Source organism: Podarcis tiliguerta (assembly GCF_965153285.1).
Source record: "Podarcis tiliguerta genome assembly, chromosome: 9".
In the NCBI taxonomy this organism is placed as follows: domain Eukaryota; kingdom Metazoa; phylum Chordata; class Lepidosauria; order Squamata; family Lacertidae; genus Podarcis; species Podarcis tiliguerta.
Genome location: NC_139542.1, coordinates 6,278,506 through 6,422,684, shown reverse-complemented (window position 1 = coordinate 6,422,684; position 144,179 = coordinate 6,278,506). Strand labels below are relative to the sequence as shown.

Genomic DNA, 144,179 nt, shown 5'->3' with positions numbered 1-144,179 from the left:
GATTCTCTGGCCCCATATCTGCACAAACTTATTATCCCAAAATGCAGACGTGCTTTTACACTTGCAAGACTGGATGCTTTGCCATCTGCGGTACTTGAGGGTCGATTCCTGAGAAACGTCTTTGCCCCTGTAGAGACGGTAGCACCGAAACAGTGGCCCACGTCCTCCTGTCTTGCACTCTCTACAAAGACCTGAGGAACGAGATCATCACCCCACTCGTACTAACCATCCCAGGGCGCTCAACCACTGCTACAATGTCCTTTCTTCTATCAGATCAAAATGAGAAGATAACAGCAAAGGTTGCTGGGTTCATAGCAGGGGCAATCAGAATAAGGGCCACTAACTGACTGCTGATTCAGGACTTTAAATTGTGCTCTTATATCAAATTTCCCTTTCTGCATATACTGTAATGTTTTATTGTTGCTATGGCCATTGGCTAATGCGAATAAAGTTTTCATCTATCTAAAAACAAACAAAAAAACAAAAAACACAGTGGTCGTGCCAGTTTTCTGAAGGGAGGACGCTCTGATCTACAGCACTTCCTCTAAGAGCATGAGATTGGAAAGCCAAGAAAGGAGATGACAAGATGGCAAGATGGCAAGATGGCAAACAAACACAGGATGAAGGTCATTGCTTTGTGCCCATCTGCAAAGTTGGAGGTGTTGAATGTGCCAGTCTACTCCCTTTAATTGGGAGTTGAGAAAAGTTATCAAAAGGGGGTGGAGAAAAAAGACATAGAGGAAACTGAGGCTGGGGGGACGCATCTCCCAGGGACACCCAGTGTGTCCATTTCAACCCAGGTTGACGTCTTCCACGAGAAAGAAAGGCTTATTTTTGTTTCCATTTTTGCTCCCCTCCCGTTGTCTCCTAATATGTCCCAAGTTAATCTTGTTTATTGAAGGAAACGGAGAAGCTACACCCCTGTAATGTCAACACTGGCATTCCGCACTTAATTAAAATGATGAAAAGACTCCTCAGGAGAGTTAAAATCTCACTGGGATAAGTCACCTCCCAATGACATTCATTAGCTAATTTGGGTTTCTGAAAGGATCGAGGTGGAATCAAGCAAACACCTTTCTAAATAATAAATATACAGAGACCTCCCTCCCCTCCCCAAAAAACTCCTTCCAAGCTGTCATCCTTTGAGAGGCTTGCTGGCGCCTAAGACATCCTTCCCCCGCAACTGATCTTAGGTGATGAATCATCCAAGCGGTTGGATTATCTGCACAGCTTTACAGGAGGCAGAGAGAACTAGTGGTTCAAAAAGGCAGGTTTTTGCAACTAATTCCTTGTACTGCATTGCAAGTCCACGCGCACAAAGATGAGTCCTTTCCAGTTGATCTGACACACATTTCTTCTTGGCTTTATTTGAAAGTTGGCAAGCTTTACTCCATTAATACGGGCAATAAAGTTTTAATTGCAAATTAAAATTCACCCCCTTCTCCGAGATAATTCAGGAGTCAACAGTAAGCAACCACTCAGAGAATTGACGCTGCTGGCAGGGAGAGAGGGAGAAACTGGGATCAGTTAACAATTTAAAGGCAAACAGACTTATATTTGCACCTTTTGAAACAACACACACACACACCAGTGGTGCTTTGAAGTTCACACTTCTCTGAATTTTGCCATGCAGTTCTTCTGCCAAGTGTCAATGCACATTTTATCTTGGTAAACGCATTTTTTCATATAAGAAATACACGTTTGTGGAAATGAAATGCAACAATGCATTATATCAGGGGAAACGTATTGCAAATGTTGGCATATTAGGAGAAATTCATGCTAAGATGCTGAAAGTATTTTCAAGAGGATTTTCATTCACACAAACTGATCTGGAAGTGTGAAGAACTGGACCCCATATTGGAAAACAGAGAAACCAAAATTGACTGATTCACCTGTTTGATGAAAAAGCAGTCTAAATATAAGGTCCCCCCCCCCTCTTTCTATCCAGAGCTGACAGTTAGTTTGCTTTGCAAAATGAGTTTGCCATGGCTTCCTTTCTAAATATATGGAGCCATGGCCAAAGAAGATGGCACCACACGTTCAAAAGAAGCACTTTTTTTTGCCACGATGCTGATATCTCTTGAACTTCTTTGTTCCTTGATCCCATTTTTCCTCTGATACATTTGTTGTCAACTGACAACACGTTGCTTTTCATTAGAGTCACTTCACACATTCATGAAGTGTTATGCAATATGGTGATAAATCAGGTGAGAGATATGCATTTGTAAACTGAGAATCTGAGGTCACAGAATCGTAGAAACACAGACTCATGCTTTAAAACCTCCAAGAAAGGAGGTTCCACAACCTCCTGAGGGAGTCTGTTCCACTGCTGAACAGCTCTGGTGCTTAGAAAGCTCTTCTCAATGTTTAGTTTGAATCTCATTTCTTGTAACTTGAATCCAGTGGTTTGAGTCCTACCCTCCAGAGCAGGAGAAAACAAGCTTGCTTCATCTTCCATGTGTCAGCCCTTCAGATATTTGAAGATGATCATCACATCTCCTCTCATTCGCCTCTTTTCCAGGCTAAACATACCCTCAACTGTTCCTCACAAGTCTTGGTTTCCAGACCCTGGATCATCTTGGTTGCCCTCCACTGCACACATTCCAACTAGGATAAATCATAGAATCATAGAGTTGGAAGAGACAACAAGAGCCATCGAGTCCAACCCCCTGCCAAGCAGGAAACACCACCAGAGCACTCCTGACATATGGTTGTCAAGCCTCTGCTTAAAGACCTCCAAAGAAGGAGACTCCACCACACTCCTTGGCAGCAAATTCCACTGTCGAACAGCTCTTACTGTCAGGAAGTTCTTCCTAATGTTTAGGTGGAATCTTCTTTCTTGTAGTTTGGATCCATTGCTCCGTGTCCGCTTCTCTGGAGCAGCAGAAAACAACCTTTCTCCCTCCTCTATGTGACATCCTTTTATATATTTGAACATGGTTCAAAGGAACCCAGATTCAAGGAAAATGAGGCCATAGATGCTTAACCTCCCATCTTCTTTTTTTAAATCATGCCACACAGCTGAATCAGTGTATTAGGGTGATGTATGTCCCCAGGGCTAAAGGTAGAATCATAGAAAGCTGCTTTCTAGCAAGTCCAGGCCATTGGCCCATCTAGTTCAGTAATGTCTACCTTGGCTGGCAGCAGCCCTACCGTGGTCTCTCCCAGCCCTATGCAGAGATGCTGAGGACTGAACCTGCGAACTGCTACATGGAAAGCATGCACTCTACATGTGCTCTACATGTGCTCTACTGATCCACGGCCCTTCCGTTTAATTTCACATGGCCACTACGTGATGAACAATTCACAGCTGAATGTGTGAACCGATTCAGTTGAGAACCATCACTTCTGAGGTGATGAAAGCTCTCTTGCTGATGTGTGATATGTGTTGACTCCTTCACTCAGTCAAGACATCACTTGATGTTGCATGTGTGAACAAGCCCCCAAGGAATGGCGTGTGGGGAGGGGAGAATATTTCACACAACGTTTTCATTTTCATTTTAAATCCCACTTCGTAAAAATGCTCGAGGCAACTTACAATCCAATCAACATATTAAGAGAGCAATGAAATGTGGAATTGTACCTGCTTTCACCTTAAAATAGTGTGCAGCAAAAAAGGTAGAGCCAAATATCGTATTTATAGCTTATGATCTGAGCGGCAGGCTGTATATTGATTGAAGAACCATTAACAGCAGAAAATCCCCAGGAATCCAGTGCTAGCATTGTGTCTAGACGGAATTATTTATCTCCAGGCACTGCAGCGTAACAAAAGTACTCTTTGAAGACTAAGCACCAGGTATTTGGACTTAGGAAGTCGCAGCTGTAATACTCAGTCTGGCATCCAGCAAATATCACCACCGGCAAGATATTTTGGCAGATAAAAACCAAACTTTCATCCGAATGCCACTTGGAGGTTGTGAATGGAGATGGATTGTGTCCAGACCAGAAGTCATAATGGCTCACTTGGATACCTGCTACTGCCAGCTGGGTGATGGAGTGGCCGGACTCGAACTCCCTGTTTATAGTGTGGATCAGGACTGTGCATCTTGTGATCCACTGAGCCAAGCACAACCCACCAACCATTCACTAGGGCCTGCCAGGTCTTTGACAATATTTTGTGCTGCAGTCTCAGTGTTCTGTACTCCTCTTGGCAAGAGTAGGTCAGAAGCTGCACATAGGACTGAGCCAAAATGCCCAGTCCCAGTTTTACTGCACTGGCTGCATCTTTACAGATGATGGTTTTTGAGGTGAGGTGCAAAACGGGTAGAGTGAAGAGAAAACGTACCAGGGGGCAGCTATTCTGGTTTGTAGAGGACACCATTCTCCCTCCCCCAGCAAAAAAAAAGGGGGTGAAAAATGAGATTAGGGAACACTGACCTCTCTCTGGTTATGCTTTATGATGACATCCTGCCCTTAGTCTGAACGGGCTTTAAGATAATGCCAAGTTATGGGAAGATTTCTCTGGACTGAGTAGATAATAGTCTAAGGAGTAATGGCTGAACAAGAGGCATGACTAGAGCCTGAATATAAGAAGTTCACCCTTGATGACAATTGTGTGGCAAGGGGCCCTCAAATAATTTGCATTGCTGAATAGAAACGTTTTTTGGAAATTCAAGTTTCTAGTTCCCATGGTCATAGAGGAAAGCCTGGGGAAAATGTGGAAGGTGTCCAGTAAAAGCAGTGCTGGGCAGGACAATGTGAAGGGGTATGCCTCCATGTGGTACCCTCAGGATGTTGTTGGATTTTGATCCAGGGGGGAAATGTCACCATATTTGCATTCCTCCATCCCTTGCTTTATTTCCTTCTCCATCTCTTCCTCAAAGAGATGAAGAATGGGGGCAACCAAAATTATCCCAGGGCTGGTGTAACTCCTTTTTAGTTTAGGTGGAGAGCACGTAAGGGATGTCCAACATGCGTTAAAGGTAAAGGGACCCCTGACCATTAGGTCCAGTCGTGGCCGACTTTGGGGTTGCGGCGCTCATCTCACTTTACTGGCCGAGGAAGCCGACGTACAGCTTCTGGGTCATGTGGCCAGCATGACTAAGCCTCTCCTGGTGAACCAGAGCAGCGCACGGAAACGCCATTTACCTTCCCACCGGAGTGGTACCTATTTATATACTTGCACTTTGACATGCTTTCGAACTGTTAGGTTGGCAGGAGCAGGGACCGAGCAACAGGAGCTCACCCTGTCGCAGGGATTTGAACCGCCGACCTTCTGAATGACAAGTCCTAGGCTCTGTGGTTTAGCCCACAGCACCACCCGCGTCCCTTCCAACATGCAATACAACCAGGCAAAAGCAGCCAAGGAGGATGCAAAGCAGGATCATCCAGGAGAAAGTTTCAAGGGCCAATGAGAGAGGTCTGAAGGACCACTTTTGTCCTCTGGGAAGCATGGAGTGGGGAGAACCAGGCCAATTTTGCCCACTCTCCTCTGTGTAATCTGAGTCTCACACCCCAGAAAGTACCCCACTCAAGATCTCCCCTGCCCACACATGGATTTCCTAAAGGCCTTGTAATGAGCTGACTCATAGGCTTGCTTGCAGAGAGTAGGGGATGAGAGATGGAAGAGGGAGCCCATTGCCTGCTAAAAAGGGTTTGCTTGATCTTTTGTTAGAATGAGACTTTTCTCCAGGATAGGACCTCCTCTTTCCCTCCTCCTGGGTGATGTTCCAGCCTCCTCTGCTTGATTCTTCTGGATGCTTGTCAGGCTTTCTACATTTTGGGTGACTGCAAAATTGCAGGTACGGTTAATTGCAGGGGGGACTTGTAGTCTGGGAAGAACTACTGAGCGAAAAGCGACAGAAGTTGCACCCAGAAATAACCGGGGAGGGCAAATGGATGCGGCTGGCTCTCCACCACCACCAAGCGCTGCCATGATAATAAAGCCCCTTTTAATAATTTTTTTTAAAAAAGAGCAACGCTACAGGAGCTGGGGTGGGGACGTAATCTGAGTTGATTTGTGCTGATTACATGAGTGGCATCCTATTGTCAGGAAATGACATTTGAGAGGGGGCCAAAGCCCTCAGGATATGTCAGGATACGTCAACGATTTTGTATCTGGCATGAAATATACAACTCAGTGAGGTATCAAATCCACTGTTGGTACCATTCAAATAAAGTACAGTTGTACCTTGGAAGTCGAACGGAATCTGTTCCGGAAGTCCGTCCAACTTCCAAGATATTCAGAAACCAAAGCACAGCTTCTGATTGCCTGCAGGAAGCTTTTTATTGATTGATTGGTTTTATCTTGTGGGCTTATAGCCGAATAAAGTATCTGATCTGATCTGATCTGATCTCCTGCAGCCAATCGGAAGCCGCAGAAGCCCCGTCGGATGTTCGGCTTCCAAAAACAGTTTGCAAACCAGAACAGTCACTTCCGGGTTTGCAGAGTTCAGGAGCCAAAACATTCAAGAACTAAGCTGTTTGAAAACCAAGGTATGGCTGTACTATGTCCCAAATCCCTGAATCTTAATTATCTGGCTTTCCAAAAATAAGGCCAATGGGGCAACATATATCTCTCCCTCTTCCCCCAATATCAGGCTCTTCTTTACTCTGAGGGCCGAGCAACAGCCGATGCATGGCATCCATTATCACAGCCCCAACAGATATAATAATAATAGTAATAGTAATAGTAATAGTAGTAATAATAATAATAATAATAATAATAATAATAATAATAATAATAATTTATTTATATCCCACCCTCCCCAGCCAAAGCTGGGCTCAGAGCGGCTAACAACAGTAAAAATAGCACAGTTAACATAAAATCACAGTCAATTAATTGAAATACATTCTAAAATCAATTCAGAATCAAATTAATGGCAACCTTTGGGTTAGAGTTCTATGAGGTTTACAGAAGGAGAGACAAGGTCAGACTGTGCCTTGGCCAAAGACCTGGTGGAACAGCTCTGTCTTGCAGGCCCTGCAGAAAGATGTCAAGTCCCTCAGGGCCCTAGTCTCTTGTGACAGAGTGTTCCACCAGATTGGGGCCACGGCCGATATATCTTCAAAGCAGCCATGTTAAACTGTGGGTCGTTAAACTATGGAACTCCCTCCCACAGGGGACAGTGATGGCCACCAGTTAGGATGGCTTTAATGAGGATTGGGCATTCATGGAAGACAAGGCTATAAATGGCTACTTGCCATGGTCACAGTGCTCTATCTTGAATGTCAGGGGCATTGTGCCCCTGAATATCACTTGGGAGTAACAGGTGGGAAACAATCTGATGTGATCCTATCCATCTTTTAGGCTTCCCACAGGCATCTGTTCAGCCACAGTGCAAACAGGATGCAGGATCTAGCAGGCTCCTCTTATGTTCCTATGGTGCAAGGAGGTGCAGTGGAGGAGCAGGTGTCAAACCCCTCTCCCCCATGCAGTTTTCTCAATCAACAAAACCCCCACTTCTAGTAGCTCCACCGGGAGGCAAAAGGCAAACGCAATATGGTACCTGTCCGGGATTTAACCAGCGAAAATAGCACCCGGGAGGAATTTCAGAGAATGTCCACGATTTTGAGGTTGATTGCCATAAACCAGCCTAAACTGAAGGCCCATAATGCAAGATCTGTTCTGCTTCATTTTTCCCTCCCTTTTGGTTGCTTTTAACGACTCTTATTCCTATCTCCTTTTTTTCAGTTTATGTGAGGTTGATTGCTCACAACTTTGAGTTTCATTTCCCAAACGAAGCTCAACAACTTTTTTTTGTCCTGAATTTTTCTATGGCAACCCTAGTACCTGTCTTCTCCTCCCCCAGGGTTTTAGCAACTTAGATGGCAACAATTTCAATTGGCAGGAAGGAATAAGCACCTGCTCTTGAGTCTGGCACAGGGACACAACAGGCTGCTGCTAAGGTTTAAAAAGATGTTGGGATCCTAGGAAGGTTCATAGGAGACGAGTCCTGATCTGTCAATATGTGTTGGCACATCACGGTGAAGGGATTTTGAACTTCTCTAAGAAGTGGTCCTTTGGCAATGACTGGCACGCACTTTGAAAGGCTGGGAATTGGTTCCAACAATCACAGGTGCAGTTGAAATCCTCCTCCGATCTGGGCAAACAAGCATCTTCATATATTGTATGCTGTTCGAGCTCAAATTACACATTGAGCAGAATTCTGTGATCTTTCCCCTCCACATTTTGTTGTTGTTTAGTCGTTCAGTCGTGTCTGACTCTTCGTGACCCCATGGACCAGAGCACGCCAGGCACTCCTGTCTTCCACTGCCACCCGCAGTTTGGTCAGATTCATGTTTGTAGCTTCGAGAACACTGTCTAACCATCTCGTCCTCTGTCGTCCCCTTCTCCTTGTGCCCTCCATCTTTCCCAACATCAGGGTCTTTTCCAGTGAGTCTTCTCTTCTCATGAGGTGGCCAAAGTATTGGAGCCTCAGCTTCACGATCTGTCCTTCCAGTGAGCACTCAGGGCTGATTTCCTTAAGAATGGATGTGTTTGATCTTCTTGCAGTCCATGGGACTCTCAAGAGTCTCCTCCAGCACCATAATTCAAAAGCGTCAATTCTTCGGCGATCAGCCTTCTTTATGGTCCAGCTCTCACTTCCATACATCACTACTGGGAAAACCATAGCTTTTACTATACGGACCTTTGTTGGCAAGGTCATGTCTCTACTTTTTAAAATGCTTTCTAGGTTTGCCATTGCTTTCCTCCGAAGAAGCAGGCGTCTCTTAATTTCGTGGCTGCTGTCACCATCTGCAGTGATCATGGAGCCCAAGAAAGTAAAATCTCTAACTGCCTCCATTTCCTCCCCTTCTATTTGCCAGGAGGTGATGGGACCAGTGGCCATGATCTTCGTTTTTTTGATGTTGAGCTTCAGACCATATTTTGCGCTCTCCTCTTTCACCCTCAATAAAAGGTTTTTTAATTCCTCCTCACTTTCTGCCATCAAGGTTGTGTCATCTGCATATCTGAGGTTGTTGATATTTCTCCACATTTAGCCTACTGGATAAAGATAAAATTAATGATTATACTCCAGTCTTTTTTGCCTCTGGCCATGCCCATTGCTGTTATGTATGTGGTCCTTCAAAAGTTTCCCAGATGGGCACTTGGACCTCAGTCTGAAAAATGTTCACTACCCCTACTATATATGATAAGATCCACTCCACATACAATACTTCATCCCTCCCTCCCTCCTGACTCGTTCCTTTAGTTACTACACCAAGGATTTCACTATCGGAAGCAACAAGAATGCTAATTAACACTTAAGTTCTTTTCAGAGCAAAATGCATCCTTACTCTATTTTTACAAATTGAAATTTCAAGCATACACTCTGCTTGAACCCTGAGTTCCAGGAAATTACAAACTGATTCCAAGTTTCAAAATATATTCTTACCTTGTTTAGCCTTTTGCTTCTTTCACAAGAGCTTATGGGGATATATAGGCCTAATTATATTTTTAAGAGCCACTTCAAGAAATTTTTAACCATTCTGCTGATGGGTGACCTTCAACGTCCTTCCACTTTGCTGGCAAACCCAATTCTCTTTGTTATTAAATTACTTGCGGTCTCTTGATGTTCTCCTCCCACCAGATCCTCTGTACCTCACTGGAGACAAAAGCAGCAGATAGGAAGATATGGAGAGGCCTAATGAATGCTAAAGCCAGCACAGCTCTGGGAAACTAGTCTAACTAGAGATAGGTGAAGCTCTCCATTTCAACATCTCTCTGTTTCTTATAGCCTTGAGTTCAGTTCTCCACATCTCCACATCAGTTTCTGAACTGCTTGCTTTAAGCCTTCATCAAACTTCATCAGCATTTTAGCGTGAGTTTCTCATAATATTTATATGGAGAGATGCCTAATATGCAATTTTTTTTGCAACTTCCCCCAATATAATGCATTCTTGTATCCCATTGTTTGCAAGAGCTTCTTGCACTCAGCGGAAGCCACGTTGCATGTTCAGGTTCCAAAAAACGTTCAAAAACGGAAGCATTTACTTCCAGGTTTTCAGCGTTCGAGAACCAAAATGTACGACAACAGAGGCGTTCAGGAACCGAGGTTCCACGGTATTAAGAAATTGTGGTGATGGTGAAAAACCTTCCTCCTGTGCACTTTCTTCAAACTATGAGTTGGAAGCACAGCAGCATGGATTATTCCGTTGGTAACCTAAGGGTTAATTCTGCTAACGGTTAGTCAGTCAACCAAGCAGGTGATCGTGTTGGAGGTGTTGCCTCAGGCATGACCCTTGCTAATTGGCTGTGCCATTCTAAGGGAGTTTTCCCCCTGTATGTGTTGTTGAATATCTTCCTGCGGTAAATAAGACAAAAGCCACTCTGTTTCTTTCTCCTCATATTATATATTGTTTTCATTCAGTTTCACTCAGTTTGTGTTCTCTCTGGACTCCATCTGGGTTATTCAAGTTACTCAGCTAACGTTATGCACCCTGACTCCAATTTTTCCGGAAAATGAAGTTTGCTAATATAGGTATGTGATCCCATCCTTAAATTATGGGCAAATTTAATGAAATGCCTAAGATCCATCTTTTGTCTTCTCCCAACAGATCCTGAATCTGAAGCTCCAATACTTTGGCCACCTCATGAGAAGAGAAGACTCCCTAGAAAGATTGGGAAAGATGGAGGGCACAAGGAGAAGGGGACGACAGAGGACAAGGTGGTTGGACAGTGTTCTCGAAGCTACCAACATGAGTCTGACCAAGCTGCGGGAGGCAGTGGAAGACAGGAGTGCCTGGCGTGCTCTGGTCCATGGGGTCACAAAGAGTCGGACACGACTAAACAACTAAACAACCACAAGAATGCATGTTGGACATCACTTATGTGCTCCCTACCTAAACTAAAAAGGGGTTACACCAGCCCTGGGATAATTTTGGTTGCCATATCATTTTGGCTAACAGTAGTGAGAGCCAGTGTGGTGTAGTGGTTAAGAGCAGTACACTTGTAATCTGGTGAACCGGGTTCGCGACTCCGCTCCTCCACATACAGCTGCAGGGTGACCTTGGGCCAGTCACACTTCTTTGAAGTCTCTCAGCCCCACTCACCTCACAGAGTGTTTGTTGTGGGGGAGGAAGAGAAAGGAGAAAGGAGAATGTTAGCCGCTTTGAGACTCCTTCAGGTAGTGATAAAGCAGGATATCAAATCCAAACTCTTCTTCTTCTAGTAAGTGAACCTTCACAAAAAGTATAGGAGACAGGTCTCCTCTGCCTTCAAAGGTAGCCCCACGTAGAGCGCGTTGCAGTAGTCCGAGCAGAAGATAACTAGAACATGCACCACTCTGGGAGATAGTCTGTGGGCAGGTAGGGTCTCAGCCTGCATACCAGATGGAGCTGGTAGACAGCTGCCCTGGACACAGAATTGACCTGCGCCTCCATGGACTACTCTACCCATCAGCTTGTGCCAACCTGGTATCTTCTGACCAGTCTGCCGTCATCAAGCAAACATGAAGGCAAGGACAGATATGGTGGAGGCTGGAGACTCCTTGAATTCAGATAAGCGAGCTAGATTGTGCCTTCTACGTCTTTCTAAAACAGCAGCTTGAGGGAGGAGGCATCTCAAAGAGTTTGAGAAATGGCCTTTGTGCACACAAATACACCTGGAATTCAAGCTCTCCTGTGAACCAACTTTGTATGCTGAATAAGGTGCCTGACAGGCCTTACAGTTGCCCAGACTTATTGCATTTCACTTCTGCTCTTTGTTGCTTAAGCCAAACCTGAAAGTTCAAGTCCTTTGGGCCTTGAAAGCCAGAGGACTCTTGCGTTTCACCACAACAGCCCTCTGAAAACAAAATAAGGTTCTTTATTCCCCTCGAGGTAAGCAAAGGCCCAGGAGAAAATTGCCTGTCAGGAAAAGTGACAAAAATATATTGGACCTTGGCGGGATGTGTTCTTGTTTATATCTGACACGCAGGAAACAAATCTCGATCTGTGATGGGGTGCCTTGTCTAACCCCGCCCTGTTCCGCAATTCAAAAATGCTCTCTGGCTGTGATTGAAATGAGTTCATTCCGGATCTTCAGCAGCGCTGTGAATTGGTGTAACTTCTTCCAGTAGATGGGACAACACTGATCGCCGTTTCCATTTCCAGTTTATATATTTTTTGTGCTTCAGAAGCCCCCTCTGCGGCACCCACAAACATCATCTTACTCCTTGCAAATGCTGGGATATGGCATATATCTTGGGCATGTCCTAAGGTCAAAAAATTCTGGGAAGATACAGCAATGGAAATTGAAGTAATAACTGCTTATACTTTAACCAGTGCTTTTTTTCTGGGGGGGTATGCATACCCCTAAACATTTTGTGAATCTTTGTACTTTTGTCCATTTACTATACTTATTTTCCCCAATTTGAACTATAAAATGGTGATTTTCTTGAGTCAAAATGAGAGTACCCCTAAACATTTTTTAAGAAAAAAAGCACTGACTTTAACCATTGCCCCCCCCCCCAATTTTCCTATTTGAATATGTTAAAGAGACTAACAGAGGACAGGGAATTAATGCAACATGTCATAACTGCTTCCAGAATTATTATTTGTCAGAATTGGGGAGGATAGAAAGAACACCACCCTTGAAAGATTGGATAATTAAAATCTGGGACACAGCACGCTTAACCTTACACTTATGGTGAGAACCAGCGAAGGAAGACAACAGGATAGCATATTTATTTATATCTTTATAATGTCCTGTAGTAATAAAGTACAGGGTAATGTAAACACATTTGTGTAATTTGGAAGTTCATGACATTAATTTATGATGTTCAGTTTCTCGCTGTCTCTTTCTATTTTTATTTTATTTGGCATTTGTTATTATGCTTTTTGATGCCATAAATAAATATAGATGTAAATAAAGAAAACCCAGCTAACTCCTGAACTTTAAAAATGATAGCACAGATAAAGACTGAAGCCTGACTCATGGTTGCATGTGTACTGATGGCTGCAAATAATCACATATGCATAGACGAACCTGCCAGAATATTCCTTCTGTGGGATTTGGATCTCAAATGGCCTGCGCTAGTTGTCACTTGAGGTACGTATTTGGCTGAACCTGGGAACAGTCAAAGTGTGGGCAAAGAGATTTCCTATGGAAGTCAATGAGTAGTAGAGAGCCAGCATGGTGTGGTGGTTAAGAACGGTAGTCTCGTAATCTGGTGAACCGGGTTTGCGACTCCGCTCCTCCACATACAGCTGCTGGGTGACCTTGGGCCAGTCACACTTCTCTGAAGTCTCTCAGCCCCACTCACCTCACAGAGTGTGTGTTGTGGGGGAGGAAGGGAAAGGAGAATGTTAGCAGCTTTGAGACTCCTTTGGTAGCGATAAAGTGGGATATCAAATCCAAACTCCTCCCCTTCTTCTTCTTCTTCTTCTTCTTCTTCTTCTTCTTCTTCTTCTTCTTCTTCCTTCTGAGTAATGTAAGGCATCAACACAGATGTTCTTGGTAGTCCTCTCACAGCTAGAATTTACTTTTCATGGAGACCCACCAAAGCACAAGTCTAAGTGGTTTCTGGGCTTGGCGAGATATGGTAGAAGAACAAGGAATAGGGTAGAATACTTAGCTCCAGCTAAGTTCTGGCAATGGATTTCCTGGGTAAAAAGGGAACTGAGTAATCCACTCAAAATTGCTCAGTTTTCTAACTGCTAGACACCCCTTACTATTTCATTAGTAGTCAAAATTGGTAAATTTAACAACTGCCTATCAAAAGTCTTTTTTTTTTTTTTTTTAATAAATATTTTATTCGTTTTTGCATAAAAGACAACAAAGCAAAACAAAGCAACAAACAATACACCAAAAACATACAGAATTACACAAACATAACATACTACAAAAAACAGAAATAAAAACAATCTTATCTTCATATTAATCTTGCATTAACTTGTTTCTCTGACTTCCCCGAGTCTCCCTTCCCTGTATTCCAATTCATACAATTAAACAACAAATCCCTTCCCTCTATCATAATTAACCTCTTTTCTGATTTGAATGTCTTAATATAGCTTATTCAATGCTTAGAACTTAGAATGTTGGGTCTTCTGATCCTTAAAATTTTACTCCAATAACCTTCTACATTCAATCTGATGTTATTTTAACATTCATTAATCTTGTAGTGTTTCTGTAAATAGTCTTTAAATTTCTTCCAATCTTCCTCCACCGTCTCTTCACCCTGGTCTCTGATTCTGCCAGTCATTTCTGCGGATTCCATATAGTCCATGACTTTCATCTGCCATTCCTCCAGCGTGGGTAATTCTTGTGTCTTCCAATACTTTGCAATAAGTATTCTTGCTGCTGTTGTGGCGTACATAAAAAATATCCTGTCTTTCATACGTACCTCTTGGTTGACCATGCCCAGGAGAAAGGCCTCCGGTTTCTTTGGGAATGTGTATTTAAATATTTTCTTCAGTTCATTATAGATCATCTCCCAAAAGGTCTTAATCCTTGGGCATGTCCACCAGAGATGAAAAAAGGTACCTTCAGTTTCTTTACATTTCCAACATTTGTTATCGGGCATATGATAAATTTTTGCTAGTTTGACTGGTGTTATGTACCATCTGTATATCATTTTCATAATATTTTCTCTTAGGGCATTACATGCCGTAAACTTTAGCCCAGTGGTCCATAACCGTTCCCAGTCGGCTAGCATTATGTTGTGACCCACATCTTGTGCCCATTTAATCATTACTGATTTCACTTCCTCATCCTGTGTATTCCATTTCAGCAGCAGATTATACATTCTTGACAATACCTTAGTTTTGGGTTCTAGCAATTCTGTTTCCAATTTTGATTTTTCCACCTGGAAGCCAATTTTTCTATCCAATTTATATGCCTCCATTATCTGATGATAGTGGAGCCAATCACGGACTTTACTTTTTAATTTGTCAAAACTCTGCAGTTTCAATTTATCTCCATCTTGTTCTAGTATCTCCCAATATTTTGGCCAATTGGCCTCCATATTGAGTTTTTTGACTGCTTTTGCTTCCATCGGAGATAACCACCTTGGAGTCTTGTTTTCAAAGAAATCCTTATATCTAATCCATACATTAAACAATGCTTTCCTGACAATGTGAATCTTAAACATTCTGTGAACTTTAACCTTGTCATACCATAAGTAAGCATGCCACCCAAACGCATTATTGAATCCTTCTAAGTCCAGTATATCTGTATTTTCAAGAAGTAGCCATTCTTTCAGCCAGCAAAAAGCTGCTGCTTCATAGTAAAGTTTCAAGTCTGGCAGGGCAAAGCCTCCTCTTTCCTTTGCATCTGTTAATATTTTAAATTTTATTCTTGGCTTTTTGCCCTGCCAGACAAATCTGGATATATCTTTCTGCCACTTCTTGAAACAGTCCATTTTATCAATAATCTGCAGTGTCTGGAACAAAAATAACATTTTTGGCAATACATTCATCTTTATCACAGCAATACGACCTAACAGTGAGAGTTTTAGATTAGACCATATATCTAGATCTTTTTTTATCTCCATCCAACATTTTTCGTAGTTATCCTTATATAAGTTCCCATTTTTTGAGGTCATAATAATTCCCAGATATTTCACTTTTTTCACCACTGTCAAACCTGTCTCATTCTGAAACCTTTCTTTCTCTTTTTCTGTTAGATTCTTTGTCAAAACCTTAGTTTTTGTTTTGTTGAGTTTAAAACCTGCTAATCGACCAAACTCTTGAATCAGTTCTAAAACCCTCTTCACACTGGACTCTGGCTCCTGCAATGTCAAAACCAAGTCATCTGCAAATGCTCTTAATTTAAATTGTTTAACTCCGACCTGTATCCCTCTTACCATCTGGTCCTTTCTAATCATATTCAGCAACACCTCCAGGACCGATATAAAAAGCAGAGGGGAAATAGGACAACCTTGTCGTGTTCCTTTTTCTATTCTGAACTCTTCAGTCAAAACATTGTTAACAATTAATTTTGCTTTTTGTTCAGAATAGATTGCACCTATACCATTTTCGAACTCTTGGCCTACCCCCATACTATGGAGATTCTTTTTCATAAAACCCCAAGAAATGTTATCAAAGGCTTTCTCCGCGTCCACAAATACTAAAGCTGCTTTTGTGTTTATTCTTTCCTGTAAAAGTTCCAAAATGTCAATTATATTCCTTACATTATCAGATAGGTGCCTTCCTGGGAGAAAGCCTGCTTGGTCCTTGTGAATCTCCTCCGCTAAAACCCTCTTTAATCTTCTAGCCAAAATGTCAGCAAAAATTTTATAATCCACATTAAGTAATGATATAGGCCGATAGTTCTTAAGTTGGTGTTTTTCCGATTCTGTCTTTGGTATGAGAGTCACAAAAGCTTCTTTCCACGTTTCTGGTGTCCTTTTCCCCTGTAATATGTCATTACATATATCCTTCAAGGGTTGAATTAGCCAGTCTTTCATTGATTTATAATATCTTGCCGTCAACCCATCAGGTCCTGGGGACTTGCCAAGTTTCATATTTTGGATGGCGCTCTCTACCTCTTGTTCTGTTATCCTGCAGCTCAATTTAAATTTACTTTCTTGAGATATTTCCGGTAGCCCATTTTCTTTCAAGAATTCCTCCATATCTGCTTCCTTCTGTGGTTGTTGTGAATAAAGCTGTTTAAAGTATCTTTGAAAGGCACTCCTAATTTCCACTGGGTTCTGAATAATTCTTCCTTCCTCTTCTAAATTTGTTATTGTATTCATTTTCTGTCTCTTCTTTATTTGCCATGCCAATAACTTTCCACATTTGTTTGCTGATTCGAAAGTTCTTTGTCTCATTTGTCTGACCTTCCATTCAATCTCTTGATTTATCATTTGCATATATTGTACTTGATATAACTTTATCTCTCTCAAGATTTGTTGTGATTTTGGATTTGATCTCAGTCTTTTTTCACCTTCCTTAATCTTTTCCAATATCTTTTCTCTTTTTTCCTGTTGTAATCTCTTCTTGAGTGCGTTCTGTTGTATCAAAAATCCTCTCATAACAGCTTTACTTGCGTCCCATACAGTTCTTTTTTCCACCGTGGTGTTTAAATTTATCTCAAAATAGTCTTTCAGAGTTTTCTGGGCCTTCTTGGTTATTTCCTCATCTCTAAACAGAGAGTCATTCATCCTCCATCTGAAAGAACCAGTTGGTTGTAAGTTCATTACCATCTTTACCTGCCTATCAAAAGTCTTATGGACATGGAGGAGACAGGATGCCGTGGGTTTCTGAGAATGAAAAGTGTGGGGAGGAGTCTCGTGGTTTTTATGCCTGTATTTAAATTTTTGCCTCTTGTTCGGGGATGTTCTGTGCACCACTAGTTTTTCCTCTGTAAAATGAGTAATTATAAGGAGAACGCGGCAACCTTCCATGACCTGCTGGTGTTCGGAAAGTCACAATTCCTTGAAAAGGGAAGAAAATGAGATTCCGGTGTCAAACTGATGAACCGGAGATTGTCAATCATCTTGATTCTGTCCATGAGCTGAAATGAAAGGATTTCACTGCCATTGCTGGCTTTCAAATTAGATGAGCTAAACCAGGAAGAACATGAGCCCTATTGGATCAGGGCCAATGGCCTGTCTAGACCAGCATCCTGCTTTCACAGTGGCCAACCAGATACCCCTGGGAAGCCCAAAAGCCATACCTGAGCACAACAACGCACTCTGAATTACAGATTCCCAGAAACTGGCTTTCAGAGGCACCCTGTCTCCAACAGTGAAGGTGGACCATAGCCATCATGCCTAGATTAGGTCATCGTCAGTGACTGTTGTTTTGAACAAGCAACATGCTTATCTTGTATATGCCTGGCCACGGACTATAATTCCTGCATTTTGGCACCTCAGTTTACAATCTCTCTCCCTACTCCCCATTTGTCTTTCTCTCTGTCTTGCTGCACCTGTTTGTGTGCTGTGCCCACGCAGGGAAATGCATTGTCAAACTGAATATGATATTCCGCGCGTCTAATGAAACGGGCTCTAATCTACGAAAGGCGCAATAAATCTATTAGTCTTTGAGGTGCCAGGAGATTCTGACGGGGAGAGAAAGAGAGAGCGAGAGAGAGCAGCAAACACAGATACGCCTCTGGAATCTGCTGCGTTAATGTCATTCTTGTATGAAAACTGCAGTGCCAGTGGATTAGACAAATATCGTTCCTGGGCGCTTGGAGTCAAACCTATGCCGGAGTGTTATTAATAAGATATGCATTATTAATACCTGAAAAGTGCTTAATATAACTTGAACCAGGAGACTAGCCCGAGTCAGAACAGTTTCAATAATGCAGACCTGCCGGGAGGGTTTGTGATGCTTTTGTATTAGGGTATTGTGTACTAGATTTTCAAAACAGGTGGAGCTATGCGTAGCTTAGAAAGCCGCCTTATACCGAACCAGACCATTGGTCCGTCTATCTCAGGATCATCCACACTGACTGGCAGTGGCTCTCCAGGATTCCTTCCAGCTGTCAGGGACCTTGCGGAGGAGGGTGGCTCTGAGGAGGAATGGTAGGAGCCTCCCCTTCCCCCTGCTCCTAATCAGGATCCTGAATCTTCCCAGGAGCAGTGGGACAATATAGATTTGGAACAATGATTTGCAGAGGGACATAGTTCAGAAGACTGAAGTTGGGAAGAACTGGGGGGTGAACAGTGAAGAGGAGAAGAACTGGAAGAGAGAGAGCTAACAGACTCAATGTTGCTGGAAAGCGTCACCCATCAGCCCAAGGTCAAAGAGGGCAGATAAGGTGGCAGCACAGAAATCAAAGTGGTGGCAAGATCAGGTTGCAAGACACAGAAGTGACATGGGTGACTAGGGGTGAAGTGGGTGGAACCCTTAATTGGGAGCGCCTTCATTCTGAGGAATGGATGCTTTGTTCTCTTGTGTGATCACTGAAATCTCTAACTGGTAGGAGACGCCTTCCTTTTTGTTCTGCTTATCTACTGCCAAAGGGGGGGAAGAAGCTGAGTCCCTGAAGACACCAGCCCTGCCTTGGGATGCCAGGAATTGAACACAGAACCTTCCGCAGACAAGGCAGATGCTCTACCACTGAGCTATGGCTCAATTGACTAATGCAGGCTCTCTCTTCCTGACTTCATTTGCTCAACTACAACACATGTCTGAGGTCCATGTTTTACGGCTCCAAAAGCCATTCCAGAAAGGAATGGTTCTGGGCTAATCTGAACTATTTAGTCGCCCTCTTCACTGCTAATGGGTTTTTATTAAGCCATAATTCAGCCTCCTCCACCGCCACGCCAGGCCCTTTGTTATGTTCTAACTATAGAAGCAGCTAAAACACTCGACTCTTCAACCACAGCCTTATGTAAGTGCCGAAATTACATGTTCTGATGTAAAACAGATGTTTTCTGCATTGCGTAAGAGAAAAATGTTATTGACAGATCGTTCCCCCACCAAAAAAAAATGTCCCTGCTTTGAACATATCTCCCTGAAAGATTAATGGAATCCTTTTTATCTTTGAACAGACGAGCAACAGTAAACTGCCGACATTCGAAAGGCTTTGCAAACCCAAAGAGGGAGAGAGGGAAGCAGGAAAGGAGACGAACTGGATCCAATGACAAGATTGTAAAATTCAGTGTTTTAACAACATGATTGAAGTGTGTGAACATTTCGATCCTGTGAAATAAGGAGGGCGGGTGGAGATGGCAGGTTGTTGAAAGCTGCAACTCAGTGAAAGAAGGAGAACTTCTAAAGTTATGCAAAAGCTAGATCTGCTCGCTATTTAATTGACAGGAGATTTGGGATTAATATTTCGCATTTCCACAATTGCAGGGAGATGGCCATTGTGTTCCAAAAATGACGACTGTGTCCACCAACCGTGCACAGAGAGGAATAGCGGGAAACTGTTAATTGCCGTTTTTATCACTCCAGTCTGAATTTAACTTTCCATTTTTCAGATTTGTTTACCACTCCTGAAGCTTTCAGATAACTTATTCCAAACATCCATTAGAAAGAATCTAATTGCGTACTTTCTTTGCATTAATAGTTGAAGGAGAAAATCAGCAAGTAGATTTGGGAATGCAGTAGGCAGGCCCATTCCTAAACCTAAGGAAGGAAATATGGAAGGGTGCAAGATGCAGGAATGCACAGAAGGAACCTTGAAGGTGGGCAGAAGTCTTGTTCACACATTACACTGAGCGCAGGCACAAGCTGCCTCTATAAATAGACAAGTTCTGCCCCTCACGTCCCTCTGCAGAATGTGCAGAAACTGCCTTCTTGATCATTGAACCTACTATAGATCTCCTCCACTACAGGAGCCAGTCTTCACATGAAGGGGAAGTCCCTAACTTGAGGATTTGAGACCCATCAGCTCCTCTCAGTTCCTTTAGCTGGCCAGTCGAAGTCTTTCCTGGAGCGTGGCCACTGCCGCATGCTCACAGCTTCTAGGAGTCACAGGTGAGAGCTGAGTGCAGGGTGTGTACCAAAGGTGGACAAACTACCCCAGAAGGAGCATGACATGTCCCCTACCAGAGGTACTACCCCTCCATCATGGGACGCAGGTGGCCCTGTTGGGTTGTCTAAACCACTGAGCCTTTTGGGCTTATCGATCAGAAGGTCAGAGGTTCAAATCCCCAGCACGGGGTGAGCTCCCGTTGCTCTGTCCCAGCTCCTGCCAACCTAGCAGTTAGAAAGCATGCCAGTGCAAGTAGATAAATAGTTACCGTTGCAGTGGGAAGGTAAACAGCATTTCCATGTGCTCTGGCTTCCGTCACGGTGTTCCATTGCACCAGAAGCAGTTTAAGTCGTGCTGGCCACATGGCCCAGAAAGCTGTCTGTGGCCAACATCAGCTCCCTCGGCCTGAAAGCGAGATGAGCGCCGCAACCCCATAGTCGCTTTTGACTGGACTTAACTGTCCAAAGGTCCTTTACCATTTACCTTTACTACGCCTCCCCTAACATGCCTTACAAATTGTATGCTTGTTGGATGTAAGCTGCGAACAACCCCTAGAGAATACACCTTTTCCAAAGGTAAATCTTGTCTCACTGATCATTTGGAGTTCTTTAAGAGTGTTATTAGCCCAGCAGAAATTGTGCACTTTCAAAAAGGTCCCAATCTCATTCCTCATCAAAGGTTCCCTAAGAGTCAAAGGAAAAGAGAACAATTCCTCTTAGAGGCTGCTAATTCATTCAAGAACAGCAACAAGAGAGCAGGAATGATTAGACAGTTCTCAAGATGGAGGGCTATTCTTATTTTATCTGTCAGCCACCCTAAGTCCCTGTCAGGGGAAAAAGTGGGGAATGAATGAATGACTGAATGAATGAAGAGTTGAGTTGGTTACAGCATGGTGCTGATAATACCAAGGCCACAGGTTTGATCCCTGTATGGAATAGCTGCACTGCAAGGTCCCTTCCTGCATACAATTCTATGATTATATGAAATAAAGTAGGCATGTGGGTGGCGGAGTGGTCTAAATCACTCAGCCTCTTGGGCTTGCCTATCGAAAGGTTGGCGGTTCGAATCCCCGCGACAGGGTGAGCTCCCATTGCTCGGTCCCAGCTGCTGCCAACCTAGCAGTTCAAAAGCACACCAAAGTGCAAGTAGATAAATAGGTACCGCTCCAGCAGGAAGGTAAACGGTGCTTCCGTGCGCTGCTCTGGTTTCGCCAGAAGCGGCTTAGTCCTGCTGGCCACATGACCCTGAAAAACTGTCTGCAGACAAACGCCGGCTCCTTCAGCCTGTAAAGCAAAATGGGCGCTGCAACCCCAGAGTCATTCTTGACTGGACTTAACTGTAAGGGGTCCTTTACTTTTACCGTTTTAGGGAATAAAGTAGGAAGTGACAGATCCTGGGCATCAAGGAGCTTGCAGAGAAGACAAAAAATAGAAGGGTCTACCAGGCTCTGAGAGCACGAAGATTGGCCACCCCTACAAATCCAAAGTAGAAGGATGAAATTTCTCCTAGACGCTGATCATGCAGGGAATTCATGTATGGTCCAGCTTAATCCCGTTTGTCTGGCAATTTCAATTGTTTGTTCGCAGATGGAAGAGCCTGCAGATATTCTGGCTTCTCTCCCGCGTCTCCTTTGCCAACACACCTACCCTCAGCTCCAAAATGCAAATCTGCCATATGACGCACGTTCCAAGGATCGAGGGACTTTGCTTCGGGTGCAGGGGGGGTGCCGCAGTGCACTCTGGAATGCCCCTTGGGAACACATGAATGCAGAAAACCTTCATTGGTGGTTAACCATCAAAATAATTCCCCCTCGCTGCCAGATCCAAAGCATGTCTGGATCGGGCCACGTGAAGGGCTCCTGGAGTGTCAAAGAATTTCTTTTGAAAACTAATTTTAAGGATGAAAAGTGTTTTAGTTTCTTAAAATGGCAGAGGCCAAGGGAATTGGGTGATGCATTGCTCATTATTATGGCCCAGGACTCATAGCCCTGAATATGAAAACTGAAGAAGACTTGTGTCTATGGCAAGAGTAGCCAGTGTAAAAAAAAAAGTAAAAGGTAAAGGACCCCTGGATGGTTAAGTCCAATCAAAGGCGACTGTGAGTTGTGGTGCTCATCTCGCTTTCAGGCTGAGGGAGCTGGCATTTGTCCACAGACAGTTTTCTGGGTCATGTGGCCAGCATGACTAAACCACTACTGGTGCACGGAGAACCGTGATGAGTGCCAGAGTGCACAGAAACACCATTTACCTTCCAGCCGCAGCTGTACCTATTTATCCACATGTGCTGGCATGCTTTCGAACTGCTAGGTTGGCAAGAGCTGGGACAGAGCAATGGGAGCTCAGCCCATCATGGGGATTTGAACCACTGACCTTCTGATCGGCAAGCCCAAGAGGCTCAGTGGTTTAGACCACAGCGCCACCCATGTCCCAGTAGCCACTATAGTGCTCTTCAGACATTGCTGGTCTGCAGCATCCATCTCTTCTGACACTCTGGCACTCGTCATGGCTCTGCTGCTATTCAAGATTAAAAAATAACTACAACTTAATCGTTGCTGAGTCGGCGGTTCGAATCCCCGTGACGGGGTGAGCTCCCATTGCTCGGTCCCAGCTGCTGTCAACCTAGCAGTTTGAAAGCACGTCAAAGTGCAAGTAGATAAATAGGTACCACTCTGGCAGATAGGTAAATGGCGTTTCCGTGTGCTGCTCTGGTTCGCCAGAAGCAGCTTAGTCATGCTAAGACAGTAAAGCGAGATGAGCGCCGCAACCCCAGAGTTGTCCGTGACTGGACCTAATGGTCAGTGGTTCCTTTACCTTTTCCTAATCGTTGCTGAATCCTGCATTGACCCACCTAAATTTCACCAGCCCTCTAATTAAAGCTTCCTACAACAGTCCTAATTCCCTGACTTTTTAGTTCAAGGTGAGAACATCACTGCCAATCTAGAAGGAAATCCCAGGAAACAGACTGTTGTGGTGTTAGGTGCAGGTTGCTAGATATCAATCTGGTGTCCCGGATGTGGTTTCCAGGAAACTCCAAACAAAAAATTTGTTGTCGTTTAGTTGTTTAGTCGTGTCCGACTCTTCGTGACCCCATGGACCAGAGCACGCCAAGCACTTCTGTCTTCCACTGCCTCCCGCAGTTTGGTCAGACTCATACTGGTAGCTTTGAGAACACTATCCAACCATCTCATCCTCTGTCGTCCCCTTCTCCTTGTGCCCTCCATCTTTCCCAACATCAGGGTCTTTTCCAGGGAGTCTTCTCTTCTCATGAGGTGGCCAAAGTATTGGAGCTTCAGCTTCATGATCTGTCCTTCCAGTGAGCACTCAGGGCTGATTTACTTAAGAATGGAGAGGTTTGATCTTCTTGCAGTCCATGGGACTCTCAAGAGTCTCCTCCAGCACCATAATTCAAAAGCATCAATTCTTCAGCGATCAGCCTTCTTTATGGTCCAGCTTTCACTTCCATATATCACTATTCATGGATCACTGCCTTGCCGTGGTGAAGGGGCTTGAATAACTCAGAGAAGCTATGAATTATGCCGAGCAGGGCACCCAAGATGAACACGTCATAGTGGAGAGTTTTGACCAAACGTGATCCACCTGGAGGAGGAACCGGCAAGCCACTCCAGTATCCCTGCCAAGAAAACTCCATGGACAAAGACAACAAAAAATTAGTTCAGGTAAAAATGAAAGAAAAAAATATTACAAATAGAATAGTGAAGTTTGAAGCTCACTCAGGAACAAAATAATCAGAGAGGGGGGAAAAGTATGTGGAAAATTCAGCATAGTAAAACATAACTCCATGTAAAATCGTTGCAAACAGCAAGAATGGAATCTAACAGAACATTTTCGTCTCTCCGTGTGTGTGTGCTCCACAGAAGAGAGACACTACAGCACAAAAAGACACCAGGGAAAAACTGCTTGTTTAGGGGAAAAAAATAGGAGGCCAATATGGAGTCCAGAAAAGAGACTACCACATACCGTATTTTTCCATGTATAACACACACACACACACACACACACGTATAAGACGACCCCTATTTTGGGGGACTCGAAATTTAGAAAATGGGGGGAGATTCCCAAGAGTTGTTAAGATTTTGGGGGGAGGGGTTGCCCAGAGTTGTTGAGCTTTTGGGGGGGAGGATTGCAAATAGCATGCGTCACTGAAGCCACCAATTGTCTGCCCACTCACTACCAGCAGCCACCAATGGCCCACACAATTGCCGCAGCAGAAGCTAATCACCACTGAAAACCTCCAGCTCGCGGCTGCAACCAATCGCCATTCCCCTCTCTGAACTATCCATGTATAAGACACACCCAATTTTTTACATTCTTTTAAAATTTAAAACAAACATCGTCTAATACACGGAAAAGTATGGTATTTCTGTTCCTCAACATCTCATAAACCTTTTCCTGATTATTGGTTGTTTCCTTCAATCCCACCCTTGCTCCCAACTAAACTTCTGTATTGGTAAATGGCAGGTCATGGGATAAAATATCTGCAGAAACAGTTTTCCATTGGTTTAGGGGCTGATGTTATTCCAAGCTTTATTGGAGTATGGGGAGTCTCATGAATGTCACTCAGACCAGCTCATGAGTCCTTCTATCTTCTTTAGCCGGGTACATGATTTTACAGCCACTTGAATGTTCCATAAATGGTTAATTGTTGTGGTTTTTTTATTTCATTCTGCCCTGAACCAAATACCACCTTAATCCCAGGTTGACTAGGAGAATTTCCAAATTTGTTTCCAAATTTTAATATATTGGGTGCCAAACTACAATGGTTCGATGCCAGGATAAGCCGAAGACTGTAATCGAGACTCCTTGGTGCCTGGGTTTTAAATACGATCAAAGTGAAGAGTTGAAAGCAAAGGATCTACTATTTTAGCAGAAAGAAATAATCTACCATTTGTGGCATGTGATTATGGAGCCTTCAGCTGGGAAGGATTTCTAACTTTAAGAATGCCATTAAAAGGGATGACTTAATTTTGCACAGGAGTGTTTACAGCCCCACTTAATTCGCAGCAGGGAGGAAAACAGAGGTGATGGCAATCTCCGCCCCTCTTTTCCTTTCCACAAGCATATTGTCAGCTCTCATTCCCATCTCACGCAAACGGGGCACTGACAACTGGTCCCTTGCAGCTACGGTGGATGAAAATGCTCGCTGGATTCTAAATCAAACAAAAGAGGTGAGGGCTGTGAGCTCACAGACGCTCAGTGAGAAACAGCAGCAATCTCAGTTGCAGCTGCTTTCAACACCCAGAGCTGCTTTGACGATGTTCTTGACGTGTGATAAGATTGAAAACTCACACACTCTCCATGGACATGCCAATAAGATCCCTAGGAAGAGAGTGTCGCTGTTGAGTTTGGAACACGTGTCCTGGCTTTCCCCACCCCCATCTGGCCTGCGCTGTTTGCAAGGGTCAACCTGGCCAGTGCCTAGGTACATCCCTCCCACTGGGTTTGGGGTTTGGGGCTGCTGTGGGGAATGAAAGACAGAGGCAGGCACAGCATAATGGAAGGCAAGTAGGGCAGAGTTCTTAGGGAACGTAACAAGCTGCCTCAAAGTAAGTCAGACCCTTAGTCCATCTAGGGTCTAGATGGTCTAGCAGGAGGACCATAGCTCAGTGCTGTGGGAATGTTGAGGATAGTAGAAGGATATATATGTGGGATGTGAAACACAAGAGCAGTCAAGTCCAACATTCCTAGAGTGAACATGTTTACACATGGGGAGGAATGTTTGTCCAGCCAGCAGGTAAACTTCCTGTTTCCTTCTGGGCTGGGACAGACTTCCTCTGCATGTGACTAGAGGTGGGCATGGCCTCACCTGTGCAGGTAACAACAAAAGCACAGGGCAGGGCAGCCATCTCTCTCTCTATGACTACATGCGTCGAAGGAGCAACATCTGCTTAGCCAAAGATGCCCTCTTCCAGCCAAGAGAGGACAAAGGGACTGTCTTCTTATGAGATAGTTTCCAGGTGTATGTTACTTTTCTAAGCTAAGTCTGCCTTCTGGGAAACTATTGTGAACAGAATGATGTGTGAGTAAACCTTTTTATACTTTTATAGAAGACTGTCTCGTGTCTTAACTTTTATGAGGGAATAAGGAGGAAATACCAGAACAGTTATTATAGAGGCTTTAGCGAGCCTAAGCAAGCGCATCCACTGCAAGTTTAAAAAGGGGGATGTTATTCTGCTAAAATTGTGAACTTGTTAACACAAGTTGGAAAGGCTATTATCAGACAATATATCCTCTCCTGCATCCCTGAATATTCCCACAATATTGATTAAATATTATCCTTCCTCGCTTATACTAGTGAGGTAGTAACAGAGCACATTCCCTTGTATATAACAGGAAGCTAGTTGATACATTAGAGCCATTTGAGTTAAGCAATCCAGTCTGGCTTGTCCAGATTGGACTGATCCTGGTAAATCCCATTTGTTCCCTCTTGTTGCCCCGACCTGTCCACAGTGATCCATGCAACAGTCATCTCCAGGCTTGACTACTGTAATTCGCTCTACGCGGGGCTGCCCTTCAAGCTGTCCCAGAAACTCCAGCGGGTAAAGAATGCTGCAGCGAGGCTCCTCACGGGGTCTCTGCCATGGGAGCATATTCACCCAGTGCTTTTCAAGCTGCACTGGCTCCCGGTGGAGTACAGGGTCAGATTTAAGGTGCTGCTTTTGACCTTTAAAGCCCTTCACGGCCTAGGACCCTCGTACCTACAGGACCGCCTCTCCTGGTATGCCCCACGGAGAGCCTCAAGGTCCATAAATAACAACACCCTAGTGGTCCCAGGCCCTAAGGAAGTTAGATTGGCTTCAACCAGAGCCAGGGCCTTTTCAACACTGGCTCCGGCCTGGTGGAACGCTCTGCCTCATGAGACCAGGGCCCTGCAGGATCTGATTTCTTTCCGCAGGGCCTGTAAGACAGAGTTGTTCCGCCTGGCCTTTGGCTTGGAGCCAATTTGATTCCCTCCCTTCCTCTCTTTCTTTTTTCTTTTCTTTCTCCTCCTGCGATGAGGCTACATTTTAATATTTTAATGTTCCATTATTTTAATGTTGTATTTTATTTTTGTTTTTAAGTTGTAATCATTCACCTTGTTTTTATTATTGCTTGTAAGCCGCTCTGAGCCCGGCCTTGGCTGGGGAGGGCGGGGTATAAATAAAAAAATATTATTATTATTAAAAACAATAATGGCACAACAATCTTCATTTTAAAAGTAATGAAAAGGTTTGCTCACATTCAGTTCACAGTATGATCCTGAAGGCAGACTTTAGCTTGTAGTTACAGTTACACAGAAAAGTGTGAGATCATCCTTTGTGAGAGATGAGCCCATGTGCTGCTGGTTGAGAGTCAGCACACAGCAAAAGCATCAAGATGGTCAAGAGAGGTCAAGAAGACAAGAGCAGCATAAGACAAGAGAAAGATGGCTGCATGACTAGCCCCTTTATAGGGTCTGCTAGGGTCATGCCCATCTACCTGGACACACGCAGAGGGAGGATGCTCCAGACCAGGTGTGAGAGGAAGTCCTCCCTGTGTGTCCATTCTAGGCAAACAGGAAATGTTGTATTTGACTGCTTATGTTACATCCCACAAGTGCCTTGCATGTGAAAGGTCCCAGGTTAGATTCCTGGCACCTCCAGGAAGGGTTGTGGGTGTTCCCTGCCTGAACTCCTGGAGAACGAACGATCGTTCATTGTTTATGTGCAAGAATACTGTAAACAGGTTGACACATCAGCAGGATTTTAAGTAAATGCTTGCAACTAGTAGAAAATTAGGGGGGGGAATAAGGGAAATAATAATTTGGAAAGTGTTAAGTACTGAGTTGAATAGGATGCAAAATGCAGCAGTCTGATTGGTCCTAGAACAATAGGATCCAGAATGCAGCAGTCTGATTGGTCCACAGGAGCCACCCAATCCAGCTCCAGGTGGAAGTGAATCCGCAAGCTGATTGGCCTACTGGAGAATCCCGGAATTAGCCAATCACGTGGGGTCCATTGTGTAAATAAGGTATATAAAGCAACATTCTGGGGGAACTTCCATTCCTCCTCACCACTGTGAGCTGAATAAAGACCAAGAAATCCACTCTCGACTCCGAGTATAAGTATGGAAATGCAAAAGAATTTGGTTAATATAAGGAACCAGAAGATGGTATGGAGGGAAGTACAGATATTCAATGAGAAGGTTCATGAAAATGTATTTGTAAAAATCTAATCCGGTAGAAATGTGAAATGATTTATTTTTTTTAATTGTGGAAAATTAATAAAGAAATATTTACAAAGAAAAAAGAACTCCTGGAGAGCCACAGCCAGCCAGACAAGACAATACTGAGCTGGATGGAACAGAAGTCTGACCTGGTATAGGGCAAGTTCCTATGTCTACATTGATCTCTGTGCAAAAGAAGGGCCAGGTGCAAAGGCATAGAAAGCATCCTCGCCCCACTTTCTCAGGTTTGAGTTTCTAATATTCACATATTAGGATGCAATGCTCGGGGAGGGAGGTTTTTGCTGTGGGTGCTTGTGAGAAACAATTCATAGCACTCGAGTGAGAGCCTGGGTGGGTTGCAGAATGAGGGCGAGGGGGGGTTAAGTGGCTCAAAAGTCACAGAATGAGCTGGCCCAGGGTGGGGCTCTCTTTATGTAAGAGACAGAGAGGAAGTAAGTGGTCTGTCCTATAACGAAAATGGACTGCAAACTGTTGCAAAGACCACTGATTGGTGCATGCTTGCTTTTATCTGCATATTTGGTGGAAATCTTCATTTTGTCCTCATTGCTGTTTGCCTTATGACAGAATTGTTAATTTGCTGTTTATTGGATTTGTTGATGGGATTTTGGAACCTTTGTGTATTTACCCACCCACCCCTCTGTTTATTTGTATTACTTTGTTCCCCACTCCAGGACTGAAAATATTCAGTGAAGAACGGGCTATAAATACTGTAAGCAAATAAATAATTTTGCGTGGAGTGAGTCTTTATCAACAGAGTTGCTCAGATGAGAAGAATCTGGGAAGGGCAGTAGCTTGGAAGGAGAGCATCTGTCTTGCACACAGAAGGTTGCAAGTTCAATCTTTGGCATCTCTAGGTGGGGCTGAAAAGACTCCTGCTTGAGAGTTGCTGCCAGTCTGTGTAGACAATACTGAGCTGGATGGACCAATGGTCTGACTCAGTAGAAGTCAGCTCCCTATGTGCCTAGATGCTGAAAAGAGAGAAGTGTGTAAATGATGAAAGCTAGAGATGGTTTCAGATGCTTCTGTGAGGAGATTACCCCACAAAGACTTTGGACAGCGATGGAGGATATCTCCATCACCATCATCCTCTTGAAAGCCTTCTGCTTTTGCTGTTCTTCCTTCCTTGTCATCTTCCAAGGATTTAGAGGCTTAAGTTTGTGATTCATTTTCTATTGCTATCTCAAACCCAGCTCTGTTATGTCCATCTTCTGTTCATTTTCCCACTGGTTTGTTGAGTTAAAATTCTTGGAGGGCCTGGTTGAAGGAACTGATGTCATGAATGAATTGACTGACGTCAGTGAGTCACTTTGCATTAGCTAATGAATTAGCTGAGCAGCACCGTAGATGATTCCAAAAAGAACAGCTCATGAGCTTAGCTGTAAACCGATTGAGACTGCAATCAAATGATTTCAAGGGGAATAAGTCCAAATGAAAACAGAGGGCTTTTACGCCCAAGGAAACTTGGTTAAGGTGGTTCTGCACAGCGTCTTAGTTCATAATTCTTTAATTGTATTCTTTGTCCGTGGAGGATGCCATCATTTGTAGAACTTCTTCCAACCAAGAGGCAGCCCATATATGCAAAGAAACTTATTGTTTCTGTATCACTGATGTCATAATGAAGAAAGTATATTGTGGCCTAACACGCAGAGGGCATCCTGGTAGCATCCTCAAAGTGAGTGCAAGAAGGCATTGAACTTAACCAATAGCATATTTGCATTTCTTATGCAAAATATGTTCATTATTGTGATTCCTGCATTGCAGGGAGCCAGACTATATGACAATTCGGGTCCCTTCCAACTCTACAATTATGTGATATTACTAGTTGGTTGGACTGTCTGCAACTGACCTGACGATAGTCTTTTTTCGGGTGCATTGCACAGGTTTATGAACAAGATACCAGTTAGCATCTGGATTGGATCTGAACTGATGTTATGCATGTGCTGCCATTGTTTCATAGACTCCCAGGTGGGTACATAGATAAACTGTTTTATACATATTGTTATCATACTGTAAATTGGTTTGGGTTGTTCCTGAGAGGTTATGCATGAGAGAGAGGGAAACAACAACAACACAGGTGTTAAGTCCCCATGTGGAATTGTGCCTAACAATTTTTTCCCAACTATTCCTTGGGGATAGAAATTTCTCTGAAATTTTGAGGAGGGGTTGCAACTTGCTGTCCTAAACAAGGTGGCAGCAGGGAAGGTTCCATTTGCTTTCTCACTTTTTAACATTTGTGTTCACAAAGCCTCAGGCTGCAGAGTTCCCTCCACAGTTTCCTGCCACCCTTCCACATTTCCTGGGAAGCCTTGGGGCAACGCCACCTCACGCCCAAAGCCTTCTGGGAAGTTTAGTCAACAAGAAGCAGCTCAAGGCTCTCTCTACCACTTCCCACATTCCTGGCAAGACTCAGTACAGCAAGTGGTGAAGCGCTCAGGGGGGGAAATCTCCCACTCAGCAAAATACCAGAAAATTGGCTGCTGTTTATGCAGGACACAAATATTTGCAAGGTGTTTTGGCCCAGGCTTAGCCCCACCTAAGGCAATAATTATTATTTATGTATTACCCTACTCCAGTGGTTCTCAAAGGGTGTGTCAGGAGACGACGGCAACTGAGGCAGGAAGATTCGATGATAATCAAAGAAACATTTAAACATTTCAGTACAGTATCATATGTTGTTGTTTTTTTGTTTGCAAAACATGGATAGAAATCTTTTCAAAATGAAAGGAAGAGCATTAAATGAGACTGAAGACAACCTTAGCTGTGTTTTCCAATGTATTTCTTACTATATATATATATGAGATGTGGCACAATAATTTTTTTATTCTGAAAGTGTGGCCTGGAGGAAAATATTTGAGAACCACTGCTCTATCCTTTCTCCCACACTGCTCAGAGCAGCATACAAGGTTCAACCTCTGCTCATTGTCTGCTCATAACAACCCTGTGAGACCCCAGACTTATAGCTCAGTTGGTAGAGCATGAGACTCTTAATCTCAGGGTCAGGGGTTCAAACCTGTAATGGTCCTAGGGGTTGCTCATGCGTAAGCCGGTGCAAACACCTGGCTGGATTGCCTGAGTGAACCTTTTTTGTCCGGACAGCCACTCACCCGTGGCTGTCTCAATCACTGGCAGAATCCGTCAGTGGGTGTTTCTTAAACTTCTTCCAGCAAAGAAGCTCTTTGACGCCTAGTCTTCTCCTACTCTCTGTGCGTGAAAGCCTTCTGCGCAAGGAGGGCGTAGGCAGCGGAGGACCTCTACTCTCCCCGCTGGTCCCCGGCAAGGAGTCATGGGACCGCCTCGCCGATTCCCCCATCTGCCCCCCCTTCTCCACTGGTGCCACGCTGATTCTCTTTCCCAGAAGATGGGCTGCCTCTCCCAATCCCGGGACGCTCTCCGGAATCCCTCTGGATTTTGCTCTCTCCCTCCGGCACTGATGGCAGTTCCTGACAAAACCCCACGTTGGGCAAAACATCCTTGCATCGCGGGAGGTTGGACTAGATGCCCCTTGTGGTCTTTTCCAACTCTACTATTCTATGATTCTGTGACGTGGGTTAAAATCAATTGAGGGAGATCGATTGGCTAAAGGCTATCTGGGGAGCTTTATAGCAAAGTCAGGTTTCGAACCTGGGTCTCCTCAATTTGAACCCAACTCTCTGACCACAGCACTAGCTCTCTGGCAGAACTCTCCTGCTCCAGACTAAAGTCATCCTACAATGCCTTTCGTTAAAGCGTATAGCAAGGGATTAAAAAATTATAAACCACAAGCAGCTTCTCTGCATCGCGGCTACATTTGAGTGATTATTCAAGGAATTTCACTCCTCAAGTATTTAGGAAAACCTCATCCATCTGCTGTTTCTTTTCTTAAAGAAAAGGGATGTCTAGCATGAGAAGAGAGCTCTTCCGCCCAACCAGCTATGCCTAGAATCACAAGGATACAATTTTAAGCTGCAGCATAAGGCCAGGAACCACCTGCTAAGATTTCGTGTATGCTGTTTACTGTGATTAGGAAGAAAGTGCTGCATTTTGCTAACATCCACGCTGCTTAGGATTACCTCATCCTTCCTACAGCCTTCTGTTGCCTTTGCATTTCCAACACACACACACACACACACACACCCTGCCATCAAGCTATAACACCTTCCCAAATACTGCTAGGCCTCAGAAACTCCAGGATCTTAAATTCTGCAGGCATCGCTGAACACCAGCCTTCCCCAGCTGAGTACCTTCCAGATGTTGGAGTAAGTGTATAATAATACTCACACCCCAAGGCTTAAAGCAAAACATTGTGGGTGATCCCAACACTGGCCTGTAGAGAAGGGTGGCAGGGTGCTCAAGAGAGCCTCTCACACAAAAACATTCCTTGCTCATCTGTTGCGCAATAGCCTTGCCATGTTGCCATTTGTGCCTTACCATCTGGTAGTTTTTATTATATTGTTATTATATATTTATTTTTACACACACACACCTCTTTTTGCCTGGCCGGGACTCAAGCTGGCTCACAGATAAAAATAAGAACAGCTAAAAACGGATAGCTAGCTAGCTAGCTAGCTAGGTAGGTAGGTACAGTGCTTTTTTCTGGGGGGCCGAAGGGGTCCGCATACCCCTAAACATTTTGTGAATCTTTGTACCTTTGTCCATTTACTGTATTTATTTCCCCCGATCTGAACTTTAAAATAGTGATTTTCTTGAGTCAAAATGAGAGTACCCCTAAACATTTTTTTAGGGGGGGGAAACACTGGGTAGGTAGGTAGGTAGGTAGGTAGGTAGATAGGTAGATAGGTAGATAGGTAGATAGGTAGATAGGTAGATGATAGATAGATGATAGATAGATGATAGAGATAGATAGATAGATAGATAGATAGATGATAGATGATAGATAGATGATATATAGATAGATGATAGATAGATAGATATAGATTTTTTGGAGGGGTATGCTTAATACTTGGACCCCACTTCTAATTCCTGGATCCATCACAGATTCAATTGCTGGAATAGCCAGGCCAGACTGGTAATCGCCAGGGAGAGGAGCCATTAAGAAGACAAAAGGAAGGTAGCGGCCCGTTAAGAAACCTATGGAGAGGGGCTTTGTGCCAGATGGCAAGTGAGTAGGGTCTACCAAGGGTTAGTCAGAAGAACAAAAGCCAGGGTTTAGGGTTTAGAGTTTGCAGGAATGTGACCTTGAGGGAGGAGGTTGCAGTCTGTTAAAGTCAACAAGCTAGAGAAAGTCAGAGCCATGTTTGAATCCAGGGCTGCAGCTATGGGAGAAACAAGACCCTCTTGGGATGACAATGCTGTGAAGCCCTCCACTGTAGGCTCAGGTTGCATATATGCGTACATAGACTATATAGCATAAAGACACCAGAGTCTCTGATTCAGACCCTGAATAGAGATATTGGATTCTTGTCTTGTTACATATGCTAAAACTTTTTGGTCATCTGCATACTATCCCTTGCTTTTTCCTGTAGGACTAATTGCAGTCGCTAACAGTCGTCAACAGGTTTACCATACCCATTGAGTCAATCTCCTACTACCCTTCTGAGAAAAACCCCACCCCACCCTCCCACTATATATAAGGGTCTGGTGACTTCTGTTTTAGTGTATCTGAAGAAGTGTGCATGCACACGAAAGCTTATACCCAGAACAAACTTAGTTGGTCTGTAAGGTGCTACTGGACAATTTTTTATTTTATTTTTTATTTATTTCAAGAAGACATGACCATTCAAGGAGACTTTGCCTGTTTCATTTGCATTCAGGACACCATGGGAGTGAAGAGGGCTTTCCTGCAAAGTCAATGGGACCAGAAGTCACAGAGAGAGAGAGTCAACTTCTGTCAGGGCAGCCACTGACAAAAAAGAGGACAAGAGGCAGATGTAGATTTGCATAACATTTGAACGTACTAATTTAGATGCATAGGTGTCAATTAAGGAATGAGTATGATGGTTTAAATAGAAACACAGTACATCTCACCATGGCAAAGACTAAGTGACCAGTGTAATGGTTTGATCTGCTGTCCAGGTGCTCACTGGGTCTGACTCTGAATCTGTGAGAGTCAGGGGAAGAGTCTGTGAGTTTTACACAGCAGCATGTGTAGAGGGGATCTGGATTTCCCCTTCCCATTGCAAGAGGGACAGTCTTGGCAGAAGCAAGCAGAGATGGGATGGAATGAATCTTCTCAACCGAAGGCCAGGATAAACATCCGGGACTATATAAAGCTCTTCTTCAGGGAAAGAGCCATCGTAGCAAATGTCTCTTTGCTTACTCCCCAGTCCCTGTTTATCTCCCAGCCCACATTTTAGAGAAGTGATGCCTTGTGATCTCTTGTGCTTTGCCTGGCTCTATCCCCCACCACCCTCCCGCTTTTGCCAGCCCAAAGAACTTCAGAGGAGCAACAAGATGAAAACTCTCCTGCCGGGAGATGACGCTCAGAGGGATGAAAGGCTCCTAAATTGACACCTCTGAACAGTTAGTTGGACAATGGCGGATTCGCTTAAGCCAGGCAATGCACACTTGCGGGGTCTGACGTACTAAGGGGGAACTTTCAGTCACGTAAGAGCATAAGAACGTAAGAAGAACTTGATGGACACACAGGCCACCCAGAGCCAGGAGACCCTGGTGGGCAGACAGAGCTAACCCAACACAGGAAACAGAAGAAGCTGCTTTACACCTTGTGAGACCATTGATCCATCTAGCTCAGTATTGTCTACACTGACTGGTAGCAGATCTCCAGGGTTTTAGACAGGGGGCATTCTTGGGCCTACCAGGGGATGCTGGAGATTGGAGAAGGGATCTTCATCATTATGGACTCACAGCTGTCCATGGAGGCGCAGGTCAATTCTGTGTCCAGGGCAGCTCCATCTGGTAGGCAGGCTGAAACCCTGCCTGCCCATGGACTGTCTCGCCAGAGTGGTGCATGCCCTGGCTATCTCCTACTTAGACTACTGCAATGCACTCTATGTGGGGCTACCTTTGAAGGTGACCCAGAAACTACAACTAATCCAGAATGCAGCAGCTAGACTGGTGACCGGGAGTGGCTGCCGAGACCATTTAACACCGGTCCTGAAAGTCCTACTTTGGCTCCCAGTACGTTTCCAAGCACAATTCAAAACATCATTCCAAAACAAAATTATTGATATGCATAGACCAAGTTTGTAAAGGAGTGGAAAAATTATTGTAAGATTGTTCTGGGGGCCAAAATAACTAATATATATAATGCAATGACAAGTTCAAAATATATTAAAGGATGTCGCGTTGTGGTGCAGGGAACTCACAAAAATAGAATGAGATAGACACAGAATGGAAAACAGGAATTTTATCAATGAAATAATCTACACTGTAGATTCTGTATACCTTAGAGAACATATTCCATGTTATAAAATTAAATGAAATAAAGATTTAAAAGAAGAAAATACAGTCCCATCAAACTTAGTACTCATGAATATGAATAATAGCTCTATACATCCTTATCCTATCCTAATACATTATAAATATTTTATTACATATAGTTTGTTCTTTTTCCTGAAATTTTTAGTTCTTTTTACATACTCTCTTTAGCCTCCATTTTTCAGCTGCATCTACCTGTCTTTCTCTTTGATCAGCACTGCTAAGTTTGCGTAATCAAAAAATTGCAAAAGCAATTCAGATGCAAATCATCACCATCAAGTTTATTTATACATTTCTTCCCCTCAAAATTATGTTCAAAGCAGCACACAAGAACGGCAAGCGAATCATCAATATATGGGTACCAGAAAAGTTTCAGATTATCAAACACATTTCTTAAATATAAATTTTATACCCACATTAGCGAGCTAGAAAAAAACAAAAACAAAAAACCATTAACCCAGACCTTTGAAAAGGCTTAAAACAACAAAATAATTTAGGGGTGTTCTTTTCTGCTACAAACTACGTTTTAATACATTTTGGGGTGCCAATGATGGTGCCTGCATCCCTAAATCAGTTTTTGTTTGGAAAAGCCATGGAGAAAATCTCTCTCTCTCTCTCTCTCTCTCTCTCTCTCTCTCTCTCTCTCCCCCCAGCATTTTATATTGGCAGAGACAAAAAGGACCCCAAGGGCAGAAATCAATAGACAGAAACCTGCTTTCCTATCTGTATGTAGTGTTTCTTTATATTTAAGATTGAGATTGATTCAACAAAAATGGATGTTCCAGGTATATTTGACTCCATGGTATTTTAAAAGAGAGAACTGGCTAGATGTTGATAACACCTCCAAGAAGAGTATGATGTGGACATGGCCTGCAGTGTCTTCTCTATGGTCAGAAACTCTTCACATTAACTTTGTTTTGGAAAAAAGCTTTGTTGTCCGCAGATGTTCACGTACTTTTAAATTATATCCCTTCAGAGACTTGGTTGGTGAAATTGGATCCTGCAAGCTCTTAGGGTTGCAAAGAGCCTTAAGGCTTTGGTCAGCTAACTTTTGCTCAGAGTAGACCCCTTGAACTGAATGGCCATGGCTAATTTAGACCTAATAATTTCAGTGGGTCCACTGGGTAATTTCTCTTTCCTGCCTCGAAATACACTCAGAGTAGACCCACTAACTTTGTTACTAGGTCTTAATTCACACTCATTGCCTTGTCTATATTTGAACGTGGCCCCATGGCTAAAACATCTGCAGTGGCTGCCCATTTGCTACCAAGCCTGGTTCAGGATCCTTGTATTACTTTACAAAACCCTGAACAACCTAGGCTCAGAGGACTTTAAGGACCACCCAAACTCTGTGGGTTAAACCACAGAGCCTAGGGCTTGCCGATCAGAAGGTCAGCGGTTCGAATCTCCACGATGGGGTGAGCTCCCGTTGCTTGGTCTCTGCTCCTGCCAACCTAGCAGTTCGAAAGCACACCAAAGTGCAAGTAGATAAATAGGTACCGCTCCAGTGGGAAGCTAAACAGCGTTTCCGTGCGCTGCTCTGGTCCACCAAAAGTGGGCTAGTCATGCTGGCCACGTGACCTGGAAGCTGTACACTGGCTCCCTCGGCCAATAAAGCGAGATGAGCGCCGCAACCCCAGAGTCATCCGCAACTGGACCTAATTGTCAGGGGTCCCTTTACCTTTACCTAAACCATTATATCACTGCGATCATCTGCAAGAGCATTGTTGTTGGTCCCCTGAGTTGGCAAAGCTCTTCTGTGATTTAGTTGTGATTCCTGAATTGCTGGGGTTTGGACTGAATGGTCAACACTACAATTCTATGATCTAACAATAACAAGAAGCTGAGTCTTTAGTGTCATCATCCTGCACCTACAGCAATAGAAATTCCGCAGGTGCCTTCTGCTTGAACGTTTAAATATCTGCTTTTAAAAAAATCATATGCTACCAAACTTAGGCAGCAATTAAGAAAACCTCTTTCCATATTCATTGATCTCTAAGTCTAAAATTTCTCATGGTCTTCATTGTATATACAGTGGTATCTCGGGTCACAGATGCTTCAGGTTACAGACTCTGCTAACCCAGAAATAGTAGCTCTGGTTAAGAACTTTGCTTCAGGATGAGAACAGAAATCGCCCAGCAGCGGTGTGGCAACAGCCGGAGGCCCCATTAGCTAAAGTGGTGCTTCAGGTTAAGAACAGTTTCAGATTAAGAACGGACCTCCGGATCGAATTAAGTTCTTAACCCAAGGTACTATTGTAGATGCTGTCGTAAACTCCTTTGATTTAAAAAACAAACAAACACATGAATAGCAGTATACAGATATTTTTATAAATAAATAATAATTTGACCACAGGATAAGGTGAAATAAGACTTATGAAATATAATGCACCATTTGATGTTGAAACCATCCATTTACACATCAGAGAAGTACTCTTGACAGGACTCAAGTGAGGACATAGAGGACTTTTTCTCAGCAATCCGGGTGAGACACATTTTCTTTAGCAAAGCAGGATTTTCCGAACCCTTCTTTGGAGACAAGTGATTATCCATAAAAGCTGGCCACGTGGAAATATCCTGACCTCAGAAGCTGGAGGTTAAGCTGTCCTCTCGGTCAGACTGACACAAGTTACTGGTTGAAAAAACTCAGACTCAGTGCTTTGCCTTGGGCAGCAGAAAATTCATCTCAGGTCTTGACAGACACTTAAATAAGTCTTGTTATCAACTGGAGACGCAGCTTGGGAGTAAAGGAAAGCTCACAGCCTACCTGCAGTTTCTCCTCTTCCCTCGCCCATTATTCCTTTTTAAAAATGCTTTGTTCCCATCTAGAGATGGGCGCGTGTGGAGAGAGATAAGCTGAATCTCACTGAATGGACGTGTCGTTCCAAGGGCTAGAGAAGACCAGAAGCCTTCATCAGCCTTGATCAGCTTTCAGTGGTTGCCGCCTTCAGCCCTTAGAAGAATCAGCAGGGCTGAAAGTGGCCTTCACCTTTCTAGATGAGTGCAGATTAGACCACCCGGCCTCAAGCATTCAAGTATCTTCCTCTGCTTCTCAATAAGCTTTTATACATCTGTTTTGTCAAACAGCGTGTTAATCAGTACTTTTTTTCCACAAATGAAAAGAGGAGAGGACCAGTCAGGTCAAGCATCTTCATACATCAGGCAACACATGATCTGTATGGTTTGGCAACAGGAATTTCTCCTTTCTGGGGGGGGAAACTAGACACAACCATTTTTCTCCCAATTTCTTTTCTTCCAGAAATTAAAGGAAGGATCAAGTGCATCCAGTTTATACACCCATTTTTGCAAAATAGGTAGGACAACAGGTGTCATCATTTGGGCGACTTCCCAAAGTTTTAACATCCATATTTCAATTATCAGCAGTGTGTGTGTGTGTGTGTGTGTTTCTGTGTGTAAGAGAGAGAGAGAGAGAGAGAGAGAGAGAGCGCGCTTAGGAAACTTGCAGCTTCTTCTTTTTTATAACATTTTTTATTCAAAATTAAAACAAAACATATTATCCAGAAACATCTCATCCTTATTTTTTCCCCCATTTTTCCTCCCTCCCCCCACTCTAAGAATGCTGTTCTCTGCATGTTACACAGTTGTAGAGATCCTCAGACTATTTAGCTGATTATCATCGATAAAAAAGTTTGGGAATGTTTATTCAAAGCCAACCAAGGAGTCCAGTTCGCTTTGTTGCGTCTTCAAATACTTTGCAAAGGGTTCTGATTCATCTTTAAAGTCACAGTTATCCTTGTCCCATAGTTTATATGTCAGTTTTGCCAATTCTGCATAGTCCATCAATTTTTCTTGCCATGATTCTTTAGTTGGGGTTTCTTCAGTCTTCTATCCTTGTGCTATTAGAACTCTCGCGGCCGTTGGAAACCTGCAGCTTTTGATACATCTGGGGAACCATTTTATCGAAGAACTTCAATAAAACAACTGACACTTCTAAAGACAGCCCCACTCAAAGTATCAGCTTGAGTCTGCCTTGAACACCTTTCTAGACTTATTTCGTTGTTGGGCAAGACTATCCTATACAGTCACATGTCTCAGAGAACAGTTGCAGGTGCAAATAACTGTTTTACAATTTGTGTGTGTGCTGTGTGTCGTCGTTCCCCCCCCCCCCAAGAATCCTGGGAACTGTAGTTTGATGAGATTGCTGATCATTTTGCTAGAGCCCCTAGCCATCCTACAGTTCCCTGTAGGGGGAAAAGGGCAATAGGCAACACACCACTTTTGTTCTGCAGTGTGGCTATGTCCATATACATCTAACTTTTTCATTTCTCTTTTCGCTGTCAGCATTTCATTCATGGTATGTGCGTGTGTGCCTTTAGCCATTCACAAAAAATCAGGCTCACAGGAAGGGCAAAGTCTCCAAGCACAACTTGAACTCATTTAGAATGCAAAGTTTCACTGTGCTTTCTCTCTCTCTTCCTTTTTTTATTTATCCCTCTGGACTTCCTTTTCCTCTGTCTTGCGGCTATTCATTACAATGGCTGACACAGTAGGTTTCTTACTAGGATGCCCAGTGTGTGTAAATGAAATAAACAACTGTCGGCATCAGTGGCGTAGCGTGGGTTGTCAGCACCCGGGGCAAGGCAAGTAATTTGCGCCCCCCCCCCCCGCTGCACTGTCCCTCCCCCAGATAGTCCCTCGCTCTCTCTCCGCACCGCACCGCACGCCTGGCACCCTCCCCTCCACAGTGGGCGGCGACCCGGCGGCTCGGATCGGATTCGCACAGCCAGCACTGCAGTGAGAGAGAGTGAGTGAGCCAGGTAGGGGCAGAGAGCTGTGAGTGCGAGCACGCCCCCCCCCCAGATGTTGCGCCCGGTGCGGCCGGCCCCCCCTGCACCCCCCACGCTACACCACTGGTCGGCATGGCAGAGAACTCTCTCTTCAGCTTTTTTCTCTTTTTTTAAGCTGGAATGAAAACTTCCAAAGCTAGAACCCAGTTTTGGAATTTGCTAGGAAAAGAAAAGAGTTGGTGAGAGGGGACGCAAGGATAAGACTAGGGCTTTCTTTCAGTCTCCCAGGTGGGCACCATTGCCATTGTAAGGGAGCAAGGAAGGTGTTCATGGTGAGTTCCGGTACCTCTTTTTCTAGAAAAATAGCACGGGATAAGATCCAGAAAATGTCCTTATTTTATTTACAATAACTTGGGGTGGTTTACAAGAGTAACACTGCTACATACACACACAGAGGGGGGGGAGAGAGAGAGGAAAATATAAACCAGCAAAGAAAATCAATGTAATAAAAAAGACAAAATGAAAAACCTTGCCAGCAACACCAGGAAATAATTTCAACAAAGAAAGAAGAGATTCCGACGAAAGAAGAATGGCAGACAAAATTAATGGACTATGCAGAATTAGAAAAAGTGACAGGAAGGATTCGAAACCTGTGGGACCAGAGATTTACAGAAGATTGGAAGAAATATAGGAACTATTTGAAGAGCAACTGTAATCAACAAATTACGCTAGTAGGACTACAAGAATTTTGTAAGGAGAAATGTATGAAGCATTGCAAATTAGGGAAAGAATAGTGATATCAGTTATGAGTTAAATGTAATTGTGGAAGTGAGAAATGTATATTTAGTGATTAGATTGGAAAATTTTCAGATGAGATTGATTGGAAGTCAAATAATTGTATAAGATGTTAAAATACGTTTCATTATTGTTGAAAATGATATGTTGAAAACTAATAAAAATTTATATACGAAAAAAGGAAATAATTTCAACAGTCTGGACATTAAATCTGAGAGTTTAAAACAGGCTTCCTCAACCTCAGCCGTCCACATGTTTTTGGCCTACAACTCCCATGATCCCTAGCTAGCAGGGACCAGTGAGTGGTCAGGGATAATGGGAATTGTTGTCTCAAAACATCTGGAGGGCCAAGGTTGAGGAAGAAGAAGAAGAAGAAGAAGAAGAAGAAGAGTTTGGAGTTGATATCCCGCTTTATCACTACCCGAGGGTGTCTCAAAGTGGCTAACATTCTCCTTTCCCTTCCTCCCCCACAACAAACACTCTCTGAGGTGAGTGAGGCTGAGAGACTTCAGAGAAGTGTGACTGGCCCAAGGTCACCCAGCAGCTGCATGTGGAGGAGCGGAGACGTGAACCCGGTTCCCCAGATTGCGAGTCTATCGCTCTTAACCACTACACCACACTGGCTCTCAAAGAAAGCCTGGTTTAAAAGGTCTGGGAGGAGGAGGTTTTTAGCTGACACTGCAAAGACCATATATTGGGTAACTCTCTGTAGAGGATATCGTTAAACTGTGGAACTCTCTCCCACAGGAGCCGGGGTGGCCACCAACCTAGATGGCTTTAAAATAAGGTTAGACTACTCGCCACAAAGCCTGTGCTGTCTCTCCACACTTGGAGCTCTTCCGGATACCAGTTGCTGGAAACCACAGGAAGGGGAGAGGCCTCCTGCGAAAAGATCTTACAAAAATGTATCATACTGGAAGGAACTAGTTGCCAAAATAAATGCAATACGTAAAAACAGAAAACAAACAAAAATGCATTTTGGGGGAGAAAATCACACTAAAAGGCACACTAATTTTCATGCAGATTTCTTAGAAGCAAATTTCTGCAGAAATGTGGAGAAGTGGATTTAGGATTTGAAAATAGAGAACCAAAATGGGCATATGTATTTCGATAACTGACCTTCAGTTTCATTTTCTTCCCTGTTATCCTTCCGAATCTTAATTTTCCATCACTCCAAGTTGAAATCGGTACATAAGACTCCTCTAATTACTATTTGCAGCTCCCTCTCTTTTCTCTCCCTCGTTCTCTTTAATTATATCTCACTGCTTCCTGGTTCCATCTTGGAAGCAGCAATGGGATTATCCAACCACCCTGGGAGAGAAAAGGCAGAGTGGAAACATGATTCTAACTGCCTTTGCCAGCTAATTTATGGACTTAAAAAAAGCAGAAGCAGCAAAAACTTTTGGACGCTTAACTAAATTGAAGCATTTCAGGTTCATTTAACCCTAATCCACCAGAAAAGAAAGCCAGACCTCTCAATTTTCCGCTGGGTAGTGGCTGTTAAGTGGTGTTTAGAGAATTTATTGCTGATCTAAGCACTTCTCCCAGGCTGTAGCTCAGAGGGAAGCAGCGTTAAAGGGTGCCCCAAAGGGCCCAAACCCCAACTCTTTGGGGCGGGGTCTGAGATCTTCAGAAAGTTCCATGTATATAGATATAGATGCATTAATTTGTTCGCATGAAGTTGGCAGGTAGTCTACAGCTAACAGGACAATCCTGGCCAGCGTGGTGTAGAGTGCTGGACTAGGAAATGGGAGGCCAGAATTCAAATTGCCACTCGGCCATGGGCTGTTCACTGTCTCTCAGCCTAACCTACCTCACAGGGTTGTTGCGAGGATTCATGGAAAGAGCCATGCATGCCACCTCAAGGTCTTTGGAGAAAAGGTGGGATCTAAATATAGAAACAAATAAGCATGAATGAAATGTTCCTAAGGAAGTCCTATTGAATTCAGTGGGGCTTATTCGCAGTTTAGTGTTAGAATTGAAGCCTACATCATTCAGAGTAGACCCATTGTGATCCATGGGTTTGAGTTAGTCATGACCATGAATCCCAGTGGGTTGACTCTAATTTAGTTGGATACAACCCCACATGTTTATGCAAATTCATGTTGTAGGCCTTCATATATCTATCAATGCCCCTGTCTGGGAGCACTGAATTCAATGTGGCCTACTTCCGAGTAGACATGTGCTGTTCATCAGTTACCAATCCTGTCCTATCTTCCCTCAGGTCAAGTCTGGGGCATGCAAAGTCTGCACAGAGGTGTTGGGTCTTGAGGAACATGGGTCAAACAAGATTAGTGCAGAAGTCCAGTCTAAGGGTTCGTCCACAGTTATGTTTTTCCCATGGCTGGAAAGCAGGGGTCTGAGCAGTTTTCCACTTGCCCCATGCTTTCTAGCCATGAGTCTGAGAAGTTTTGCCTTTACCCTGCCACTTCCCCCATGAAAACCCATTTAATGCTAAATCGGAACAAACAGCAATTTGTGGAAAACCCAATTGCCATTTGTTCCGATTCACTGGGGGAAAGCAGTGGGATAATTGGAAGTGTGGAAGAGCACTAGGGTTATTCCAGAAGTCCCATCTAAATAGCGGTCAGCCTGGCAAAGGAGTGCTGAACAGGACCCTGGAGAGCTCCCTGTGATCCAGGTTAACCAAAACTCTCCAAGAGAGAGGTAAGGCCTCCACACCATCTTCCTTCTTGGGTTTTAATAACACCGCAAGGCCAAATGGAGTCACCTCACCTGGAGTACTGTGTCCAGTTCTGGGCACCACAGTTCAAGAAGGACACTGACAAACTGGAACGTGTCCAGAGGAGGGCAACCAAAATGGTCAAAGGCCTGGAAAAGATGCCTTATGAGGAACGGCTAAGGGAGCTGGGCATGTTTAGCCTGGAGAAGAGGAGGTTAAGGGGTGATATGATAGCCATGTTCAAATATATAAAAGGATGTCACATAGAGGAGGGAGAAAGGTTGTTTTCTGCTGCTCCAGAGAAGCGGACACGGAGCAATGGATCCAAACTACAAGAAAGAAGATTCCACCTAAACATTAGGAAGAACTTCCTGACAGTAAGAGCTGTTTGACAGTGGAATTTGCTGCCAAGGAGTGTGGTGGAGTCTCCTTCTTTGGAGGTCTTTAAGCAGAGGCTTGACAACCATATGTCAGGAGTGCTCTGATGGTGTTTCCTGCTTGGCAGGGGGTTGGACTCGATGGCCCTTGTGGTCTATTCCAACTCTATGATTCTATGATTCTATGAAATGGAGAGGCCTCATTACTACATACTAGAGTGTAATACTTCTCAATTACAATCATTCATAAAGTCTTGGGAGAACTTCCACAAAATGGACAGCATTTAACCCCTGAAAGACAGCCCCTCAAAGGCACAAGCCATTCAGTTTGTGGAATATATGTTCCTTCTCATCTGTGCATCTCAAACCACACCACATTATCAACAAAGGCCCTCCTCTATCTGTCCAATCCATATTGAATGAATTACTCCAAAGAACACAGTGTCCCGTTAAATCTCAAGAAGATCAACTGCTTTCATCCATCCCTGCTCATGAAAAAGGTCTGGAAGTCTCTCAGAAAAATACTCAGGCTATGTATTAGATCCAACTAAATCCCGGATCCTGAACTGAATTGGGCTGGTGCCTGTTGACATATTATAATAATATATGTCTGTGTAAATGGGGTTATTGGTTTGTTTTGCTTTTGCTTTGTTTTATAACGTATTTTGTGTTTTCATTTTGTATTTTTATGTTGTGCACCACTTTGTGATTTTTGGATGAAGGGTGGTATACAAATTTAATACCTGATGGTGATGATTTGGCCAAATTAGGTTGAAGCAGCCCCCTTTCCCCCCTTTACCTAAAAGTAAGCCCTGTTGCACTCAATGATCTTACTCGGTGCTTTTTTTTCCCTGGGGGTACTCAAAGGTACACAGTACTAGCACCCTTTTTCTAGAAGGAAAACAATGGTTAAAAGTGCGGCACACACTGTAACAACTTCATGATGAGTACCGACACCCTTTTTCTCTAGAAAAAAGCACTGATCATACTTCTGAGTAGACCTGCACAGGATTGCTCTGTGCAAATGGGAGAGAGGATGACACTTTCTGCCCTTGCAGTTGTTGAATAACTGGGAGGCAGGAAGCCTCGCAGAATTACTGTCAGCATCGCCCTTGAGCCAGTGCCACTAACTGGACTCATCCACTTCAGCCCCGACTGGGCTAGGCAAGCTGGGTAGCACTTCCAGAGACCACCTTCAGCACAGGAACAGGTCAAAGTGCTGTGGACTCACAGCTTAGAGTTGTGAGCACCAGATTCACTTCCACAAGTAGACAGTCGTCCGCACAGCAGAGTATAGCAGAGTATATAAACAACTCGGAGAGCAGCTCTGTAGAATATCTTCTTTATTCTATCTACAACTATTATACAACTATATACAGAGCTAAATGAGCTTAAGCATAAATGAATGCTAAACCGCACTGAGTGTCTGCAGCTGCTCTTAGCAGCAACCTTATCTATACACACGATCTCTAACACTCACTGACCAACTCTTTGATGTAGTGCTGGAGCAGAATAAGTAGAGAGCAGAACACGCCTCCTCCTCTCTGCAGAATCAGCAGACTCCTCAGGAGATTCTTGGATATGGGAGGGGTGAAATCTCCTCAATTACAAACCATCTATTGCGTTTGCCTATTCTTTGGGGATACGTTTATATTGGGGGAGAGAAAGGGTTAATAGGTTGACCAATAAGAAAGCCGGGAGGCAGAGCCTACCTGATTTTAAGGCTCAGCCCAGAGGTTTTGATAGTAAGTTTGGTTGGTTCTTTGGGGTGGGGAAGATAGAGGAGTCAGAGTGAGTTAGAAACAGGGACAAGACTGAGAGGGAATAGAGTGACAGCGTTTCAAATATATTTTAAAACTTGTTTGTTTGAAATAAGCTTTAATCTTCATTGTTAACTCTACCTGACTAAGACTCAGCACTTACCTGGGGAGCCCTGGGTTTTCCCCACAAAATCAGTGGCAGCGGAAGACTAAAGTAGTGGTGTACAGGTCAATAGTCTGTGAAACGATCGGGGGCTCTGTACAAACGCCACACTATCCAACAATTTGCAAACCATCCAACAATTTCTCAGTGGCTCCTTCGTCCCTCCCACCCACCCTCCTGCTTTATACCTGCATCAGGATGAGCCTTTTTGACAGCTCAGGTGCTTGCCTGAAATTCAGCTCTTTGCTTGGCAGACTCCTGTAAAAGTCCCCAGCTAATCCCATTTCCCCTTCTGCCCTGATGCAGAAGTACCACATAGGAGGGCATGTCTTGGGGGTGGGATGAAGAGTAAATGGTCCCACAGCTCATTGACAGATACTATAAAAACATGGAAGTTTCCCCTGGAGACTTTAGAAAGGAAGACACCGTCTGATGAGAAAATAAATGAAAAGACGATTGTACAGCAGGTACATTTTTTTAAAAAAGCAGGAAACCCTGTTTCTGTAGCCATGTCCAGATTTTGTCTCTGTCCATAATAATGAAATCAGTTTGCAAATACATTTTTTTAAAAGGCTCTGCGGGCTTCTTCTTTTTTATGCTTTTGTGAAGTATTCTCAGAGGTCATTACTGCTTTCCACTAGGAGCCTGTTCATGTATAGCAGGTGTGGGGGATTTCAGGCCTAGGGGATTAAGGCGGACCTCCATGCCTCTCTGTCTGGCCCTCTGAACTCTTCCCAGGCCAGCCCCTCCACTGCCCTCGCATTGCATCCTGAGTGCTTTTGCCTGGCTGAAACGTGTCCTTGAGGTCATGCCCTTTGCTTCTTAGGGTGGAGGGTGGTTAGAGGTGTGTGACAGTAGAAACTCGCCCACTGTACAAAGCCAACATTTGTACCTGTTGCTCTTCCCATGTTTGCTTCTGGCCCTGTGTACCACAGACAGGTGGACTTTGGAAAGAAGAGAATATGAACCTTCCCCGCCCTTTATGGGGGACAGACAGAGAAACAGAAGTGCTGGCGAGTTTAGTTTTTTAAAATCCCCACTCCCAGAGCTGAGGTTTTCTGTGGATGTTCAGAAGACCCAAATGCCTTTTTTCTTGGTGTGGGATAATGTGGATAATGTGTTTGAGTGTGTGCAATGTATTTTCCCTTTTCAAGAAAGACATTTAACTGTTCCTGTTATGCCTATCAGCGTGGTTGCTCAAGACCGAACAGGCAAGATCCCCACTGGTCTTTTCAAAGGCTTTATTATTGGTGCAAAAACATTTACAGTGCAGAACATCTCAATTCCATGTCTTGCTCAGTCACTAGCAGAATCTGGGAGTGGGTGGTCCTTAAACTTTCCCCAGCAGAGTAGTGTCTTGACCCCCACCCGACGTCTCCCCTCTCTGCGTGTAAACCAACTGCGCAGAGAGGGCGTGGCTAAAGGAGGACCTGCCTCCCCCCCCCCCACTTTGCTCATGCACGGTGTCTTGGCTCTCTCTTGCATCCTCCAAGCCCTGCATCCCTTCCCCACTAGAGGTGGGGCTTCCCTCCTCCGCAGATGAAGTGCTGCTTCTCACAATCTTTGGAGGCTCCCTATAACCCAGCTGCCCTTCCACCTCTCGCCTCTGAGCTGATGGCAGTTCCCTGACAGCTCCAGAAAGTGCAGGGCCTCTGAGAATGGATTCTGCTTTTCAAAACCCCTAGCCAGCATGACCAATGGTCAGAGATGATGGGAATTGTAGTCCAGAAACATTTGGCAAGCTCCACTTTGCCTACCTCCCCCCTATTCTAACCACTACACCCCAGTACAGGCAAGCCAACCGTATTCCTGCCTCCTGATGGCTGGGTTTCCTTACCCATGCAAGCAGCTACATAGAAATTAATATATGCCACTCACGTTGGCAGGATCCATTCCTTTGGCTTCCATGATCATTTGTTTTAATCCCGCATGGCGCTGTCTAGACGCCCTTGGCATAGGCCTGATTCCTTCCAGCATGTGTTTGGTTTGGGTCATGCCAGTTAAAATAAAAGCGGTTACCTTATTATCCAAACAACTCTTAATTGTTAAAGTGCAGCGGTGATAGCAAGCCTGAAAAATATTGACTTGAATTCTTTTCCCTGTTTTTAAAAGGATTAAAAGGCTCAGATGAACTTGACCGCTCATCCATTTTAAGAATAAGAGACTTAGCACCAAGCTTAAACCTTATTTTCAAACCCTCCAGGTGGCTTTAGACAAACCCCCAAACCAGGGCATCTGTTCTCCAACTCAGGACCCTGAAAACTGGCAGCTTTCCCCCATTGGCTAGGGGCTTTGTGGCCCGGTCAAAAAAACAAAAGCTGTGCTTCTAGATCTGACCAATCCCGAGGCTTTATACTGCAAACCAATCACAGGGGCTCAAGGAGGCCACCCCTCTTTTCTGCAGCAACTTCCATTAAACAAATGTCCCCCAACTGTGTAAATAAGAGCAGCGGCGGTGGCAGGGATGTGTTTCCTTTCCCAAACGCTGCCAAATATTCAAATTTCATTGGCTGGCTCTGCGCCGAAACACCTGAGGGGAAAAGGTTTAACACGGCAAGCCCAGAATTTTGCATTATTGGTGCTAAGCTTTATGAGCTGATGGACCTTAGGGCTGTGTAGCAACAGAGGCTGCTCTCCTTTAGTTCCTCCCCAGCTGCAACAAATGTCACAGCCTTAAAAAAAAACTCCAAATGAGGCTCGTTGTCACTGCAGGCTGCTGTTAAGTTCACAGCAAAACTAAATTTTAGAGACTCTGCAAGTCCTGGCAGACTTCTTTTCCATTGCATCTTTATCTATTGACTCCGAACCCACCCCCCGGGGCTTATTAGCACATTAGTGGCTGTAAACTTTAACGGTTACCTATATTTGTTTCAGCGGAGTTCTAATGTAGTATACTGCCTTGGTGTTTTATGCTTTAGGGTAGATAAAAAGAAAGCACTTCTTCAATCAGTGCATAGTCAAGTTATGGATCTTGCTCCCACAGCAGACCATGATAGCCACCCACTTGGAGGCTTTTAGAAGAGGGTTAGATAAATTTATGGGAGAGAGGGCCATCATTGGCTACTAGCCACAATGGCTCTGCTCTGCCTCCACAGCTGGAGGAAGAAATGCTTCTGAATACCAGTTGCTGGAAACCACAGGAGGGGAGAGGACTCTGGTGCTCATGTTCTGCTCCTTGGGTTCCTGTGGGTATCTGGTTGGCCACTGTGAGAACAGGATGCTAGATATGTTCATATATAAAATAAATATGTGCTCTGACAGAGCATCTGCGAGAACAGGATGCTAGATTAGATGGGCCCTTGGCATGATCCAGCTGGTTATTCTATGATGGTATAGACATATGCTCGTGAATAAAATAAATACAGTGGTACCTCGGGTTACAGACGCTTCAGGTGACAGACTTCGCTAACCCAGAAATAGTACCTCAGGTAAAGAACTTTGCTTCAGGATGAGAACAGAAATCATGTGGTGGCAGCGGGAGGCCCCATTAGCTAAAGTGGTACCTCAGGTTAAGAACAGTTTCAGGATAAGAACGGACCTCCAAAACGAATCAAGTTCTTAACTCAAGGTATCACTGCGATTTCTGTTCTCATCCTGAAGCAAAGTTCTTAACCCGAGGTAATATTTCTGGGTTAGCGGAGTCTGTAACCTGAAGCATCTGTAACCTGAAGTGTCTATAACCTGAGGTACCACTGTATTGGATTAAGATGGGCCACTGCCCTGATCCAGCCAGGCTGTTTTTATGCACTTAGTATTTGTGTTGGTATAGCTAATTCAAGGGACGCGGGTGGCGCTGTGGGTTAAACCACAGAGCCTAGACTTGCCAATCAGAAGGTCAGTGGTTTGAATCCCCGCGACAGGGTGAGCTCCCGTTGCTCGGTTCCAGCTCCGGCCAACCTAGCAGTTCGAAAAGCACATCAAAGTGCAAGTAGATAAATAGGTACCGCTCTGGTGGGAAGGTAAACGGCATTTCCGTGCGCTGCTCTGGTTCGCCAGAAGCGGCTTAGTCATGCTGGCCACATGACCCAGAAGGTGTACATCGGCTCCCTCGCCACAACCCCAGAGTCGGTCACGACTGGACCTAATGGTCAGGGGTCCCTTTACCTTTACTATTGTTGTGTTGATGTGAGCTTCTTGCAAGAGCTTTTGCCCGTATGGCTGAGCTCCTTTCTTCCTTTCCCTCCATCCTCCCAATGCTGTATGTTGTTACCTGTCTTCTTGCCAATGCTTTCTATGACTCATTTGGAGGGTAAGGCTTTTGTCAGGTTGACTCATTAGCTCTCAGGATCCTTATCGGTTGGAGATTAAAAAGATTGATTCAAATAACTGGTATGGGGGGGGGGACGACTCACTAATGACTTCACATGTCAACTCGGGTAACGGATAGTAAACAACACAGGCAAGCGATCCCAGCCGCACACTTGGGTACAGAATGTCTGCCAAAGCGCGCGTTTCTCCATCGATGCATTTTGGCTGGCAGAGTCCTGCCTCTCTTCTCTCTTGAATGGCGTATCGATCAATCAGATAACTTTGGAAAAAGCTAAAACATAAGAAGAACTTGCTGGATGGCAACTGGCATTCGGAAGCATTGTTGCCTCTAACTGGAGGCAGAGCACAGACGTCCTGGCTAGTAGCCACCCATAGCCTTCTCCTCCTCCATGAATTTGTCTATTCCTCTTTTAAAGCCACCCACGTTGGTGGCCATCACAGCCCCCTGTTGGAATGAGCTCATGGAGCACATGGAGGATTCTTTTTCTACTATTACGTTTTCTATTTTACAATTTAAAATACTCCTTTTACATCCTTAAGGGATCAAGGCAAGGACTTCCCTTCTTCTCTTTCCATGGTTCATTTTGCATATCATGAATCCCTGCATATCTTACAAAAACTATACCATTCAGTATTCCATTATTGCATCCATCAAAACCTATTTACACTGTTGAATTTATCTTAACGCTCCCGGCGTTTTCTGCTGTACACAGTTATTTCCCATATATTCAATAAACATTTTCCAATCTTCTCTAAACGTATGTTCTTCTTGTTCTCTTATTCTATTTTTTTTTAAAAAAATATACAAATTATTAATTTTATAATGACCAAAAAAAAACCCACAAACAAAAATTCAAATCATAAATCTTAACTCAATTGACTTCCCTTCACTCCCCCTCTTGGTTTCACTCTATGCTTATTCATGCTCGTCCATAAAACCTTATAATCTTAACAATCCCATTTTAAAACCTTATTCATCTTAATACAAGTGACTTTTACAAGTTCTGCTAATGTAGAAGTCTATACACAACACTTGAAAAATAGGCATTAAACATTTCCATTTGAAAAAACACACACACACGCTCACGCATGGATTTTAGCCTGAGCAAGGCTCTGGGGGGAACAGCACATTCTTTTCCAAAGCAGAGCTTGAGAGACCACGGTTTCCAGTCTGACAGGTCCTTTGACACAGAGACTCTTTCTAACTTTGCACACTGTCGGTTGACTATGTCTTTGCCGCCACGAAACCAACCCCTGAGCACCTGGCCTGCAGATGTAAACATGCCACCACCCTCGGCTTAAAATAATGAACAGAGTCTGCTGCCTTTGATCCTGCTGATTTTCGAAGCAAGCAGTTGGACTGGCATGCAGGCCCAATGATGCCTTTGAAACGGGACTGGGGCAATGAAGCCGCTGGGGAGAGGACTCCGCTGGCACGGGGGGCAGAGGTGGGCAGGCCTTGTCGATGCTGCCTCTCGCACCTGCAGGCACGTCTGGCTCTCATCGGAGCAGGCTGCCCGTCGGTGGGGCTGCCAGGCGCGCCAGAGGAGAGGGCAGAATCTGAGCCCTGCCGGTGATTTTGAGTCAAACTGCCAGCAGCTGTGGGAGGCTGATTGCCGGCTGATACATTTGATTGCTCAGAAGGGGAAGAAAGCCACGGTTTGAAAAGAGACTGTAGCAGTGGATGAGCCCTTTGCTCCGCCATTCTGCCACTGTTTACCTTCATGCGGCGCTGTCCATTATTTCCCTTCAGGTGGCTAATCACTCTGATCAAGAAGCCGAGAGATTCTCTCTTCCCGATTTGTCAATTCCACTCTGCTGGAAGCGATGTGCGAGGCTTTTTAAACATTGTCTTGGCTCACAGGTTCTGTGCAGCTTCCCTTATCAGAGGGCTTCCAGCTGAGCGACCTCTTCATCTGGGTAGGAGCATCAGAAGAGCTCTAATGGTCCCTGGTCTAGGAAGGGCTATGGCTCAATGGCAGAGCAGAAGGTTCCAGGTTCAATCCCTGAAAGCTTCTCCAGGTAGGACTGGGAAGATTCCCAGCCTGAAAAGCTGGAGAGATGCTGCCAGTCAGGGTGGACAAGACTGAACTAGATGGGCCGATAGGCAGCTTTCTACTCCCCATAGCGGCCAGCCCAAAGCTTAGAGAAAGCTCACCAGCAGGAAAGCCACTTGTGAGTCAAGGACCCACCACCCACTTGGGGATAAATAAGACACAAGGACACATGTATTTTAGGTTAACGGGCTAAATGAGGCCACAGCTTTATTGGTTACAGCATGTGAGTGGTATTGGCTTAGGCACTGGATCAGATGATTTATACATGACTCAACCCCGTCCAGCGGGAAGTCATTTTAAAGGTTAATGACCAGTGAGAGGAGCCTGTTAATGCAAATACAACTTAAAAGCTTCCCCCTGACATCACCAGGGGTCGTGCCATGGCCCTAGCCACCAGCAGGGCATCAGACAGGATCCACAACCGTGAAATCCCTTTAACGGAATACCCAAAATATAAGGGGTAGGTGATGGCCATGACCTGCCCTCCAACACAGCACACATATTGCAATGCCTAACCGCCAATACCCAAAAAGTTGTGATGGTTTGCTACGAGGTAGGCGAAAAACCAAGGTCTGTATAGTTAAAGGTATGGTTTTCCCAGTAGTGATGTATGGAAGTGAAAGCTGGACCATAAAGAAGGCTGATCGCCGAAGAATGGATGCTTTTGAATTATGGTGCTGGAGGAGACTCTTGAGAGTCCCATGGACAGCAAGAAGATCCAACCTATCCATTCTTAAGGAAATCAGCCCTGAGCGCTCACTGGAAGGACAGATCCTGAAGCTGAGACTCCAGAACTTTGGCCACCTCATGAGAAGAGAAGACTCCCTGGAAAAGACCCTGATGTTGGGAAAGATGGAGGGCACAAGGAGAAGGGACGACAGAGGACGAGATGGTTGGACAGTGTTCTCGAAGCTACGAACATGAGTTTGACCAAACTGTGGGAGGCAGTGGAAGACAGGAGTGCCTGGCGTGTTCTGGTTCAGTGGTTCACGAAGAGTCGGACACAACTAAATGACTAAACAACAACAGGCAAAAAACCAAGAGGCGGGAGCCAATTAGCCAAATGGATAAAAATTCCTTCCAGGCTCCTTGGACAACCAAGGCAACCAACCAAGGTCCATAGCAATGTCAACCATAACGATATGACCTAAAGGGAGGGTTGGGTGAGTGACCTGATGAAAATCCAGAGCAAAGTGATGGCGCAGCGCTGCCATGGCCGCTTAGGTGCGGTTAAACCCCGCCCCCGAGCCAGGCCGATTGGCTGGCGGTGGGGGCGCGGTGCGGCAGCCGGATTGGCTGGTGTAGGGGGCCGGGAACGCCCCCCTGCCAATGCGGGAACTGGCTCCCACTCACAACGCGTCCCCTCTGGAAGGAGGAGAGGTCTTGATAGAACGAAAAGGAGAGTCTCCACCCTCATCGTTCAGTCCAGACGCTGAGGTCCAGCTCCAAGGGCCTTCTGACAGTTCCCTCATTGTGAGAAGTGAAGCTACAGGGAACCAGGCAGAGGGCCTTCTCAGTAGTGGCACCCGCCCTGTGGAACACCCTCCCATCAGATGTCAAGGAAATAAACAACTATCAGACTTTTACAAGACAGTTTTAGGGAAATTTTTAATGTTTGATGTTTTACTGTGCTTAATGTTTTTAGCTTGTTGGAAGCCACCCAGAGTGACCGGGGCAACCTATTCAGATGGGTGGCATATAAATATATTATTATCATAGAACTATAGAGTTGGAAGGGACCTGGAAGTCATCTATTCCTACCCCCTATTGGTGGGGTGGAGGATGTGCATGTTGAAACTAGTTGTAATGGTTCTAGGGGTTGCTCGTGCGTAAGTTGCCTTTACTCCTGGCTAGGTTGCATGGTTGAACCCTTTCTGTCAGGACAGCCTCAAGATCTGTGGCTGCCTCAGTCGCTGGCAGAATCCGTCAGTGGGCGTTTCTTAAACCGCTTCCAACATAGAAGCTGTTTGACGCCCAGTCTCCTCCCCCTTTGCCTGCGCGGAAGTTTTCTGCGCACGGTGGGTGTGGGCAACGGAGTACTCGTGCCCTCTCCGCTGGTCTCCTGCGAAGAGTCCTGGAGCCACCTCTCCAGTTCCTCTATCTCCTCCCCTTTCCCACTGGTGTTACGCTGATTACCTTCCCCAGTGAATGGGCTATCCCTCCTTCTACTAGGACCCTCTCCACCATCGTCCGGGAGCCTCCTCTCTGCCTCCCGCTCCAATGTCAGTTCCCTGACACTAGTCTACTGTACAAAGGTGAAACTTACACTCATTGAAGGATCAACATCGGAAATGCCTTATTTGGACTATTTATTATTTAAGAAATGCAGTAATTATATTAAATCATCACTCCCCGAACTTCAGATCATGGGAAGTCACACAAGAGATATATAATTTGGCATTGAATAATTGGCTTTTTTTGGTTGTATGATAATTTGGAATGTTTTATTGTGGTTTTTATTGGATTGTTAAAATGGAAGTTTAAAAAAATTATTAAAAAAAAGAAAAAGAAATTTACACTCATTGTTCCACCCACTTTTTCTTCTGGTCCTGCCCACTACTGACCCCTGGCATCTAGAGGGTTGCGCAGAAGGAAATGTGGCCCTCGGGCAGAATAAGTTCCCCCAACCCTCCTGTAACCCTTTCCTCCCCATTGTTACCCTGACAAAAATACCCTCCCACAAACTGCCCTTAGCCCAAATAATGTGTTGGGACTAATAGCAGCTGGCAGGGAAGAGTTAAGCCTCCCTCCTCACTCGCTGCAATCCCAATGAGAACCATCTTCTCCCTGTAGCTGTTTGATTTTTATTTCAATTGCTTTCCCATCATTCAGGCCATACGCAGTTTGGCCTTTCAAAATGCTAAGCTGGGTCTCCGCTGGCACATGGGTTGGGGAACTGCTCTGCCCCAACCACACCATCTCCATGGCAAAGCTCCTTCTTTCAATCCCTGACACCCCCACATAGGGCTGGGAATGCGCCTTGTCTGTCTGAAACTCTGGAAAGCTGCTGCCAGCCTCTGTTGACAGTACTGAGCTACATGGACCCAACAGTCTCACTCAGCGGACGGCAACTGCCAATGTTCCATGGCTGCTTCATAGGCTCAGAAGGTGAAGACAGCAATTTGCAATCCGGTTAAAGCAGAAAACCTCAGATTTAAGCTGCTCTAATCCATTCCGCGGTGTCGGTAGAAGTAAATTCCTGAGCTGACATCGTGTTTGATGGCGTTTGATGACAAAGTACAAATTGCCTAAAAAACAATCACTCCTGTCGACATCCCGCAGTTCTGTGTTCCATTCTTTACATGAAGCATATGGAGACTTCAGATGGTAGCCATTTGATCAAATGCATATGAGATGCAAATGCAAACATAAAGCAATGGGCTGGAAAAGGGAAGGAGCAGACCCAGCCTAAAATTAAACCAAGCAATCACTCACTATACATTCGCACTTCCGTCTCAAGAGCAAAACAGGATGGAATGCCCCAGAAATACTTTTAATGAAGGTAAACTAGAACATGTTTTTTTAAACAAAGAAGAAGAAAAAATCCTGCATATGAATTTGTGCAAAAGATTATTTCAAGACAAGTCTTTTGAGGTGTCTAAAAATATAACTGCAAATTTACATAGGCAGGTGGTTTATAGCAAGTCTGACACCTGATCCATCTTTATGCCAAGTCAGACCTTGAGCCATCTTTAAGCCAGGTTAGACCCCCGCTCCATCTTGATGCTGAGTCAAACTAGTTATGCAACCCCCAACCTGAGACTTTTTTGGGTGAGCTAGCGTGAGCACCTGGAGGCTGAGAGGGAGGGTGTGTCAGAAGGAAAATGAAATGATATTATCAGAAATCGACAAGATCAGAGGTTTACTGAAGAATGGGAAAAGTTCTCAGAATATATGCATAATTTAAGTGAAAAACAAATAACGCTTGTAACTTTTAATGAAGCTTTGTAAAAAAGAAAGACTAGAATTGGAATGAAACAAGATTTAATTTATAAATTAGATGAGACTTCAGAAATGTGTAGGAAAGTAAGAAGGGAAGGAGTACCAGCCAAGTTAAGGGAAGTCAAAAAAAAGAGAATGGATTTAAAAAACTGTATGAATTGTATTAATTTGTTTTATTTGTAAACTGAATAAAACTTATATTGGGGGGGGGAGGAAAATGAAATGATATTGATTCATATTTTTTAGTAACTTTGTATTAATGCAACTTTTTTATATGTAACTGTGTATTTTTTTTTAATACAGTGGTACTATCAGGGACGAAGCAGAGGTCTCAAGTTCCCCAGAGGGAGGGGGAGGCCTGGGAGTGGAAGATGTGGACGAGGTGACCAAGGGGGAGGGAGGCAATGAGGAGAGAGCGGTTGGAATAAGCCCAGTGTGATGGCCTGGGACTCGGGGTCGGACTTGGAGCCAGAGGAGTCTCAGTCCACACCAGATCCTTTGCCTCAGGCAGCAGCTGAACCTAGTCTGGGGACTAATTCTGAAGAGCCCCAGTCTGCACAGGTTCCCCTGCAACAAGCCCCAGCTGGGCCGAGTCAGGGGCCTGAGCCTGCCCTGGCTCCAGATGTGGGGATGACCTCGTTGCCTGCAGCTGGGCCATCACTTACAGCTGCTCCACTACCGGTTGGGTCAGGGGAGGCTGAGGCGGCCTCTGGGTCTAGTAACCCACCGACGTCTCCCGAGCTGCAGAGACTAAGGTCTGAGCGAAGGAGAGACCTGAGTACTTGCAGGAGGAGTGCTCGCCTTCGGGCAAGACAGGGAGGTGAGTCACCGGGGGATCAGGACCGACCGTTACCCGACAGAGATAAAAGGCTGCCAGACCCCACCCCAGGTTGCGGGAGCAACGTTGCTGTTTGCCAGGACCTGCCTGTGATCCTGTGCCTGACCTTGCCTTGTGTCCTGCCTTGGCCCTGTCGGACTGACTCCTCGCGGAACCCTTGGATTCGGGACCAGACCTTGACTGTGTTACTCAGGTTACCCCCAGGCCCAGCACACCCAGAAAGGGCTGGGGAGATGGAAAGTTCACAGGGAACACAGAGGTTAAGCTCAAGCTCAAAATCAGAGGGGAAATTTACAACCGCCCTCGAGAGGCATGTGGTAAAGAGAAGGGTGGAATGACGGATGGGAGACTTCACCATTTTATGAGCTGTTGGAGGGGCAAACGCAGGCCTCAGCAGAGATCTGAACTGAGCGACTCTGATGGATGAACGATGTGCTAATGACCCATTGTAAATACAGACTATAAAATTTGCTCCCGTGGCGTCCATGGTGAAGAGAGACACCCACACCTCTGACAGGTACCTTGGCTATTGAAAGGCTTGGCTCCCAAACAAATTGGCTCCCGAACTCTGCAAACCCGAAAGTGAGTGTTCCAGTTTGCAAACGTTTTTTGGAAGCCAATCGTCTGATGCAGCTTCTGTGGCTTCCGACTGAGTGCAGGAAGCTCCTGCAGCGAATTGGAAGCCACGCCTTGGTTTTCGAATGGTTCCAGGAGTTGAACAGACTCCCAGAACGGATTAAGTTTGACAACCAAAGTACCATTGTATTTTGTTTAAGTTGTCTGTTGCTGCTTCTTTTGCGTACTCCGCTTCGAGATATTTTTAAATATATTTAGCGGTATAGAAATTTTTATTTATTTTTTTTTATTAAAAAGAATTTTTAATACACATATATAACAAATATACAAACATACATTTCATACAATCCTTAAAAGTGTTCAAACATACCTACACTCAATCCCATGAATAATTCATTTTCCCATCGCCATCCACCACCCCTCACCCCACCTTTGTGTTTGACTTCCAATCTACTCAATTGCCATTTCTTTCCACTTCTATTACTTTCTTTCAATCATCAATAATCAGGACCAATGATGTTAAGGAATGCAGGTAATGGGTTAATTCCATTAGAGAAGAAAGAGCTGACTCATTCTGACTCATTCCTGAGATGCACCTGGCTGAATCTCATGACTTTCCTATCAGTGTTACGGAGCAGGTGAGGTGGGTAACTCTGTGTATAAAAGGGCTCAGATTACAGCATTGGTTGTGGGTTGCTGGAAGTGGGTCACTGGTAATTAGCAGGAAGGAGCTGATCATTGCAGAACTGTGGAGTTGCCTGAACACTTTGAGAAGAGCTCATCTTCGAAGAAGAATCCAAGAACTGCCAGCCTTCAGGACTCGGAGAATTCTAAGCTGCTGCAGGACTCCGTGCAAATTGACTTAAAACTTGTGTGTGGACTTTGTTCAACAAGGACTTTGAAGTACAGAAATCCCTCTGGAACCTGCATAAAGTGTGTAAATATAGAGTTTGTGTTCTATGTGTGCTAAGTAAAGCAACTCTGCTTTAAAGAACTGTTTTGTGTTGGTGAGCTTAACAGCTTTACTGATTTACAGGGTGAAGATTAACACACTCCGCAACAAATTATCCATTTAATTACTGTGTTTGGAGGGGCCATCAGTCTACCTCTGCATAAAGCAATTTCCTACAGCAGGCGTAACCAATGTGGTGCCCTCCTGATGTTGTTGAACTCCTCCTCCTCAGCCCCAGCCAGCATGGCCATTAGTCAACAGCAAACACCTTCCTTCTTAGAAGGATTCAGTGGGCAGGGCAGGCCAAGAAGTTTCTTCACTGAGAAGCTGCCTGCAGTTCAGAGGCTCACCACACAGGGCAGCCATACCCAGACCCCCCCCCCATACATTATTCTTTTGTTTAAAAAAGGTTCAGCACTGGCTGCTGTTGGAAGAACCTCTGCTGTCCTTAGGAGCTCTCCGTGGTCCTGCAGAACAATTATCCACTGAACAAGCAAAAGGGAAGGTTCAATCCACAGCATTGCTGGGAAAGCCTCTCTATTGGAAGCCTCCCAATCAGTAATGACAAGGGATGAGGAACCTATACAGATGCTGTTTGGGTCAGTACCGAATTTATGCACTATAGCTTAGGGCTCCAATTATGAATCTGTATGGCTACAAATTGCTAAATTTCAAGTTTTACATACTGGTTAAAAAAGAGAGACTTATAAAATATGAATGTTTTGGCTACTTTGTTTGTTTGTTTTTGTCTTGCCCGTGGATAAATATTGTTGGCATCTGTCTGTCTCGAGAGAGAATGGAGTGCACCTCCAGGGGTGAAATCAAACCTCTGGAGAATCACAGACAAGACCACTCTTGGCCTCACTTGATGGGGTCCAAATGAAAGCAGAAGAATATGTTTGGCACCAGCTTGGCTGCAAGAGTTGCCAAAAGGAGGGGTACAAGATGCCACCCAACGATTTTAGGGACTTCCTCTCCATTTTAGTTTACTCCTTATCCTTTTCTTCTCCCGATGATGTCCTACAATGCAGTGGGTATGGATGAAAGTATGCAAATATAAAATTTTATTTTTATTTTCATTGTCCTTTCTGTTAGAATAATATAGTTTCTGTTAAAGCTTTAAAAAAAAAAAAAGGTAAAGGACCCCTGACAGTTAAGTCCAGTCACAGACGACTCTAAGGTTGTGGCGCTCATCTCGCTTTACAGGCCGAGGGAGCTGGCGTTTGTCCACAGACAGTTTTTCCTGGTCATGTGCCCAGCATGACTAAGCCGCTTCTGGCAAAACCAGAGCAGCGCACGGAAACACTGTTACCTTCCCTCTGGAGCGGTACCTATTTATCTACTTGCATTTTTGGTGTGCTTTCAAACTGATAGGTTGGCAGGAGCTGGGACCGAGCAATGGGAGCTCACCCCGTCGCGGGGATTCAAACCGCCAACCTTCTGATCGGCAAGCCCAAGAGGCTCAGTGGTTTAGCCCACAGCTATTAAAGCTATTGATGTAGCTTAGGTCCCCTCAGTTGGTGTTTATCCAACCTAGGTTGACTACAACACCCGTAATCCTTGGCTATAAGCCATGATGATTGAGGGTCATAGGAATTTAACATCTGGGGGCCCAAAGGTTCCCCACCCTTGCTAGAAGCCCCCAGGACAACTGTGTTCTGGGCTAGGTTATTCTCCCTCGCCTCTTTCCTCCCAGCAAGGCATCCCTTGAAGCATTTGTCACTCGGTGCTGACCAAGTCATTCGTCCTTCCCTGCCTCTCACCAGCTGGAGTTGAAAAGGCCCTTGGGAAAGCATTGCACTCTCGACATCGTGGTGTCAATGGTCCTCTGTGGCTTTTGGACCAGTTCCATTTGCATCCAGCTGGGCCAGGCACACCGCAGAGCCATTGCAGGCCAAGTGACTCTGACCTGGTATGCCATTCAGACTTCTGTTCTCCTGCCCCCTCAAAAATGTCACTTCTGCAAAAACCCAATTTCAGATTCTGAAATCCCACCACCACCCCACACACAAAGAAAACCCACAAAAGTTTATGCAAAGTAAATGTGCATAATTATTTCGGATGTGCATTGTGTCTTTTGGAGATGGCAGTCAAGAATATCTTGGTTCGCACACAAGGTTTACCAGGGGCGCATGATTCATGGTGCAGATACCCTCTGGCAAGAAGCATTAATATGAGTACTTAAAATTCTTTAAGTGGGCTGGTGCTAAATGCAACCCCAAGGGGACAGTCCTGGAGCCCCAGGCAAAAAAATAGTAAAGATGCCGAAGAAGAAGAAGAAGAAGAAGAAGAAGAAGAAGAAGAAGAAGAAGAAGAAGAAGAAGCTCTGTTAGTTGGTTCAGCCTTCGATCTGTGGGAAAAGCAGCTGTTTGTGTAAACAAGGCTCAAGATTAAATGCCTAGCCATTTTCATTGCAATCTGTTGTTATGAAGACTTGCAGCCAGATATAAACTGTCAGAGGCTTGAGATCCAAAAGAGAAGGGAAGGTGGTCCCGGGTGTCTGAAGAGAAAACACGGAGAAAGGCAGTGTGCAACACACACACACACACACACACACACACACACACACATTAAAGGCTTCCCTTTATGATGGATGGGTTAGGGATGATGGCAAACTCTGCCCCACTTGGAATCTGGGTCAAACTGGGTCCCAATTGGGGGAGGGCAAAATGATTCCAAACCCAGCTCTGAGATCAGACCTAGCATGGTTTGAGCATATCCCAGAAGTCACATTTATGATATAAGGTCTTTAATGGTTGAGCTTGCACTCCTCTGATGGGCTTCTCTGGATAGAGCTGGACTATCTTTGAAGTGTGGGAAGAAGAAGAAGAGGAGGAGGAGGAGTTTGGATTTGATATCCCGCTTTATCACTACCCGAAGGAGTCTCAAAGCAGCTAACATTCTCCTTTCCCTTCCCCCCCCACAACAAACACTCTGTGAGGTGAGTGGGGCTGAGAGACTTCAAAGAAGTGTGACTGGCCCAAGGTCACCCAGCAGCTGCATGTGGAGGAGTGGAGACACGAACCGGGTTCACCAGATTACGAGTCTACCGCTCTTAACCACTACACCACACTGGGAATGTTCAGGGAGGCAGGAGAAGATATATTGTTTAATGATATCCTTCCTAACTTGTGTTAGCAAGTTCTATGACTTAGCAGAGTTTAAACATTCCCCTTTAAACGCACAGCGGTTTGCTTGTTGCAGGTTCGTCTGAACGTCTCTATATAAGATTCCTGGTAAGATCCCTTCTTGTCCCTCTTAAAAAGAATATACACAGCAATCTTATTCAAGTGAATATAAAAGTAGTTTACTCACATTCATTCAGTTCACAGTTAGATTACTGAAGGCAGACTTAAGTTACAAAAGTATATATGCATGTGGAACTATCCCATAAGGGAGTTAGTCCCAAGTGACTGCACACAGGCAGTCACTTCTGCTCACACATAGAGAAAAACAAAATGGAGAAGAGAGGAGAGCAAAAGAACATGTGCTCTCCTACCCAGATCAGGCCACACCCACATCAAGTCACATGCAGAGGAGTCTCTATCCCAGCTCAGGAGGAAACAGGAAGTTCTCTCCTGGCTGCTACAAAGCATCCCCTAGCATGTCCATTCTAGGAATGTTGTACTTGACTGCTATGTGTTTTACATCCCACATGAAGGATCAGGAACATCACTTGGGGGTGCACCTGTTGCCCTCTTTGTCACTGGTGGCGCAAGTGGCTTCAGTGGTTAGGAGTCCCTTCTGGCAGTTGACATGACAGCTTTGGCCATTCCTGGATTGAGATAGTCTAGCTAAAGCAGTCCAGGCATTAGTAATCTCCAGAGCTGGATTATTACAATGTAGCTTGTAATAATCTGTGGCTTCCCTGAGCGTTGATTTGGGAGATGAAGCTAATGCAGAATGTCACAGCGATGCTTCTGAAGTGGACACCCTGTTGATAGGAGACAGCTAAAAGACCTGCACTGGCTGCTGATAGGCTACTGGGCCAAGTTTAAGGACTTGAATGAGACCTTGGGGTCATAGTGGATAGTTTGATGGGCATGCTATCCCAGTGTACAGAAAGTGTGAAAATAGCAAATTTGGAAAGGAATGGGAAATAAAACTGCCAACATCATACAGTAATGTCATCGCACAAATCGATGGCACAACTGTATTCGGAGTGCCCAGTTCTGGGTACTTCAGGTCAGAAAGGACATTGTCGTGTTGCAAAAAGGTTCAGGAAAAGGCAACCTTTTCTGATCACGGGAATGGATGAAAGGCGGCAGCATTGGGGACTTTTCTATATACAGTTGTACAGTGGCTTCAGGTTACAGACGCTTCAGGTTACAGACTCCGCTAACCCAGAAATAATGCTTCAGGTTAAGAACTTTGCTTCAGGATGAGAACAGAAATCGTGCGGTGGCAGCGGGAGGCCCCATTAGCTGAAGTGGTACCTCAGATTAAGAACAGTTTCAGGTTAAGAACCTCCGGAACTAATTAAGTTCTTAACCTGAGGTACCACTGTATAGTAAAAGCAAGTAAGAGGTGACATGACAGACGTTTATAAAATTATACATGGCATGGAAAAATTGGATCAAGAAAGGCTTTCCCCTCCCCCCCTCTCATAAGTCTAGGACTTGTGGATGTCCAATGAAGCTGAATGTTGGAAGATTCAAGACAGTGAAGAGAAAGTACTTTGTCATACAGTGCATAGTTGAACTATGGAACTCGCTTCTGCAGGAAGCAGTGATGGCCATCAACTCGGATGGCTTTAAAAGAGGAGTAGGCAAATTTGTGGAGAAGACTATCAAGGGCTACTAGCCCCAATGGCTGTTCTCTACCTCTATTGTCAGAGGCAGCAGTGCTTCCAACTGCCAGTTGCTGGAAACCACAGGAGGGGAGAAGGCTCTTGTGCTCGGATCCTGCTCACTGTGAGAACAGGATGCTGGACTAGATGGGTCATGAGTCTGATCCATAAGGCTCTTCTTATGTTCTTATGCCCCTGACTTTGATCCATGTGGGAGACACTCTTTGTAGTGTCATATGTTCCTGAGGTCTGTCTTACGTCCATTGAGACCAAGGCCTTGAGTGTGGTGGCACCTGCCGTGTGGAATATGCTCCCAATGAACTTCAGATAGGTGCCTGCAGTATTTGCATTGTGGTGCCTGCTTAAAACTCACCCTTTGCATGAAGGGTGACCCAGCTATTGTTGTTGTTGTTTAGTCATGTCCAATTCCTTGTGACCCCCTGGACCAGAGCACGCCAGGCACTCCTGTCTTCCACTGCCTCCCACAGTTTGGTCAAACTCATGCTACTAGCTTCAAGAACACTGTCCAACCATCTCGTCCTCTGTCGTCCCCTTCTCCTTGTGCCCTCCATCTTTCCCAACATCAGGGTCTTTTCCAGGGAGTCTTCTCTTCTCATGAGGTGGCCAAAGTCTTGGAGCCTCAGCTTCAGGATCTGTCCTTCCAGTGAGCACTCAGGGCTGATTTCCTTCAGAATGGATAGGTTTGATCTTCTTGCAGTCCATGGGACTCTCAGGAGTCTGCTCCAGTACCATAATTCGAAAGCCTTCTTTATGGTCCAGCTCTCACTTCCATACATCACTACTGGGAAAACCATAGCTTTAACTATACGGACCTTTGTCGGCAAGGTGATGTCTCTGCTTTTTAAGATGATGTCTAGGTGTGTCATTGCTTTCCTCCCAAGAAGCAGGGACCCAGCTATATTGATGTATAAATCCGATCTACTGATTTATGGGGCCTTTTGTACTTGTTTTATTAAGGAATTTTCATTATTGATTCTACGCTATTCACAACCATGATACTTTTTCTTAATCCTGGCACACCAGGCCCAGAGACCATTCCAAGTTCTGTTTCCACTGAAGCCCAGATTAGACTGTGGATCTTAGTCTGGAATTCAGGCTAAGTGGAATTAGTGTATTCTGGGATCCATAAAGTCTTTCCAGAAGCGAACCCAGCAATACTTAGGATGGGGGCTCTGGGAAGAGAGAAGGATGGAGCTCTTGCTAGCTGGAAAGAAAAACCTCACTAGATGCCAGGATTTAAAGCCGAGGCTGTCTTGTTGCAAAGCAGCATGTGCAAGCCACAATATTGTCATAAAATGCCAGGCCCAAGCCACAGCAAAGCGAAAATGCAACGTGGAGGGTTGCTCACAGCAAAGCAGTATCAAATGTGGCTTTTAATATTTTGTTGACAAAAAAAAAAAAGTACCTCAACATTCTGAAAGTCACATGAATTCTTTGTCAGGGCTTAAAGCGACTGGAACAGTCCCAAGGGCTTTGTTCACCCCACCACTCCCACCCCACACCAGCAGATTTGAAAAGAAAAGATACAGAAATCATTAATCTACTTCTAAATGGTTTACAAGACATGCTGCAAAACCAGGCTTTTGAGTTTCCATGCAGCTTCCTTCTTAAGCAAAAACACACATAAACACACTATTAAAAAAACCACCCTGGTGTTTGATAGAACCAGCTCTCATCTCTTTGCCAGAGGGTGCCTATGAGAATTGACTTCAGGAAAGGGAGAATGGAGGCCACAGTCCCTTCTGGACTACCTTCCAAAGACCACATGACACTGGTGGGTGGGGCCAGGAGCAAAAGTGGGTGAAGCAATTGGGCAGCTGCCCGCCGGGCGCGCGAGGCTTGGGGCGGCAGCCTGAAGCCCGAAGCACGGGGCACCCACCGGAGGGCTCTCTGTGCTTTGGGCGGGTGTGCGCAAGGCTTGGGGCAGCAGCCGCGGCTGGGAGGGGGAATAATTTTTTTTTATTCATTTTCCCCCCCCCCCAAAAAAAAAAACAACTGAGGTGCGTCCTATGGGCAGGTGCGCCCTATAGGACAAAAAATACGGTACTTTTAAAATGAAGCTGCATTTTAAATTGAATTTTAACCTGTATTTTAAATTGCCCCCCCCCATTATGTTTCTATTGAAATTTTATTGGTGTTAGCTGCCCTGAGCCTGGCTCTGGCTGGGGAGGGTGGGGTATAATAAAATTTATTATTATTTCATCACCCGCTGCAATATGTGGGCTATTAGGTACAGTGGTACCTCGGGTTAAGTACTTAATTTGTTCTGGAGGTCCGTTCTTAACCTGAAACTGTTCTTAACCTGAAGCACCACTTTAGCTAATGGGGCCTCTTGCTGCCGCCGTGCAATTTCTGTTCTCATCCTGAAGCAAAGTTCTTAACCCGGGGTATTATTTCTGGGTTAGCGGAGTCTGTAACCTGAAGCGTATGTAACCTGAAGTGTATGTAACCCAAGGTAGAATCATAGAATCATAGAGTTGGAAGAGACCACAAGGGCCATCGAGTCCAACCCCCTGCCGAGCAGGAAACACCATCAGAGCACTCCTGACATATGGTTGTCAAGCCTCTGCTTAAAGACCTCCAAAGAAGGAGACTCCACCACACTCCTTGGCAGCAAATTCCACTGTCAAACAGCTCTTACTGTCAGGAAGTTCTTCCTAATGTTTAGGTGGAATCTTCTTTCTTGTAGTTTGGATCCATTGCTCCGTGTCCGCTTCTCTGGAGCAGCAGAAAACAACCTTTCTCCCTCCTCTATGTGACATCCTTTTATATATTTGAACATGGCTATCATATCACCCCTTAACCTCCTCTTCTCCAGGCTAAACATGCCCAGCTCTCTTACAGGTACCACTGTAATGTTAACAGTGCATAGAGGTGTAACGCCTAACTGGTTGTCCGAGTGCAAAACTGATTCTGGTGGTGGCTGATGGGACTTGGGAGTCCAACAAGCGGAGAACCACAAATGTTCTCCAGCCCTTCAGCAGTGAGAGAAGAGTGGGTGACCAGGCAGATGAGTGCTCCCTTCCTTCCCATGAAATCTCGCAAGTAGTTGTCTGATCCATGGAAATGTATGTTGCACTGGTTGGTTGGTCGGCATCCGTCTGTCTTCGGAGGCAATGGAGGAGTGAAGTCAAACTGTTGGAAGGTTGCAGCGCCTGCCGAGGCTGCAGAGACCAATGCAGGAGAGACATGTTTTGTTGCAGCTGGGGCAGAGGAAGGCATCCGGTTGTGCTGCTGCAGGTGAACCATGGTGTTTCTTCTCTCTGCGGTCTTCACAGCTGTCATTCCTCCTCCGGCCACTGCTATGGATGCACAACCTGACTGTCTGTCTCCAGGTACTGTGGTCGTCTGCAAGAGATTCCCACATAGTGGGGTTGATGCTGCCAGCCTTCATGTCATGTTCGCAAACATCTTTGTAGCTGGTGTGCCACGATTTGATTCCCTCCCCCCCACCATATACAATTTAACATATGCTTTTTTAGCCTTTCCTGTGCAACTACCCTAATTATTGAGGGGGAATATTGCTTTCGTGCAGCGTCACAGCTGACATTAAGCATATGACAAAATCTATATCAATTAGCAAAAAAAAGAATGCCTTTTAGCAAAGCACAGCTCTCATTTGTTTAAATTTGCAGCTCCAAACTGAGAGAGTGTTCCACCATTCAGTGGCATAGCGTGGGGAGTGCAGGGGGGGCCGGCCGCACCGGGCGCAACATCTGGGGGTTAGGGTTAGGGGGCGCAAATCCACGGGTTAGGGGGCGCAAATTACTTGCCTTGCCCCGGGTGCTGACAACCCACGCTACGCCACTGCCACCATTTGGTCTGATGCACAGAAAAACAAGTTGAGAAACTTATCAAACTGATGGGAACCTGGGTTCAAATCTCCACTTAAGCCATGGAACTCACTTGGGTGACCTCAGCCACTTTCTCTCCCCCTAACCTACCTCACAAGGTTGTTGTGAGCATAAAATGGGGAGGAAGAGAACCGCGTAAACATACCACCTTCAGTTCCTTGGAGGAAAGGTGGAATATAAATAAAATAAATAAAACAAGTGCCAAAAATTTGAAAAGTGTCTTGTTCTGAGGCACCCTTTGAGTTTGAGCCAAATGGTCCTTCTGGCCTCCCCAACCCAGATTGGTCTTAGGACTAGATGACTCCATCCAACTCTAGGGGCCCTTCAAGTGGAGGAAGGGCAAGATATAAATAAAATGAAATATGTTTACATGGAAATAAGATCCATTGATCACAATGAGTCATTGCACAGGGCAAAAGAAAATGTTTGGGTGATGGGGGGCGCAGACCTCTTTGTGGTCACCATCACATTGCAATCCTTTGTCACATTGAAATCTGAATCGCAGGCTGAAGTCAGTTGAAGGAGAGGATCAGAAACTCCCAGGTAAACAAGCAAACCAGCCGTTCGTGACTCTCCAGCACATGTTCACACGACCGTCTGGATGCCCCGGGAACAGCCTGCAACGGTGGGTTTGGCATCAAGCAGAACCCACGGGCAAGATATCTGCCTTTGGACATGCACTTACGCCTTTTTAAAAAAATGTAAGCACAGGAGCTGCAAGGCTTAAATCGGCCGGCTTCCTCCCACGTAAAGCAAATCAAACAGGTTGCAGGGAGCCCCGCCGAGGTGATCATCCCAGAAAAACGGCTTCTCTAATAAACACCGAGGGCTTTGCAATGGACCAGGAGCGCATTAGCGTTAGCGGCAGCGCAGTCGACCAGCCCTTTGCTGCTCTCTAGCGTCTCTCGGTCGCCTCGCCCAGGAAATGGAAATCCTTCAATGAAGCTATTTTCGGTATAGAAATATAAATATATCTTTAAGGGCCTCCCTCCCACCCACCCCCCACGACCCAGCGCGTTATCCCACCGCCCCCCGCGCGCTCCGTCCCTCTTTTTTAAAAATTAAGAGGAGTCTCTCCTCTGCCTCCCTCCCGCCTCTCCTGCGCGCGGTTGGCCACCCACCCTCGCTGCCAAACTTGCAGAGCCAGCCCCTCCGGCCACCCTACGCCGGCAGAAGGATGCCACAAGCCCTCTAGGAGGAGTTGAGGGAAGGCGACTTGCTGGATTTCGCTGCTGCTGCGCCGTAGATCTCGCTGCAGAGAGAGAGGGGGAGAGATTGACAACCCGGGAGACGCCGAGCGCGCAAAGCTCCCCAGCGCAAAGTTTGCGCGCCCGGACGCAGCCTACTTTTGCTCCTCTGGCTCCCCAACCGTCACTTCTCTCCCGCTCCGATTGGAGGGGGCTCGGATTTAGCTGCAGAGGCACCGGCAGCGTCTTCCCCGCCGTTCCCCTTTTCTCTCCCTCCGCGCTCCTGCGTCGCATCCTCTGGACCGACAAGCTGGAAGGATGTCCGGGAAACTGTCAAGCAGCCGGCTCTGGACACTGACGACGCGACGCTTGCGCCCAGCTCAGTCCTTCTACCCGAAGCCTCCGCAGCCAACGCATCTTCCTGGATGAAGGACTCTCGATGGGGGAAACAAGCGGGGGGCCGACAGGAGTTATTTAAAGGAGTGATTTGCTGCCTTCTCACTCCCGGTCCCCATTTTCTGTTTTATTTTTTATTCCCACCCCCCTACCCCCGCGTACAGGGGTTGTTGCTGCTCAGCCTTTTTACAAGGGACTTTTGCAAACGCGCGCGTGCGTTGGAGAGGTGCAAGGAGGAACATCAAATACTTTTTTATCTCATTACTGAGTGGAGGAGGTGGCTGAGGACGAAGGGGACAGCTCAGGGGCCACACACACAAACACACCTGATGGACAGAGAGGTGAGACGGGGAAGGGAGGGAGGGAGGTGAAAGAGGGAGCCCGCGCAGCATTGCCGGGGCAGGAGAGAGAGAGAAAGCGGGTTCCTTGAGATCCAGCACCTTTGCAAGATGATTTTGCTGCTCATGTGTGTGTGCAAGAAGTGAGAAGAGTAGGGACACAACAGCATCCCTGCTGGCGTGCAGTGACGTGGATAGAGGTCCACCTTTGCAGGAAACGATGGTGTAAAAAAAAAAAAAGGATTGCAGAGGAGGAGAGATATAAGTGGGAGGAAACTCCTCGTGTGCAAAAAGAGAGACTTTTTTTCTCTCTCTTGGGAGTGTGGAGTTCAAAATCATTATAGGTGATTCTGGGGATGGTACCAAGGAGAGAGTGAGCCATGCCTGTTGCTCATCTCCTAGGCACCTCCATCACGCTCAACCCATCTCCCATGGAGACTGGCCCCTTTTGAAAAAGAATGACTTTCCCTGACCGGATTAATGCCAGTTTGAATGGGAACCACACGGGAGAAGAAGCCGAGGGGGTCAACGGGTCCTGGGCAGGGGGGGATGTTGACCCCGACAACAGCACCTCCTTGGCACTGAGGTTGACCTTGCAGTCGGTGGGCGTGGGAGTCTTCCTCGCCCTCTTCATCCTCTCGGCCATCGTGGGCAATATCCTGGTCATCCTCTCGGTGGCCTGCAACCGTCAGTTGCAGACAGTGACCAACTACTTCATCATCAACTTGGCCATTGCTGACCTACTGCTCAGCACCACTGTCCTGCCCTTCTCGGCCACCTTGGAAGTTCTGGACCTGTGGATCTTTGGCCGCATCTTCTGCGACATCTGGGCGGCGGTAGACGTCCTCTGCTGTACTGCCTCCATCATGAGCCTGTGCATCATCTCTGTGGATCGGTACATCGGGGTCAAATACTCGCTCAAGTACCCCACCATTATGACCGAGAAGAAGGCGGTCATCATCCTAGTGGTGGTCTGGCTCTCTTCCATGGTCATCTCCATTGGGCCCCTCTTGGGCTGGAAGGAGGAGCCGCCCGAAAACGACGAAACCTGCAGCATCACGATGGAGCCAGGCTACGCCATCTTCTCTTCGCTCTTCTCCTTCTACTTGCCACTCATGGTCATCCTGGTGATGTACTTCAACATCTACGTGGTGGCAAGGAGGACCACCAAGAGCTTGGAGGCCGGGGTCAAGAAAGAGCGTGGGAAGTCCATGGAAGTGGTGCTCAGGATCCACTGCCGCAGCGTCCTCGAGGACTCCCTGGCCGCCAGCACCAAGGGCAAAGGGCACACCTTCAGGAGCTCTCTCTCAGTGCGCCTCTTGAAGTTCTCCAGGGAGAAGAAAGCGGCCAAAACTCTTGCAATCGTTGTCGGGGTTTTCATCCTTTGCTGGCTGCCTTTCTTTTTCGTGCTGTCGTTCGGTAAGTGAGGCACCTTGACTTCTCTTGTGCGATATTCACGTGATGCAAATTCTCTTTTACATGACATCTGTCTTCTCTTCTTACATTGCATCTGTCTTCACTGTTATATTTTTATATGTGGTGTGTTTTAATGGTCCTGACTTTATAGATAGATATTTTAAAGTATGTTGCTTACTGTTACGTCTTATTTATGATACTTTAAAAAAAAAAATGTTTTATTGTACATTGCCCTGAGCTCCTTTAGAGGAAGGGTGATCCAGCAATGTGATTAATAAATTGTGAATTCCAGTTGCTCCTCAAGGGTGAACTTTACAACCTTGTTAAGTCTACTTTTCTGGGTTCCCTTAGAAATAAAATAGGCTGGCAGTGGGGATAACTATCAGCCAATGTGGACCATCCAGTAAACCTTGAATCCCATTAGATACTCTGGATAGCTTATTATTATCATTACATTTTGGGCTTGCCACTCCACCTGTCCAATTAAGCCAGCAGTGGCCTCCCTTGCAAGGCTGTTGTTGTTGTGACCCCACAGAATATAGTTGCTCAGAGGCTAGATGAGAAGAGGACAATTCTTTATTTAATTTCCTTATTTGAAACATTTCTGTCCACCTGCAAGTGAGAAAACACAATCATCACCAAGACCCAAATGCTTGTATATAAAAAAGTACATTGATATCCCATAGTAACAATGTCCCACATGGACATAAATAATCGTACAAAGTTATATATAATTTTCTCATGTTGCAATGAGCCATACAAGCAGAAAAGTAGCCATACTACGGAGTACTGGTGCTTGTCAACTAATTGACTGAAAATGCAAATTTTAAACCATGTTTATCATATGGCTCAGTGGTATCCAAACACTCACTGCCAATCTCATCCTAGGCACTTCGTAGGAGAATCAGACCCATTATTCCACTGAACTCAGCAATGTCTATATTAAATAGAAGAGGTACTCTGGGGTTCCAGGTAGGTAGCCATTGCCAGTCCTACCTGGAGATGCCAGGGACTGAATCTGGCTCTGCCACTGAGCCACAGTCAGTCCCAAACGAAAGCAGCTGCCTTACCCCATGTCAGACCATTGGTCCACCTAGCTGGCTGGCAGTGGCTCTCCAAGGCTTCCCACCAGGAGATGCTGAGGATTGAACCAGGGACCTTCTGCATTCAAAGCACCGAACTACCACCCTTCCCCTAATCTGCATGGCAGGGTCATGCTACAGATAGGAGGCATGGTCTTTTTTGGAGCACCGCTCAGCATCCGGTGATTCATTCTCATTTGAAAGCAAGAAGCACCCATCAAATTTGCACGGGAGCTGAAGCCCCTTGGTGTTGACTACTCTAAGGACTGTGGTGGAATGGGGAGTGGAGGCCCCAGCAGTTTGCTGTCCCATGCGGCTGCACTGCACATCGGAAGGTGCATCTCCCAAGATCCTTTGCAGCCATGCAAAGGATGCCGGGACACCAGGCACTCAGCTGCATGGAAATCCAAGAGAGGTGCCCAGGTATCTTCTTTGCAAAGGCAGGCATCGCTCAGATTGCAACCAGATTCCTGGTACCCTCGACCGATATCACTGCCTCCCCTGTGAAATATGACAACGAGACTTTCCCTCTTCATTCTGACTCAGAGCAGTCTTTCCAAAGTCACCTGGTACAGACAGGCTGTTGATTTGTTAGTCTTACCCATGCTACAAAGCTAAAACAGTTGGTTTCCACCATCAGGAAAACGCCTCCCCAAAGTGTGATGGGTGCCACAGACCCTGCCAGGCAAAGCCTACCTATTGCACCCCTGCCCCACCCAAGGGAGCCCATTGGTAGCTAAATGGAATCTCTCTGCTCAAAGTCAACAGTGGAAAACAACAGCGAAACGTTAGCCTTTGCTAATATGTTTCCCAGTGGCATTTGCCTGGGTTTGGACTCAGAACTCCTCCGAGCAACCTGCTTACTGAGCCATCATCCTTCATGCAGAGATGAGACTCTCTCTAGTCTGTATTGCACATTGGTTCTGATATGTTAGTGAGGATGTTATATGACGAGTGTACATTCTGTATTCATCCCACTTTGCTTTTGAAGTGGTGGTTTCTATTAATCGTTTGTTTAGCTCACACTTTTCCTTGTCTCTTTCCTCACTGCAAAAAAAGAAAAGTCTGCTTTTGTTTTGTTTTCAAAGTGGATTTCTTGAGCCAGGGCAACAGAGCACTTCAATCGAATCTACCAAAATTTCCTGGTATGTTTTTGAGAATTATTTTGCACATAGAATTATGGCATTCTGAAGGCAGCCTAGATAGAGGACTGGACCAGAGAGAGAGACAAGAGACTTTCCCAAGGCCACAAAGTGAGTGTGAGGCAAAGGTAGAGTCTGACTCAAACACAAAGAAATCTCCCCTTCAGAAAAGAGACATGCCTATCCCAATATTTTCTGCAATCGCACAGTATGACATGCTAAAAATGCTCCTCTCCTCTCCGCCATCAGAAAGTCAATGATTGAAGATCCAAAAATAAATTTAGGAGGCTGGCAGGATCATTACCTTATTCCATCCCACTGACTGTTTGCTATGATGCTAATAGGGAGCTTCCATGCTTAGAAGTAGTCTACCCTAGAATGCTTTTATTTATCTCCTTGCTTCCAAACATATACAACACCTTTGCATATCAGTTTCAATAGGATCTTGCAAACTAAAGCTGTGCGCACACTCCTGTTTGCTTTGTATCCAGTAGGCTGCCACTGCTGGTTTAGGAACTGGGGTACACATGACAATAGCCACAATCCATATCTATTCTGTATATATCCTATTGTTTCTTAGGAAATGCTGTTCTTTGATGCATTTTTTCTGTGCAAATGGAGGAAAAGAGCAAGCTAGCAGGGGAAGGACTGTAGCTCAGTAGCTCTCTGTTGCAAGAATCCTGTAAGAACTGTAGAAGCAGACTGGGAGAAACTCTCTCTTCCTTTTTTTCTATGCTAAATTCTAACCCTCATGATACGTGGATAAGCAAAGAGGAAGCAATTATTCATCGTGTCCGCAGATGATAGAAAAATATGCAATGGTTTTAAAATTATAAAAAGGGGATGATTGGATTAAACTAGAGAGGAGACAACTGTCTAGCAAGCCAATCCACTGCTCCCTGTGCCCAGTTTGGCAGAGACAGATTTAGGACAGCGCAGCCGGGTCTGCCACGCTGGGTGCCAAGCCTAGGGGGCACTGCAGGACATCACAACTATGACATAGTGAATAGAGCAGAACAGATGTTGAGAGGCATGGAGGGGCTCCAAATTTTGGGCTTTTACAGGGCGCTGCTGAAAATTGAAGTCCAAAGTCCACCCTGCATGAGGAACCTATGGCTCTTCCCATGTTGCTCAACTCCAGCTCCCATCAACCCCAGCCAGCATGGCCAAGCATGATGGCAGCTGTAGTGCAACAATATCGGGAGGACCACGGATTCTCCATCCCTGGTCTAGGCTGACCAGGGCCTCCTTACTGGGAGTCTTTCCTAGCCCTACATGGTGAAGCCCAGGATCAAACCTGTGACCTTCTACATGGAAAGCAGATGCACTGCCACAGAGCTATGGCCTCTCCCCATTGTTTGTAGGAGTGGATAATTGCCTCCAACCTAACCATGGTTTGCAAAATCTACCCACGGCTGAACTTTCGACATAGGAATCTGCTTCATACCGAGGAAGGCCGTTCGTTTATCTTGCCCAGTGTTACCTGCACCTGACTGGCAGCCTCTTCCTAGGGTTCTCTTCCATGAATTTGTCCAATCCTCTTTTAAAAGCTATCTGGGTTGGGGGTCATCACTGAGTTCCATAGTTTAATTATGTGCTGCATAGCTGCGTTGCTCTGTTGTTTCCTGCTCAAGGTCTGTCCGGCAGCAAATTGTTCCTGGGCGCCAACCCAGCCTAGATGGCCATTGCTGTCCCTTCCAACTCTACAATTTTATGATTCGATGAATCCCAGCGTGTGGAGGAGCCACAGTGCACAGCTCCCCCCACCTCATGAGCCCACCTGATGAGTCTCATGAGACCAGGGCCCTGCAGGATCTGATTTCTTTCTGCAGGGCCTGTAAGACAGAGTTGTTCCACCTGGACTTTGGCTTGGAATCAACTTGATCCCCTTCCCCTATTTCCTTTTTTCCTTTCTCTTTCTGTGATGGAACTCCTATTTGGGGACTTCCCTGGCTTTTTTCTGGTCCACGTAGGACCAGTCTGGCCTTGGTGAAGATTTGACATTTTCATCCCCCAAAAGCTTTTGATTTGAGTTTCTACTGAAAGGAGGCTGCATTTTAATGTTGCATTTAAATCAATTGTTTTTATATCTTGTGTTAGCCGCCCTGAGCCCGGTCTTGGCTGGGGAGGACGGGGTAGAAATTATTATTATTATTATTATTATGCATCTTGGCATGTGTTATCCCCAGGAAAGGAGCTGGGTTGCAAAATCTCCTACATAACACCGTCCTCGTCAACAACTAGGCTGAGCTATTTGGAGAGCTTGCAGAATCTTTTCTGGTGCCTTCTGCAGAAAGTTTGAAATGCCACCTGTGAAGGTTGCTTTTTGCCTTGATGTGTATCTGTAACAGGAGCCGCTTCCCTCCCAACCCCACAGATTCTCTGCTCCCCAGAGTAATGATGCAGTCATCAAGAAGTACCTGTGCAATTAATCAAGACAAGTTTGCCTGGCTAATGAGGCAATTTGGAAAAGCTGTTTGTTCAACAAGGGAGAAATGGCTGATTAGTTGGTGGTCTCCTTTTCCTCCCTGCCTTGGGGGTTAAAGGCTTCTGCCTTTGCACCGCCATAAGGGGCACTCAGCATTCCTGTGAAATGACATACTGTATGCAAAAATTATCATTTAGATTTACCCTGATTTTAGTCCCATAATGAGCAGGTTGCCTATGCTTGTGGACTTTGTGCAGATCTCATTCTCACACTTCTGTCTGATTCCACTTATTGCTATCAACCTTCCAAGAAGTCTGCTAGCCTCTAAAAGGGGCATATTTTTAGCCCGGCTTCTTATAAGCTATTTGGAAAGGCTAAAGAAAGAGTGAATCTATACTTAACTCAGATGATGGGGGGATAGGATTTTGGAACATGCCATATCAAATGGCAGGTGGATGCTGATTTATTTATTTTTAAGAACTTGGCTTCTAAAAAGCTAGCACCTAAAGCTTTATCCTTGGTGTTCTAGTTTTCTGCATGCATTCCATTCAAAAATGGAACTCAGCTGCATTCTGAACTGGCATAGTCCTCAGAATCCATCCACTTCAGTCAGCTACCTAATGTGAGGAAGGGCCATGACTCAATGGTGGAGCATGTACCATAAATGCAGAATGCACTGATTCAATCCCCAACATCACTCTCCTCTTTTCCAGGCTAAACATACCCAGATCCTTCAACTGCTCCTCATAAGGCTCATTTTCCAGGCCCTCCTCTGCACACAACCCAGCTTGTCTACATCCTTCTTAAATTGTGGCGCCCAGAACTGGACACAGTATTCCAGGTGTGGTCTGATCAAGGCAGAATAGAGCTGGACTAGTACTTCCCTTGATCCCTTAATCTGAACACTAGACTGCGGTTGATGCAGCCTAGAACAGCATGAGCTTTTTCTTCTTCTGCATCACCCTTGTTAAGCTTGTGGTCCACCAAGACCCATAGATCCTTTTCACATGTGCTGCTAGTAAGCCAGGTGTCCCCTATCCTATATTTGTGCATCTGGTTCTTCCTGCCTAAGTGCAGAACTTCACATTTTCCCCTATGTATAATGTATAGTTGACCTATACATTACAAAGAAAAGGTGGCAAAATGAGTTGCTAGAATTCTGGACTGCATGATTTCAGAATGTGAAAGGGTTGATGATGATGATGATGATTATACGATGATGATGGTGATGATTATACAGTGGTACCTCAGATTAAGAACTTAATTCGTTCCGGAGTTCCGTTCTTAACCTGAAACTGTTCTTAACCTGAAGCACCACTTTAGCTAATGGGGCCACCGGGCCGCCGGAGCACGATTTCCGTTCTCATCCTAAAGCAAAGTTCTTAACCCAAGGTACTATTTCTGGGTTAGCGGAGTCTGTAACCTGAAGCGTCTGTAACCTGAAGCGTCTGTAACCCAAGGTACTGCCCTATACCCACAGGTCTCGGGGCAGTTCACAAGATAAAATGACACAGGATGGCTCATAAAATTGCATCACCCGCTGCCTGTTGCACAGTTTTTCTACATGCAAGGGAGCTTCTTTTTCCATTTGAGGAGTCAGGGGGTGGATGGAGGAGACAGATGACAACATTTATATGGCAGGCGCATCTTAAGCAGATGTCAGTGTCAATGGGATGCTCCTTAACTATGCAGATGGGCGTACTTAAATTCCTAGAATCCCTTGTAAATCTCTGATGAAGCCATAAGGTAGCCCGTTCCCTTCTCTCCAGAGGGGCAGAGTGTCCTATCTGGGGATGGACCAGGAGCGAGTGCAGCAGGCCAAACATCTGGTAACTTGTAAGCTTTTAATTGAAAAAGAAAGAAAGAAACAGGGGAAGCAAGGTTGTCCGGAATCTTTATTGCTCCATTTCACGTTCCCTGGGATATATTTAACAGGGACATTTTTATCAGATAGAATAAGAGATAAAAAGTGACTAGGCTATTTTTATACAGTCCGGCGGAGCGGACATGACTCAGCGTTTACCTATCTGGAATAAGGATTAAGGGATCTGAGTTGGTGGAAATGAAGAGGCCACAGTTGGCTGGAAAACCAAACAGCGAGAGAATTGGAAGTGGTCCACTCGCTTGTGCCCCAGGTTCTCTCGGGCTTTTCTGCCTCTGCATCAGCCTGATAGCTGGATGGCCAGGAAATGCCAGCTCAGCAAGGATCAGGTGATGTAGGCGGCCCAATAAGATTCTTGCTGGTCCTATAAAACATCTGGCATTGGCAGGGTTGCTTTGATCTCATGTGTGGAGGTTTAAGTTAAGGCCAGCAGACACGGTCCCCGCTCCATGTATTCTTCGTGTGCCTCCTCCATGGGAGGTCTGGAGGGTGGCAATATGAGAACAGGGCCTTATCTGCAGTGGCTCCCCATTTGTGGAATGCTCTGCCCAGGGAGATTCAGTTGGCGCCTTCATTATACACCTTTAGGCGCCAGGCGAAAACGTTCCTCTTTAACCAGGTCTTTGGCGGATTGATATACAATGCCCTCAGAAGGCAGGGTTTCCTGGGTTGTTTTTGTTTTTATCATGTATTTTGTGATTTTATGTTGTGATTTTATGCTGTAGCCAACTGGAGACCTTCAGGTTAGGGCTGTATACAAATTTAAATATAGTGGACCCTCGGCGTACCCGAGGGTAACATAAACTTCGGGTTGTGAAAGCGGCAAACCCGGAAGTATTTTTCCAGGTTTCGCCGCTCGTGTATGTGCAGAAGCGCTAAACCGCACCGTGCGCATGCGCAGCAGCGATCCTCCAGTTGCGAATTCCTCGGGATGCGGCTGGACCTCCGGAACGAATCCTCTTCACAACCGGAGGTACCACTGTAACAATAACAGCATTCAGTGAACATGTCAGCAAAAACATGGGGTTTTTTTTCTCATTCTCTCTCTCTCTCATTCACTCTCTCTGCGATGAACTAGCCAGGCCATCAGCTTACTGTTCAGGATTAATGCTGCTTATCTTTTCTAATATTACTTGTGGGTGGCTTAGAGAAGGGGTCAAGGGCCATGACTCAGCGACAGAACATCTGCCTTGCATGCAGAAGCCCCAGGGGCAATCTCTGGCATCCCCAAGCAGGGCTGAGAGTGAACGCCGCCAGACACCATGGAGAGCTGCTGCTGGCCAGTGTAGACAATACTAAGTTAGATGGACCTGTGACCTGACTTGCTGTGATGCAGCTTCCTGTGTTGCAGGAGATCTCACTGTCTTTGAGTGTTCTAGATGCATGTTAAGAAAAGATGCCTGATAGGGCATCGTAGGCGAGGGTGCAAGTTCTCCTCCCCACCCCAGATCACTGTACTAAGTGTCTTCCACGAGTCTTCTGAAGCAGGGAGCCACCTGTACACATAGAAGCTTCAACGCATGGGACTGCTTTGAAAGAGGGTTCGACAAGCTCTTGGAGGAGCTAATGGCTATTAACCCTGATGGATATGTTCTGCCTCCACTGTCTTCTTCTTTGGCGATCACTCTTAGCCGAATAAGATTGTCTTTCATGAACATGGTCTTAACAGTGAGTCTGTAAGTGACTGTGGAGGCCAATTCTGGATCCACACGTCCTTCCACAGTGGGGACATAGGTTTCCAGGCAGGAGTTGATCATGGTGTGGATTTGCCAAGCGTGCCTTCCTCTTAGCAGGTTTCTCCCTTTCGTCCTGAGTTCGAGTATCTTCAAAGCCCATGACACCTTTGGTAAAGGCTGTTCTCCAACTGGAGCGCTCGCAGGCCAGTGTTTCCCAGTTGTCTGTGTTTATACTACATGTTAAGTACTGAAGTTCTCACCCTGGGCCAGCAGGGGGATACTGTAGATAGTTTTCACTGAGGTCCACATGTGCAAATAAGGAATTGAAAGTGACGTTCAGTGATTGGATAGTTACAGAAAGTTGTTACTGTTGCCTTGTAGTTGAGCTCTATATAAGCAGGTTGGCTGAACCCTTCCAATTCAGTTCATTTCTGGCCTGTGAATAAACAAGAGCTGTCTGAAGAATCGCTGTGTCGTCTGATATGTTCACCCACAACTTAACACTACATTTTTTTTAGATTTGCCTTGAGAGAGTCTTTAAACCTATTTTGTTGACCACCAGCATTACACTTTCCAATTTTAAGTTTGGAATAGAGTAGTTGCTTTGGAAGACGATAATCAGGCATCCACACAACATGACCAGTCCAATGAAGTTGATGTTGAAGTTTGAGGTAGCATGCTCCTGAGCACCAGTGGCTGGAAACTACAGGGGGTGGGAGAGCTTCTGTTGCAGTCAGGTCCTGTTTTCAGACTTCCCATAACAGGTACCGTATTTTTCGCCCTATAGGACGCACTTTTTCCCCTCCAAAAATGAAGGGGAAATCTGGGTGCGTCCTATGGGGCGAATGCAGGCTTCGCGGACCTCTCCGCAAACAGCAGGAGCGCTCCCGCTGCTGGCGGGGAGGTGCTTGCATGCTGAAGCCTGCGCGCGCTGAGCTCAGCGCGTCCAGGCTTCGCGGACCTCTCCGCTAGCAGCGGGAGCGCTCCCGCTGCTGGCGGGGAGGTGCCTGCATGCTGAAGCCTGCGCGCGCTGAGCTCAGCGCGTCCAGGCTTCGCGGACCTCTCCGCTAGCAGCGGGAGCGCTCCCGCTGCTGGCGGGGAGGTGCCTGCATGCTGAAACCTGCGCGCGCTGAGCTCAGCGCGTCCAGGCTTCGCGGACCTCTCCGCTAGCAGCGGGAGCGCTCCCGCTGCTGGCGGGGAGGTGCCTGCATGCTGAAACCTGCGCGCGCTGAGCTCAGCGCGTCCAGGCTTCGCGGACCTCTCCGCTAGCAGCGGGAGCGCTCCCGCTGCTGGCGGGGAGGTGCCTGCATGCTGAAGCCTGCGCGCGCTGAGCTCAGCGCGTCCAGGCTTCGCGGACCTCTCCGCTAGCAGCGGGAGCGCTCCCGCTGCTGGCGGGGAGGTGCCTGCATGCTGAAACCTGCGCGCGCTGAGCTCAGCGCGTCCAGGCTTCGCGGACCTCTCCGCTAGCAGCGGGAGCGCTCCCGCTGCTGGCGGGGAGGTGCTTGCATGCTGAAGCCTGCGCGCGCTGAGCTCAGCGCGTCCAGGCTTCGCGGACCTCTCCGCTAGCAGCGGGAGCGCTCCCGCTGCTGGCGGGGAGGTGCTTGCATGCTGAAGCCTGCGCGCGCTGAGCTCAGCGCGTCCAGGCTTCGCGGACCTCTCCTCTAGCAGCGGGAGCGCTCCCGCTGCTGGCGGGGAGGTGCTTGCATGCTGAAGCCTGCGCGTGCTGAGCTCAGCGCGTCCAGGCTTCGCGGACCTCTCCGCTAGCAGCGGGAGCGCTCCCGCTGCTGGCGGAGAGGTGCCTGCATGCTGAAGCCTGCGCGCGCTGAGCTCAGCGCGTCCAGGCTTCGCGGACCTCTCCGCTAGCAGCGGGAGCGCTCCCGCTGCTGGCGGGGAGGTGCCTGCATGCTGAAGCCTGCGCGCGCTGAGCTCAGCGCGTCCAGGCTTCGCGGACCTCTCCGCTAGCAGCGGGAGCGCTCCCGCTGCTGGCGGAGAGGTGCCTGCATGCTGAAGCCTGCGCGCGCTGAGCTCAGCGCGTCCAGGCTTCGCGTACCTCTCAGCAAGCAGCGGGAGCCAGCACTGGGCTCCCACGGCTTGCAGAGAGCTGCCTGTTTGGGGGCTGGGGTCGGGGGAAGCTCGGGCTTCCCCAACCCCGCGCCTGGGGGGGGAAATAATTTTTTCCCTTTATTTCCCCCCCAAAAAACTAGGTGCGCCTTATGGGACGGTGCGTCCTATAGGGCGAAAAATACGGTATCTGGTTGGCCACTGTGAGAACAGAATGCTGAACTAGATGGGCTATTGGCCTGATCCAGCAGCTGTCATCTTGTGCTCTGATTACGTCACCCCATGGGTCAGGGAGCAAAGACTGGCTGTGCTTAAAACAACAAAAGAATCATGGCACTTTTGAAAATAAACAGAATTTATTTGTTGTTCTGCAGGCAGCTGAAGACCTCCTTATTGCAATAGACTTTGAGGAACTGACTGCTTTTAATGAAAGGGCTGTTTTTATTGTAATTATCTGCAATATCGCATAGACTAATAGAATCGTAGAGCTGGAAGGGACCACGAGGGTCATCTAGTCCAGCCCCCTGCAATGCAGGAATCTTTTTTCCCCAATGTGGGGCTCAAACCCACAACCCTGGGGTTAAGAGTCTCCAGCTCTACCAACTGAGCCATCCCTGATGCGCTGACCCAACACAAGGTGGGTTAATGTTCTTTTAAGTGGGGAGGTGCAGCTGGTGCGATTCAGCTTCTGATTCCGCTATTGTTTACCTGTCCAGTATTCCCTTTGTGTGTGTTTTTAATTGACTCTGCTGGAACAAATAGAATTATCCAACACACTAATTTATTCCCACCACCTTCAGGAATGAAAAGAAAAGGGGCCGGGATGATAAACAGGAAAGCTTCTGAGCCACTCAAGTGATGGTGCCTGTAGAGTTTTAATTGTGAAGCTGTTCCCTGCAGTGGATATATATTCTCTCTCTTAAAGCCCAGCATTGTTGCAGAAATAGATGGACTCCGAAGGGCTAAGCAGCCTGAATTTACAGCCTGCCAGCTGAAAGGGGACTTTTATTTGATGGAGGTATTGTGCCCAAAGAAATATAGCTTGCCATCAAAGCCATTTGTTGTCCTGCACTTTGGAAACGGAATGTCCCCCTTTAAAATGTTTTAACACCGAGCCATCCACTCTGGAGGGGAGTAATTAAATTAAATTTGGGGACTATTGCATGGTATATTAATTCCTGATTATACCCCGGCGAGCCGAGAAATAGCAAAAGCTGGTTGGAAAGCTTTGGATCGGAAGGAAGTTGCTTAAGGCACATATAATAAGGCAGGCTTATTTGAACATGCCTTTTCCTAAGCATAGAAAGCGTTGTGGGCCATCCTTCCCCAAAAGGAAGGTCTGAGCCAGCACAGCCTCATTGCAGTCAAAAACATCTGGAGGGTATCTGATTAGAGATCTTTAGCCTTTTGGTTTAAGTCATTGAGGATGCTCTAAGGCAGACTGGATTTTCTTGGTAAAGGTAAAGGGACCCCTGACCATTAGGTCCAGTCGTGACCAATTCTGGGGTTGCGGCGCTCATCTCACTTTAATGGCCGAGGGAGCCGGCGTACAGCTTCCGGGTCATGTGGCCAGCATGACTAAGTTGCTTCTGGCGAACCAGAGCAGCGCACGGAAACACCGTTTACCTTCCCACCGGAGTGGTACCTATTTATCTACTTGCTCTTTGACATGCTTTCAAACTGCTAGGTTGGCAGGAGCAGGGACCGAGCAACAGGAGTTCACCCCGTTGCGGGGATTCGAACCGCCGACCTTCTGATTGGCAAGTCCTAGGCTCTGTGGTTTAACCCACAGCGCCACCCGTGTCCCAATATTTTCTTGGTATTTCCCCCTTTTTTCTCCCCCTTAAAATAACAACCACACAAACAGTCTTGTAAAAGGGGGGGGGAAACATTCACTCAGAATACTTGCTGAAGAGAAACAGATACAGCAGATTTGTTCAGGCAGCCTTATAATGGTAATTCGGATGCAAAGACATACTGTACTTAAGTCTGGTTAGAAATGGTGTCTGAGCTTGGAACTCAAATATGTAGATGTTCTCACGTCGCTTGCCGAAGAGCAAGAGAGTGTTCCCAAGCAGGTTGGACCTAACAGGGCCGGATTTAGGTTTAATGAGGCCCTGAGCTACTGAAGGTAATGGGGCCCTTTATATGTCCAGCGCTGTCCTTTGTCAACAACAAATTGTCGCTGTTTTTTTGTGTTGAATATATGCTATATGGTAATTTATGGACCTAATAAGTATCTAAAGCCATTTGCACATGCAGAATGTAGGCACCCTGTATATAGAAATGAGCAAACCAGTGATATTTTAGGGAGCAGGCTAGCAGGCAGGGCCCATTACTTACATCACAGGAGCCTACACAACACAAAACACTGTTGCTGTAGGTAGGTTTTATTTTATTTGTTTGTTTTTTTATCTTACATTTCAGAAATGTACATCCAGGTTTTTTCCTTTAATTTTTTGGGGGGGCCCCAAGAGATTGGGGCCCTAAGTTATAGCTTGTTTAGCTTATGTAAATCTGGCACTGGACCTACACCTTTCTCCTGTTGGGACACAGCGGGAGTGTCTCTCACAGAAACTCTGTGAGTTTCAGTTCCCGTCATGTGTCTACCAAGCAATATGTGAATTTGGCTGCACTTTAAATACAGTAGTACCTCGGGTTACATACACTTCAGGTTACATACGCTTCAGGTTACAGACTCCGCTAACCCAGAAATATTACCTCGGGTTAAGAACTTTGCTTCAGGATGAGAACAGAAATCGTGTGCTGGCAGCGCAGCAGCAGCAGGAGGCCCCATTAGCTAAAGTGGTGCTTCAGGTTAAGAACAGTTTCAGATTAAGAACGGACCTCCGGAACGAATTAAGTATGTATCCCACAACTGTGACACTAGGATGTTGGATAGGTCAGGGCCCCTTTGGCCTACTCTAGCAGCCGGCATCATCTGCTGCTCTTGAATTCTTGATTATGGTGTGCATGCACCTAATATTTTTATGCAACTTTCCTGCAAAGGCCACCACACACAGTATGCAACAAATCTAAACAATTAAAAGATCATCATACAAACCTGGACCAGCACAAGACATGTTACGGGCCTGGGGATCATTCAGATGGAAATCCCCGGGTGTCAAAAAAAAAGCTGTTTATATATGCCACTACTGCGGCCCTTGTTTTGTTAGCCCCAAAATGGAAAACGAGCGAGGTCCCAGCCAAAGAAGAATGGCAACTTAAACTGATGGAATATGTGCAGCTTGCTGATCTAGTTTATAGAATAAGAGAAAAAGAAGCGTATACATTTAAATAAGACTGGGAAATGTTTATTGAGTATATGGGTGAAAATTGTGTATGTTTGAAAACCTTGGCAGCTTTAAGATAAATTCAACTGTGTAAATAAGTTTTGATGGATGTAAAAATGGAATACTGAATGATTTAGTTTATGTAAAATATGCAGGGATTTATGGCACGCAAACTGAACCATGGAAAGGGAAGAAGGGAAGTCACTGATATTTTTAGGTTGTTTAAATAAATATTCTAAAATGCAAAATAGAAAAACTTAATAAAAAATATACAAAAAGAAAGAAAGATATGTTACGGGCTGAGCTGAAAATGATGCTCGTTCCTTCCCCATTCCATGCAGTCCAGCTGACCGGACTAGCAGCCAAGTTGAGCGGCAGAGGATCCGCTTTGCATGTAGTAGATCCCAGTTTCGGTTCCTGGCATCTCCAGGTACAGCCAGAAGTGACCCTGCTCTAAAACCCTGGAGAGCCTCTGCCAGTCAGTGCAGACAATGCTTAGCTAGAAAGACCAAGGCTCTGACTTGTACTAAGGCAGCTTCCGGCTTTCCAGTGCATCTGATTTCAATCCTGGTGACAGGACAGCATTTCCCACCACACCTGACGGCAAGATGCTTGCTTAGAGGCCATGCAGTGCATGCAAAGCTCTGGCTCTCCAGTTCCTCCCTACCGTTTCCCGCCTGTCCCCCCAGCATCTCCCACCTGAGGCAAGCATCTCATTCTGTCTAATGGGGGGCCCGGCCCTTCCAATGATTCTATGGAGCTTCCATGGGTAGGGAAGAATGAGGGCGGGCCGTGGACACGTTTCCCGCCTGTCCCCCCAGCATCTCCCTACCGTTTCCCGCCTGTCCCCCCAGCATCTCCCACCTGAGGCAAGCATCTCGTTCTATCTAATGGTAGGGCCGGCCCTTCCAATGATTCTATGGTGCTTCCATGGGTAGGGAAGAATGAGGGCGGGCCGTGGATACGTTTCCCGCCTGTCCCCCCAGCATCTCCCTACCGTTTCCCGCCTGTCCCCCCAGCATCTCCCACCTGAGGCAAGCATCTCGTTCTGTCTAATGGTAGGGCCGGCCCTTCCAATGATTCTATGGTGCTTCCATGGCTAGGGAAGAATGGGGGCGGGCCGTGGACACGAATAACATCCCCCTCATCCACATGCTCGGCCAAAACTTGGGAAAGAGGGAGATACAAGATAATCATTTGCCGCACTTCCCAGTTGTTACAGTTTTATTCCATCTTTCCTGATAAACGCTTCACCACAGTCCTGCGAGGAAGGTCAGGTTGCGAGAGGTGATGACCGCCTCATGAACATGCTTTAAGCTTTGTGGCTGAGTGCCGATTTAAATTTGGGGATAATCCGGCACTCTCCAGCCACCCCCAGCAGATGGCAACCTCCCTAGAAGGCTCCTGTCCTTTGCCCCCTGTTCCCCAGATCGCAGTTCTACCAATCCAAAGGCTGCCACTGCGAAACAGAGAAAGCCGCATTTCGTAATGCCCGGTAATTTATTGGCACAGCAAAGGGCAGGCATGACTCGACTGGAGGAAACGGCTCTTTAATGCTAATCCTTATGGATAGCTCTCTCTGTTGATGCCGTCTTTCACTAATACGTTTGGTCGAAAGCCAGAGAGCTGGAGCCTCCAACAGTAACACCCACATGCCTGCGCACACAATATCCCGCTGGCAGGTAGCAAAATAGAAAAAGGCATTTCTTCTGTGTTCCGTGCCCTTCAAGAATTCTTAGCTTTGCAACAGAGACAAGCGGACTCTTGGAATAATACATCTTGCAGAGCATTCTGATTATTAGGATGAGGAAATCCAGGGAGCCAGAAGGTGCTAGGAATGGGACTTGGGAAGCCAAGATGGTTAATGACCCCATCTTCCTTTTCTCCACTGCAAGCGGGAGGAGACGTTGGTTCTCTTCACTGGACCTCAGTTTTCCCCATCTGTAAAATGGCAAAAACGCCGCATGCTCCTTGGTGCACGGTGTAGGAATCCCAGTGAGAAAAATCCAAAGCTGCCACATTAGGGCCACCTCACCGCTATGCCCTCTCCCCACACCAATTCACATCGCTCACAGTGCGTTAGATGTGTGCCAGGTCAGACTTTTGGACTTGAGCACGGGGGAAACTTCGAGTCTATTGTCTCCTTCATTTAGCTTCAGGTCATGTTCTTCTGGCCTAACCTACATCATAAGGTTGTTGTGATAGGAAAAGGCAGACAACCCATGCACACTGTTCTGAGGTCCTTAGATGAGTGTTGGGCTATGAATGAACTTTTGGCCGTACACCTAGAGGTTGTCATTGCTCTCCCCTGCAACGGCGGCATAACAGGGGCGGGCTCTCTCTGCTTGAACATATGTTCTCCAGAGCCAGCCCGTTCACCACACACACTCTGGATAAACCTGATGTTCCCCAGATCCCCAGTGGGGGACTGGGAGGGATAAATGCCCAATGAATGCCTGTGCCAAGGTCTACCCACATCTGAAACATAAGAAATGGGATCTTCCTAATAGAGGGTCCTGGTTGCGCGCGGGCCCCCAGGGCTCTCCCCTACAGGGTTAATTTGTGGGGGAGTAGCTAAAAGGTCCTGGCCATAGCCCTGGGATCATGCCAGGCTCTTTTAGCCAATCGCCAGGGGGTGGCGGGATCCCACGGGCTTTTAAATCTGGCAGCGTGATGCAAGATGGGGCACTTGCTTCATGCTGCTGAACACCCTTCCTCCCTACCTAGAATTACGGCTTCGGCCCAGTATACCTGAAGGAGCGTCTCCACCCCCATCGTTCTGCCCGGACGCTGAGGTCCAGCGCCGAGGGCCTTCTGGCAGTTCCCTCATTGCGAGAAGTAAAGCTACAGGGAACCAGGCAGAGGGCCTTCTCGGTAGTGGCGCCCGCCCTGTGGAACGCCCTCCCATCAGATGTCAAATAGATAAATAACTACCTGACATTTAGAAGACATCTTAAGGCAGCCCTGTTCAGGGAAGTTTTTAATCTGTGATATTTTACTGTATTTTTTGTTTCTATGAAAGCCGCCCAGAGTGGCTGGGGAGGCCCAGCCAGATGGGCGGGGTGCAAATAATAAATTCTTCTTCTTCTTCTTCTTCTTCTTCTTATTATTATTATTATTATTATAGAATTAGGCAGTGTCGCTTGACCTTGCTTTGGTTGAGGTCGCCTGTTTTGGAACAGGGGCTGGGTATGGATTTTTCCATTTGGCAAATTGGCTGTAGCCACTTGGTTTTCGCCTACCCCTTAGCAAATCGTCTACAACTTGTAAGGTGGCAGTTAGGCAGTGGCTCAGTTGGATTGTGGGGAGGGGAGGTGCCGCCATCACCTGCCCCTCCAGGAACTGGGTATTCCGTTAAAGGAATCTGGGGGTCCTGGATCTCGTCCGAAGTCCTCTTGAGGGGCTAGGGCCATGCCAGGACCACAGGAACCCCAGGGTGAGCTTAGGTTGGTCCTCATCAACCTAGCCCCCTCGTTTGATTTACCCCATTGGACGATCACCCTGAGAGGTGGAGTCAGTCATAGTGGGAAGAAGAAGAAGAAGAAGAAGAGAAGAGTTTGGATTTGATATCCCGCCTTTCACTCCCCTTCAGGAATCTCAAAGCGGCTAACATTCTCCTTTCCCTTCCTCCCCAACAACAAACACTCTCTGAGGTGAGTGGGGCTGAGAGACTTCAGAGAAGTGTGACTAGTCCAAGGTCACCCAGCAGCTGCATGTGGAGGAGCGGAGACGCAAACCCGGTTCCCCAGATTACGAGACTACCGCTCTTAACCACTACACCACACTGGGAAGTCAACGCCTAAGCCAATACCGCTCACATGATTGTATTTCCATAAAGTTGTGGCCAAAATTTGCCCAAAAGCTTAAAACTAAAATAAGTGTCCATGTGAAGTTATTTTCAGGGGTTGGGTCCTGGGGACCTAGCAGTGCAAAGTTGTAGCCAATTTTAATCCCATGGCACGTTGTCTTGAGTCGTTATTCCACACGGGGGCTGCCCAGGGTTTGGGGGACTCCGTCTGTCCACGCAAATAGGCCTGGGGAGCTGCATTTGGACCCGGGCCTGGGGTTCTGCTCCACTGCTCTGGGACAATCTGCTTTAGCCAGGTTCCCCGAGCTCTTTGGTATTTCTGCTCGCGGGGTCTTTTTCCAAGAGAATTATCGTACGGCTTAAGAGGGTGGCTGGCAAGCAGAGCAGGCACAGCGCCAGCCCACTTCGATAACAAGACCGGACGGGATGTTTTGGAAAGTGCCTCCTTTGCATTACCGTTTTTAGCCTTTGATCTGCTTTCCCATTGGAAATATGATGCGGTTTCGGAGGGAGGGTTGCTGGCTTTGGGTCAGAATGCGGAGACAAAGGAGACTCGTTCCTTTCAGCCGTACGGGGCATTGCTCGTCGTTCAAGAGCTGTGAGTCAGAAATAAGAATAGAAACGTCTTTAAATTTTGAAAAAGAAAAAGGGATTGACCGACCCAATATGTTTTATTCAAATGCACATCATGGGAGGTCAGCGTTTAATTGCACAGAGCAGCTAGTGGTTCTGAGCATGTGGAAAGAGCCATTCAGAACTAGGTGGGCACAGAGTAGGAATGGGGAAATGGATCGGACCACCTTATTACTGGTGCTTGCAAAGACCCCCGCACTGTCCTTTGAAGCCCTGGCAATCACCAAAGAGTCGGGTCTTCAAAGCACCTTTGCAGGCTCCACTGATCAGCTGATCTGCAAGGTCTGCAACTCCCTCTGGGGCCCAGCTGTGACTTTACTTGCCCCATATATGACATCAGGCATAGGGCAGGTGGACGGGGCTGGGCCAAAATGGCCTGGTGACCCTGATTTGGCCAGAGGTTCCCCACCCCTGGCACAGCACGGGCTTTGGGGTTGCTGGGGATACCCTCCCCCAACCAATCACCCCATGAGCTATGGGGTGGCTCTAAAGGTTTCACTATACTGGGGTTGACATATTTCAAAAAGTAGTAACCAGCACACCCCAAAAGTTGTTGAGCTTTTACATAAATGCCAAAAATCGCTTTGAAATCCCATATGGCAAAGCGTGTTCTCCTTCATGGAGAGCACGTGTTGCGGTGGGGGCCTTCAGGACACTCCAAAGTTGGAAGGCGGGCTAATTGATTGTTGACCACTGATGCGATTGGGGCTTCCCTTGTTGTTGGGAAGAAGTTAATGTTGCCATTTATTGATTGACAGCCAGAAATACTAAAACTCCTTGCACGAGGCTAGGGCTTCCTCTTTTCGCCAGTGCATCGGATTGCCCGTCCCTCCCTCCCTAGAATTAGGGTTGTTCGCTTTGACCTTGCTATTGCCTGTCATGGGGTCGTCTGCTTTGGAGCGGGGGCCTGGTAGGAATTTGTCCATCTGGCTGATTGGCTGGGGCCATTTGGTTTTGCCTACTGCGTAGCAAATCATCACAACTTGTAAGGTTGGCGGTTAGGCATTGATTTATGGTTTGGTTGGTTGAAGGGCATGGATTGGCTGTGCCTGCTCCTCTAATGCTGCTGCTGCAAGGGATTCCGTTAAAGGAATTGGGAGCTAACTATTGCTTGTCCACTCTGTCAAGGGGGCTCGGGCCATAGCAATGAGCTCCTGGTTGCATTTGGGGTGAGGGCAGGTTCCCTGCTCCGCGTAACCCCCAACTGTATTCCCCCATTCTGACTTTCGCATCGTGCGGAATGTCAGTCTGTCCCCCATGGTGGGGGCAGATAGTCGCAACCAATGCCTACGCAACCACTCACAAATTTGTATTTTAATAAAGTTGTGGCCAAAATTATGCCAAAAATCTTAAACAAAAAATTCTGTGCAATGTGTGAGTTATTTGGGGTGGACCTGGGGACCTCGACACGCAACCCTAACTGTGCATGACTTTCATGTTTGTGTGTGACCCCTTAGACCCATGTAAGATGATGGATTTCTGCATATTCTTTCTTGTACACGTTACTTAGCTAGAGAACTGTATCACAAAATTTGTGCAGATTTCAAAGGGTGGCTGTGTTTCGGTTTGCATTTTCTTTTGAATTGTTACATTCACCTTCAAATGTGAACTGTACCAAATTTCTCCTCCATCCTCCTGATCTGGGAATGGGCGAGGGTGTCGGTTTCATTTTCTCTGAGTTTCTCGTTTTTCCTGTCCGTATGCCACATTTCCATAACAGTTTGCAAGAGGCTTCTTCCATCAGCAACCCGATCCTTTCAGCTTAGGTTATGAGTTGGATGCCTATAGTCTAGTTCTCATTTGGGCTGGTCTGTCCTGCTTCAGACTGCAGTTGATGTGACTGGATGCTTGTGTGTGTGTGCTCACGTGCAAATAGAATTCTAGCATTTTACAGAAGAGAGTTCTAATCTCGCCTTCTCCTTGACCTGCTAGCTTACTACTTGCAAGGAATTACAGAATTTACCATAAGCGCCACAAGTACACATTCACACTCAGGGCAAGAGATGTGCATGCATGTGCAAAGCCCCCATACAGTCTGACTGAGTTCAGAAACAGGAGATAGAGCAGTGCTTGATCCTCAGCCTTTCACAGTCCTGTGGAAGGGAGTAGAAGCAGCTGCTGACATTTGCAGACCAAACATGCCCAATTAGAGTGTCAAGGAAAGTTCTCAAAACTTGTAATTACAATTGCCCAGGTGCGACTGGCCCCAATCAAAATACGCTTTATGTTTTCCAACCTTTCAAATGTCAAGACCAGTGATCAAGGTCAAAAAATCTTCTGGTTTGGGGTTTTGAAATTGCTTCAGATTTTTTCTCAAAGATAGCATTCTCCCCGAAGCCCTTTCTTATGCCAGAATTGAGGAGAGGAAGAATGTGTCGATAGGAGACTCGTATCTAAGGATAACTGGCAGGCAAAAGTCAATCTTAGCCCAGGGCTGTGTGCAATCCTTGCATAGCTAGGAGAGGGGAGATAATCTGACTCAGTCTCTTAGAATGGTGTGGTCAGCTGTCCAGACTAGATGATAGCAGCAGAATCCAAAGCCCAGGTCTTAGCAAAAGAGGAGAGCTCTGAATCTTCTTAGAAAACGTAGCTTCGTTTGCTTTCGTAAGCAAACTTTGCTGGCTGTTTTTCTCCTGGGTCAAATTTCAGTTCCTTATTTGTTAAGTTCAATGTGCTCAATTTCTGCATCCATTTGCAATGTTTTTATACGAGAAGAACTTTCACGAAAATGCGTGCATTTTCTTGTCTGTTTCTCTCAACTGAAAATGCACTTTGGATACACTTTTGACCGGTGCTTTTTTTCCTGGGGGGACACAGGGGGACGCATGCCCCTAAACATTTTGTGAATCTTCCTACTTTTGTCCATTTACTGTATTTATTTTTCCTGACTTGAACTATAAAATGGTGATTTTCTTGAGTCAAAATGAGAGTACCCCATAAGTGTTTGGTTTTTTTAGAAAAGAAAAGAAAAAGCACTGCTTTTGATTAACTCATGTATTTTTGCACACATCCTTTGGTTGGATAACTGCACCGCAAAATTCAGAGAAGAGTGAACTTCACATATTGATTTGGGAAGTGTGGGTCTTTCTCCCTAATTCTCCCTCTGCCCTGAGCCAACTTCAGGGGGGTGAAGGGAGTGCAGGAGAAGGAACAAAGCCTAAGGAAAGGAGCTGAACATCTGGTCTGATGACTCGAAATGGTTCCCTACCTGCTGTTGTAAGAATATAAGAAGAACCCTGGAACGTGTCCAGAGGAGGGCAACCAAAATGGTCAAAGGCCTGGAAACGATGCCTTATGAGGAACGGCTAAGGGAGCTGGGCATGTTTAGCCTGGAGAAGAGGAGGTTAAGGGGTGATATGATAGCCATGTTCAAATATATCAAAGGATGTCACATAGAGAAAGGTTGTTTTCTGCTGCTCCAGAGAAGCGGACACGGAGCAATGGATCCAAACTACAAGAAAGAAGATTCCACCTAAACATTAGGAAGAACTTCCTGACAGTAAGAGCTGTTTGACAGTGGAATTTGCTGCCAAGGAGTGTGGTGGAGTCTCCTTCTTTGGAGGTCTTTAAGCAGAGGCTTGACAACCATATGTCAGGAGTGCTCTGATGGTGTTTCGTGCTTGGCAGGGGGCTGGACTCGATGGCCCTTGTGGTCTCTTCCAACTCTATGATTCTATGATTCTATGATTCTAACCCTACTGGTTGAGATACAAGGTCTACCTCAGGGGTCAGCAAACTTTTTCAGCAGGGGGCTGGTCCACTGTCCCTCAGACCTTGTGGGGGGGCCAGACTATATTTTTGGGGGGAAGTGAATGAATTCCTATGCCCCACAAATAACCCAGAGATGCATTTTAAATAAAAGGACACGTTCTACTCATGTAAAAACACCAGGCAGGCCCCACATATAACCCAGAGATGCATTGTAAATAAAAGGACACATTCTACTCATGCTGATTCCCAGACCATCCATGGGCCGGATTTAGAAGGCGATTGGGCCGGATCTGGCCCCCGGGCCTTAGGTTGCCTACCCATGAGATACAAGGTCTACCTCAGGGGTCAGCAAACTTTTTCAGCAGGGGGCCACTGTCCCTCAGACCTTGTGGGGGGCTGGACTATATTTTGAAGGAGGAAATGAACGAATTCGTATGCCCCACAAATAACCCAGAGATGGATTTTAAATAAAAGGACACATTCTACATATGTAAAAACACACTGATTCCTGCACCACCTGCGGGCCAGATTTAGAAGGCCTCTGGGCCTTAGTTTGCCTACCCTTGTCTACCTAGTCCTGCATCCTGGATCGAGGCAGATGCCGCCAGAAAGTTCACATGCAGGAAATGAAAAGAGCAGGGACCCCACCATGAACTTCACCCTGGTTCTCTTAGAATGGCAATGGCGCCCAACTGAGATGGGCCAGAGCTCTAGTGAGCTCTGGCTGAAAAAGGAAAAGCCCTGGGAGAGGGTCTTCAACCCCCTGTGACCCCAGGCAACTACAGTACAGGGTATATTGCATGCAAAGACAGATTGCACAGAACGGTGATCTACTCCCCCTCCACAGATTTATCAAGTCATTTAAAAAGCTGCCCGCATAGCGATCATCACAACATTTTGCGGCCTTGATGTCTAAAAACTAAAGCTTAGTTGAATCGATAAGTGTCCTTGTAGAAACAGAGGAATCTGCATTTGACCGAGTCCATCTAGTTACGGTTGCCATATTCCCAAAAGTGAAAACCCGGACAGAGTTGTTGAGCTTTTCGGGTGGGGCATCTTTTCATTTGATTTGATCTGCTTTATTTTTCCAGAACTTTTTTTATTTAAAAATATAGCCCTACTTCTTGTTGTACGTCCGGGTTTTCCTGGACATTTTGCCGATTCAGCAAAAATCCACCCGGACGCTATTTTTCTGAGTGATTCCAAGACATAGCTGGGAAAACCTGGATGTTTGGCTGCCCTAATCTAGTTCAGCATTGCTTTCTGCTTGTTGACCTTCAGGTGTTGTTGAACTAGACCATTGGGCCTGGTGAGTTGGTATCCACACCATGGGGCTGTTGAATGGTCACTTTAAAATGTGAAGGTTCATTATTGCTTCACAAGTTGTGTATGTCTTTAAGGGCCAGGGCAGATTACGAGACCCAGTCTTGCACCTGTGTAACATAGCAGGTGCTGCTAATTTGTGTTAATTAAGCTGTGTCAGCATTTGAACATAGTATATAAGGAGCAGCACCTAGTTCTCCCATTACCCTGGGGGATGGGTTGGTGGTTGGGTCTGGTTTGTTGTTGATGTATTTAGTGTATAAGGAGTTTTTGTTTTTGTTATTAAAACCTTGTTTAAGTTTTTTATATATATAATATTTTATTAAGATTTTTCAAGACATTACAAAGAAAAAAAGAGAGAAAAAGGAAAAATAAAAAACAATTAAAAACAGTTCAATCTTTCATAACTTATCTTGCATTTGCTTGGTCCCTCAAAAGATCAGAGGGAGTCTGCCATTACCGATGGCGCCAACCCGGAAGTTGGTCTTGTTTAAGTTATTTTTGAGTCCCTTTTTAATGCATGGTCTCCCCAGCAAGCTCTCTGCAGCGCTACTAAACTGCAAATAGCCAACGGGGGGGCGGGGGGGGCTACTGCAGGTTACATGCCATGAACTTCACCACAGATTTCCCTAACCTTCATGCGGTCCTTTGCACCACAACGCCCATCAGCCCCAGCAAATCCAGCATTGTAGCCCAAAGCAGCTGGAGAAGAAGGCTAGTCCATGCTGAATGGCAGCTATTCTGCAGGCAGTTATTTCTTTCTTGCATTTTATATCCCACCTTTTCCCCCACGGAGCTCCAGGCAGCATACATGGTATATTCCTCCACCCTCCTCATTTAATTGCCACAACAAACAACCCTGTGAGGTAGGTTAGGCTGAAAGGCAGTGAGAGGCCAAAGGTCACCTAGTGAGCTTCTTTGCCGAGTGGGGATTCGAACCCTTGGCCTCCCAAGGTCCTAGCCTGACACTCCAACCACTGTACTCCTAATGCTATACTTTCCCAGCAAAATGTGATGTGAGCAATAGCCCTCCCTTTGACTGTCCCGATTCACTTTCCCGTCCTACTTTGAGGAGCAAATGGAAGATTTCCTTTGAGCCGCACTCTGCCCTGATTCACAGAGTGTGACCCCCCCCCCTTCTCTTTTCTTTACACTCCCCCCCCCCAAATGCAAATGCCTTTTTGCTGTTCCCTATTAGGAAATGTGTACTGAAAGCTCTCTCTCCTTTCCTCTGCCCTTTCCGGAACCTCTTCCAGGGCTGCGAAGCAACATCCTTTTTCGAGTGCCTTTTGCAACCAGAACTGCTCGTGGCATCCGCGTGTGGGCTGTGTCATAAATTTATATAATGGCATCAGATCTGCTGCTTCGCATTCAGTCCTTTTTGCTAACAATATGCTTGCCTTTTCCATTGCTGTAGCAGATGGCTTTGATGTCGTGCTCCCCCCCCCCCCGCCCACCAGCCTCTTCAACCCTTTCCTTGGCAGCTATTCAGGAAAAGGACTTAGAATGGGAGCCCATTCTTACACTGGCGCTGCCCGCCGGGTCCAACTGAAACGATTAAGCTCTGCAGTTGGAGTTGATATTCCTCCACAGGCCCAAAGTTGCTTTCATACCCTCTTGGTGAATAGATTCCCTGGCCAGATCTCCCAGCCCTCGATCACAAGCTCAGCGTGAGTCAATAGTGTGATGCAGCAGCAAATAAAAGGAAATGCTATTCTAGGCTGTATCAACAGAAGTCTAGCTTCCAGATCATGGGAAGTAATAATAGTCCCACTCTATTCTGCCTTGGTCAGACCACACCTGGAAAACGTTGTCCAATTCTGGGTACCACAATTGCAGAAGTGTGCAGAGGAGGGTGACCAAGGTGATCAAGGGACTGGAAACCAAGCCGTATGAGGAATGGTTGAAGGAGCTGGGTATGTTTAGCTTGGATAAGAGGAGACGGTTTGCTGCGAGGTAGGCAAAAATCCAAGGCCCATATAGTTAAAGCTCTGGTTTTCCCAGTAGTGATGTATGGAAGTGAGAGCTGGACCATAAAGAAGGCTGATCGCCGAAGAATTGATGCTTTTGAATTATGGAGCTGGAGGAGACTCCTGAGAGTCCCATGGACTGCAAGAAGATCAAACCTATCCATTCTTAAGGAAATCAGCCCTGAGTGCTCACTGGAAGGACAGATCCTGAAGCTGAAGCTCCAATACTTTGGCCACCTCATGAGAAGAGAAGACTCCCTGGAAAAGACCCTGATGTTGGGAAAGATTGAGGGCAGAAGGAGAAGGGGACGACAGAGGACAAGATGGTTGGACAGTGTTCTCGAAGCTACCAACATGAGTTTGACCAAACTGCGGGAGGCAGTGGAAGACAGGAGTGCCTGGCGTGCTCTGGTCCAGGGGGTCACAAAGAGTCGGACACGACTAAATGACTCAACAACAAACAACAACAAGAGGAGACTGAGAGGAGATATGATAGTCATCTTCAAATATCTCAAGGGCTGTCACGAGGAAGATGGAACAAGCTTGTTTTTCCTCCTCTGGACTTGAACCGAAGGCTTCAAGTTACAAGAAAGGAGATTCCGACTCAACATCTGGATTAATCTTCTGATGGTAAGAGCTGTTTGACAACGTAACTCTGAGCGAAGAATCAGACCTGACTGGTGTCACAATTGACTGCCTAGTGTCCTGAGCTACAGATTGACTGTGAAATCAAGGAAACTGTAGCTTCATGGCCCCAAATCCCACCTAGTCCATGTTGCTTAAAAAAATTGGGTCTAGCCAATCTGATTTGAGTCAAATGGATCAATTTTTTCTCATCTTCATTTCTACCACCACAACAACAGAGAGACTGTTGCACAGGTGCTGCCAAGACTATCAGTTGGCCGGTCCGCAGAAGAGTGTCTAAATTCTTCCTGCACCTTGTCTCTTGAAAAGGACCTTGCTAGGAAGTGAATAAGTCTCTGGACATGAATAAGTTGCTCCAAAACCAGAAAAAAATAGTATTTTGTAAAAATTTCTTTGTACAGTATGTAGTAGCTTCTCATACAACTTACCTTCTTTAGGCATGAACTTGATTTGCTCAGAAGTGATGCCATTGTCCAGACAGACAATTTGTACCTTTAAGAATGATGGACAGTGATCTTCTTATGGGGGGAAAATGGAATTTTGGAGCACATTGAAGTATAAAGCAATCTCCCCCCCCCCCCCAACCTGGTGCCTGCTTTTGGATTACATCTCCCATCAGCTTCCAGTCAGCACAGGGCTGGTATGAGCTTTCATGAACTAGAGTCAACTGAAGGCCACAAAAGCTTTTGCCATGATTAAAACACCAGTCTATTAGTATTAGTATACGTATTTGTATTACAGTGGTACCTCGGGTTACAGACGCTTCAGGTTACAGACTCCGCTAACCCAGAAATAGTACCTCGGGTTAAGAACTTTGCTTCAGGATGAGAACAGAAATTGTGCTCCGGTGGCGCGGCGGCAGCAGCAGGAGGCCCCATTAGCTAAAGTGGTGCTTTAGGTTAAGAACAGTTTCAGGTTAAGAACGGACCTCCGGAACAAATTAAGTTCTTAACCTGAGGTACCACTGTATTATTAATTGGCTATCCATCTGACTGGGTTGCCTATTTTCACCAGAGAAAAGTTGGAGGGGATGGAATGGGTGTCCCTATTTACACCAGAGAAATGTTGGAGGGTATGCAGTCTGCTATCTGGCAGTCCGCTGTTCAAAGGAACCTCTGTTTCAGAGCTTTCCGCTCCAAGTTGAGCTTAAAAATGAAGTAGGAGAGGGAGCGGAGACCTTGATGCTGCTTTTCAGCAGTTGGCAGGTGGAGACAGACTGCATGTCTATTTAAATTATAGTCATTATTGCACCTATACACATAAATGCAAATGTTAACCAAATCCGTGTTCTCGTTCTGGATCATCTTCTTCTGTCTTGCATAACGCATTGGCCCAGTCAATGTTCTGTGCGCTGGGAAAATTAGGACAGGTAAAAGAACGTGGGGCTTGTTTTGTTTTTTGCCCGCACATAGGATTTGCTATCATAAATGTAGCGGTGATCTCTTACTGGAACAGCTTTAAATTCTTGGAGCATGATTCACGCAACAAGCTTGCTGCTTGCTGGTGAGTACCGGCACATTTTTCCTGGGGGAAAAAGGCACTGGGTATGGGAATTATGCCACACGGGCACACATACGCACATTTGCTGTTTACTTGAGGACCCCAAATTGCTCACTTGTGTGCGTGTGTCATTCCTTTGAGTCGAGTTCCTTAATAGGGCCTAACGTTTTTTTCTGATGAGTGGCCTTCTCTGAGTTCAGCCTTATTAAAATAGCCCTGTCAATCAAGGGAAGAAATATGAAAACACAAGGCTCAGAGGCCTTTTAAAGCTGTCGACGTCTCCATAGGAAATCTCCCGATTTCTGCTTGTTGGGGCAGACGGAAGATTTAAAGATCGCTCCGTTTTGATGTTGTGGCTCCAAGAAGCCATTTAGGGTGAGTCATCGCCTCGCCTTTCCCCAATGGATGCGATCGCCATGGTGACTGGGTCAAATGACACAGGGAAACAGTAATTGGGGAGAAAGTCCTATTTCATTCATTTGTGCCATTTGTGCCTTGCTAGGTGTCACTGTTGAGCAGACGTTGACAGAACTCTTCTCCTAAGGTGAGGGGTAGAAAACGTACTTGGTTGAAGGTGCCCTAAAGGTAGATTTGGGGGTGGAGGGAAACCTCAAACCTCCAATCTAAGACCTGTTTTATCAGGCTACATAGTCTTATCTCTGCTGTGTTGTCCTAAGCCCGGCCTGACCTGCCTTAGGTGGCATCTACTCATGATGCAGCATGAGGTGGTATGGGCCTAACATGGATAACATGAACAGACAATCCTACTTCAGATGGAGGTGGTTGCATTTGCAGAAAAGCTTCCTCCAAGGAGAAAACTAGCAGACCCTCCTGATGTCCCTGTTATCCAGGGACAGTCCCGGATTTACAGAAGCCATCCCAGTTTCTGATTTGATCCCAGAATGTCCCGCTTTTCCTTAGAACACAGGGAACACAAGGAACACAACCTCAGAACACAACTGGCTTGTCTGCCCTGCGCCTGCGATGGCAATGGTTCGAAAGAAGCCATTAGCCACTTGGACCCATGTGGAATCCGCAGTCGCCCACACTTCCAATTGAATGTGGCAGATAATATCAGCATGTCGGTGGGTGATTGCGAAGGAAAGGAAAGCCCCCATCCAATGGGCTGCCCAACTAAAGCTCTTTCAAGAAATGTTCTTGACAAGCAGTCCAACCTTAAACCTCTGCAACCGTTTGCCTCATTGTTATTTGAGGTTCTTCCAGATTTTCGGGATTGCGTTTCCCCTTTGTGTTAACCTGAAAATGCCAAACGGGGAACCTTTATCTCCCCTTTTAAAAATATTACTTTTCAAAGTGCAGTCATTGTTCTACCTCCTTAGCGGCTGGCAGTCGCATGAAGGTTGTTCATTCAGTCTGTGAGTGTGTTTCAACTCCTTCCTTTTTTTAAAGGAAAGATAATTGCAGGTCCCTGCATTTTTCGAGGGGAAATATTTTACATCATGCAGACGACCTGCATGACAGCCTGCAGAAAGATGGCGGGCTGGAAATTAGTCTGTGTTTGCTAAGTTGCACTCTGTCTTAATTACAGACACCACACGAGACACGTAATGAGAAATTCAAGGGGGAATTCAAGGCTTAATCAAGCAGAGGACAGCATGTCAAATAAGAGAACTGGGATCGGATTTGCTCTGTCAACCTTGCTTTGGTGACCTGGATGAGGAAATTTTCAGATTGCCAGGGCTGAGCAGGTTCCGCGGTTCCTCAGAAACGCAGAAAGAGTTCAGGATGTGATATTGAGCATGGAATTCAACTTCGTAAGAATCTCAGCTTTCGATTAAAAAACCAATAATAGTCTAGCTCTTACGGATGCAAATATTGGCTTGAAGGTGTGTGGGCGACCTCAGCTGAAATCCCCAAAGCCAGGAGGTAGCCAGATAAGATTTCAAATGACTGAAGAGGGATGGGTCTTCATTATTCACAGCCCATTCCTGGGATTAGCAAAAAGTAGTATAAATTATCAGGGCTCTCGCTCAATTGGAGACATCTCAGTTAATGAAGCAGATTAGTATTAATAGATTCATTAAGCGATGGCATTTGCATAAATTGGTTATGCAATTTATGCATAAACACTGGTTCTGAAGTGGGGGGGATAAATTGCATAATATACTGATTCTGAAGCAGAGGAGTAGACTTTGTTTCATGTACAGAGAGTGAGAGAGAGAGAGAGATATCATAGCACAAGCAGTTTTTACAAACACTTCTATATTAAAGAATTTCATTTTTTTTAAAAAAATACATTGCCTGATTCAACGGCCAATTCAACGCGTTTCCTTAGTTGCTTGTTCTAGCAATGCAATCCCATACAAACTTACTCAGAAGTAAGTCCCACTGGGTCCCATGAGTTTTGATCCCATATCAGTATCCACACCCACTTCCCTCTCCCCACAGGGACCAAGCCAGATGCTGCTTTTATCCCCTGAGTCCATTCTCCATGTGCCCTCTCTGAGGGAGGTGGTGACACCAAATTGGGCCTTCTCAGTGGTGGCTCCCCATTTGTGGAATGCTCACCCCAGAGAAGCATGCTTGGCACCCTCATTGTCAGGTTTTAGGTGGCAGGCGAAAATGTGTTTATTCACACAGGGCTTTGATTTTTTTTAATTGGGAGGGTAGTTAGTTGTGTCAGCGGCCTTTGTTGCACTCATCTTTTAAGTAAGGTGGGTAGGATTTGTCTTCTGAATCATATTTTTGGACACATATTTCAGCTCCTGTTTCTTGCTGGTTTTGGATCTGGTTTTAATGTCTTTGTTATTTACATGTTTAATTGTGGAAATCGCTTTGAAGCACCTTAGCGCAAGAAGGCAACAAGTAAATATTTCTGATAAAAAGGTAAAGGGACCCCTGACTATTAGGTCCAATCGTGGCCGACTCTGGGGTTGCGGCGCTCATCTCGCTTTACTGGCCGAGGGAGTCAGCATACAGCTTCCTGGTCATGTGGCCAGCATGACTAAGTCGCTTCTGACAAACCAGAGCAGTGCACGGAAATACCGTTTACCTTCCCGCCGGAGTGGTACCTATTTATCTACTTGCACTTTGGCATGCTTTCAAACTGCTAGGTGGGCAGGAGCAGGGACAGAGCAATGGGGATTCGAGCAGCTGACCTTCTGATTGGCAAGCCCTAGGCTCTGTGGTTTAACCCACAGCGCCACCCACATTAATATTTCTGATATTATTAATAAATAGTCCACACTGAACTCAAAGGGACTTTGTATGACTAGACACACGTACAATTGTGGTCCTTTAAAATATGCAAGATGGCATAAACCACAGAATTGTCTATCCAAAGGAAGATGCTATTGGGCATCTGTGTTCAGTGTGCTTAACACAAGCTGCACTGTGCAAACATGCTCAACTAATTCAACAGGGAGGCATCCAATACTAGGATCGTTGCCTCTTGTTCATATTGCAGGAGCTCTTCCAGAATAAATGGAAAATGCATTATGAACCAGAGTTTTCCCACATTTGTTGTTAAGGCAAAATTTTGTGTCTGGAAGAGGGGAAAGTATATTGGAGACAGCAAAGAACGGCATCCAATAAGCTGTTTTAAATCCCAGCATAATGCATGTTAAGCTGCTCTGTGGAAATTTATTTTCCTTACCGTAACAAATGAAAATGGTTCCGTTTCAGAATAAGGAGCTATAATGGCCATTAGCTATTACAGAGCTTCCCACCTCAAAAATAAAATAAAATGATGTGTCTCTGCTAGATATTCTTGTCGCAGTCAGACAGGGGGAGTGAACCTCTGACATGCGGGTCAAATTAGACCTGACACACCCAATGTTGTATGTGAGGTTGTGTTGGACAGATATCTCAGTGTTTGAAAAAGAAAAGGTTCTGACCTCCTTTTTACTCCTTTCCCTAGTCCTCAGACCTTAGTTGGCACAAAAGAGTCTTTGAGAAAGAGTGTTCTTGCAGAGTATTGCTGCTTTTAGTCTTAAAAAGTCTTCTTCTTCAACCATAACCGACAGCTTTGTCCAGAGATCCAGTGTGGTGTAGTAGTTAAGAGTGGTGGACTCGTAATCTGGTCAACCGGGTTTGATTCCCCACTCCTCTACATGCAACTGCTGGGTGACCTTGGGCTGGTCACACTTCTCTGAAGTCTCTCAGCCTCACTCACCTCACAGAGTGTTTGTTGTGGGGGAGGAAGGAAACGGAGATTGTTAGCTGCTTCGAGACTCCTTAGGGTAGTGATAAAGCGGGATATCAAATCTAAACTCTTCTTCTTTATACATATCAAACGCAACCAGCTTTCTACCATCCAACCAACCCACACGCAACACTAACATTGACCATTCTATACATAAAGGTACTATTTGGTGAATGGTTGCATTTGTCATTGTAGGCCGCTGACTCATGCTTACTTAGTTCTTTTAGCATTAAAGAAACAGCGGCCAGTTTTTAGCTGTGACGAGATAGAGATACAGCTGCACAGGAGGCCTTGAAGGGTGATCAGCAAGCATGGTTTGCTGTCAGCACTGATCAGCTGATTCCACAGCAAGCCCTGGCGGAATCACAGAGTTATAGAATTGGAAGGGACCCAAGGATCATCCATTCCAATCCCCTGCAAGGCAGGAATCTCAGCTAAAGCGTCCATGCCAGATGGTCATCCAAGCTCTGCTTAAAAACCTCAAATGAAGGAGAGTCCACAACCTCTGGAGGGAGACCGTTCCACTGTCAAACAGCTCTTACGGTCAGAAAGTTCTTCCTGATGTTGAGTCGCAATCTCCTGTCTTGCAACCAGGTCCCAGAATGAAGGTTTGCTATTATTATTATTATTATTATTATTATTAATAATAATAATAATACCCTGCCCATCTGACTGGGTTTCCCCAGCCACTGTGGGCGGCTTCCAACCAAATATTAAAAATAATACAGCGTCAGACATTAAAAACTTCCCTAAACAAGGCCGCCTTCATTTGTCTTTTAAAAGTAAAATAGTTGTTTATTGCCTTGACATCTGCTGGGAGGGCGTTCCACAGGGCAGGCGCCACTACAGAGAAGGCCCTCTGCCTGGTTCCCTGTAACCTCACTTCTCGCAGCGAGGGAACCGCCAGAAGGCCCTCGGCACTGGACCTCAGTGTCCGGGCTGAACGATGGGGGTGGAGACGCTCCTTCAGGTATACAGGATTGAGGCGTTTAGGGCTTTCAAGGTCAGCACCAACACTTTGAATTGTGCTTGGAAACGTACTGGGAGCCAATGAAGATCTTTCAGGACCGGTGTTATATCATCTCCCAGTCACCAGTCTAGCTGCCACATTCTGGACACTCTTTTGCTGGTTACCCACATTTTCAGAACTTATTTTCAACGGAGCTGTTTGTAGGTTGTTCAAAGTGGCCAGATCCCAGGCTGAGAAGTTCAGCTTCCCACCCACCTCATCCCACATGAGGCATATTTGAAAAAGGAGCATGCCAAGCTTCACCATATGTCAGATGTGATGTTTGTTCAGGAGAGCAAAGTGGTGCTGAAGACCCGGGATGGATTAACCGCAGAACACACTAGAGGCAGCTCTATCACCGAGCCTTCTGTATCCTTTATTTCCACTGATTTTGGTTGGTAGGGGCTGCTTCCCCATGACAGAATTATAGAATCGTAGAAGACCCTGGAGTCATCAAGTCCAACCCCCTGCGATGCAGGAATCTCAGCTAAAGCATCCTTGACAGATGGCCACCCAACCTCTGCTTAAAAACATCAAAAGAAGGCGAGTCCACCTCCTTCCTAGGAAATCCGTTCCACTGTCATTTCTCAAAGGTCTTGCTTCTGAGAGCATTCTCACCATTTGCCGATGCTGGAATGCTATTTTTGTGCTTCTAATTACAAGACTCCCTTTTCTGGGTATCAAATCCAGCCAATCAGCAATCATGCAATAACTTGTTTTATGAGCTGAATTTATACGTCCGCCTCTGAGTTCGCTGTGTGGTTCACCAACTAATTAAAATGCAATCTAAAACAATGAAAAAAACTATTATAACTAAAAATACAGTTAAAACACAGATTTTAAAACGAAGAGGGCCATAAAACCTAACTTTAAAAGAAAAGAATCCACCAGCATAGAATCATAGAGTTGGAAGAGACCACAAGGGCCATCGAGTCCAACCCCCTGCCAAGCAGGAAACACCATCAGAGCACTCCTGACATATGGTTGTCAAGCCTCTGCTTAAAGACCTCCAAAGAAGGAGACTCCACCACACTCCTTGGCAGCAAATTCCACTGTCGAACAGCTCTTACTGTCAGGAAGTTCTTCCTAATGTTTAGGTGGAATCTGCTTTCTTGTAGTTTGGATCCATTGCTCCGTGTCCGCTTCTCTGGAGCAGCAGAAAACAACCTTTCTCCCTCCTCTATGTGACATCCTTTTATATATTTGAACATGGCTATCATATCACCCTTTAACCTCCTCTTCTCCAGGCTAAACATGCCCAGCTCCCTTAGCTGTTCCTCATAAGGCATCGTTTCCAGGCCTTTGACCATTTTGGTTGCCCTCCTCTGGACACGTTCCAGTTTGTCAGTGTCCTTCTTGAACTGTGGTGCCCAGAACTGGCAATGTTTGCTTAAGAGAATAAGAGTCCTCTGGATCGTGGCCTGCCTACTCAAGCATTCTGCTCTCACAGTGGCCAACCAGATGCCCCAAGGGGGAAACCCAAAAGCAGGAACCGAGTTCAGGAACACCCTCCTCTCCTGCAGTTTCCAGAAACTGGTATTCAGAAGCATTACTGCCTCTGGTGGATTGAGCAGATGAGACTGATAGGGGGTCCAATGGTCAAGAATGCAGCTTCTGCATGCACTATAGAGCAGCCTTTCTCACCCTTAGGTCCCCAGATTGTGTTTCGATTTCTGAGAATGGAGTTCAGAGATGACCTAACCTGGGGAGAAAACAGCAAAGACCTGATGAAGAGAGCACAGCAGAGGTTATATTTTCTGAGAATCCTCGAGAAAAACAATCTCTCAAAGGACCTGTTGGTGGCATTTTACCATTGTACTGTTGAGAGTGTATTAATTTATGGTCTCTGTGTGTGGTGTGGGAGCTGCACGGTCAGGGGAAAAACAATGCTGTCCAGGGTTGTAAAGACTGCGGAGAGAATAATTGGGTGCACTCTTCCTACCTTGGATCAAATATAAGCTTCCAGGTGCCATAAGAAAGCTGCAGAGATAGCACAGGATAGTGCGCACCCCGGAAATGATCTCTTTCAGCTTCTGCCTTCTGGAAGAAGGTCCAGGGCTAGGACTAGCCGCCTGAGAAACAGTTTCTATTCAAATGTGATTTTGGTTTTAAACGCAGTGTAAGGTAGTCTCTATGGGAGCATATTGTATTTAATTACGGGGTATCAGAGTTTTTAGGGGCTGGGGACGTGGATTAAACCACAGAGCCTAGGACTTGCCAATCAGAAGGTCGGCGGTTCGAATCCCCGCGATGGGGTGAGCTCCCGTTGCTCGGTCCCAGCTCCTGCCAACCTAGCAGTTCAAAAGCACGTCAAAGTGCAAGTAGATAAATAGGTACAGCTCCAGCGGGAAGGTAAACGGCGTTTCGATGCGCTGCTCTGGTTTGCCAGAAGTGGCTTAGTCATGCTGGCCACATGACCTGGAAGCTGTTTGTGGACAAACGCTGGCTCCCTCGGCCAATAAAGCGAGATGAGCGCCGCAACTCCAGAGTTGATCACGACTAGACCTAATGGTCAGGGGTCCCTTTACCCTTTACCTTTTTAACCAGGCTGGGATAGCAGGCTTGTTGGTTTTTGAATGTCTGATGTAGATTTTTTCAGTTCCATTGTTCTGTATGGGACAATGACAATAAAGATTATCGTATTGTGTCAGATGTTGAACTACAACTCCCATCACCCCTAGCTAGCAAGGTCAGATCTCAGGGATGATGAGAGTTGTAGTCCAACAACATCTGGGGACCCACAGGCTGAGAACCGCTGCTATAGAGGAAAGTGAGGGGCGATGGGGCTCATCAACCTGGGAAGGTAGCCCATCAAAGAGAAAGAAAACTCTGGTCCTAAACCTCCTCTGCCTTGTTGGAGATCTTCCGGAGAAGAAACCCGACACAAATCTGGAATGGAGCTCCTAAGACACTTGGATGGCTCCTTGTACGGCTCCTTCCAGCAACTCGTGCAGCCAAGCAGGTGCCAAATGTCTTGCTCTACTTTCCTTTGGACCACATCAGCCAGACCAAGAGCAGGGTCTTGTTGTCTGGGCAGGCCAGGACCTCCATACACACTGCCCAGGCTTGCACCTCGAGAAGGTTGCAGCAGAAGTGGGAGACACCCGTGACTCTTCACCAGCCAGCTCTGCCTCTTGGCCTCCTTCATCTACTGCTTCATCTTCTGCCCCTGATCCTGGTCTTCTGTCTGCCACAGACTCTCCCAGCTCACTGAGCCCTGTTATCTCTTCAGCTTCTGACAACTCCTCTTCCCAGTCTTCTCCCACCGCAAAAACCCACGCTCTTATGCTTCTTCTCTTGGTGGTTCCCCAGCTGGTTCCTCTCACCTTTCCTCTGTGTCCAGCCAGTCCATGACTCCTGGCTACTTACAGCAATTATTATTATTATTATTATTATTATTATTATTATTATTATTATTATTTATTATATCTACCCCTCCCATCTGTCTGGGTTTCCCCAGCTACTCTGGGCAACTTCCAACTGAATACTAAAAACAATACAGTGTCAGACATTAAAAACTTCCCTAAACAGGGCCACCTTCAGTTGTCTTTTAAAAGTAAAAGAGTTGTTTATTGCCTTGGCATCTGCTGGGAGGGCGTTCCAAGGGCAGGCGCGACGACCGAGAAGGCCCTCTGCCTGGTTCCCTGTGACCTCATTTCTCGCAGCAAGGGAACCGCCAGAAGGCCATCAGTGCTGGACCTCAGTGTCCGGGCTGGGCGATGGGGGTGGAGACGCTCCTTCAGATATACTGGGCCGAGGCCGTTTAGGGCTTTAAAGGTCAGCACCAACACTTTAAATTGTGCTTGGAAACATACTGAGAGCCAATGAAGATCTTTCAGGACCGGTGTTATATGGTCTCGGTGGCCACTCCCAGCTCTGGCCTCACCTGTCACATTGCACTTGCTTAGGTGTTGCTGTTTTCCTAACCTTGGAAGGATGCCTGGCAGTCAAAGGTGAACATCAATAGCCATCACAAATAGCAGGTGCATTGGCAGGTGATATCCTTCAGGGCACTGGGACAGCAGATGGACTGGCCTGTAAAACCATTGATTTCAGCAACACTGATCTAGATTTCACGTGACAATGACAGCATTCAAACACTTCAGCCTATCAGGATACTCGCTTACTGACCTTCAGGTGCACCATGCCTTCCCACCTTGAAAAAGGAAAATTGAAGGAAAACTTGATGGTGAAACTGATTTGCAACTGCAAACCTACAGTCATACTTTGGGTTACAGACGCTTCAGGTTGTGTTTTTTTGGGTTACGGACCACCAAACCCCGGAAGTACCAGAACGGGTTACTTCTGGGTTTCAGCGGTCGTGCATGTGCAGAAGCGCTAAATTGTGCTTTGCCATGTGCAGAAGCACCAAATGGCAACCCGCGCATGCGCAGATGCACTGCTGCAGGTTGCGGATGTGCGGATTGCGAACGTGCATCCCGCACGGATCACATTCGCAACCTGAGCGTCTATTGCAATGAGGTCAACTCTTTGCAAGGTTGTCTTAATGTTCCATCAATTTTGCCCAGGAAACTTTGGTGATTGAGCTGCTGGAAAGTGAGCCCAGAAGGTCGGCCCGCTTTAGAGCCTATCGCCCAAAGTGTGATGGATGGTTTTTTTCCCCTGGGGCATTTTAGGGCCGTGTCCTGCTAAGAGGTGGGCAGCATTGGATGCCAGCATCCTCTCCCCAAGACTGAACTCCCTCCTTTGGGCAGAGCTGCAGGCGGGACATGTGTGTCTTGGCCCTCTTCCCATGCTCATGGAGAGCACACATTGAGGAGCCTGCCAGGAATGAGCTGATAGTGGCGGCGGCAGTGGTGACTGCGCAAGGGGTCACTGGGAGAGGTATCTCAAGAAAGATACACAGCTTCCCTTGGCTGAAACAGGGAACAGAGTGTTCCCTGTAGGGACTCAGCCCGGATTCCTCCAGCCTGAGCAACTGAGCAGCTTCCAAAAATGCCATTATTGGTCCCCGAGGGTCAATGGGACAGGACTTTTAAGCAAAGTTTTGTGGCAGTGATAAGTCAAGTCCCGGTGCTCAAGAGGAGATGGTGGATACATTATTGGGGGGGCAGGTCATCTCCCTATTTTTTTAGACCTACATTTACCAGCTGCTACCCCTGTCTCCAATAACCTGTCCTTTTAGGACAAACTTAGGCTGGAAACTCAGACTGTGTACATACCATACTTTTAAAGCACCCAACTGCCCCCAAAGAATTGTGGGAACTGCAGTTTTCTGGGAGCTGCCATTTGGCGAGGGGCAAACTGCAGTTCCGAGGATGCTTTGGGGGAAAGACACACCCTTTAAATGCTGAAAAGCTCTTGTCCTCAGGAAATTCTTCCTAATGTTTAACCTGAATCTCCTTTCTGGTAACTTGAATCCATCAGTTCAGGTCCTACCCTCCACAGCAGAAGACAGCAAGCTTGCTCCATCTTCCATGTGACAGCCCTTGAGATATTTGAAGATGGCTATCATATCTGCTCTCAGTCTCCCCTTTTCCAGGCTAAACATGCCCAGCTCCTTCAGCCATTCCTCATAAGGCTTCATTTCCAGACTCTTGATCATCCTGGTTGCCTTCCTCTGCACACGTTCCAGCTTGTCACCATCCTTCTTAAATTGTGGTACCCAGAATTGGACACAGTGTTCCAGATGTGGTCTGATCAAGGCTGAATAGAGTGGTACTATTATTTCCCTTGATCTGGACACTAGACTTCTGTTGAAGCAGCCTAGAATTGCATTAGTTGTTTGCTTCTTTGCTTGCTTGTTTGTTTGTTTGCTGCTGCATCACACTGGTGACTTTTGTGAATGCCCTGGGAGCTACTGAGGGGCCACACTGATGCTCACAGGCACCGCTTTGGAGACCCTCTTCCAGGTCTCAGGCCCATGTCTTACCTAACCCTTCTTTGAACCGGAGGTTCAAGCAATAGAGCCTGAGTCCTTGTTGACTGCAAAGCATGTTCTCTGCTCCTGAGAGCTGAACTCCTTTACTGGCCCGGCCAACTTGCTGGCTGAGTTTGGCACTGGTCTGGGCCAAGGTTGCAAATGCATCAAAGAGCATCACATGAAACAAGGAGGCGCCAAACGAGAGGGAGACAAAGGGAGACATGGCCAAACAATCCCAGAGGAAGTTGTTCATTGTGTACGAAAGCAGAGATCCGTCTCACAGAAGTTTGAAAACAAAGCCTGTTCTGTCTCCCCCTTGGCAGAAGGTAGCCAGCAGGACCATTCACAGCGTCCTGGTTTTACCCCCTCCCCACACTTTCTCCCCTCCCCACCAATGAAAGAAAAATGGAGCAGCCCTTCTCAAGCTGCTAAACATCTCAGATCAGATCTTTCCACGGAACACTTCCAAGGAAACTAGTTCGCCGGGCTGGGTTCTCTAGGTGGGAAAGAAGAGCAACCAAGGACGTGGAAAGAAGGAGATGGCCCCTCCCCCTCCCGCCCTGTCATCAAAAATTATGGGAAATTATGTGCATTTTTTCACACGGAATCAGCTGGCGAAAAGCTGGGGACTTGGCAAGTCAAGTGTGTTCTTTTTGGCAAGAGCCCCAGCCAAGCCTGAAAAGGGACAGTGTGGGAGCTGTCTCAGCTGGGAGCTGCAAAGAAGTCCACCCTCTGGCCACATGGCTCCCTCTTTTGGGGGGACTTCTGTTTTTGCTTCATGGATCTGGAAGAGGAAGGCTTGTCTTCTCCTGTCCTCCGTCCACTCATTCTCTGACTTCCTTGGTGGGTTGGCTGGTTGCAGTTGTGCTGGGCCCAGGGGTAACCCAAGCAACGTGGTCCAGGTCCGGTCCCAAATCCAAGGGTTCTGCGAGGAGTCAGTCCGACAGGGCAAAGGCAGGACACGAGGCAGGAAACCAGGCAGGTTCTAGCATACAGCAATGTTGCTCCTGCAACCTGGGGCGGGGTCCGGCAGCCTTTTATCTCTGGGTAGCGGCCAGTCCTGATCCCCCGGTGACTCAGCTTCCTCTCTCGTCCGAAGGCGAGCACTCCTCCTGCAAGTACTCAGGTCTCTCCTTCTCTCAGACCTTAGTCTCTGCAGCTCAGGAGACGTCGGTGGGTTACTAGACCCAGAGGCCGCCTTAGCCTCCCCTGACCCAAACTAGTAGTGGAGCAGCTGTAAGTGATGGCCCAGCTGGAGGCAACGAGGTCATCCTCGCATCTGGAGCCAGGGCAGGCTCAGGCCCCTGACTCAGCCCAGTTGGTGCTTGTTGCAGGGGAACCTGTGCAGACTGGGACTCTTCAGGATCAGGCCCCAGACTTGGTTCAGATGCCACCTGAGGCAAAGCATCCAGTGCGGACTGGGACTCCTCTGGCTCTGAGTCCGAGCCCAAGTCCCCGGCCATCATACCGGTTCCTTGAGGGAGTAAGACGAAACCTGTAGCACCTGGCCAATGCTGCCTCTCGTCCAATGTCCTGCTCTCACAACTGTGGTCCAGCAGATGCCCTGGGGAAGACTGCAAGCAGAACTGGGTGCAACAACCTTCTTCCCACCTGCAGTCGCCAGCAACTGGAGATTTGGAGGAATTTATTGCCTCTAGCGAGGAATGCACTGCCTCTGGCTTGGTCTCCGGCCTCCAAAGCCACTTGCAACAACTCAGAACGGAAATAAAATGGGAATATGCAGAATGTCATAAGTCAGATCAATAAAACAGACAGAAATATCAGCATAGAAAGGCTTTTGATTCTGCTGCCTTAAGACATCTCAGGGGCCAGAGGATACGTAGAATCATAGCACTGTAGAGTAGATGGGACCCCAAGCCCCATCCTCCTTGTGGCAGCCCTTTAGATATCTGAAGATGACTGTCCTATCTCCTCTCAGCCTCCTCTTTCCCTGGCTGAACATACTCAACTCCCTCAACCGTTCCTCATAAGGCTTGGTTTCCAGACCCTTGACCAGGGGTAGGCAACCTAAGGCCCGTGGGCAGGATGCAGCCCAATCGCCTTCTCAATCCAGCCTGCGGACGGTCTGGGAATCAGCGTGTTTTTACATGAGTAGAATGTGTCCTTTTATTTAAAATGCATCTCTGGGTTATTTGTGGGGCATAGGAATTCATTCACATTTTTTTTCCAAAATATAGTCTGCCCCGCCACATGGTCTGAGGGATGGTGGACTGGCCCACAGCTGGAAAAGGTTGCTGACCCCTGCCCTTGACCACCTTGGCACATAGACGCTGCTGTGCTATGGAGGCTTCCCATAGGCAGCTGGTTGGCTGCTATGAGAACAGGCTGTTGGACCGAATGGTCTTTTGTCCCGATCTAATTCCAGGGTTACGGGACGCGGGTGGCGCTGTGGGTAAAAGCCTCAGCGCCTAGGGCTTGCCGATCGAAAAGTCGGCGGTTCGATTCCCCGCGGCGGGGTGCGCTCCCGTTGTTCGGTCCCAGCGCCTGCCAACCTAGCAGTTCGAAAGCACCTCCGGGTGCAAGTAGATAAATAGGGACCGCTTACTAGCGGGAAGGTAAACGGCGTTTCCGTGTGTGGCTCTGGCTCGCCAGAGCAGCGATGTCACGCTGGCCACGTGACCCGGAAGTGTCTTCGGACAGCGCTGGCCCTCGGCCTCTTGAGTGAGATGGGCGCACAACCCTAGAGTCTGTCAAGACTGGCCCGTACGGGCAGGGGTACCTTTACCTTTTTTTAATTCCAGGGTTCTTCCTATATTCATTCTTCCCAGAGAAATTTGGCTGAACGCTGCTGAAAATATGAATTCGACGTCTCCTTGGTCTGATCTGGCAAGACGCCCCTCACAGTTTTATTCAGGGTTTTGCTGAATTCTGCAAATATTTTGGGGTTGAAAGAAGAGGAGACACAAAATGTTCACTGAGAAATGGAGTTGTCGTATCTACGTGTGCTTTTACGTTTTGCTGTTTTGAAGCAGTGGGTTTTCGTTGCTGCTGCTGGATTACTTTTATTTTATTTTATTTTTATTTATTGAATTTATATACCACCCTATACCCAGGGGTCTCAGGGTCCAGCAAATGAACAAATAATACACAAGTTTGCTTCATATACCCAATTTTGCAAGCCATTCCTTCTCCCCTTGGTAGAGTTCTGTGCATTATTTTCACGAACATGGGCATTTTTCTGTGCAGTTTGGGGTTGGCGAACTGCATCATCGCAGCAGTGGGGAATTGTCAGTTTCAAAGGATAGCCAGCCGTGCTTCGGTTTGCATGCTGATTGAGAGAGGGCATATGCCGGATTAGTCTGTGTCAAAACCGATTGATTCATATTAATCGAACCAGAGAGTGTGCAGTTTCCCCCGCAACCCTCTCTTTTCGCTGGGGATATAGAAAAGCGCTTCCTGCTAAAGAGCAAAAGGTGACCCTGGAAAAACTGATGGCAAATCATCCACCCAGACAACTCATAAAAGGGCAAATGCAACGGATGCTCAATCCGTTCACTTGGAGACTTGGAAAAATAGTTCCGTGATGGCCGAACCTCTCCCAAGACTATTCTGTGTTTGTTTTTCCAGCTTCCAAGTTCCTCCCCTCCCTCTGGTTTTCTAAGAATGTGAACTTGGAGGTTAACCCCTGGCCTGCACCAAGTTTCTTGAATTTTGCAGATCTGACTTGGCTGCAAAAAAAAATGAGAGGAAGATTCGGCTCCAAGCTCCCGTGTTATCATGGTCACTTTAGCGCTGTGCTAAAATCACCATTATTCATACCATGTCGTCAGAGCATGAAGCAAACATATGCATTATACATTTAAAGCACCATGGTGCTGCTTCAAAGAGTCGAGGCTTCCCCCAAAGAATTCTGGGCGCTGTCATTTTTAAAGGTGAGGAGCGTTGTTAGATCCCCTGGTCTCCTGACAGAGCTACAGTTCCCAGATCTCCCTGAGAAAAGGGGTGGACTGGTAAACCCCAGAGAGAATTGTAGCTCTGGGGGGGGGGGGATATAGTCTCTTTTTTATATATAATTACAATTTTTATTGAGTTTTCCATATTTAGTCACATTTTATTACCTAAATCTATAACCTTAAACCTTGCTCACACAGAGCATCAACCTCCTTTCCTCCCTCTTTCTGACTTTGAAACATCTTTATATAAATTCTTAGCATTTCTATAACCACTTTTTTACCTTCTATCTTCTTTTAACATTTCACCTCGTTATATGTAAAACAGCTCCTTATTTTCACATTACAAAGCATTTCAACTCCAACCTACAAATGTTTACAATGTAAAATATAAATTTGCTCCAGTCCTTTTGAAACATTTTGTCTCGCCGATTCCAGATCTTCCCCAACAGCTTTGCCAACTCTACATATTCCACCATCTTTGTTTGCCATTCTTCCAATGTAGGAAGTTCCTGCTGCTTCCATTTCTGGGCCAGAAGTATCCTTGCAGCCGTTGTGGCATACATAAACAAATTTACATCTTTTTTTAAAAAAAAATCCTCTCCAATTAAACCTAACAAAAATGCCTTTTTTTGTTGAAATTATATTTAAAAACCTTTTTTAATTCATTATATATTATATCCCAGAAGGCTTTGACCTTGGTACAAGTCCACCAGCAATGACAAACCTAGACAGCATCTTAAAAAGCAGAGACATCACCTTGCCAACAAAGGTCCGTATAGTTAAAGCTATGGTTTTCCCAGTAGTGATGTATGGAAGGGAGAGCTGGGCCATAAAGAAGGCTGATCGCCGAAGAATTGATGCTTTTGAATTATGGAGCTGGAGGAGACTCTTGAGAGTCCCATGGACTGCAAGAAGATCAAACCTCTCCATTCTGAAGGAAATCAGCCCTGAGTGCTCACTGGAAGGACAGATCCTGAAGCTGAGACTCCAAGACTTTGGCCACCTCGTGAGAAGAGAAGATTCCCTGGAAAAGACCCTGATGTTGGGAAAGATGGAGGGCCCAACGAGAAGGAGACGACAGAGGATGAGATGGTTGGACAGTGTTGTCGAACCTACCAGCATGAGTTTGACCAAACTGCGGGAAGCAGTGGAAGACAGGAGTGCCTGGCGTGCTCTGGTCCACGGGGTCACGAAGAGTCGGACACGACTAAACGACTAAACAACAACAACAAACAACAAGTCCGCCACATATGAAGGAAATTCCCTGGAGGGGGAATAGGGTCTCTGAGTAACTCTTGGCACCTCATATCTGACACCTTTGCTCCACAACCTGCTCAGCCTTCTTGGCTGAAATGTAGGGAACATGGATCATGTAACAGCAGCAAGGTCTGAAGGTCAAGTCCGGACATGCTCTTGCTGCGAGGGGTGGCAGCCGGCAGTCCCCGACCTTCGATAAGCACCACCTGGTTTTGCAATTGCAATTTGCTGGAAACAGGTGGAGAGGTGGGGAGAAGAGGGGAAGGAAACCTGTCTCTCAGACCCAACGCACTGCAAGTAACTGAGGGAGGCACAGCAAGGAGGGAACATCACCACCATGCTTTTTCATTTTTCTAATTTTGTTTTTATGCTGCCATTCTGGAGACTCAAAGCAGAAGGCATAAAAGCAGAACATAATCATTCTTTTTTTTTAAAAAAAAAAAAAGAAGAAATAAAACCAGCCATAAAATGTCACAATAAAAGCATCAAGAGCTGAAACGCAATTAACTAAAAGGAGAGGCATCAATCACGGGCTGCTTAGAGGCAGTCTAAACAAAACAAGGAAAGTCTCATGACCTCCAAGATGCGGCAGGCCAGGCCGAGACTGAGGCTGGCTGAGAGGGGGAAAGGAGTCTGGTTGCTGAAGATGCTTCTGCATGCATCATCGATGCTCACACGTACGCGCATGCTGACGCTGTCATAAAGTTTGGACTCTGTGGCATTTCAGCTGAGCTGGATCACTCGCGCATGCCAGCTCAGGGATCACCCACACTTCCTTTGGTCCAGCTGCCTTCAAATGCTCTTTATTTTTATTTATTTTTATAATAATTTTTACTGAGTTTTCCATATTATCATAATCATATTCTATTACACAATTCTATAGCCTGAAACATTGCTCCAACTGAGCGTCGACATCCCTCCATCCCTCTTTCTGACTTCTGGACATATTTACGAAATTCTTAGCATTTCTATAACCACTTTTTTACCTTCTATCTTCTTTTTTAAATATTTCACCTCATTATATGTAAATCAGTTCCATATGGTCACATTACAGAACATTTCAACTCAAACCTACAAATGTTTTCAGGTGTTTACAATGTTCTTTCATATAACAGTTGAAACAGTTCGTCGCGCTGATTCCGGATCTTCCCCTTCAACTTTGCCAACTCAAATGCTCTTTAGAATCATAGAATCGTAGAGCTGCAAGGGACCACGAGGGTCATCTAGTCCAACCCCCTGCAATACAGGAATCTTTTTGCCCAATGTGGGGCTCGAAGTCACAACCCTGAGATTAAAAGTCTCCTGCTCTACCAACTGAGCCATGGCGCTCAGTCAGAGCAAACAGCAATTCGGGTTTCCACCATATTGTTTTCTCCTGCTCTGGAGGGTAGGACTCGAACCCATGGCTTCAAGTTACAAGGAAGGAGATTCCAGCCAAACATCAGGAAGGTCTTCCTGACAGTAAGAGATGTTCAACAGTGGAACAGACTCCCTCAGGAGGTTGTGGACTCTCCTTCCTTGGAGGTTTTTAAACAGAGGTTGGATAGCCATCTTTGAGGCTGAGATTCCCAATAAACACATGAGACGTAACCGGCTGTGGTCTTAGATAAATAAGATATATTATTCATAGTATCAATTGTAAATCTCAACAGAAGTAACTCATAAAGTTCAACAAACAAACAAAGCAGAAGACCCAGTGGACCAGATCATTCTATAGTCAGCTCATTCATAAGGTCCATTTATCTAAGAAAGCCTCTCCTCCTTAAAGAGGGGAGGAGTTGTGAGCAGGAGCTGTTTCCTGATAGGGGGCGTTCCAGCCCCTGCCCAGCTGTCCCGGCTGCCGCACCACGCCCCCAGGTAGCCAACCAATCAGGTGGAGGCTTGGGGGCGGGGTTTAGCCGCTCAAATACGGCCGTGGCACCACTTCCCTTTCATTCCGCTGCTGGTTCACTTGGTTTTTCGCCTACCTCGTAGCAAATCGTCACAACATCTAGGTATTGGCAGTTAGGCATTGGAATATGTTTGTGTATTGGAGGGCAGGGTGTGGCCATCACCTACCCCTCCACTTTATGGTAAAAGGTAAAGGTAAAGGGACCCTTGGCCATTAGGACTAGTTGTGGCTGACTCTGGGGTTGCGGCGCTCATCTCGCTTTATTGGCCGAGGGAGCCGGTATACAGCTTCCGGGTCATGTGGCCAGCAGGACTAAGCCGCTTCTGGCGAACCAGAGCAGTGCATGGAAATGCCATTTACCTTCCCGCCAGAGTGGTACCTATTTATCTACTTGCACTTTGACGTGCTTTCGAACTGCTAGGTTGGCAGGAGCAGGGACCGAGCAACAGGAGCTCACCCCGTCGCGGGGATTCGAACCGCCAACCTTCTTATCGGCAAGTCCTAGGCTCTGTGATTTAACCCGGGTATTCCGGTAAAGGAATCTGGCGGTCGTGGATCCTGCCCGACACCCTTGCTGGTGGCTAGGGCCATGGCACGACCCCCGGTGACATCAGCGGGAGCTTCACGTTGTATTTGCAGCAACAGGCTCCTCCCACTGGTGGTTAACCCTTGTTAAACTCACCCCTCCCTGAGGGGATGCAGTCACGCTCTGCTGTTTTATCCAATGCCTAAGCCAATACCTCTCACATAGTTGTGGCCTTTTTTAGCCCATTAACCTAATATACTGTGTCCAAGTGTCTTTCTTATCCCCAAGCGGGTGGCGGGTCCTTGAATCACAACACAGCCGGTTACGTCTCATGCGTTTATCAGGTATGCTTTACGTGACCATAGGTTTGTTTGCTGTTGCCTTGCTGAGACTCCTGCATTGCAGGGGGTTGGACTAGAGGACCTTGGGGTTCCATCCAATTCTACAGTTCTATGATTCTGTGATTCTATTATCCGAAGGCAAAGCGTGTTCTCCTTCATGGAGAGCACGTGTTGCGGTGGGGTCTGCTGAGCCACCCCTCTGTTACCAGGCAGGGTCTCTGAAGATGGCCTGGGGCAGTGATTGGTTCACTGGGTTGCTGGGGAAAAAGTTATGTTGCAATTTTGGTGGGAGGGGTAAAATGTTTAAATACTCTGCACACAGCCTGGAGCTTTCGCTTTTGCTGCGTGCAACGGATCACCCGCCCACCCGCCCTAGAGTAAGGGGTTGTTGCATTGACCTTGCTATGCCTGTCATGGGGTCGTCTGCCGTTGGGGCAGGGGCCTGGTAGGAATTTTGTCCATCTGGCTGATTGGCTGGGCCATTTGGTTTTTGCCTACTGCATAGCAAATCATCACAACTTGTAAGGTTGCGGTTAGGCATTGGTTATAAATTGGTGGAGGAGGGGTTAGGATAGGCTGTGCCTGCCCCTCCATGGTTGCTGCGGAAAGGGAATTCCGTTAAAGGAATCCTGGGGCTTGCCATCTTTTCGTCCAATCCCTGGAATGGGACTAGGGCCGGCAAGCCTTCGGGGAGCAGGCGGGTGAGAGTTGAGTGTCTGTGACTCAGCTCCAATGCCTCCCCGACTTGCTTTTCCCTGCACTGTCTTTCGGTGGTGCCCGGAAGTCAGTTCTGTCCCCAGGCGGGGGGACAGATAGTCTTAACCAATGCCTAAACAACCACTCACGGTTTTGTACTTAAATAAAGTTGTGGCCAAAATTATGCCAAAAACCTTAAACAAAAATTAAGTGTGCATTGTGAGTTATTTGGGGGGTGGCTTGGGGACCTCGACACGCAAAAGCTCTACTCCTGAGCTGTGCTTTGCATTTCATATTGCAAGGGACGGGTGTCTCTGAAGGACAGGGGCTTGTGAGGTTATGCTGGGGCCAAACCACAACCCCAGAGAGCTTGACTGAGCCCCCGCTCGCCCACCTCGTAAGCTCCTCGCGACCAGCATGTGACTGTCCTGTATGTGACCAGGCCATTCAGCTCATCTCCCTTAGCAGATAATAAATATCACCGGCCCCTGTTTTGCCAAAAGACATTTTAATCTGCGGAAGAGCTTAACGGCTCTCTCGGGCCTACGCAGGAGAAGGGGCCAATTTCTCCTCCGGCGCAAATTCATTTACTGCCGTGGATGGGAGCTGGGGGTTGCTTTAAGGATGAACGTGGCCCCAGGGATGAATGGAGCCAAGAATAGCCGCTCGCATCTCTAAGCCTGCGGTGTTCAGCTGGGAAGCCGATCGGTGCGTTTCGTCACACGCTAGTAATTCATCAGCCAGCAGCCCGATTCACGGACAGCAAGGCAAACACACGTCCCTGCACAACCAAACTTCGTTCTCCAGCCACGTCGGGGAGGTAGAGAATGAATCAATCTCAGTTTGGTCACGTAGCAGGAACATTGAGCGGAACGCTAAGAAGTAAGTTACTTCCGGTGGCTAAGAGTAGAGGAAGCCAAAAGGAAGTTTTGACTTGAAGCGGAGAACCCCATTCATTGTTTCATAAAATCATAAAATCATTGTAGAATTGCAGAGTTGGAAGGGCCATGAGGGTCTTCAGCCCCCTGCAATGCATGGATCTCTTGCCCAATGTGGGGCTTAAACCCACAACCCTGAAATTGATGGTCTACCAAGTGAGCTACTCTCAAGCCCTGGGGTCTCTAGGTTTGCTTAGCTCCCTCCAAGTGGTAGGTGCAGGGTTCAAATCTCCAGTCATCTGGATAGCTCAGTAGACTCGTAATCTGGTGAACCGGGTTCGCGTCCCCGCTCTTCCACATGCAGCTGCTGGGTGACCTTGGGCTAGTGCATGGGTAGGCAAACTAAGGCCCGGGGGCTGGATCCGGCCCAGTCGCCTTCTAAATCTGGCCCACGGACGGTCCGGGAATCAGCGTGTTTTTACATAAGTAGAATGTGTCCTTTTATTTAAAATGCATCTCTGGGTTATTTGTGGGGCCCGCCTGGTGTTTTTACATGAGTAAAATGTGCGCTTTTATTTAAAATGCATCTCTGGGTTATTTGGGGGGCATAGGAATTCGTTCATCCCCTCCCTCCCAGCCCCACTCACTTCACAGAGTGTTTGTTGTGGGGGAGGAAGGGAAAGGAGAATGTTTGAGACTCCTTAGGGTAATGATAAAGTGGGATATCAAATCCAAACTCCTCCTCTTCTTCTTCTTCGTCTTCTTCTTCTAACCATATGCTGTATTTGATGCTTATGGTCTGTAGAATAGTAGAGTTGGAAGGGACCACAAGGGTCATCTAGTCCAACCCTCTGCGATGCAGGAATATTTTGCCCAACATGGGACTCGAACCCAGGACCCTGACATTAAGAGTCCCATACTTCACTAACTCAGCTATCCAGGGAGACTTAAAAGGCAAACAACAAAGCTAGGACCATTTCCTAATACTGGAAAGAAGGGAGACAGTAACACGTCATTCATTTTTTGCATTTATAACTCACTTTTTTCCACGCATGCGCACACAAAGACACACTACCTTCCTCTTGATGCAGTCAAGCAGTATTCAAGGGAACATCCCAGTCAAGCATCTCAAGGGAACATCCCAGGATAGGTGCCAACTCCCTGGGGCCTTGGGTGCCCAAACACCCACAAAATTCCCCATGAAGGGGCCTGGCACCCACACATTTTGGTGCCAGGGCTGTGCACGCTGTAATGCACCCACAACCCCAGACACCCACAGTCGTGGGGCGCAGATGGCACTGCTGCTTCCCAGACAGGCCAACGAGTTCAAGGAGGGCACAGGGCAGGGCAAGGGAGGGCTGCAGGCTGGGTAGGGTCCCCAGAGGCAGGCAGAGAGCCCTGGAGCTGTGCACCCGTCAATCTTTTCTGTGTCAAACTCAGGCAGCTGCCTGCGTTCCTAACTCTGGTGCAGGCGCCATTCAGGCAGGTACCAAAAAGGGAGAGAAAGGGGGCTATATTGGGCACACATTTGCATCGTATTTGCATGCCCCAATTTATATGCACAGAGGCAAAAGAGTTAGAAACTGCTGAAATTGCAGTCGAAGTGCAATCAGTCTGCTGCCCAGGTGCAGTGGCGTAGCGTGGGTTGTCAGCACCCGGGGCAAGGCAAGTAATTTGCGCCCCCCTAACCCGGGGCAAGGCAAGTAATTTGCGCCCCCTGCTGCACTGTCCTTCCCCCAGATAGTCCCTCGCTCTCTCTCCTCACTGCACCGCACACCTGGCACCCCCCCCCCAGACAGTGGGCGGCGACCCGGCGGCTCGGCTTGGATTTGCACAGCCAGCACTGCAGTGAGAGAGAGTGAGTGAGCCAGGTAGGAGGAGAGAGCTGCGAGCGCGCCCCCCCAAATGTTGCGCCCAGAGCGGCCGGCCCCCCCTGCACCCCCCATGCTACGCCACTGCCCAGGTGTTAAGGTCTTGGTGGCCACCTCTTTTCGGGTCCCCGAACTTTGACAAGACAGCCCCTTGACCCTGCCTAACAGAGGAATGCCCTCTGTAAACCAGGAACACCCAAATGAAAATGAATGTTGTGGATAAGCACAGTTGCTGCTATCGGCCTGAGGATGAATTGCATATATCCCAGCCTTCATCTCTCCCTCCTTCCGAGCCGAGGTCTAGAAAATCTGGCCAGCTTGTCTGTTTTCCAAATGCTTCTCACAGGCCCTTTCTCCCCACCAAAGGGGCAGAGGAGGCCATGTAGAAGCAAGCTACTCTCCTGCTGGAATAAACCACTGCTGTTTGGGAAATCAGGATGGACCGGTACAGCCCAAAGTGTTAAGTTGTGGGTGAACATATCAGACGACACAGCGATTCTTCAGACAACTCTTGTTTATTCATAGTCCAGAACAGAACTGAACTGAAGGGTTCAGCCAACCTGCTTATATAGAGCTCAACTACAAAGCAACAGTAACAACTTTCTGTAACTATCCAATCACTGGATGTCACTTTCAATTCCTTATTTGCATATGCGGACCTGAGTGAAAACTATCTACAGTATCCCCCTGCTGGCCCAGGGTGAGAACTTCAGTACATAACACAAAGCATCTAATTTGGTCAATAAAGACCACAACGGTCCATCCTCACTCCAGAAATATTGGTATTTTTTTTTTTATGTCTCTCTGGGAAATAGCTCTCTGGTGGTCCACCTCCTATATCTGTGGGCCCCCAACCATGGACTTGCTCAGCGATGGCAGGAATCAGCTGCAAGCCACCATTTTTACCTTTCCCATAATGCCCTGGAGTGGTGTTACCTCAGGGGCATTGTGGGAAATCCAAAAGGGTGGCTCGCAGACAAAGGGCAGGTGTCAGTGCCGGTGGGCCTTGCTGGAGGATGTTGGACCTGCTTTGCGGGATAAAAAATAAATAGTATTCATTTTTAAATACTATACTATTTTTAAATAGTATAGAGCTGGAAGGGCCTATGAGGGCCATCTAGTCCAACCCCTTGCAATGCAGAAATCTTTTGCCCAACGTGGGGCTTGAACACAGGGATTATGAGTCTCTACCAACATAGCTATCCCTGCCTCGAGGAACTTTTAGTCTTAAATTTGACACACCGCAGGGGCAATGGACGGAAGGGGGTTCAGTTGGGGGGGTGTGTTTATTTCACAGAACGGTTGGCTTTTGAGGAGGGAGTTGAAGGGGGAGAGCGAAGAAAGAGCATCACCAAGGTATTTTGGGAGTCGGTTCCAGGCTGCTCCAGAATGCAAGTCTGGTGGTTAACAAATGCCCTTCCAAAAGGGACTTGAGGCTTGCCAATTGCGGCACAAGAAACCTCTCAAAGATTCTGGCTGCATCCCTGCCTGGATTCCAGAATAATAGCTCGGCTGTTTTGTTTAAAAGTGAGAGAGAGAGAGAGAGAGAGAGAGCGCATAACACGTGACCTCCTCTTTTGGGGAGATGTGTGACAATTTAACAAACAACACAGACTAATCATAGAATCCTAGAGTTGGAAGGGACCCAGCGGTCATCTAGTCCAACCCCCTGAAATGCAGGAATCTCAACCAGATCATCCATGACAGATGGCCATCCAACCTCTGCTTAAAAAGGAGAGTCTACCACTACTCATGGGAGTCTGTTCCGCTGCCGAAAAGCTCTTACTGTCAGAAAGTTTTTTCCCCAAACTTTTAGTCGGAATCTCCTTTCTTGCAACTTGAAGCCCTGGGTTCGAGTCCTACCCTCCGGAGCAGGAAAAAACAAGCATGCCACTGAGATATTTGATGATGACTCTCAAATTCCTCTCAGACTCCCTTTTTTCCAGGCTAAACATCTTTCCAAGCTAAAATCTCTTGTTAGAAGGGGTGTCCATCTTCAATGTTGTTGTTGTTTTTTTCTTTTCATTCCTTGGTACAGTTAACAACATACCAGCTCCAAAATAGCTGCAACTTTTAAGCAAGGGTGTGCTTTTACCCACAGCCTTACTGGTTAATATTTGCTGATTAAAATCAGCAAATCACGAAGCTCCCAGCTCTATCATGCAGCAGTGACTACGTTATTACATGAGCACGGTTCCACAGTGTTTGATATTTTCATTTACATCCATTCATTTGAAATAAGATGGGTTTATGAAGCAATTCTATATCCTCCCACCACACTGACGAAGAATTCTACAAAACAGGAGTCTATATCCGGAATCACTGTTCAGTGTTGGACATCATATTTACTGACTACACAAAGCTTCACAGCTTGTCTTTCATCGTGCAAAGTCTGGTACCTTGCTTCATTCAAAGATTTTCAGAGACTTTGAGACTAAAGATTTCATTTTGGACTTGTTATGGTTTGAAGGAATTCTATAAAAGATTGTTTATTGCGCATGTACATGGTCATCGTGTTGCCTAGACATTGCCTAGACAATCCCTGAAGGGAGCAGGCTTGAAGTCACCACCCTATCACCTGGGATAGCTCAGTGGGTGGAGCATGAGACTCTCAATCCCAGGGTTGTGCGTTCGAATCCCACATTGGGCGTAAAGATTCCAGCATTGCAGGGGGTTGGACTGGATGATCCTTGTGGTCCCAACTCTACAATTCTGTGATTCTGTGACTTCAAGCCTGCCAGGCAGGTGCTTTGAAGTCCTGAGGACCATTGCCTGATGGCATTGTGATGGCAGATGCTTGGCCAGAGAGTTTCCCCATCGACCTTTCATTTGGCCAGCAAGGTGTAAGGAAGTTAAGGATTTGGCCCACCCGTTAGATCTGGTTCATTTCTGGCACGTAGACAACCTTGAGCTGGAGAGCCGAAAGGTCTGACTCTGTATACATAATTTTCCTGTGTTTGGTTTGTCAATGCAACTCACGAGAGCTTGAAGCCTGTATTCAGGGTCTACTTATGTTCTTGTGAATGAATATATCACTTGCCCTGGAATCTTGCACCTTCTGAAAGTGAAGCCCACAGTTCAGACTCTGCAAAATCGGGACCCCCACAATGTTGCTGGGTGTGTTTTTTCATCCCTTCTACAAACAGGTCCCTGCTTTTCTCAGCCAGCAAACTATGGGTCTGTATTGTGAGAGGGTGTTTTCTGTTCTCGCTTTCAGGATTCCGATGTTTCCTTGCCCGTGATGCCAAGCGCTCCCCTCGGAGCTGTTTTGACACCGGGGTTTAGCACCAGTGCCTTGGAAGCGCATGCTATTTACCCATAATACAAATTAACACCGCAGTCACGCAGCGTCATGATTCATCTAAAATTAAAAAACAGTCAGGCTGAGTCAGAGAGTTATTCTTAGAGTTCCCTGGGCAATAGCCACGGAGGCCGGGCAGAGTGCAGGAGAGCCATCTGCTGGACAGAGATGGGAAACGCCACGTGCCGGAACTCCGAGAGGGTTAATGGGGGATTAATGGGGACAAATGGGGATTAATAGACAAGAGAGGATTTGATGCTTGCACAAGGAAGCCTCTTCCAATTATCCAAGAACATCATGCCACAACCAAAGGACTGGCCCTGCTGGCTTCTCAGCCGTTCCACTTTCTATTTCTGAAGGCAAAACTCCAGGAATGGATAATGGCATTAGGGCGAGCGCTCATTATCACTTTGGGGAGAAGAATCTCGCCTTGAGGTTTCGGCCGAGGCTGGGCTGACACACGAACACCCAGACACAATCCATTCCCAGTTATAACGTAGACCAGGCTTCCCCAACCTCCAGATGCATCAGACTTCCTGCATTTCAGGGGGTTGGACTAGATGACCCTTGACGTCCCTTCCAACTCTACATTCGCTTTTTTGTTTTTCACATGTATTTTGTGTTTTTATATTGTGTTGTAACCGCCCTGAGACCTGCAGGTATAGGACGGTATACAAATTGTTGCTGTTGTTTTCTGTGACTCTACAGACCCCATCTACCCCAGCCTGGGGCCATGCTAAAGCGTATTGATACGATATGATACGAATCTTTATTGTCATTGTCCCATACAGAACAACGAAATTCAAAAATCTACATCAGACATTCAAAAACCAACAAGCCTGCTATCCCAGCCTGGTTAGCCCCCTAAACACTCTGATACCCCATAATTAAATACAATATACTCCCATAGAGACTCCTTACGCTGCATTTAAAACCAAAATAGCATCTGGATAGAAACTGTTTCTCAGGCGACTAGTCCTAGTCTTTATAACCCTGTACCTTCTTCCAGAAGGCAGAAGCTGAAAGAGATCATTTCCGGGGTGCGCACTATCCTGCGCTATCTCTGCAGCTTTCTTATGGCACCTGGAAGTGTAGATTTGATCCATGAGGTTTGGAGATGCCAGTCTAGAGTCAACAAATTTAGACTGCAATCCTAATCTCACTTATTTCGAAGTAAATCCCACTGAAATTTTGCATGGGGTTGAACCCTGGGCATCCTGTCCTACAGTTCTATGAACCCAAGTGGGACTTACTCTGAGTAGGGATGGTTACGGTTGCTTTGTTATTTATTAGATCCTCTTTAGACTCTGGGACAGGTGTGAATCAGGGCCTGGAGATTTCGGTCCCTGCATCGCTGGAGATGGAGTCCTCTTGGTTCCTTCCATCACATTATGACCTGGAGGTGAGGGGAAGGGCATGGCTGAGGGGGCTCCATTTCTGGTGAAGAAGCAGGGGCTGGCCGCCATGGGTGCCATTGCATGAGCAATCTATCCAGAAACGTGAATAATCACAGGAATGTAGTGCCATATACATATAAGCTAAAAATACATATAAACTAAAAAAGCTATAGCTTAGGGCCCAACTGTCTTGGGGACCCCAAAAAAAATTAAAGGAAAAAACTGGTTGTACATTTCCAAAGTATAAGATTAAAAAGCAAATAAAATAAAACCTACCAACAGCAACAGTGTTTTGTGTTGTGTAGGCTCCTGTGATGTAAGTAATGGGTCCCACCTGCTAGCCTGCTCCCTAAAATATCACTGATTTGCTCATTTCTATATATAGGGTGCCTACATTCTGCATGTCAGGACGCGGGTGGTGCTGCGGTCTAAACCACAGAGCCTAGGGCTTGCCGATCAGAAGGTCGGCAGTTCGAATCCCCGCGATGGGGTGAGCTCCCGTTGCTCGGTCCCTGCTCCTGCCAACCTAGCAGTTCAAAAGCACGTCAAAGTGCAAGTAGATAAACAGGTACCTCTCCAGCAGGAAGGTAAATGGTGTTTCCGTGCGCTGCTCTGGTTCGCCAGAAGCGGCTTAGTCATGCTGGATACATGACCCGGAAGCTTTACACCGGCTCCTTTGGCCAATAAAGCGAGATGAGCGTCGCAACCCCATAGTCGTCTGTGACTGGACCTAATGGTCAGGGGTCCCTTTACCCTTTTTTTTTTACATTCTGCATGGACTGGTTGCATGCCAACATGTGCAAATGGCTTTAGATACCTATTAGGTCCATAAATTACTATACAGATATATTCAACACAAAAAACAGCGACAATTTGTTGTTGACAAGGGACAGCTGGGCGTATAAAGGGCCCCATTACCTTCAGTAGCTTAGGGCCTCATCAAACCTAAATCCAGCCCTGCAGGAATGTGTTGAGGCCATAACTCTGGGGTCAGGATCTGGGGTCCAGAAAGGATCCCACCCCCATTCTACCTTGGACCGCACCTTGATGGTCTGAGCGCAGGTACCAAATGGGGCTTCCCAACAAAAAACGAGCTTATTAGAGCTTCAGTGAGACACTGGGCAATAGATATAGAACACAGTATAGATTTTAACCTCTGGGAAAAACTCTGGAAAAGTGACTTGAAGTTCACAGCATGCTCTTCTTTGAAGGAGAGGTACTTGAAAAATTTTTGCAGGTGGTATTTAACTCAGAGTAGGTTTGCTAAGATGTATAAGACTGAATCAGATAAGTGCTGGAGATGGAGGGAACATTCTTTCCGATGTATTGGACTTGTAAAAGGGTAAAAGAGTATTGGGAAATGATCCATAATGAATTGAAAAAAATGTTTAAATGTACTTTCCCAAAGTACATTTTGAAAATGGTTTATTGAACATTTACAGATAAATTGTAAACAGATAAAAACACTGACAGAATTACTGTAATAACCCGCAGCTACATAAGATTATTCCTGCCAACCTAGCAGTTCGAAAGCATGTCAAAGTGCAAGTAGATAAATAGGTACCGCTCCGGCAGGAAGGTAAACGGCGTTTCTGTGCGCTGTTCTGGTTTCACCAGAAGCGGCTTAGTCATGCTGGCCACATGACCCGGAAAAACTGTCTGCAGACAAACATCGGCTCCCTCAGCCAGTAAAGCGAGATGAGCACCGCAACCCCAGAGTCGTCCACGACCGGACCCAATGGTCAGGGCTACCTTTACCTTTACATAAGATTATATATTTAAAGAAGATAAGTAAACGAATAAGTTAATTTAGGTAATGCAGAAGATATTAAAAATAAATTTAAGGAACCACAGAAAGAGGGGGAAGGAAGTCAAGTTTTAAAATGTCTAAATGTTTAAAGACCATTTTTTGCTTTATTGTTTTGTAATTAATATTGTGTTTGTCAATATTTTCATTTGTTTTTGTTTTCTTTTTTTGGTGTATCAAAAAAATATATGTCAAAATGACAGTAAAATCAGTGAAAAGTATATATCTGAAAAGCATAATTAAAATTCAAAAGAAAAAAAGATTCTATGATGCTAAGGTCTGACTCTGCAATGCCATTCTTACGTTCTTGCCTTGTTTTCTCTCCCATCTCCCGCCCAGGTTCCTTCTTCCCTTCCCTGAAGCCCTCAGGGATGCTCTTCAAAGTCATCTTCTGGTTGGGCTACTTCAACAGCTGCGTCAACCCCATCATCTACCCTTGCTCAAGCAAAGAGTTCAAGAGGGCTTTCACCCGCCTCCTCAAGTGCCAGTGCCGGAGGAGGAGGAGGCCCATTTGGAGGGTCTACGACAACCACTGGCGAGGGGCCTCCATGAACGGGTCGGGCCAAGACTCCGAGAGGGAGCCCAGGTCTAGGATCTCCACGCTCAACGGCTCCTTCATGTTGAACTCGGGCAGCTTGGAAAGAGCCAGCAAACGGAGGACTCTGAACTTCAAGAGGTGGAGACTCTTTTCCCCTTTCCAGAAGCCCTCCACCCAGCTGAAGGAAAAAATGAACAGCCTCTCGCAGAAAATCCGAGGCAGCTCCCTCAAAGGGGGCGCCGTGGCCTCGTACAAGACGGAGGTGGAGTCAGTCTCGATCGGGATCCCCAATGAGTTCATGGAGTGCGTTGAGTACCACATGTATGACGATTTGACGGACTCTGAGTCCTGCGGGCTTAAGGAGACGGATATTTAATTGCCAGCAGGGATCTCTGCCCTTTGGGGTTCCGTTTTCTTTTGTCGATGTCTCTCGCGCCGTGGTTGGCTGTCAAAAGGGGGGGCAGGTAGACTCAAGTGGGTGCCCTGGGAGCCGAGTGTGGGAGCCCGAGTTTTGAGTACAAAAGGCCCCATGCTCTGTCCCAAGCCATCTCCCGTCCAAGAAGGGTCTCAGGTAGCAAAAACTGAGGAAGAAAATGTCTCCTCTGCCAGATACCTTGAAGAGACACGGCCTGGCCATGTAGGCTATACTGATTCAGTTGTGTCTGACTCAGGATAAGGCAGATTATAAACTGTTTGATTTGAACCGGGTCCTTTCCCTCTGCCGTCATCAAACTTGGAATCTGCGAGGGGAGAAGTTGCCACCAGTTCCTTCCACCGGGCAAAGTCCACCGGACTGAAAGGTGGTTGGCAAATGCCCGGTTTTAAGCCCAGGTGTGAGGTGCCCTATTTTGTACTGGTGCTCAGAATATTGCGGTTGAATCCGCCATGGATCTGGATGGGACCCTTCAAGGTCTACATGGGCAGGTCCAGCTCAACGGACTCCCGTGAGCGTTGGGGTAGCCCATGGAAGAAGAGTTTGTCAGCGCAGGAGACAGAGCAGTGAGAAATATCTGTTTCTCTTATAGGCAAGGGGGTGGTCTTGGTAGGGTGGGGAAACCCTTTTTAATCTGTGCCCCCCCCCCAAATACTCAGCACCAGGGAAACCCCAGGTATTTGCCTAGAAACCCCGAAATGCATAAATTAATGGCACAAGTCAATAGACGGGTTTGGGGTTTTTTTACATAAAATTGCCCAACTGTTACTCTTTATTCTGAGCTCTTGGTTGCAGAAAACTGCAATTTTTGGCCATGTGGAGTGAAATATACTCGGAGTCGGGAGTGGATTTCATGCTCTTTATTCAGCTCATAGCAGTGAGGAGGAATAGAAGTTCCCCCAGGATGTCTGCTTTATATACATTATTTACACAATGGGCCCCACGTGATTGGCTAATTCCGGGATTCACCTGTAGACCAATCAGGTTGCAGATTCACTTCCACCTGGAGCTGGATTGGGTGGCTCCTGTGGACCAATCAGACTGCTGCATTCTTGATCCTATTGTTCTAAGACCAATTAGACTGCTGCATTCTGAATCCTATTGTTCTAGGGCCAATCAGGTTGCTGCATTCTGAATCCTATTGTTCTAGGACCAATCAGACTGCTGCATTCTGAATCCTATTGTTCTAGGACCAATCAGACTGCTGCATTTTGGATTCTATTCAACTCAGTACATAACATAGAAGCAGGAGAGGTAAGGACATGTGACCTCAGGCAAGAGGGGGAAAGAGGGTAGCCAATCAGAGAGCTCACAGAAGCTGCACCCCTTGATCCAGAGGGGAGGAGGAACAGAGTCTTAACACAGAATATCTCTTTCATGTCATTGTTGTTTCGAGGGAGAAAGCAAGACGGAAGGAATATCTGCTTGGAGTGCAACTTTCTGAGGGAAACAAATGTGGCCCCCAAGGCCTCCCTATTAGGCCCTTGGAACACTCTCCAGGCCACGCCCTCTCCTCAGGCCACGCCCCTCACTATCCCTGCTTTGCATCCCGAGTGTTTCTGCTTGGCTCAAGTGCGCCCTTGAATTCTGATGATGCCTTTTGCTTCTCTGGATGGAAGATGGAGAGCAATGTGTTTGTGTGAATGTGCAGAAACGTGCCTACTGTACAAAGGTAGCATTTGCATTCATTGCTCCGCCCATGTCTGCCTCTGACTCCGCCCACTGCCAGCATACAGCCCTCAGAAAGCTACCCAGCTGGGAAGGCGGCACTTTGTATGAAAAAGGTTGTCCACCCCTGGTTTAGAGAACAGGAGATGTCCCCATTTTCAAAATTTATTCCTGCAACAAAGTGGTCTAGAAGCTTGCTTTCTAACTGGGGTTTTGAAAAACCCAAATCTGATGTTCTTTAGATTTAAAAGAAAAGAAATGCCGGAAACATCAGAAATCCGAAAAGCAGATCAAATGTATCTTAGCTATGAAGTGAGGTCAAGTCAGTACAGTGGTACCTTGGCTTATAAACACCTTGGGTTACAAACACTTCAGGTTACAGACTCCGCTAACCCGGAAGTAGTACCTCAGGTTAAGAACTTTACCTCAGGATGAGAACAGAAATCGTGAGGTGGCAGCGGGAGGCCCCATTAGCTAAAGTAGTACCTCAGGTTAAGAATAGTTTCAGGTTAAGAACGGACCTCCAGAACAAATTAAGTTCATAACCAGAGGTACCACTGTATTACAATAGGGACCTTTTTTAAAAAACCAAGGATGGGGACAAGGTCTCCTTAATCCATTTGGAGAGATTGTCAGCTTCACCACTGGACTCATTCACACGACGAGGAGAATTTAACCACCTCCAATTTGGTTAGGGGATTGTGATAAAATTCACTTCGCCACAATGACTGGTGTGGCAGACAGCCAGCCCTCCACATGAGTCCACATTGCTATGATTGTCTGTTTGTATGGAGACCCAAATGATGACGGTCACTCAACGGTGAGGGGAAATCACTCCGCATATGCCCATGCATGGAAAGCAATCCCCACCCCCCCACCCGACTGCCAGAAATCTTATTTAGCCAGCTTGGCACCTCTCATTGCCAGCATGCTTTCAAGTGACTCTTTGTGGTCATGTGGACTAGAAACCTGAAGCAAGAATGAAAGCACAGGTTCGGTGGAAGCACAAGTTCATGCCCAGCACCCAGGATTCTGAGAGTGTTTAGATTTGCACAAAACAGAAGCATCGACCAAAGAAGGAAAAACTGGTAGGACTTGCAAAGGTTTCCAGCTTGGTTCAACCTCTAAACTAAGGTTTACAGTTGCGTTCCAAGGGTAGCAACTGTGATTTTACAGTGAGAAAAGGGAAGGAAGGAAGGAAGGAAGGAAGGAAGGAAGGAAGGAAGGAAGGAAGGAAGGAAGGAAGGAAGGAAAAGTAGGTGGATGGTGGGACAGCAAGAAAGGGTTGTATGTACATTTTTCTATTCCCTTTTCTCTGTGCTGTCACAGCACACGCCGACTGGATGAATTTCAGGCAGCCATTCTGGTGTTTGTCAAAATATTTCCCCCAAGGCAGCCAATAATGTCAGGCAAAAACTGGCCCTGACTGAGCTGACACAACTCCATCTGGTCTGCGTGTGTTTCTGAGATAACATTTGCCAAAATTAATGATTGGAAAGAACCAGCGACTGCATGTAGAACCTCTGAACCCCCAGATTTCTTAAATCCCTGGCAAAATTCCCAATAGGACAACTTGGATCAAAACGTGATTCCTCCCCCCCTCACAATCCCTTTCGTTTTTTATTTGGACCTGGGTGGCAGCCAGCAAATCATGGCCCACAGCAACTACGAATCAAACCCAAACGCTGAAAATAGCATCGTAGCCATTGAACGCCGCCTGTAGTTGTTTTCATAAGGAAACAACTTTGACTGGCCATCAAAACCCCGTTGGCGCAGAGTCAAAATTCCACTTGAGGTCAATGGGAAGGCTTGAATGTAGAATTTCATTTTTTAAAAAACCAGTTAATGTGGAGTACTACTAAAATCTGTGGATTTCTGTTGATTTGGGATCAAAACAGATAGCGTCCATGCAATGCACAGATTTCTGTGCATGATGCTTCGCAAACATTGAGGTAAAAAGTCAGGATGAAATGAATATTCTCTAGTTTTGCTTTTTCCCCCCCACCAAACTAAAGATAGGCATTTTGGTCGGTTGGAAAGATGTATTTAAAAACATTGGAAATTACCGGACATTTAATCATTCCTGCCCAAAGATACCATGCTGTGAGCATGATGATGTCACAATGCTAGATAGCCAATGGTATTTGGCCGTGTGGGGACATGACCGAGGGCAACTGAGGGCAATTATTGGGTGCCATGAGGACAGTGCTTTCTGCAAAGCTTTTGCAGGCAACCATTCTTTTCCCATGACATGAAAAGCTGCTGTAAGATGGGCTTTGCTGTGACTCGAGCTTTCCTAGGCAGCAATATATATATATGGCGGATGTTGCACAGTGAGTGGAGGAGATAAATCAGGTTCTTAACAGGAATACTAAACATATGCTCTCTCCTGGAGCCCTGACTGCTGTGATTGCAATGCATACACAATTGGAGAAGCAGTTCTTTTCTAGTAACAACAAAATGTTTGCAGCTTTGCTAAGCCCCCATGAAACACTTACAGTTTGTTAACGGAATCCCACCCTGCCATCTGTTGCCACAATTGTACTTTCACGCCACTCTGTTTTAAGCACAGAAAGTGTAAAAGAGAGATGGTCAGCTTGTATCTGGAGAACTGTGTCCAATCCTAGGTGCAGAATTGTAGCGTTGGAAGGGACCCAACGGATCATCTAGTCCAACCCCCGATGACGAAATGGAAATAAAACAAAATAAACATAAAGATATAAAACCTGGTCACCTCGTATTAAAAATGCAGTTAAAATCCAATTGAAAATAAGCATGCATACAAGTTGATGTAAGCCCTCCAGAGGCCCAAATTGGTATCCACCCAAGACTGGAGTTCATAGAAAATGTGTTTTCCAATTTAGCCAAGGTGTGGTGAGGTCCTCAGACTGTTGCTTAATAGATGGTGGGTATTTATTCATTCAGGCACAAAGTTAAGGTCTTTAAGTGACCGTAGCAGCTCAGAAAATCCACTTTAGTTGTTCTGATACATACTACAGGAATATGATTGAAAAGTACACGAACATCTGCAAATATCAAAGGTTCTGCCAGTACAAAATTGATACGGACAGCAACTTCAGACCCAAAAGGAGTCTATCTGGTGGCATTTTCCGTATCACATCTCCAGGATCTTTCTGTATCAGACAATACTTCTTATAAAGACATTGTGGAGCCCAGTACACCCCAAACATCCATTTTTGCTGGCACAGTCTCGATTTTGGATCAAGGGAAACATTCTGCATAGATCCGAAAGCAATTTTCCATTGTTTAGCTTGTGTAGCACATTCTAATTCTCTATTCCATGCCGCTGCATGTCCAGAGGAGGAGAGTCAGGATGGTAAATAAAGTCCTACAAGGTCCAGTAGAAAGAGCTGGGGATGTTTAGCCTGGAGACAGGGAAGATGGTGAAGGGGAGGCAGAATAGCTGTCTCCAAATATCTGCAGGGCTGCCATGCAGATATGCTGATATGCTGTTGGGCATCTCTCTTGCCCCAGAGTGCAAGATAGGAGCCAACAGTTAGAAATGGCAGGCGAGCAGATTTTGATTAAACTTTGGGAGACATCCTGATGGTAAGGTTTTGCAGTGTGATAGACTACCTTGGGGCGTGGGGGCTCTCCTTTACTGGAGATGTTTAGGCAGGCTGGCTATTGGTCAGAAATAGCATACCCACATCTTGAGGTCAGGTTGGATGGCCTCAAGGTGGATTCTGATGCTGTGGAGTCTGTGAAAATGCTCTCTTGCTAGTTGCTCTGCAGACTCTTATATTGGGAGGTTCATCACTCGCCAGCCCTCCTTCCCATGGAAAGTAGGAGCAAAATATTTGCATGCGTCCAGATGTTTTGGAGGTTCGGAACCAGGTTTCCCTAAAGATCCCCCACATTGAGCAAGAAAGATTTCTGCATCACAGGGGGCTGGAATAGATGGCCTTGGTGGTCCCTTCCAACTCCTCAACCCCACCCTTGGATTGCGTCAGCAACCAAACATTTCTGTTGCCTCGAGTGACCAAACAGATATGCAGTCATTACAGCCTCAACAGGATCACGTGGATTACCTACGAATGGAAGATCACAAGAGTCAGCGCCCAGGTTAGGACTAATAAATAGAACTGTTTCTGCTTGCTTGTTATTTACGTGTCAGGTCAGCTTCTCGTAAAATGCTGGTGTGTTAAGCCAAGCTTGTGAACACTCAAAAAAAGAAAATGAAGTATCCAGATCACATTGGCCTGCATCCAGAAAAAATAATAATATTGCAAAGTGGCTGTAGCGAACCTCAGTCTGGCAGGGCGTTGAAGGGATCACATGCCCAGACCTTCTGAGAAAATCCACCCTAGTCCACTTTAACAGTTTAACAATAAAAAGAATCAGCCCATGAATCCAGGGATAAATGCATAAGCACATGAATCTGTGAATGCATACTCAGTGAGTGGTCCAAAGAAGGGTCATGCAGACGTAGGACAGAGCTATGCACACAACCAGCGTTGCTCTTGGTCCTTTTGCTGCGGAAAATTCCCACCGCTGAAGAGGCAAGCCTCTATTTCATTGTTCAGAAGACTTGCCTCTTCTGCAGCAGGAAGGAAAACAGCAGCAGCAGCAACGACTAAATGCGGAGCCCTATGTTGGACAATGGATGTAGCATATGGATTGTGTATGTCAGATCTATCTGATCCCCAGATTTCCCTCGTCTGCTCAGCACAGTTGATTGAATTCCATACATCAGCAGAATCTCACCAATGCTACGAAAGAAAGGAAGAAAGCTTCATCCACTGTAATGCTGGACTGATGTTTTATAATCTTTCTATTTTATTGTTTACAGATGTGTACATAGGTGTACATTTCCTTTAATGAATCTTTGGATATTTCATGTCTCGTTCCTCTTTTCTCTCTCCCTTTTAACAATCTGCAAGTGTATTTATTAGCCAGAGTGGGTTTTTCCTTCCTGTCATTTGATGCAAACTCTGCTGGATTGATTTATGTATACCTTTGCAAAACCAGAATGCACATTATTATTATTATTTTGTTTATTTGTACCAAATACACGCACAACTCTGCCTAAAAAAGAAAAAAAAGTGCATTGTTTAAGACGTGACGTGTTCCCCTTTATTTATCAGCTCCCAGAAGAGCCTATTGAGTTGCCCTTGAAATGCAAAGCAAACTCTTCATACAAAACAGCTTCAGAAATATCAAGGGAAGCCCAAAGAGTTATCAGAATGCTAATGACATTTCATTACGGGGCCCAATCACTCTTTGCAGCTCTGGACAGTTCCATCAGATTGCAAGCGGGAGGGCCATATTTTTAAAGTTCTTTGCAAACAAATGCACTGCTTGATATAATAAAAAATCTCCAAGCAGTTTACATGAAAACAAACAAAATCCTAGCATTTTTTTAACGCTGTCCCACCTAAAATTCTCCCTGCATATAGAAAAAAAGCACATCAATGAAAGGTCTGCACTAAATCTTTCTCCCGGATGATGTGTTAGTTTATTACATGCAAGGAGAGTTGTTTTTAATTTACATGGTGAACACCAGTAAACAGAACCACAACCCAACACATACACACACACACACACACAGCAAAGGAGTCCTGATCCAATGGCTCTTCTGGGTCACATAACCTCCAACATTTCTCTGATGAGCATAGGGATGTCCAGTGCTATTTTTCCAGAAAAAGAGGTACCAAAATTCATCATGAACATCTTCCTTGTTCTCTTATAATGGCAATGGCTGGGGGCCTGGGAACATCATATTCCATACTCTCCAACATTTCTCTGATGAAAATGGGGACGTCCTAAGGAAAAACAGGACATTCGAGGATCAAATCTGAAACCAGGACAGCTTCTGTAAATCCAGGACTGTCCCTTGAAAATAGGGACAATTGGAGGGTTTGGGTTCACCAACCTCAGTCTGCCTCGCAGCCAATCCCCAGCTGTCTTCCAGCGTACAACCAGTTCTGGGGGTGGTGGCTCATTCCCAGAACCCAGCTGGGAAGAGGATGGGAGCATAACTAGAATTAGAGGGATCTGCCTATCATTTGCTCTGGCGCCACCTGCTGTTGGGCTCCCTTGTTAGGATCGTCCTACTAGCATGTAGGACCCTGGCAGAGACACATGCCCGACTGGCATGTTCTCTCCCTCCTGGTCGTTCATTCGGGAGCTTTAAAAGCTTTCTCCAGCCCGAACATCACAGCGACTGATACCAAGAGGCATCAATTTACGGAACCTGCAGGGTGTTAGCAGTTCGCCTAACAGACTCAATAGCTCAATACTTTTATTTACATATAATGAACTCGGAGCATTCTGACTTAGCTCCTTCCTCTTTCTCATCAGACAGCAAAGAGAGAAAGAACAAAGGACAATAGTCCCACATCATGGAACACAGTGATAAAAACATCCTGTCTCCGTCACTTCCCACTATGTGGAATGAAAACATACAGCGTCATGTGATAGACGACAATCCCATGACTGCAAGCACGGGGCAAGAATCCTAACATCCCTGCCTTCCACCCCACCAGTTGCAATGGGCACCAGCCACCACTGTGGAGGGTCCTGCTCTCCTTGCTTTTGCTCCCCCAAGGCCTCAGGTTCCAGGTCCAGACAGCAGGTCCATCAGGGCCCCCCAGTGCTGCTGTTTAGCTCATCCATCTGCTCTGCTGCTTCACTACAGACTTAGGGCAGCTGAGAAGTCGCCTCTGTGCCCCGGAGAAGTTGAGATATATGTTCTTTATCCACTGCCAGAGGTTGTGCAGAGGGCTCTGCAATCTGGTCCAGTGAAATGCTGGATTCAGAACTAAATCAGGCTGATTCTGACCATTCCCTCAATCACCCCGAGTTGGACCCACCCGGGTGACCCAGGGCTGTAGGAGTGGGGGGAGCAGTTGGGCTGGTGTATTCTCAATGCACTCTAATTCCCTGGAGAATTTATGGGTGCCTATTTCGTAGGAGGGATTCAAGTGTGTATCAGAGCTTGGGGTTTGTGCAGTTAAAGTGGAGTCGAGCTCTGCCCTGATACAACAAATACACTTTTTAAAGAAGAAAGAAAAAAGAAATTGCAGTTTGGAAAGGGGAAGGGAAATGCGTTGGAAAGTGTGGGGCGAATAAACAACTAATGGGAAGACGTATAAACACCCTGCCAGTCAAACAGGATGAATGCGGGATAACTGCTCATTGTCATATAACTGCTCTGCAAGCAAATCAGAACGAATTGTTCAATAAAGGCTGGTTATTATTAATCAACCACCTCATAAGCTTTGTGTGAGCATATCAGGACAAATGGAAGACTCATTTTCATACAACTTTCCCATAAACAAATCAGAATGAATTGTTCAATAAAGACTGGATATGCACTACGCTTTGTGCAATCAAATGAGGAGGAATGCTCCATAAATAGGTCATTGCGAGGAGACCTCAATGCTCCTGCCATTAAAGTAATGCCATTGCTCACAAGGATCCTATTGAAGAACAGGACAGATGCATGGATTATGACTGCATCTACCCCTGTCATCCTCACAACACCCTTGTGAGGTAGGCTGGGCTGAGAGTGAGTGCCTGGCCCAAGGTCACCCAATGAGCTTCAGACCTGAGCAGGGATTCGAACCCTGGTCTCCCAGGTCCCAGTCCAACAGTCTAACCAATAAGCCACAGTGGCTGTTTTGCTGCTTTGTGAAAATCACCACCCTGTACTTGCATTTGCTGCTGCCATGACAAGAAGGGAGCCATAGATCTGCAGCTGTCATGACTAATATTAACAACGAGCTAAAGATCATTAGCACGGAATGAGATGGACCCAACAAAGTCATTTTGACGGTGTTAAATTAACCGAGAGCATCCCTCGAGCGGAATACTAAAAGCCCAGCTCCTCCTTTGCTGCTGCAGGAATCGTGATGGGGGAAATCTCACATGTTTCATCTCCAATACCGATGTTCCATCAATGCCACTGTATTTAATGCAGCAAATTAATTTTGGGGTGATTTAAGCTGGGAGTTATGTAAGCGATTTAGTCTCACCGGCGGTGGCTCAGGACATCTTTCTCTTTGTTTCCATCCCAACCTGCCCTGAAAGCTTGGTGTGGGGCTGAGTCACACTGATTTCGAAACCGAAAAGGAGGATCTCATCAATTGGGAAGCGGTCGACCTTCGCAACAGAAATGCAAAACTCCAAAGTAATATGGGGGGGTGGGGGACAATGCAGGTTCAGAAGTGATATCCCTCTAATCCCCATTGCTGTCAGACAGACAATGTGGGAAGGATGTTCAATTCCTATTTGTGGACTTCTCATGGGCATCTGGTTGACCACTATGGAAAGAGCACACTGGACTACATAGACTAAGACATGGGTGACGCTGTGGTTTAAACCACTGAGCCTCTTGGGCTTGCCGATCAGAAGGTTGGCGGTTCTAATCCCCATGATGGAGTGAACTCCCGCTGCTCTTTTCCAGCTTCTGCCAACCTAGCAGTTTGAAATCACACCAGTGCAAGTAGATAAATAGGTACCGCTGTGGTGGGAAGGTAAATGGCATTTCAATGCACTCTGACTTCCTTAATGGTGTTCTGTTGCACCAGAAGTGGTTAAGTCCTGCTGGCCACATGACCGGGAAAGCTGTCTGTGGACAAACACTGGCTCCCTCGGCCTGAAAGTGAGATGAGCACTGCAACCTCATGGTTGCCTTTGACTGGACTTAACCGTCCAGGGGTCCTTTACTTTTACCAAGGGTGGGCAAACCGTGCGACATGGGAGTTGTATTTCAGCAACTTCTGAAGGGCCACAGGTTCTCTACCCCTGGGTCGGGGCTGCAGTCAGATGCAGGTTAGCACAAAAGATGCAGGGCTCCATTGTCAGTGATGCTTACTCTTTATTCAAGGAAAAGAACTACAGCCCAGCAACACTTCCCAGAAGGTCTTGCTCCTGTGAAGCAGTTGCCAGGACTAAAGGTCCTTGCCTTCCACCCTCTCTAAGGCTCCTCCTCTTCCAGATGTTTCCCAGTTTCAAACTGCATCTGCGCACCTCTGACTTCTGTTCTTTCCTCTTCATTATTCTGCACATTCTTGGAGACCAGGAGGGAGGGGAGATTGTCACAGCAGGAGGAGACTCCCTGGATTCTTCTGCAGCTTCTTGACATCCCCGTCCCCCCTTCTGCTTCAGCCTCGGAGTCTGAGCTGCTCCCCGTCACCGGCTCTCTCTGCTCACTAACCCCTGTTGCCCTTCCGCATCCAACACTTCCTTCGCCGCAATCTTCTCTCTCCAATCTCTCCTCGGTGTCCCACCACCAACCCCCTGGCTCTGAACCTTCTTCCTCTGGGGTTTCCCTTGGGGATTCCCCAACTGGTACCTCCTACCACTCCACATCATCCAACCAGTCCAGGGCACCCTGATTTTAAAACAATACAAGCATTGGGCTGGTGTTTGATCACCCTGAGATCTCAAGGCATGCCAGATCTATTGCACCACAATATTTTTTTGCTCTTCCTCCAGGGTGAGATTCAAGCAGTGACGTAGCATGACGGGGGCACAGAGGGGCTGTTGCTCTGGGCGCAGAATTTGGGGGGAGAGCAAAATTTCAAAAGAAAACTGTAAAAAAACCAACAACAATCAAGCCCTAACCAGACCAAATCTTATAAATCTTATATTAATAATCCAAAAATTAAGAGAGCTATGTACAAGATCTACTACAGAAGCCACAAACAGAAAACAAACAGAAAACTCATTCAAATTGTGTCCAAAAGGAAGATTCAATCTTTAAAGTTCCTTTAGCTAGGTTCCTGGACACAATTTGAATGAGTTCTCTGTTGTGGCTTCTGTAGTAGATCTTGTAAATAGCTCTTTCAATTTTTGGATTATTAATATAAGATTTAGAACGTAGAATGGTTTGGTAGTGTTTTGTGTGCCACTTATGTGCTGCTTACTTTATACTGGTCTACTACGAGAATTGGCAGCATAGGTTCATTTCTTTAGTACTTGTATTGCCCTGGTCAATGGCAACCTATGCTACATCACTGGTTTCCCGTGGCAACCCATGCTACATCACTGGTTTCCAGCTAGTACATGAAGCAGGATTGCATCCTGATTGAACAAGCACACACAAAATGTAATTCTAGTAGCTCCATGAGCAAGGAAGGTCTTGTCCTACAATCCACGAAGGTCAAACCATCGAGCAAAGCTGCCCTTTGCTCGGCCGTTTATCCGAAATTTGGAAAGTGCAACCTTACTTTGGGATTGCAAGTCCTCCGAGGATACAGACCCCTCTTGCTTTGATATAAAGCTGCTGCTACAGGCTCTGCAACCTTGGAATAAGGAGTGATACAGTCAGAAGAGAGACATGAACTGATTGGTGTGAGCAGTCAGTTGCCCTCCCTCTGCTCTTCTCCAGTTCTCAGTGGTTTCCTTCTTGTGCACAGAAGATGGCAGTATTTGTTCACTTTTGAACCGGTTACTGAAAGGCGGACATAGGAACAGCTCTTTGGGATGTAAGAGCTAACCAATTTATTGTTGCAGAAACTTTCACGGTCAAGAGCCATTTCCTGAGAAGTCATCCTTGGATGGCTAGATGGCAGAGGGGGGTGTCAGGATTTTAAAATATAAAAAGGGAGGCTGGCAAGCAAGCAAGAGGCAAATGCAGAGAAATGCAAACTGTCTATGAACTGAAAGCAGAGAGTCTGTGTGTACTTTTGTTACCCAAGAAAATCATTCATAAAAGCAATTTAAAAACAAAGGAAGACCCATACAGAGGAAGACCCATACAAAGACCCATATAAAGCAGGTTACTTAAGAGGCTGCTTTATACCTTAAACTTCCAAGCAGGGTCACTTGAATACATCTTTTAATTTTGGCAGTCTTTACCAGCTAGATCCCAAAAGCCTCTGCCCTAGGTGTTTGATTTTGTAATATTTCTGAAACCTATCTTTTTGTACCGTTTTTATACTTATTTTTAGCTGGTTTTATGAAAGGTTTGTTAGGGACGCGGGTGGTGCTGTGGTCTAAACCACAGAGCCTAGGGCTTGCCGATCAGAAGGTCAGCGGTTTGAATCCCCATGACGGGGTGAGCTCCCATTGTTCGGTCCCTGCTCCTGCCAACCTAGCAGTTTGAAAGCACGTCAAAGTGCAAGTAGATAAATAGGTACCGCTCCAGCAGGAAGGTAAACAGTGTTTCCATGCGCTGCTCTGGTTTCGCCAGAAGCGGCTTAGTCATGCTGGCCACATGACCCGGAAGCTGTACACTGGCTCCCTCAGCCAGTAAAGCGAGATGAGTGCCACAACCCTAGAGTCGACCACAACTGGACCTAATGGTCAGGGGTCCCTTTACCTTTAGCTTTTATGACAGGTTTGTTAAGTCGCCTTGGCGCATATGTAAAAGGAGATTCATTAATCAATAAAACAAACAAACAAACAAACAAACAAACAAATGTAGCCTAGGGATGAGAGAACAAAATGGTTAACGTTTCAATGCGAACTCACCAAACTCACACTTCCAGAGAGGATGAGGACCAACACGCAGCTATCCTTTTAAATTCGCACTTGATCCGAATTTTGTGAGACGGTTTGCCATTAAAACCTAGAATCATAGAATTGCGCAATTGGAAGGGATCTCCCAGGGTCATCTAGTCCAACCCCCCCTGCAAGGCAGGAATCTTTTGCTCAATGCAGGGCTGAAAACATGACCCTGGGATTCGGTAGAGTCTCATGCTCTACCGAATGAGCTTTGAGTTTTGCGTTCAAATTTTGCTGTGATCATGAATGCATCAAGTGGGTTTTAGGCATGCTGTTCTAAGTCTGCCTACACACCTTCTCCATATCAGGATAATAATAATAGAATCAGAGAACTGTATAGAGGTGGAAGGAACCCTGGAGGTCATCTAGTCCAAGCCCCTGAAATACAGAAATCAAAATACAAGGTCTGTTTGGCACAACTTCATTGCCGAGTGAACAGGAGGCAGCCATCCAGCATGAGAAGAGGCAAGACCTGGTGCTGACCTACCTCAGCAGCTTGTTGTAAGGATTACCAAATTCACTTACAGACAGTGTGGCATAGTGGTTAGAGCATTGGGGGGTGGGAGACCAGGATTCAAATTCCCCAATTAGCCACATAGCTCACTGGGTGATGTTGGAACGTGTCCAGAGGAGAGCAACCAAAATGGTCAAAGGCCTGGAAACGATGCCTTATGAGGAACAGCTAAGGGAGCTGGGCATGTTTAGCCTGGAGAAGAGGAGGTTAAGCGGTGATATGATAGCCATGTTCAAATATATAAAAGGATGTCACATAGAGGAGGGAGAAAGGTTGTTTTCTGCTGCTCCAGAGAAGCGGACAGGGAGCAATGGATCCAAACTACAAGAAAGAAGATTCCACCTAAACATTAGGAAGAACTTCCTGACAGTAAGAGCTGTTCGACAGTGGAATTTGCTGCCAAGGTGGAGTCTCCTTCTCTGGAGGTCTTTAAGCAGAGGCTTGACAACCATATGTCAGGAGTGCTCTGATGGCGTTTCCTGCTTGGCAGGGGGTTGGACTCGATGGCCCTTGTGGTCTCTTCCAACTCTTCTATGATTCTATGAACTCTTAACCTACCTCACAGGATTGTTCTACGCATAAAACAGAGAGTGGGAGAGCACCTTCAGCTCCTCGGAGGGGGAGTGAGATATGAATGAACAATAAAATCAGAGGGCTCAAAGCAATTCCAGAAGTGGCCTATAAATGCTAAACATTACCATCATGACCCTGACATATGGCTTTCGGGCCACCTCTTGAGGTCATGCATTTATTTCTGTCGGTCTGCAGAAGCACCTAACTTTATGTGCCTGCTTGTAAACAATTGCTAAATTTAGCACAGCGGGAGAAATGTGATCCCGAGCCTAGGGGCAGGTTTGCACTCAGGAAACAGAAAACAGTCCAGCTGATGACACAGAGCGGACAGGGACACTATAAACAAGCTTGACTCCGTGGGGAGGAGAGGGGGCAGCATGAACCAGGGGGCAGCAGGGCAAAGTTTAGGGCGGGTGACTGTCTATTCTATCCCGTGACCGGATACTGCCTCTTTTTTCCCTTGAGGGCATCCGGAAGCAAACCTAGGATCCCATAGGCCTGCGTGAAGTTCTTTATATGGCCCTTGTGACTCTCCCCAGCCACACCCCTTCTTCACAGGCCCCGCCCCTCACCACCACTGATTTGCACCCTCTTTGCATGTTCTTGCCTGGCTGGAATATGCCCTTCCGTCAGGGAATTCCCTTCCTTCCCACTTCCTCTCCAAGTTCAACGTCAGAAGCGAGCCTGCCATAAATCACACGGAGTAGGCAAAGTTAACTCTTTATTAGAAACCTAGAATCTGCCCAAGAGTGCCAGGCCTAACGAGCACAGCAAATTTTTCTCAGTTGGTCCCCATCTTCCCACAGCTGCCTGTCTCCTCCTCTTCAGTCTTCCCCTCCCAAGCAATCTGAGACTATGCCTCCATACCTCCCTTTGCTCCTCCCGCTTCATGCCTCTCATGGTCCTGGGAGACCAGCAGGGAGGTCGCAGCAGGAGCAGGAGACACCTTGACTTCTTCACCAGCCTGACTCATCTCTGCCTCTTCACCTCCCCCCGGCCACTCTCCCGATTTTGATTCTGGACTTCTCCATGCTGCAGACTCTTCCTTCTGACCAAATCCTGTTACCTCTTCAACTTCCGACACCTCCTCCTCCCAGCCTTCTCCCTCCAACCACTCGTTGTTGTCCCACCACCAATCCCCGGGCTCTGAGTCTTCTTCCCTTGGGGGTTCCCCAGCTGCTGCCTCCCATCATTCCTCTGCAACTGTGACACTGGCTATATTCTGCATCCTCCTTGAGTGTCGTTGCCCAGCTGAATTGTGTCCTTGAACACTTAACAATGCCTCTTGCTCATCTGGAGGAAGATAGAGAGGAATCGAGAGGACGGGTGAAACTTCTCTTGCTGTACCAAGGAACAGTTAAAAGTCATTCCTCCACTCTTTTGCCTTAACACAGTCAGGCCATTCCTCCACCTAGCTCAGTATTGTCTACACGGACTGGCAGCAGCTTTCCAGGGCCTCAGGCGAGGGTCTCTCTCCCAGCCCTGCCTTGAGATGCCCAAACAGTCAATAACATTCAAGCCAATTATCACTATGTGAAAAGCTTCTCTGATTGTTTACCTTAAGCTGTTGTTGCTGCTGCTGATGTTGCTGTTGTGTGTGTTTGTGTGTAATTAAATTTTCTGTTTTACAATTTGGAATACTCATTTAAACCTCCTTAAAGTATCAATGACTTCCCTTCTTCTCTTTCCATGGTTCATTCTGCATATCATAAATCCCTGCATATTTTACAAAAACTAAACCATTCAGCAGTATTCCATTATTACATTCATCAAAACTTATTTACACTGTTGAATTTATCTTAATGCTGCCAACGTTTTCATGCTCTTAT

General features: G+C 46.3%; 1 protein-coding gene and 1 long non-coding RNA gene across 2 annotated transcripts; one reads left to right on the top strand and one right to left on the bottom strand.

Annotated features, from left to right (window-relative positions):
• The first annotated feature begins 68,763 nt into the window (after positions 1 to 68,763).
• ADRA1D (adrenoceptor alpha 1D) lies at positions 68,764 to 128,966 on the top strand. The gene is made up of 2 exons (XM_083398477.1): positions 68,764 to 71,058; positions 127,486 to 128,966. The coding sequence occupies exons 1-2, from the start codon at positions 70,098 to 70,100 to the stop codon at positions 128,058 to 128,060; spliced, it is 1,536 nt and encodes a 511-aa protein (XP_083254603.1). The 5' UTR covers positions 68,764 to 70,097; the 3' UTR covers positions 128,061 to 128,966.
• Positions 128,967 to 131,776: 2,810 nt separating this feature from the next.
• Positions 131,777 to 135,053, bottom strand: LOC310657764. The gene is made up of 2 exons (XR_014501911.1): positions 133,383 to 135,053; positions 131,777 to 133,349 (listed from the first exon to the last, which is right to left on the bottom strand). It is a non-coding gene; the product is annotated as an uncharacterized lncRNA (long non-coding RNA).
• Between the last annotated feature and the right edge of the window lie 9,126 nt (positions 135,054 to 144,179).

Coding starts and splice junctions, on each gene's coding strand:
- ADRA1D (XM_083398477.1), top strand. CDS start 70,098: ATGACTTTCCCTGACCGGATTAATGCCAGTTTGAATGGGAACCACACG. Junction 71,059..127,485: donor CTTTTTCGTGCTGTCGTTCG/GTAAGTGAGGCA, acceptor TCTCCCGCCCAG/GTTCCTTCTTCCCTTCCCTG.